This window comes from Balearica regulorum, chromosome 1 (genome assembly GCF_011004875.1).
Source record: "Balearica regulorum gibbericeps isolate bBalReg1 chromosome 1, bBalReg1.pri, whole genome shotgun sequence".
NCBI lineage: Eukaryota > Metazoa > Chordata > Aves > Gruiformes > Gruidae > Balearica > Balearica regulorum.
In genome coordinates this window covers 120,769,799-120,898,259 of record NC_046184.1, presented here as the reverse complement: position 1 = coordinate 120,898,259, position 128,461 = coordinate 120,769,799, and the positions used below count along the sequence as shown (strand labels likewise).

The 128,461-nt window shown below is 42.9% G+C and overlaps 4 protein-coding genes across 28 annotated transcripts; 2 read left to right on the top strand and 2 right to left on the bottom strand.

Annotated features, from left to right (window-relative positions):
* Nucleotides 1-13,742: 13,742 nt before the first annotated feature.
* On the bottom strand, nucleotides 13,743-63,400 carry SLC37A1 (solute carrier family 37 member 1). Of its 24 annotated transcripts, none has more exons than XR_012838512.1 (22): nucleotides 52,903-53,200; nucleotides 51,672-51,751; nucleotides 48,597-48,879; nucleotides 46,824-46,905; nucleotides 45,886-46,012; nucleotides 44,282-44,360; nucleotides 43,287-43,422; nucleotides 41,704-41,780; nucleotides 39,714-39,880; nucleotides 38,939-38,976; nucleotides 30,909-30,992; nucleotides 27,273-27,404; nucleotides 25,570-25,660; nucleotides 24,089-24,151; nucleotides 23,089-23,174; nucleotides 22,467-22,515; nucleotides 21,690-21,763; nucleotides 20,177-20,255; nucleotides 19,503-19,600; nucleotides 17,126-17,178; nucleotides 14,406-16,517; nucleotides 13,743-14,176 (listed from the first exon to the last, which is right to left on the bottom strand). XR_012838512.1 is itself a non-coding variant. In XM_075772763.1 (22 exons), the coding sequence occupies exons 4-22, from the start codon at nucleotides 48,650-48,652 to the stop codon at nucleotides 16,502-16,504; spliced, it is 1,587 nt and encodes a 528-aa protein (XP_075628878.1). In that variant the 5' UTR covers nucleotides 48,653-48,764; nucleotides 62,794-62,898; nucleotides 62,984-63,044; nucleotides 63,266-63,400; the 3' UTR covers nucleotides 13,743-16,501. The 24 variants fall into 24 exon arrangements, 20 of the variants coding, with proteins under 20 accessions (XP_075628878.1, XP_075628854.1, XP_075628862.1 ...); XR_012838513.1 differs by having other exon boundaries at nucleotides 16,348-16,517; XM_075772763.1 differs by lacking the exons at nucleotides 51,672-51,751; nucleotides 52,903-53,200 and adding exons at nucleotides 62,794-62,898; nucleotides 62,984-63,044; nucleotides 63,266-63,400 and having other exon boundaries at nucleotides 13,743-16,517; nucleotides 48,597-48,764.
* Nucleotides 63,401-63,604: 204 nt separating this feature from the next.
* On the top strand, nucleotides 63,605-82,977 carry RSPH1 (radial spoke head component 1). 2 transcript variants are annotated; one of them, XR_012838520.1, is made up of 10 exons: nucleotides 63,605-63,721; nucleotides 64,312-64,425; nucleotides 64,547-64,652; nucleotides 65,677-65,767; nucleotides 66,005-66,140; nucleotides 66,443-66,514; nucleotides 68,281-68,485; nucleotides 68,804-68,947; nucleotides 70,792-70,903; nucleotides 82,099-82,977. XR_012838520.1 is itself a non-coding variant. In XM_075772833.1 (9 exons), exons 1-9 carry the CDS (start codon nucleotides 63,671-63,673, stop codon nucleotides 70,839-70,841), a joined length of 969 nt encoding a protein of 322 aa, XP_075628948.1. In that variant the 5' UTR covers nucleotides 63,605-63,670; the 3' UTR covers nucleotides 70,842-70,977. The 2 variants fall into 2 exon arrangements, 1 of the variants encoding a protein (XP_075628948.1); XM_075772833.1 differs by lacking the exon at nucleotides 82,099-82,977 and having other exon boundaries at nucleotides 70,792-70,977.
* UBASH3A (ubiquitin associated and SH3 domain containing A) lies at nucleotides 80,837-102,909 on the bottom strand. Its single transcript, XM_075772818.1, has 14 exons — nucleotides 102,788-102,909; nucleotides 99,143-99,196; nucleotides 98,474-98,660; nucleotides 96,262-96,460; nucleotides 95,384-95,553; nucleotides 94,293-94,501; nucleotides 93,320-93,446; nucleotides 91,248-91,356; nucleotides 89,699-89,821; nucleotides 88,808-88,900; nucleotides 87,587-87,731; nucleotides 83,645-83,751; nucleotides 83,033-83,139; nucleotides 80,837-82,131 (listed from the first exon to the last, which is right to left on the bottom strand). The coding sequence occupies exons 1-14, from the start codon at nucleotides 102,898-102,900 to the stop codon at nucleotides 81,994-81,996; spliced, it is 1,881 nt and encodes a 626-aa protein (XP_075628933.1). The 5' UTR covers nucleotides 102,901-102,909; the 3' UTR covers nucleotides 80,837-81,993.
* A 2,092-nt stretch (nucleotides 102,910-105,001) lies between these two features.
* TMPRSS3 (transmembrane serine protease 3) lies at nucleotides 105,002-124,486 on the top strand. Its single transcript, XM_010310197.2, has 13 exons — nucleotides 105,002-105,019; nucleotides 106,407-106,551; nucleotides 108,518-108,628; nucleotides 109,524-109,640; nucleotides 111,472-111,595; nucleotides 112,637-112,762; nucleotides 113,497-113,540; nucleotides 114,316-114,481; nucleotides 116,050-116,219; nucleotides 117,875-117,970; nucleotides 120,029-120,171; nucleotides 121,642-121,794; nucleotides 124,469-124,486. The coding sequence occupies exons 1-13, from the start codon at nucleotides 105,002-105,004 to the stop codon at nucleotides 124,484-124,486; spliced, it is 1,431 nt and encodes a 476-aa protein (XP_010308499.1).
* The last annotated feature ends 3,975 nt before the right edge of the window (nucleotides 124,487-128,461 follow it).

Sequence of the window (128,461 nt, the reverse complement as noted above, 5' to 3'; positions counted from 1 at the left end):
TAAAAGCAGATTTACCTTTCAGAGGGCTGCGGGGCTTGAGCCTTTGGCCTGAAGATCTGGCGCTGCCCCAGCCAGATGTCACTTACCCCTGCGGCTGCTCCCAAGGAATAAAAAAGGTGCCTCTGTCTCCTGGTCCTGGCATCTGCTCCACGTACACAGTTCAGAGGCAGCTTTATTAGGGTTTCCAAGGTATAACTGCAGGATATTCAAATCCTACCCGGTTTGCACTTGGACTCGCTGCTGTGGAGGCACAAAACATGCACACATCTTCACTGTCTTTACGAGGGTCAAGATCCCCCCCTGCTGCAAACCCTGCTTAAAGGGTGAGTGAAAAGCTGTAGGGATGAAAAGGGCTGCCCAAGCCACTCCCTGTGCAGGCCTGGTGTGGGGTGGAGTGGCACCGTCCCCGTCTCCATTGGTGAGCCATCCAGGACAAGGTGGGGGCAGCACCGCAGACTGTCTCCACGGATCTGCCCGTCAGACATGTCTCGAGGCAGCAACATCCTTTTGTAATAGTGTCCCAAGACCTGTCCTTTCTCCAAAGCATCCTGTCAGTGCCAGTCACCTACTTACCGCCAAGGGATGGGGTTCCCAGGGCTCGCTTCAGCAGTCTTGAAGTTGCTGTGCTGACACGGTGGCACCCACCACAGAGCACGACCCCCAGCCTCTCTAAAACTTAGTTTTCCTGCAGCACCCAAGAAATTAAGTGTCCCTGTGAGCAGCTGCACATCCAAACTGGGGGAGCGCAGGGCAGTAATCTTCAAAGCCAGATAAGCTAAACCTTTCAGTGAACAACCTCCCATTCAGTTTTCCTCAGAGAAACGTATTTCCACATGTCATCGCTGAACCCTGTTTCCTCACTCCCTGCTGCACTTTGGCTCTCCTTGCCCTCTGTGATGGAGCAAGACCCCTCTGCACCCTGCCTGTGGTGCCTGCCCCTGCCCTGCCTGCCCCTGCCTGCCCCTGCCTGCCCCTGCCCTGCCTGCGGTGCCTGTGCCTGCCCCTGCCCTGTGCCCCCGGCGAGGCTGCGTGGGGCTGGACTGCACACCAAATAGCTCGCCCCACCTGAAGGGCAGCGAGAGGTGCCCGTGGTTGATGCCAGGGATGGAAAACTTTGGGGTTTGTGCAAAGCACAGAAAGTACCTGGGTGCCCTTGGAAGGGGCTGATTAGGGTCTACGGTCATATTTGGAAATGCCTCCTGGGCCACTGGAACTGGGAAGGTGCAGCCTGGCCTGAGAAGGTGATGGGCAGCTGGAGCATCACTCAAGCCAAGTACTTTAAGGACGGTGATATATTTTGAACAAAGTTTGCCACGAAGAAAAAGCAGAGAATAGTAATTTTTTAAAAATCAACTTTTTTCCTTACCTACTTTTTATCTAAGCCTCTCAACTGCTTCCTCTGCCCACTAATCCCTTCTCTTGCAGGTCCCCTCCTTCATCTGGAGGTCTCTTGTGTGTTTATGTCTGTCTCCACATTCCCACAGGGCCTCGTCTTACTGCTTTACCTCTCCACACCATTTCCCTCAAATGTACCAAAAATCCTGATTGCCCCTGGAGCTGGGAAGAGTTCCCCTTCGCTCCCCCACCTCCTATTCCCCTCCCTACTTCACCCAGTCTTCTCTCCCTCCTTTCACCAATGCTGGTGTTTCACTACCCTGGCTTCTAGATTTTTCTGCCCCACAAACATGTGAGTCAGGATGGAGTCTACGCAGGAATTAACTTTTCATGGTGCTTACGCTGTTAATAGCTAAACTGATGGTTAAACCAGCATAAATTCCTCCATCGCGCCTGTCATGGAGCATGGCTGACCTTTTCAGTCCAGGTCTCGCTCCTTTCCAAAAGCCTATAGAAAGCATATGGCTTGCTGTATACGGAAATTTTAGCTCACTTCCTTGCACATTTCTTTTATACATTGCCAGGTTTCCACAGGACCAGTCCTGGAAATGATCCTATTTAATGCTAATTACAGAATGACTGATTATTAATGCCAGGACCTTTATATGATGTGTCTATATGGGCCCTGAAAGCCTGCATTTGGCCCTTCACCATGCAGCAGCACAGCAGGTCCCCACCTTGTTCTTGATTCCAGCCCCATTTCTGGGTTGTTCACCCCATCCCCATCCCCAATCCACGCAGGTGCAGCCATAATCACCCGCATCCTGGTTTCCATGGCAAACCCCCAGGAATGTGGGCTGGAATGGAGCTGCGGCATCTCCTGACACGGCTGGTCCGGGGCACCAGGGTGTGGATATAGAGCCCCGTGGGATGGAGACATAGTATTACTCACTCAGGAACCAGCCTTGATCTTTAATCTAACAATGCTGGCCACCTCGGTGATAATACCGCCTTTATTCTGTTTGCAACTGTTGTTAAAATTCTGGTACCGGTAGTTCTTGCTCGTGTCTCAACACTCACATGTACCATTTACTAGGCTCAAACCTTGGGAAAGTAAAAATAGCAAACCCTGTTAACTCACAAATACTTGTCCATGTGTGCAGTACTGGCTTGGAGAAGAAGAGCAGTCTGAAGCCACAAGTGATCCTTCCACTTTATGAAAGCATGTGTCCATTACAGCATCTGGTATTTCTTGACTTTTCTCTTTTGTACTGCGGAAAAAATCCAGCAACTTTTTTAGTAATCTGTTTTCTAAAGCACTTGCAATACCTGGCAGCTCCCCAAGTTGATTTCCTGAAGGTCTCCCAGCGGTGCAAACCCATTGCCTTTCCCTGCTCCTTGCCAGGTGTGGAGGAAGCTCGGCCTCCACAAGCGTTTCTCTTCATTGCAGCGCTAACATCAGGTCCTTGACACAGGCACCACAACGCAGTGGCACGGACAACCTTATGCCCCAATTTTGCTAAGAATGCTTTGCATCAGGTCCCCAGGCAACCCCTTCTCCCTGCCAGGAGCGAGCGGGACCTCGGGCATCGCCATGCCCTGTGCCACGGTGCGGTGTGCTGCCAGCTGCCTATGGAGAGACTTGGCCTCACCCTCTTCCATTGCAGCAATCCTGCAAACGCTCTGCTTGATTTTCAGGCTCCCTCCCATCTCTGCTTTCAATTTTCCACCTCTTCCCTTCATTCCTCACTCCCCTCCCATCTCTGCAATCCAGCTATCTGTTCCTAGCCCTTCATTTAAAGTACTGACATGGAGCCAAGAGTACCTGAGTGCCTTGCAATCTTGCCCTAGACGTTGCTGTATACATTATGAAGCACGCAATACATACATATGCACGCACATGGACCCTAACTAGCTGCTAATGACACCCGCAGTCAGCGCACCGGGTCCCTGGTATAGAGCTTCTGGGAAAGCCCAGCTGTAAAAGCTGTGTTTTCATAAGGTTATGGAAGAAATTAGCAGACCCAACTGGAACTTTCAAGAGCTGATGAGAAAAAAATAAATGAAATTAACTGTGTCTGGAGTCACCCGCTAGATCATTCAGAGGGATGATAGCCAAGAAGTGGAAAAGTCAGTTCCCTCAGCTGGACAAGGCTGGCTCATGCTCTTGGCAGGAAAGCCAGAGCGGGGGCCACAGCCCATGCTCCCAAACGGGAGAGAAGCGATGTATGGCTCGACTTGCAGAAAACTGCCTGGCATTTTATGTGGTGCAGAATAGTGAAGTTACTTCAGATGCCTGTTTTGGGAGACTGCCATCTGAGCAGTCTCAGAGCTGCTCAGTGACTCACTGTAAATCAGCTATTTCCATCTTTCTGACAAGCAGACCTCAGACACCCTAAAGTCTTGGCAACCCAAAGATTAACGAAGGGTTGCTAGTGCCGGTGCCAGCCTGGCGTAACGTATTCCACACGTTCATGAGATGTGGGGCCCAGGGACGTCCGTGTGCTTTTGTGTCTGGGCCTAAAGACCTGACATGGGCAGAGCAGGAGGAGGTCATTGCTGCATCCGTGACTCATCCCTGGGTGCCTCCTCGTCTGCACGCTGACGATCGATTGCCCCCTCCTTACCGGCCACCGTCACATCAGCAGGAACGGCTGCAACATGTTTCACTACTCAGGGTTGCTTTTCAGCAAGCTGGATGCGTTGGCAAAGTTCGGACCCTGGGTAGGAGACGGTACCTCAACTGCATCACACCTGCGCCCCATAAAAATGGGAGCTAGCCCTGTGAATTCCAGGGGGGGTGAGCACAAAGAGACTTTGTACCGTTCTTTGCTGTATATAAAAAAATTAGACCTTCTATTTTAACATCATTTTAAAAATACTGATCTTCATGCATAGCTAGATATTATCTCAAATATGTAACAGTTTTCTATAATGTACATATTTTCTCATATTTGTTCTGTTTGCATAGATCATTCAGTGCTGTTCCATTAATGGACAGAAGCACATTTTCTCAATAAAAGAGATTAGAGTCTCAGCTTTTAGGATGGGAGGCCAGAACAAAGCCACAGACACTGCGTAAAAAAGGATGACAAAAGCCTCAGGTAGCACTGAAAGTGCCTGATCTGCACCACCAGAATACTGAAGGCTGCATGAAATGGGGAAAATTTTAACTATTCTTGCAGTTTCCAAAACTATGTTGAGTTGACTGATGCTTTCCCCCGGGAGCGTTACCTAGACAATCACAGAATCACTCATCTCTCTATTAGTATTATCATCATTTCTAAAAATCATAGGTCACGACCAAAGAAACTCGGAAGATTGCATGAGAAATCATTAGCGTCTGCTTTCAAATAACACAGTTGTGGCTCTTCTTTTTACTTGTCTCCTATTTTCTGAACCCGACTCTTCAGCTGGGTCACATATGTGAGCTTTCCTCTACAACCTTGAAAGCCAGAAACTTTCATTAAGGAACAAAATTGAACTGAGATTTTCATGCAATAAGATTATTCCATTTCCTGAGGACAACAGTAAACATCATAAATTAGTGGTATGGTCAGGAGAAAGGGCAGCATGGAAGTATTACAGAAAATGAAATGGAAGTAACTTATGGTGGGAAGGAGTGCCTCACAGAAAACCTGAATTTTTTTTATTCTTTTTGTAAATTTTTTTCACTACCCTTTCTCCATCCTCTAGTTGATTCTGCCCTGCACAGCCCAAGTTTTCACCATGGTGCAGGGTCTCAGCCCGTACCTCCCCTCCTGCACCTCCCTTTCTCAGAGGTGGCCCGAAGCAAACCCTGCGACCAGCAACATTGATTTTGAGACGTGAATGTGAAAGTCCAAGGTATTGCAAGTGGTAAAGAAGAAAAGCTTAAGCCAGCGCTTCCCTTCCTCGCTCCTGCACAGGGAATGACCCAGCGTCACCACGTTGAGGCTAGCTCTGCAGCACGTATTTAGCCTCCCAAATTGAGGAGAGCAGCTCAGGGACCGTCACCAGTGACAACTCTCACAGCCATGCCCGAGGGCTCCTGGCGTGACAGCGGCTGGCTTTTAGTGGGAAGCTTCTTCCAGAGGGGCTATGTTAGTGGCTGAATGCTCTCCCATCACACTCCAACACAAGCTGAGCTGAACCCACGTCTCCTTCCTAGTCTTTCATCCTCTTTTTCCTCCTTCCTTCTTTTTCCTTCTTTGAATGGATTTCTCTGGGTTCACCAGGTTTTGGTTGGGTTTTTTTTAATCCTTATCCTCCCACCTTCAGCTGCTTCCACACAACCTGGACACTGGATGTGAAGGTTTTTCCCTCCTTAGATCTCTCCCTCTGCTCAAGTGTTTGAAGAAAATGCACTGCTGGCTCTTAACCACTGTCTAAAAGTTTCCCGTAGGCAGCAAGTTTTCAGACATGAAACTGAGAAGATCAAGATCATAGAGAAATAAAGTAAACACACGGAAATAAGTAAAGGCTCAGCAGCCCTCCATTAAAAAGGGCACAACATCGTACCCAGCTCTTCTCTCCAACCCCACACCTTTTCCCTGCACTTTTACTCTTTGTTTGTTTGTTTCTCCTGCTGCTTTTCCATCATCATCTCCTCTGACCAGTGCTCTGCTCTCCACTATCTGCCCCCGTGTCTTCACCCACTGTGGCTGAAGGGGCTCCACGCTTTTCCCCCTGCCCCATTTCATCCGAGGGGTGCAGTCTGCCCGCCGTTTGCCAGCCAGCTCTCCTGCCAGCACTGCAACCAGCTCGCCGCCTTCCCTCTGCCCAAGGAACGGTGCCCACGAGCAGCAGAAAAGCCACAGAGCACAGAATCACTTACCAACAAAACCAGATTCCTGCAGAGGCGCCGAGCCCTGCTTGCCTTGGAGCGTACGAGTGCTTGACCCTTGCACTTGCTAGGGAAAAGGCCAAAGGCAACACATCACTTTTTGTTTCTCTTAATAAAATGGTGCTTTTGGTCTATTTGTCTTCTACACATCCCTCTCCCCTCCACCAACCCAATCACACCATATTCCCAGAGTGAGTGACTGAGGCTAGTTTTATTTGAAGAACTGTGGCACATACATGCCTGTGTGAGTCTTTATAAATCTTTAAGGTATGGCATGCATTATGAACATCTCCCCCCCCGAGATGCGTGGTGGCTACCATGAATTAAATATCGCTAGCATGCTGTAGCATCACATTGTAATATGCAAAACATCACCATTACTAGCTGTTTCTGCATTGCTGAATATGATTTGTAGGAATTTCCTGAGAGTCCTCTGTGAGGATAACCAAACCTCCTGACATCCCACCACTACCTGGGAGGAGCCACACACTCTTCTCATGCCTTTGGAGTCCAATTTCTCCCCAGCGCTGCTGCTCTCTGGGGGCATCTGCTACGTGTTTCTTTTGACGCGATTGCTTGAGAGCCTGCCAGCTTCAGCAACCGGCTCTGCTTCATATTCTAAAGGTGAGGAAGTTTAAGCTCAGTCGAGTCCTCCCGAGACACAAAACCCATCACTGCGGATCACTGCGTGAAAGCATCCCGCCCTCGGCATCCCGGCCCGGCCTCCGCCAGCCAGCGCGTCGCATCCCCCCAGGGAGCACTAGCTGCCGCAGACAGCCCGGGTACCCGTACGGGCAGAGCCCAGCAACGGCTGCACGCTCCAAAACGATCCAGAATTCAAGTCTGGGTGAATCAAACTGTAATTCGCAAAGTAATTGCGAAAAACAAAAAAACTTGCTTGAAAATAGACTCGTGCCACAGAATGCTCAACTAGCTGGAAAGTCACGCAGCACCCGAGTGCTTACTAGATCCAGTTTTTGGCCTAAGAAAATAAGACTAGCAAGACAGTTTATCATGGGTTTGTTTGTTGTTGTTCTCAGCAGAACCCATTTACATGGAGAATTTCAACGATGCTTGAAAAACAGAGACAGCAAAACCCATGCAGAAGGCAGTTCCTGATGTTTACAGGGATGCATAAGGTGAATGTACGGGAGCTGCTAATCATCGCCCTTGACTGCTTCTATGGGTCTGGGAAGGCTGAAAAAGCCATGTATAGGATCCAGTCTGTATTTAGGAATAACATTTCCTTTCTGATGACAAACAGAAATGACATTTAGATGTTGCTTTGACAGACACAATATTTTATTAGAGGATTTCAAGCAGGCAAATAGAGGAGCTTTGTTTTCCCTGTTACTGTATGACTTACATCACCTGTAACCTTTCTACCAAGGGGTCACATTTCAAATGACAGTGAAAATTGTTCTGAGAACTAGATGTGTTAGTTCTACTTTAGATGTTCAGGGAATGTCATCCATTCACCATTTCTAGGTGCTTTGCTGGAGAGGGACTTCCTCCTCCTCAGAAAATTATTTCCTGAAATCTGGGGTAAGTTTAGAGTCTCGTGATTTGCCTGACAGCAAAGCACACGGGAAGTTAGCCTGTGCATTTTAGGACGGATACCTGTATTAGAGTTACATTTGCTCAGGCTTTGCTGCCTGCACCCCAGATTTGTCAGTCAGCCCAGTTCTGCCATTCTGGGCTGGTGACCCCAATTTCGAGAAGTGCCGATGTAAAAACCAGAGCAAGGAAACCAGAAGGTTTCTCGCTCTTTCTCTCCGCTTCGAGCGACCGCACCGTTCTGCGAGCAGACGCACAGAGCGGCTGTGGTAGCAGATACCCCTCAGTGCCAAGCAAGCCAGGAAGCTTTCTTACTTCCGAACCCCTAACCCAGCCCAGAGGAGAGTGAAGAGCTGGCGCCGAGCTGAACACACACACGCTTCGGTGGGGCGATGGTCACCCCAGCACAGGTGACCCTGCACGTCATTTCAGCTCTTTCTTCTATTTGGGAGAGAGAATGTGCTTTTGCTATGCCCTTTCTTCCTTTCACGGAGATGGAAAGCCGCAGCCAAAGGAAAAGGGGGAGGAAGCTTTATAAAGACTTCTAACAGGGATGGCTAAATTGAATCCCATGGTTACACCTATCGGTACAACACTGAACCTGCAGATTCTGTCACAGAATGACACAACGTTCAGCTGTTTCCTACCAGATGATCAGAGTGATTCAAGAATAGACTCAGAACCGTCTGCAGCAAAATTGGATGACTCAGACTCAAATACAATACTCCATCCTCTGCAGCCGAAATAACGTCGCTGTGCTTGGCAAAAGATTCAGAAGAAAACCACTCCTTCCACAAGTTTTGTCTGTACATCACTTGGCTACAATGGGCTGCCTATACTGACTAGCCTTCGTATCACAAAAATGAGATGGTGAGGTATCCATCATTTTGTCGCTTCTCTTTTGAGCTAGACTCCCCGTACCTGTCGGGGAGTGAAATCCAGCCCTTTCAGCTTGTTCCCAATTCATGCTGAAGCTCCCGTCTGTTTTTATATATATATATATACACACACACACAAATGCATCTGTACCCGTCTTGATTTAGCATATGAACTCAGGCTGCTGCTTTGAGTTCTGACCTCAACGCTAAGAGCTGCTGCTGGTTTCTGAATAACCTAAGAAATTCAGGCCACCTGTTAAGGATTTGGGTACCAGATAAACTAGAAAAACTCCAGCACCCAAGACAGCAAGGAGTTTTTGGATTGTCCAAATGCTTGTTCCTGAGCTGCACAAGCAAAAGCAAAATCAGCTCCTAGGAGTAAAGGCTGGAAATGATTACATCTTCGCTGCAGCCTGTGAGTACCATTGCCAAAGTACTCACAGTTGGGAAAGGTTAAGTAACTTACCTCACCTCCCTCTGCCGCAGTTCATCTACCGCCTTGCCAAGGTTTTGCCTTCTGTGAATCTTTATGTGAAACAAACAAAATAATTAACTCAGCCGTCGACGGCAGGCCACAAAAAGCCAATTTTCTAACAAATAAGAAATCCGCATCCTCCAATATCGGGAGAAACCTTACAAGTTCAGGGCCAGGTTTATGCAAGAAAGTGACCTCTAGGGGTGAGGAAAAATGAGAAATACGTTTTAGTTCAAGTTTTCGTGTTGCATTTTTAAAAACACGCTATAAATGTGATTAGAGCAGGAGAATCGATTAGTATGATGGTAAATAAATGCAAATATCAGAGTAATTCAGGTTCTAAGACATTTAGTTTTGAAGCACTACCTGTAGCCCCAAGCCCAGATTCAAGAAACTATGGTAACCTGAAGATGATGGAAGAAATTCAAATTGGGCTCCACAGGGACACACAGGGACCTTGCCTGGAAAGGACATCAGAAATTTCAGCCCCCCTCAGGTTTTCCACTAGCTGCTTATCCGACCCTGTGTCCAGCTTCCCATCACATGAGCAAAAAGGAACATGCTGATGCCACAAAGTGAAACATCAACTGAACGCTACAGGATGCAAGTCCTGTAACCCATGTGTTTAACTTTTTTTTTTTTTTTACTATGGTGATGGGATAGGTTGTCTATAGTCTTTGTAACCAGGGTGATAAGATTATTAGCAATAGTAAGGTAATGGTCGAATGATTGTGTTGTTAGTACCCAGTCTTGCTGCTATGGTCCCTGTACCATGGAGCTGATAAATTGTGTAGTTGGTACATGAGCCAAGTAATATTTCATTTTCTGTCAAAATCATGTCCTTTGAGTGAACTTTGTTCATTATAATCTAATTATAATACCAAAACACACCTCCATCCTAAAAGCTACCCGCCTCCAAGGTACAACCACCCCTCACTGGGCATGCTCTCTGAATTTCTTTAAGTCTATAGCTTTAAAAACAAAATGAGAAAGTTTTACACCAATCAGAAAGAAGTAACTATGTAACTATGCGATGTAATTGTAACTATGTGTGTATCGAGAATATAAATATGTGTATGTTTGTAGGCTAGGTGGGCACATTAGGAGGAGAGATCCCCCATGCACCCAGCACTGAATAAACCAATGTTGGCTTTCTAAACTGCATTTCTGTTTGGAAAGTTTTTATTGCTGTTTGAGCAGTAACAGTCCCACGACAGCTCCCCAGGCACCTGCAGAATCACTCGGCAGCTGCAGCGCTGAGATAGGGCCAACCCTGACAGGCGTTTCTTACAAGCACAGGAACCAATTAATTCCTGGAGGGAAAAAAAAGAGAGAGGAGAAAAAAAAAAAAAAAAGAAATTACACATGTCAGCATAAAGCCCCCAAACTTCAAATGAACCCTCAGGCAATTGAAAAATCAGAAGGCTGTTCAGGCCAAAGCACCTATTTATCTTGCAGGTTAGGTACACCTAAATAACACAGGAGAAAGGCCGGAGCAGCTGACCAGCTCCACACGCAGCCAGGGCAGCCCTTGTCTCCCCTGGGGACAGGTCTCGTCTCAGGGAGGCCAAGCCCGGTGCCCACCCGAGGCGGACGGGGAGAGCAGCCCCCTCCTTCCCGCCTGCAAATGCTGCTCAGCATGCAGGACCTTCGGGCCGAGGTGGCTCTTCCCCTCCCTATTTTTTTAATCCCAACACCAGATTTCACCTCTGTCTGCAGTTGCCCAGCCAATGCGCTCTTGACATCTTTGCATTTTTACCATTACCCCATCCCACGTTCACATTTCTATGGCACTCCAATTACACCCTGTATTTTAATTATGCGTCACCACTTGATGTCCTCCTCTTTAATTTCCAAAATCAAACCACCTTTGCGTCTTTGCACTTCCTTTCTTTAGCTGTAGCCAATTTTTCATACAAAAAGACCCTTGCTCTTTTTCAGATGAAATCTGTTCCAGTTCTTGACTGCAGCCTTCTGCTAACATATGCTAACGGCTGATGGGTGCTTCCCTTTCCCTTGCCTTTTTTCCCTAGCCTTAAAACCTCACTAACATGCAGATATACCCTGGAGGGGGTGGAGAAGAAAAAAAAAAAAAAAGACAAAAAAAAAAAGACTAATTTGTATTTATTTAGACCTGGGTAGTTAGTTAACAACCACAAGCAAGGCCATTCTGTGGATGTGTGTGTATGTACATTTATCGAATGGCACAGAATACAACTATCAACTCTCAACCAGAAAGGCAGTCCCTTACCACGTGAAGTCGCAATCATTCATGAAAAGAGCGCTTAAACATCTTCCATTTCTGAATGGCTGGAAAAGCCTGGTGTGAAGACTGTAATCAACCACCAGGAAGGAAATATTTTTGCAATCCCATCTAAGTGACACACATTATGTGTTGCATCAGGTTTTAACAGCATTTCAATGTTTCTACTTACATGGCAGTAGACGTGCAGCGAGTTTAGTGTCCTCCTCTGCCTGAAAAAAACAACTGGACCAAAGGGATCACTGTGGAAATGTGGCTGAATATTTGTCAGGTGCTGTTATAAGCGAACAAGGGACAGAAACCCTACCCCCAGCATCATCAGGAGGTGAAGAAAACATCCTCTAGCTAAGTACAGCAAAGAAAGAGACTTTCAACACATTTTTGACAGCTGATCTGCTGTGGGAGAGGAGCAGGTTCCCTAAAATACGCCTAAAGAAAGTTTGGCTCTTGTATTTGTAATTTCAGAGCTGTGAAAGTTTCACTGCAGCAGAAGGATAACTGGTACACTATACCAAGAAACACAGAGGGGAAAAATAAAAATAAACCCCAAGCATCAGCTGGTGATGTTAACTAATTCTCTCCTTATTCCAAACTGGTAACTAACCAGAAGAAGGGGAAACAAGAGGAAAACCCAACACTTCATAGCAAATGAGTTTAATAAGCTCTGAGGCAGCATGACACATAACACAACATTAAGGTCACTGGACACGATGCTGAAGCGTACCAGCAGTTAAATCCTCTCCTTCCCCCTCCCCAGCTTTAAGGATGACAGTCAGATTTTTAACTCGGCATGGAGGAAAATGTAGTTCAAGGTTACCAAAGCTGCAGAGCACGCAGACACAAACCTCCCCACAGGCACGGCAGGCTGCGCGAGGAGGGCGGGAGGAAGAGTCCATACCATCGCGTGGCTCATTTAGCAGAGAGCAAAACAAAATCCAGAGAGACTTGCTGTAAATTGAAACTGATGTAGTGCAGTGATCAGAACATCGTAGCAGATGAACTCTGTGGTTGGGACAAATCATGAAATAATCTAATCTAACCTCCTATATAATATGCAGGCCATAAAATTTCATTCAGACTAGAGAACACCACTGTTACCAATTCCGGGCCTCATCATTTGATGGGATTGTAAACAATCTTCCTCAAATTAATTCCACGTGAAGAACAGTTGCCTCCAACAGCTCTAAACATCCTCTCATTTCATTTATACCATCTTACGTCTACTTAATTTTGAGCAGCACTTCTCACATAAACAACCGCATACATCAGTCACTGGAGAAACCTACCAGCAACAACCAGACTCCCAAGCGTAAACATCCTGAGGTCAGCCGGAGCCCAGGGCAGCATGACATTGGCACAAACACGTGTGGAGGACTGCCATTGCTGTTCTAAGGATATTATGCCAGAACCACATGCAATAACCTCCTGTAGTGGATGGCAAAATCCCTACTGGAATTTCCTAACTGGCAAAACATACAGTATTAGGTCTATCAGTGCATGGAGCAGGTCAGCAGTTCAACTTAGAGGCAAAAGAAGTCTCAAAGCCACCTGTGAATACACCACCACCTTCCCTGCTACCTATTCATCTTTTTCCCACCCTGTAAACCCATCCTATGCACAATGGACACAAACCTCCGCTGCAGCGTGTCCAGCAACAGCCACAGTGCTCACGATGCTACAAGTTCTCTGCTGGGGGCTCCAGCTCCCAATCTGGCAGAACAGAAACTCGGATCTGAGTCTCCCTTCTTTTATGAAATGCCCCAGCTTTTACCTAATCCTGGGAGGCACTCTGGGCACATTTTGATGAGAAATTCTGTCCAAGTCCCTCAGACTCCTTTTTCTAACCAGAAATTGCTTTCCCTTCCAAGCAGTTTTTCCCCAGCGCATCTGTCATTTGGACATTGCATTTCTGGTAGAGGCACACAAACCCCATCAAACATCAGAACAGAATCAAGACAGTAAGTGTTCAGGATGATTAGAGATAGAGAGAAAAGCTTAAGCTTTTCAATTTCAATTCCATAAAAATTGAAGGCCAAGCAAAGCAGACAACAGAAAAAGTCACCTTAAAATTATGCTGTAGGAGCTGGGTTCAGTCCCTGACTCAGGTGACTGTTGTCCTTTCCTACTAGACTGAAATAAGGAGGCAGAATGCACCCATCTGATGCAGGTGATTGGAAATACTGATGATGTACAACCCACAATTCCACAAATGAAAAAAAGAATTACATATTCAACTTGAGAAAGGCACTGTTTTCAAAATAAAAGTTCTAATTTGTTCTCCTAATGAACCATTTTCATTACCCTCACAGAAGATAGGAGCACTGTCCCAGCAGGGATGTCTATCCTTCCAAGCAATAAATGGAGCATTTCTTCACGGAGATGTAAAAGATGTAAAAGAAGTAATCAACATTTCTCATTTTAAAGAAGAATCTATTTTTATTCAACACAGGATGGTAAATGAGTAACATTCACAATAACCAGCATTAAAAAAACAACAAACAAACCCAGCAGTCATATTTAAATTTGGCTCACTACTGGTCACTCACACTTCTACATAAAAAATTTTGTCAGTCTTGCCCATTTCCAGATTAACTGATATCGACACCTGATACTAAAAAACCCACATTGTTTATTCACAACTTGAGGGACCTTTAGGGTTGTTCAGAAAGAAAAGCAAATTTTCATCTTTTTGTCCAACAAATTCGTAGCTGGAACTGAGATGCTGCACATTAGCAAGGAAGGAGACATCGGCACACTACGAGTCCTAACTCCCTCGGGTGATCGATGGAAAGAAGGACTCAGTGCGGCACCTCCAACATTGTCGTCATCCCACACCCGAGTCTCTGCAGTGCAAAACCGAGTCAAATAAATAAATAAATAGCAGCAGCAGCCGCCCCAACAAGTAAAACATGCAAAATCCAAGACAGTTAAATATCTTTACAACCTGTAACTGTTAAATACAACTGAAAGCATTTTAACTTAAGACTTCAGCCCATAAGGAACAACCTCACTAAACTCTGCTGCACTCAGATTTTTAATTGTTTCAATAAACTAGTATGCAGCTCTACATACCTTTTTGTGGGGAAGGGACTGACATCTTCGGCTAAAGAAGTCCTCCATCCCTCCCTCCCTCCTCACGCAGCCACTGAAGTTGTGCCAGTACAGCTGCTTTGGGGTTGCAATGTTATTTTCCACCCCCGGTCTGGCTAGCAGTCCCCCAGGGAGTCAGCATGACTGAGCAAGGGGCAGCGTGCCACGCCACCAGGATGGGAGTCCTTTCAAGTAACGTTGCTGCAGAATTCTGTCGCATTTAACTACAGCCTAAAGTCCAAACACAGCACAGATTTACAGGTGCACAGGTTGAGTATCCCCTCACTGGTATCAACGGGTTTACTCAAATGTGTGAGGTTAACCATTCATCCAGGTAACTGCAAGGTCAGAGCCTACATAGAGCATTCACTTGCAAGGACTTTGGTACCCTCCTTATGTCTTTGTGGGACTGAGGTCTTCCCTCTATTCAGCAAAACAGTTAAAAAGAACCCCCACGTTCTTACACTGTTCAAGTTGAGCATAAAGCATGTGCTGAATCAAACCAGTAAAATAACTGATCAAAGACTGAAGAATTACAAAACAGTCCTGGAAATTAAGTGGTGTGCCAGCACATGGAACACCACCAGCAGCCGATGAGAACATTTCTCCATGTTTTGCAGGACTATTTTAGAGAGTGCTGTTTTGTTAATCAAGTGTAAAGACTACTGCATTGTTTCACAAGACTTAGCGCATAGTTCAGAACAAGACATATGCCTAGAGCTTTAATAAATACAGCTAAGAATAATACACAGTTTAAATTATCTAGCCTTCATGATCTAAGTATAAACACCTCATACAAAAAAAATCCTTTTTACTTTGTACATCTTTTAAAAAAAATCACAGAAATATCCGCTTTGCAAAGGAGACAACTGTACAAAGAAATGATATGCTTCAAAGACATTAAACCCTCTATTTGTTGGGTAACACTAGTTACTGAAATGTTCTCTTACAGCCTACCACCTAAGTCATTCTTCTTTTCTGATACAAACATATTTTGACTCTGAATCTGAAATTCAGAACCACTCAAAATTAGCCACTTGAAAGATTTCTGGTCATTAAGACCCTGATCTGACGACTTCCATGCGCGCACACCAGTGCTGAAACCAGGGAGCACCCACCAGAGATCGTTGTGGCAGCGGGCACTAGAGCAGCTCATCTGTTCAATCCTGTAGTGCTAAAGCCCGACAGCTCGCAGTCCTCTACCCCCCCAAAGGAACAATCTCTCATTTCAACCCAGCCTAGCGGAGCAGCACAACAATTACATGACGTTTGCACAACCAGTTTATAATGCCCTGAAAATCATTAGAGCCCCCCACTGGAAATTCTGACTCAGAATCTACTTTTTGTTGCTTAGGACTCCTTTTTGCACAATCCTAATTGAGGACTAACATCCATCCAGAGAGTCTGTGAAAACTGCTAACTGTGGTACACCGCAACAGTAAATTCCATTTCAATTACCTACCAAAAGGCTGGATGTTGTCCTTGGGATTAGAAGTGGTGCTGTAGTTACAAACTAATAATATGGTGAGGTTATTATTGTCTGAGCAGCTTCAAAATACTAAGAGCAGTGCATCTTAATAACCAGCTGGTATTGTCCTCTATAAAGCGATGCCCTCGATGTGCACAAGATGACATAAGGGATACGTACTTTGCTCACTGACACTGGGACATTTTACTGCTAGACTGTCTGTTACTATTTCAACTTCCTTCTGCTCTAGCTTTGACTTGGTTTTGGAAAATACACAGTTCAGCATTTTAATTAAAAACATCCTATCAAAAGAAATAAAAAGGCACTTGGTATTTCTCTTTGGCTCAGTTGAGGCGCGCTGCTAAAACCTTCCCACAGTTCCTCTCTTCATCTGATGAACAGTTGCCATCCTGAGGTACTTATTCATGTGCAAAAATAAGAGCTTCAGGGATTTACCAGTTGCATTTCTCGCATTGCTTCCAGTAAACGTGCAAAGTTCTTCACCAAATAGATTCTCTTAAATATAGAATAACGCATTCCATGGAGTTTTTTTTTCAGGGAAGATCTCTGATCATTTATGCAGTCCTTATTCCACATCTAGTCTCTTAACTCAGTGTTCTTTAAACCTGGGAAAGAACAGCAATCAGGCAGGAAAAGTTGAGGTGTAAGGCATAACAGCCACTAACTTCAAAATGCAAGATCCATCCCTTGCTGTGCGTTTTTTTTATTCTCGGTCCATTTTACTTCTCCAAAACTACAGCCGAGGGGCCCAATTTAGATTTCGATTATGCAGCTGTAACTCCATTGATTCAGTGGAATCACACAGGGAAGACAGAGTCACCCTTTTCTTTAAGGAAATCTTCTGGAAAAAGTTACATTTGAAAATATTAAGAAATCATAGAGCAAACAATGAAGTAGCATCTTATCCCACCTGGGTGCTCTATGATGAAAAACCAGGAAGACTATGTATTTGGGAAAAAACAAACAATAACTACGAGACTGTGACAGAGAAATCTGTTTTCAGATGCTCTTCAAAATAAGATGTTCTGAATAATAATGTTCATCATTTGAAAACATCAAAATGAGATTACTCTTTTGAAGCAAAATCAGACAGAAATGGTCATACAGAAAAATTAACATGTTCAGTCTACACCAAGGTAGACTTACAGGGCAAAGGCTTAGTAATGTGTTTTTAAACTGTCATTAAAGAGTAACAGCCATGCATAACACTTACAAGGTATGATCTGCGTTACACCGAAGTTCCTTCTGAATAAGACGGAGTAAGAACTGTAAAAACAGTCACAGTATCTGTGTTAATATCTATACAGACATACAAATAAACCAAGTTTCAGGTTAAGATGCACACTGTTATTCAGAGTTCCTCATTAGAAACATTATCCTGTAATGCTCAATTCAGTAAAAAAAAAAAAAAAACAAAACAAAAAACACAACCCCCAAAAACCTCAAAATATTTGCAGATGCTCAATGTTTGGAAGAGGAGTTTCACAATGAATGGGCAAGAGGAAAATAATTTCCTTTTCAAAATCTGAGAGCAATTTCTTCATAAAAACCAGAATGGTTTTCTGAAGTTACTTTACCAGCAGATGTGTAATGAAACCAGCAGAGGGAACCCAAGACTTTGAGAAAACATGGCAGGCAGAAATTTTGGAGCATAAAAGTATTTCAGCCACTATTCGGAAAAAACAGCTGCGTGTGTGAAAAGCTTCTGAGTGAAGTCGGTCACATTCACTTGAGCGTGCAAGATCAGGACTTTCAAGAGCACTTTAAAAGGTGTACTATCTCAGTACCCAAGAAAGTGCTTTACAAATAAAATTTGGTGATTGCCACGTACATTAAAGACAGAATTGGAACTTCCAGGGTTCCTCACTGTTGCAGGTTACCTTACCCTCAGAGTCTCACTGTTACAAATGGAGGTTTCTTCGCTATTAGAAGTATTGCTGTTTTCAGAAGTTAAACCTAACATTTCAAAAGTATGCGAGTGGCCAAGTGTGACAGAACTGAATGCCATGTAAGACACTAAAGCCCCTCCAGGTATGTTCGAAGAAATAACAGTTGAACATCTATATGCTGTACTGCAAAGAACAGGAAGAGCAGAACAAGAGTTACAAACCCCAGGATTTATTACAACAGCACAGCCAACCCTCTCAAAAAGCAGAGCTTTATGGAGGCATTTTAACTGATGCTACGAAGAAATATGGGATTTTTTCCATTTGTTTTTAATAAATAACTGTAAAAGCAAAAAAAAGCAGAGCTTTAAGTCTGCTTGGGAAAACTACAACTATCTCCCAAACCTCACCCAATACTGAAAACAGCACAAATCAGGATTTATAGAGCTGCTTACTACCAGTGAGAACATACTTCAACTATTAAGCTTACTTATGTACTTAATTTTCAGAGATTTCACATCTTAAATGTGGAAAAATTTACTTTAAAATTTTGGGTTTAAGTTGAATTTAGAAAAAAAGCCTCAATCATAACCCAAAGCAAGACCTACTGCTTTTCTTGTGCCAGGAAAGGACGGTCTGACAAGACTCAGCATTAGCTCCTCTGCAGGAGCACAGAGCTCGGTGCAATCCCATGCAGGCACAGGGTTTTGCCTGAGCACAGCCAGTCCAGAGGAAGGAGTATTCCTGAGGTGTTTCAGTCACCCTGCCCTTTCATGAGCACTTCTACCCAGGACTTCCAAAGGAGAGGACAAGCAGGTGACACCTCAGGACATCTCTGAGGTAGTCACAGCAACATTCTGCTCTGCTGGAGAACAAAACCCTTACAGAAGCCTGCCATGGAAATCTGTAGCAAACGCAAAAACATAACCCACAGGGTAACCTACAGGCAGGTGCAGCAAGACTGACTTCAAAGGTACAGCAAGACTCGCCTTGCCTCATCTTGTGTCGTCTTTGGTCTTTAAAAGCAAAGCAGGGCAAGTCAGAAGTGGAGATAAGAGAAGAAAAAAAAAAAAAAATCTTTTCAGATCTTCCTGTCCATTATACAGGATCTCAAACAGGAGAAAAAAAGGAAAATGGAAGTGCTCTGTCCCGAGCCACCACATGTGTGTTGCGCTCCTTTCCCCTAAACATCTGCTCCTGGTTACTGTCAAAAGTTAGGATGTCAGTTTGGCGTCTAAGCTAGTACAGCAGTTTTAGGGCCCATCTGGAGAACGGGATGTATTAACTTTCAACAGCTTCATTATCGCTGTGATTTTGGCGATATAGCAATGTAGCAAAACATTTGTTACCGCTTCGCTAAATCGCCTTTAAAAGGAAGCAGAAGTAATTCTTCCATGAGTGGAATCTGAGGCATCTTCTAAGGTCTACAGATGAAGGTTTACTTACAATTATGCCTGCTGTGATCTGCTCAGCCAGCAATTAACAGATGTGTATTTGCTCAGGAACTGAAGTGCATCAGAACTTATCTGCACTTTTGATTAAAATTAGATGAGAATTTCCAAATGAGCAAATTTGCTCCGTAATTGAAAATTTCGTACACAATTGGAAGTTTCTTCTAAGATGGAGCATTGATATTGCAAATGGAAAATTTACACTTAGTTTAGCACAAAGGAAATACATGCTAAATAGCATTTTTAGACTTACTAGCAAGGCACATGCATCTGCCACCATGAGCATGTAAAACACGTGGTTCCAACCAGATGGGGAAATAAGACCGGCTAAGAGAGGCCCCAAAGCCGCACCTAAAATATAATATTGATACCATCAGAATGATGCAATGTAAGATTTACTATGCTGAGAGATAGTTATCCTGAATCAGAACATCAATTTCTCCACCTAGTTAACTCAGTATTAACTTATGTATTATAAGGTCCCAGAAAGCGCAAAACATTACTGGTACAGCTGCAAGCCAATGGGACAGCTAACATGGGAAGCTGGAAGACTAGAAGCTTGAGAAATGCCTGCCTTTGGCTCAACAAAATGCCCATCCAGTATTAAGGTGAATCCTACTCAATTTTCCCTTCCACATACCAGTGCGGAGGGCATGAATAAAATATCCTTGATCTCAGAAACAGTCCAATAGCATCTACTTTTGCTGTTTGTGCCCAGTATCAGTCTACCACCCTCTTCCTTCCTCCCTCCCTCCCTCCCTCAGGTGTGGGACCACGAGAGGTTTAAGGCTAAGTTTGCTCTGCTCCCCATTTCCAAAGCTGTACCAAGTCCTGGCAAAATGTGAACTGGAGAGAGCCTAGTTAATCAAAGATCCTTTGTTTTAACCTACCACCACTAAGGCAGACTACCTTACAGCTCTGGCTTACCTACAGATCCTGTTCCGTCGATGATCGCTGTCACTGTGGACAAGGCTCTTGCGTTCCCTTTCAGGCTTTTATGGGTACCCTAAAATGACAAAGACTGCTTAGACCCATCCTGAGCTGAACTCCAAAAAAGTCCTTACAGCGTCACCTAGCTCACACCCCTCCACATTAGAAGTGCCTAATCTAATGTTATTTAAACCACAGGAGTGGTTTAAATCATGTTATTTAAACCACAGGAGCCAAGAAGCTTTCTGCTCCACATTGTGGATTCGAGCAACAAGGATGGCACTTCAGCTTTCCATTATGCTGCAAGGCTATTTCCATGGCCCTCTATTCCCCTGCTAATACAGCAAAACTCTGCAGAACAAATAAAGAAAAAAAAAAAGTCACTGCCGTGACAGGAGTACTGGAGTACCAGAATTATGGATATATGCTAAAATGCTAATTCAGAGAATTCTTGAGCCAAAAGAAGCTGTTCAGTCCCAATTTCAGAAGCCAGGTCTTCAGAAGAAAACAACTGATAAAGGGAGTGACTTAGTAGAAAGACAGAAAAACCAAATAGTTCAGAGAACTGCTATGACAGATAGTCCTTTATCTCCAGTACACCAAGAAGAATCCAGTCAGGTAATCAGTGATTTACATTTGCTCATGTCAGATGTTTGACTGCTGACATTCTAGGAACTGGGTGTCAACCCTCTTCCCAAGGGCCAAGTGGGGATCTTGCAATTTCAGGCCCTACTTTGTAGGTAGCAGTACCTTCAACAAGGCTAAGGATAAAATAGGTGATACACAGTGGCCACTTTTGTCTTGGCAAGACCTCCATGCCAAGGACAGCACTCCAGAGGATGTCTGCAGATTTCTGTCCTGCTCATTTTTCCTATATTTAGGGCATTTATTGTTAGAGGAGTTTTGGCTCTTGCTTGGTGCCTCAAGGAACAAGGACCTTTGAAAGCAACCTTCCAAAGCCTTGCTAACAAAAGGTACCAGAGTCAATGTTTTCACACGGCACTTGTGACTGACTGACCTGATCCAGCTAGAAGCATTGGCAACCAGAGTAACAGCACAAGAAAGGGCAGAAGGCAGCATGGACAAAAGTAAGGGTATGTACCACGTATAGCTTTCTGCGCTGATGGGAATTAAGTCTTTGGCTCATCTCTCACACAGACACAGTCCCTCCCCTCATTTAAAGATGCAAAGTATAAAAGGAGAGAAAACACCTGTACCTTGACCTTGCACGCAACCTCCACATTCACTTTGGGCTGTCATGTACAAGATGTGGGCTGTCTTGTTAGTAGGCAAGAATAATTTAGAAGCCTCTCACAAGCACAACACTCACTCATACTGATACACGAACTCTCAAACCATCTCAATGGCAGAGTTCAGCACTGCCTATCCAGCTCCTTATCCCTTTGCTTTGGGACAATGCAGCCCCTTCACTGACGACCCTGTGGAAGTCAAAAGGCTCCCTCAGGAGGCAAAGGTGCTACACTGGAAGCAGAGGGGAAGCCAAACTCACCAAGTCGGCAGAGACAGCAGTGGTGATCAGCGCATAAGGGCCATTCACCAGGGCACCACTGATAAGCAGCATCACTGTTATAAGTTGGACAAAAATGGAAAATGTGAGTTGCCTGAAAGACTGTTAACGGGAGACATCGCAGCCTATGGTTCTCAGGTGGTTTAATCCTTCCGTGGCTCCCCTGTCCCCATTACAGAATTGGGAAAGGAGGAAAAGGAACAGGGGGAAATCTGACCGAGCTGACTCTAAGAGCAGGAGATGCTCACAGGATCCACCCATAAGCCCCTTCTCCACTTACACAGCACCAAGCACCAGAGGCCCTAAAACTCACCTACCTAAAGGCCTCGTTGAAACGCTACTTCAGCACTTGTGTTTCAACTTCTGTTTTGAGGTAACAGATAGAAAGCCACAAGTGAATTCAGTCTATATAATGAAGTGAATGCTGCTGTCAAAGTACTAAAAGTAGTCTTTAAACACCTCTGACATTTGGCACAGGGAATATAATGAAACCTGTGCTGACACAAGAAGCTCCAGAAAGAAGACTAATGATATTAACTAAATCACTGTTCTCCTGTCACCCTTTACTCATTTTCTAGCCCATTCTTCCTTACCCTGTAAAAAGCCTGCAAGACAAAGTCTAGGGAATTTGATTCCATACCTCCTCCTCTCAGGGAAAATATAAAATAAAAAGAAAAAAGAAAAAAAGAAAGAGCATCAAAGGATCATAAATGAAAAGTTCACAGAAAGCCAAGCAGAAAATAATTTAAAAATACTCACCTACAGTAGCCTCAAGGCCCATTTTACTGACTGCAGAGAACATGTACAACTGTAAAGATGAAAAAATGAACATGCTGAATATCAACATATGGACTAATCCTCGGTTCCTCATTTTCCCCATGTTAATTACAAAATATCTTAGTTGGTATTATGTGAAAGCTAGTTCTAAGTTTTACTAAACCCTTTTAGACCACAGCAGAATGATTGTTTGTTTGGAGACAGGAGGGAGGTAAGGGGTACGCTCCTATTCCCCAGTAGATCCTTTCAGAATGAAGGGCCGTGTTATGAGAAGACTCAATTTTAAACTCTCAAATTGTCAGCTACAACACAGCACAGAAATTTTAGCCTTTGAGCAGCTAAGATTCTGGCTAAGAACTGAACATCAAATTTTATAAGAGAGTGATAAACTTTCTATATAATCCTATAACAAGTAATACATTAAACTTATTTGCTTGTTTAGTAAAGGCAGCCCCAATGCCTATACTTGCTCAAAAGCTCAACTTTTCATGCTGGCTTTTAACTTGGCCTGAACTCTCTATATCCAAGTTAGAAGTCTGCAGAACTTCCCAAGGAATGCTGTCAAAGCATCAGCCACAGCTGCAAGAGAGGGGCAAACTCTTACTGTGGGTGCTGCAAGCAATAACATCATTCCACAGGTTGACGCCCTCTTCTCCAGCCTGTCTGAAATCAGGCCTGCCAAAATTCCACCTGAAAGAAGAGATAGGTGTGTGAGGAAAACACTCTGCGCATGTTTTACACAAATGACATCAGTTATACTTAATGAAACCTAACCCAGATTAATACAATAGGATACGACTTTTAATGTACAGTTATATGCAGCACCACAGAGTACGAGACTAACACTGTAATTTGCACTTAGCAACATCCTTATTAACCCAAGCGGTTTTGACTTGGAAGGTAACAGAAGCAGACAGTTGTTCTTCCTCGCTGTTTATTCCAACCAAATATCCAAGATGACAGGGGTGGGGGCAGAATAGATGGGTGGATGGGTAGGTGTGAGTGAGTGAGAGGGATAAATCAGCCAGGCATCAAAATGATGATGTTTGTTTTATTGTGAGCTATACTGTCTGCATCAGCATAAAAATTTATTTATTCAGTGGTTACCTCACAAATGACACAGGAGTCATCTTGCTCTATTACTACAGTCTCCCAATTTTATCACATACTGTTACATGAAGCATCAAGGGGAAAAAACAAAGAACAAAAAAACCCCACCTGTGGCCATTTGTCTCTGTGCCCACAAAAAATACACACCTGTTCACACTGGGATAGCTCTGTTATGTTAGAGTGACAAATGAAAGATATTTTGACAGGTGGTGTGACCAAGACTCATGGGCCAGAGCCAATGGAACTAAAAGATTCCATAATATTTGGCTCTTACAATCTGTAGTGGACAGTATCACTGGTTCTGTCAGTTGTTCAATATAAAGATATTTTGCTAGGTTTTCAACAACAAACCCAGCTCTCTCCCAGTACCTTTACTGCTACTCTTCTTCAGTGGACATAAGGCATGAGGATTAATAATATATGCAAGCTGTGCGTACCACAGCTTTTCCTGAACTGGTCTGATTAAGGACGAAAAATTAATATATAAAACTTACCAAAGATTCCACCCACGTCAAACAGTGTAGAAAGGTCCCCAGCTCTTTTTGCATCAAGATGCTCTAGTGACAGAATAAAAACATTTGTCCCATTTCCAGACTACAAAATGTAGAAATTTCAACACAGTCTTGTCATGCTAGGATAAAGGCATCTTACGGCAGGACTGTTTGTTCACAGGAATAAGCTACCATAAGCTGTCACTGTATATGACAAATAAGATTGTATCATAACTGGGTATTCAGGGGTACAGTCTTTTGAACGCAATTACACTCACAGCGGGACATTTTACTGCTTTAACTACAGATGCAGTCCAAGCAATTGAGCTGCTCATTGTTAAAGTCTGGACTAAAAGTATTCCTATTTGTGAATAGCCACAGATTCATAAACAGTTAACAAATGCTCATGAGGCTCTTTGCTCTGAAAGCATGATTAGCGTACATTTGGATCGCTTATAGAGCCTCATCCTGGAGGCTTCCATCACATGACCAGTAACAGAATCATTAAATTATGTCTGGCAACCCTGCCTGGCACTACATGCACCATGCGGTTTATGGGGACTATGAAGAGACAGCATTTTCCTTAACTCCACTGTTTGCAAATACTTACGTTTAGTCTAATGCAGTTACTGATACCCTATGGGGTCAGATTTCCAAAAGCACATCAGGAAGTTGGGCAACCCAGTCCTACGGTGTGAAGTGTGACGTTTCAAAAGGAGCTGAATTTCTAAACCGCTTTGGTATTTTTTTTAAAAAGTCTCTGAAAGAGCAGTATGTGCTAAAACAGTGGGGTCAGTGGCACTACCATAACCTCACCAATGTCTACCACAGCAGAGATGGCAGTACTGTGACCTTTCTGTTAAAAGCCCACTGCTTCCAAGGTACCTAGTCCTGCAGAAGTCCACACACAACAGCCATTAGCTATAGGATCTGCAGGTCTGTGTGTTTCCATAGGGTATTCAACCTGTCTGTCTCTGCTGGTTGTTACTGCCGCACTTGCCCAGCACAGCTTTTTTGTTAGCTAGGGGTTTAATGGTCACATCATGGCTCAGAAGACGACGAATTTCTCCGGCTAGGGAGAACTCCTTTCTCTCCACTCTACAGCACAAACCAAAAAAAGCAGTACCGAACAGATAAAGAAGCTCATTTAGATTTTTTGTATACATTTTAATAAGGCACTTCAATCGTGTTAAAACATTATTAGAAAGTAAATCTTTTAGATTGGCTTGCAAGAGCCAAAGGCACAGCACTGATGCTTGGAATTGCTGAAGATTCTTTTTCTGTTTCTTTTGAAAATGCCCTCTCACAATTCTGAATTCATAAAACTGAGAAATGTGTTAGTTGGTGACTTACAACTCTCCTGCTACTGTAGCAAAGAGAGCTTATTTCAGAAGCAGTAATGTTTATTTTCTTGTTTATTTCAAGCTCTTATTTCCAGATACTTTGTAGTGATAATTCTGTATCCCCTTTACTGTGATACTTACCTACATTTGTGATATAGAGGGGAAGCCAGAAGAGGAAAGTGTAGCTCACCAGCTTTGCAAACAGAAGACAAAGGGAGAACTCTATGACTCCCTGAAAGAATAAAGAAAATAGGATGTTAGTATCTTGATAGAGCCTGCTATTTACTTTCAAAGACCATTATGAAAATGGTTTCTAAGAAGCATTTAGGCTTTTCTTTTTCTCTCAAGAATTCCCAAGAAGCATTCATCCCCTGAGAGCACAAAGATTACAATCAGAGCAGACTGAGGTATTTTACTTACATGTTTTCTCTTCTCTTAATTTTACTGATTTGACCAAAGAGAGAACATTAAAATGAACAAAAAGGATTTTATACTCTTTGGGAGACCTGCATCATTTATTTTCCTCAAGTAAAGAGCTTCTATATAGCTTTGTAGCAGATTTGGAGTGTATTCCAGAGAAATTCATATATTTTTGTGTTCTTAAGATCTTTCCTTCAGATGGGTCTAAGATTTCTCCCTTATTGTTTAACTCTTTACAAAAAGTCAGTTAACCAGTATGACACCATATATATGGCAAGAGCACACTACAGACGGGGCATATGTCTATTTAAAAATACTAATTTGTTCCATCCTCTTTCCTGCTGGATATATGAAAAATATACTTACTGCACAGAGCTGCAACCAAACTGCCAAATTACCCTATCTTCATTCCCTTCACCATCTGATATATTTTTGTTTGAAACCGGATTTCTTAACTCCCCAGTATGGGGAGTACTGCAGTTATCAGCATGGACAAGACATACACAACTCACTCTGCTTCACGTACAGCTGTGACTCTTTCCAACAACAGGCAGGAAAAATACCAGAGATTTAGAGATTCCAGGTGACAGCAGCAGCAATTTTTCTACCTGTTACTTCCACTTTGCCACAGAAAAAACAGTTGAAACACAGGACCAGACTGGACAGGATGAGAAGATAAAGGAACACAGTGGTTTGGTGCTGGAGATTTCCTCCCCTACCTTTACACCTGGTCAAAATCAATTTGCATATCATTCAACTTGTGCAACCTACTGACACTGCTGAGGCTTTAAGCTGAGAGGACAATCAAGGATGATATTCCCTGACCTAAAGGAAACGTCTTTTCCTTTTACCAGCAGTCTGAATGTTTGGGGTGTCTGAAACTTCTCAATATAAACCATACAAGAGATTTTAAAATTAAAAAACTTTTAAAAACAATGTTGAGGAGTGTAAAAGGGAAGCCATGGAAGGAAATTCTGATGCAGAGAAGCGTTTATAGGCTCAGCCAGCTATTTCACCCTTAATACTCATGTGTCATTAACTAAGACCAGCAAACTTTTACATTATAGGCTATTCTAGTATTAGTTATAATGAAGTAAAAAAAAAAAAAAAAAACCAAACACCCAAACACAAACGCCATTTATATAGGTCCTGGCACCTAGATGCTTGTAGTTTCTAAGATGCAACCAATGAGCTTATGCTATCTGCTTACTGGGGAAGAGAGTACTCTTGTATCAATTTGTGCTACTCCTCTGAGAGGGGTACACCTTGTCTTGTGTACCCGACTCTGCGTTAGCCTACATACACCAGAGCTTGTGATGCAAAGCTAATGTCATTTACCACTCCATCTAGAACTTCATGGAAAAGGAATTCTGAGGCAAAACTTAATTCTTAGAGGAACAGGCAAGAATAGCACATATACTCACAGGTATTCGCAAGGCCCCAAGGAAGCTGATAGCTGATGTCCCGTGTCTCCCCTCCCCAGTGACCACGGTGCTGGAGTTCAGTGACACACCACAATTTTCACTCTCAATTAGCAAATGCTGCATCTCTGGATCCTGCAATTTTCCCCAGCAACACCATATAAAAACCAAAGGAACAGTGTATCAAAACACATATGAAGGAATCAAATAAGTACAAATTTTTTTTTTTATTATTTTATCTATTTTATCACAGAAAGTTACAGCTTTTAATAATCTCTTGATTTGGATATACAGAGTATATATAGAATATATACAGAATATTAAGTGAAACAAGCCTGGTTGTTTATGTCTGAGTGCACACACTCCATTACAGAATCAAGTTTCTGTTCTATTGTGGAACAATTTCAAGTTGCAAAAAACACATATTACAGTACGTTTTCATGGAACAAAACAATTTCCAGTCTTCCCTTACCCCACTACATAAATGTGGTCTAAGTAAAACTGACAATCTACTGAGTACTACAACATGTTTCTGTGTAATAGCATGTATTATCTTCCTTCCATACAAATATGAAGCCCATTTTTCAGATACTGTAACATCATCTTATTCACCAATTTAAATACAAGCCATCTTTTCAATTGAATTATGGATGCTGAGTGCTTTATGTTAAGCAATCACTTATTTTTTCACTTGTTTCATTTGAGCACTGCACTCCACAAATTATAAAAGCCTAGAGTTTACCAATATTACTTAAGCTGTGAATTCCGAGTTCTTTTCTAGAACTAGGAAGGATTTTACTCTAATACTGGCTGCTAAGAATACTTGCAGAGCAAGTTATCACTCAACAACAAGCTATTCCAGTCTAGCCATAAGGATTTCTTCTTATTTTTATCCATCCACCACACTGAAGCGAACTCTCAGAATAGAACTAGAAATTTACATCTTACAGCTATACATAGAAAAAGAAATTTCAAGTACAAATAGTCCTCAGTACTTCTTTTCCAACTCACAAAAAAGGACAGGATATAGCTATCCTCACTTTCACTTGCTCACTGAGAAGCTTGCCTAGCTGTGTACTTTTACTGGCTATGTATGTGTTCTACATACTGTCTTCTTTCTCCTAATCCTTGTGCATTTGAATAAAGCCTTAGTGAAGAATTAAGCCTCAAATATATATTTGGCTGTAGGTTAGTAAGGATAAAACAGCAGGCCATTCCATTTCCAGTACTTATTACAAAAGATGAAAACTTTCTGATTAATATTTGGTAAGGTGATGGAGGAAGAAAAAAAATATTAATTGCCAGACAAATTCAATTCTGCCATTTTACACTCAGTGATTCTAAATAAATTCTGTTTTTAAAGAATTTCATTTAGGAGAAGATGCTAGAGAACCATCTGGGCACCAGAGCCCAAACACTTCACATAATTTTAGAAGCTACCATGCAGCATCCAAAATGTTTGTACAGGATAGGATGCAGGATTTACAGGGGACCCTGCATCCTGATGAATCATTAACTAAAGCCAGGAAAAACATCTGGGGACCACTGACATGGCACTAAAAACCTATGTTGCGGCACACGAGTCACTCCATCATCATAAGTATTTATCTTCTGAACTACTGGGGCAGCTATTTTAACAGTAGCAATTCAAACCATCAGTTATTAGAACTTCAAAAAAAAAAAAAAGGGGGTGGGGAAAAGGGGAGGGAAAAGAAGGGCTTAAGCAATGAAGGTCTCCACTGGATTCAATGGAAGACACTTCTAGATAGTGTCTTAAGTCAGTTTCTCTTGCACAATTCGCACGGCAAATTTAACCAGAATTGCCTGAAATAATGCTGCTCATTTCCCAGACAGGTAGCTCTAAGCCTATGTAAGAAGAATGGGTTAAATACTGAAGTGGAAGTGACCAAAGTCCAAATAACTTATTTAGCAACTCATGCTGGAAACTTTTATTGACACTATGGGATTTTTATGCTGCATGTAGCTAAATGATAAATAAAACCAGCAGTTTGTGCTTGGCAGAGATAACGTTGTTCAGCCTTGCCAGCATGTCATAGAGTGTGATTAGGCATATGGCACACTCTTGATCTCTGGGGAAGGATTTGTTATCCCTCTATTTTGAGTAATTTTTAAGAGGCCAACCCGACATAAGCAGTAATGAACACACAGAGGTATTCAGGTCACGCAGCCAAAAACACATTCTGCTTTCAATCACTGCATATCCTGAATATTTGCTTTTTTTTTTACAGTAACTGAAGAGGTCAATGAAAAAATCAGTAAAAGTTGTCATTCCAGTGCGCTTGGAGGAGACCACCTCCTAAGTGCAAAACGTGTGGTGTTTGCACAGGCACAAAAGCTGACTGCGATAATCAGCTCAGCGTAACTGTAACACAACCACTGTAAAAAGGAAAGATGTTCGACTCCACTTTGACAGGAAGAAGATTAGCTTCGGTCACTGGCAGAAAAATCAGGGGGTCCTGACAGCATTGCCAGCAAGTGCCCTCGTGCTTTGCTGTCCACGTTGTCCCTCTGTCCTGCTCACACCACCAGTTGCAGCACCAGCCAGTGTGAGAGGGGGTACGTTTTCCTGGCCCATGTGCCGTGCAGACTCTGCACAGGCTGACAGCAGAGGTACTAGCAGAGTTACAAATCTGTCTCTACTAATTTGCTGACTGTACGGCAGCTCTGGCTTCGTGACTTGTCTAAAGACACCTGCTGATGTCCTTATATCTTCTCCCCTTATCTTCCAGCTGGTCATGAAATAACATTGCCAAAGAGTTACTGAGCTGGAGACTGTTTTTGGGCAGCTCAATATGAGTGTGAATAAACTCAGTACAGAGAGGGTTTAAGATGGAAGTGATCAAAATTATGAGTAAAGTGTTTCCTTAGCAAAAATTTCAAACCCTTTTAATCAACACTGATTATTATACCCTGTGAATGCTGATTATTATTTTATGGGCAAAGGATGAAAAGAACAGGAAGTTTCTATTTTCATGTAAAAGTCTGAAAGAAGTTTAAAAAAAAAAAAGTTACTCTCTCAGGATATGATGTGCCAAGACTACTGAATACAAAGTTTCACATGGAACTTTTCAGTTAATGTCCATCACAAGATAAAATGTCTTTTTGCCCCCAAGCGGGCAAATCCAGAATTCAGTTTCTAGTAAGAATTACCAGCACTTACGGTTACAAGTTTTAAGCAAGGTTTGTGTGAATAATTGCTCATATTTAGAACTCTCCATCAACATGTATAATCTTTTAAGTACATACATCTATTACATTAAAAAAGGAGAGAACTGAGACTGCAAGGACAGGACAAACATGATACAAGTAGTTAAAAGATTTCAAATGGTCTATCTTTAAAATACTTTGCAGTGCCTTACTTTTGCTGGAATTGTATGAAGATCACAAGATACGACCAAGTGAGTAAGCATGCTATTTTATTCATCTCAGTTTGCAGTATTTATGTTAGATAATGCTTAGTTCCCTTGTCCGAAGTTACATTTGTGTATGAAGATGGAAGTAGATTTCAGCATCATAAAAGGAAGAGCAATCTTTATCAATAGTAAATCTACTGTAAATATTCCATGTGAGCTTTAGGAAATCTTCTCTATTATTTTATGACAATATGTTATATTTTACCTGAGGTTTGCTGGTTTCCTTAGTATTTAAGGTTGGTGTCTGGACTCTGAATCGAGAGGCACCATTCAGGAAGGTTTTAGAACTCTGGAAAAAAAAAAAAACAAAACAACAAAAACCCCCCTTATACTTCTGTTCCTTGTTTTTTTAAAAGGATTACATTAATGCTAATAATTTCTCTGCAACAAAAGTCTTTGTGCATTGTAACATAATCACAACCCCAAATGGAACATCTTTAATTTAATGACTGTGGTTTTTTTGGTTTTTGACATTCTTATGCAGACCTATGGCAATGTACATTAGATGCAATCACAAATTTATTTGCAGGCTAACCATACTGTTTTTATACAGAACCAGCATACTGAATTCAGAGCACAGTCATGCCATCCTTGGCATCTTTAGCTGCTTTTCTCTCTACTGAATTTTCACTCACATTGCAAACTGTGGTGGGTTGACCCTGGCTGAGGGCCAGGTGCCCACCAGAGCCGCTCTATCACTCCCCTCTTTCATTAGACAGGGGAGAAAAGGTACAATGAAAAAAAAAAAACTTACGGGTCGAGATAAGGACAGGGAGAGATCATTCTCTAATTATCATCATGAGCAAAACAGACCAAACTTAGAGAGGGAATTCATCTTATTTATTACTAAGCAAAACAGAGTAGAGGAATGAGAAATAAAACCAAATCTTAAAAACACCTCCCCCCACCCCTCCCATCTTCCCGGGCTCAACTTCACTCCCGGCTTCAACCTCCGCCCCCCCCAGCGGCACAGGGGGACGGGGAGTGGGGGTTACGGTCAGTTCATCATGCGGTGTTTCTGCCGCTTCATCTTCCTCAGGGGGAGGACTCCTCTTATCATTCCCCTGCTCCAGCATGGAGTCCCTCTCACGGGAGACAGTCCTTCACGGCCTTCTCCAACGTGAGTCTCCTCCACGGGGTGCAGACCTTCAGGAGCAAACTGCTCCAGCGTGGGTCCCCCACGGGGTCACAAGTCCTGTCAGCAAACCTGCTCTGGCGTGGGCTCCTCTCTCCACGGCTCCACAGGTCCTGCCAGGAACTTGCTCCAGCGCGGGCTTCCCACGGGGTCACAGCCTCCTTCAGGTGTCTCCACCTGCTCCGGCGTGGGGTCCTCCACGGGCTGCAGGTGGAATCTCTACACCCCCTCATCCTCCCTCCATGGGCTGCAGGGGAACAGCCTGCTTCACCATGGTCTTCACCACGGGCTGCAGGGGGATCTTGCTCCGGCGCCTGGAGCACCTCCTCCCCCTCCTTCTTCACTGACCTTGGTGTCTGCAGATGTTCTTACATCTTCTCACTCCTCTCTCTGGCTGCAAAAGCTCCCTCTAACTGTTTTTGTCTTTCTTAAATATGTTATCACAGAGGCGCTGATTGGCTTGGCCTTGGCCAGCGGCGGGTCCGTCTTGGAGCCGGCTGGCATTGGCTCTGTCAGACACAGGGGAAGCTTCTAGCAGCTTCTCACAGAAGCCACCCCTGTAGCCCCCCCCGCTACCAAAACCTTGCCACGCAAAACCAACACATTCCACCCCTCGCCTCTGTGAATCACATATTTAAGAATTACCATTAAAATATACATTCAACACAAAACTTCACAAACACTAATCACATCAACAAAGGAAAAGAAAAAAGAATTCCACACACCAACATCAAAACAACACTATCACAACACCAAACAGGAGTGGACAATCTACACACAAAATCTACCTCTAATCCCTTCACCACTGTATCACTCTCAAGTTACGTTCAGTCAATGTTTTGCCCGTTACCTCTTCCCATTACTATCCTTATCTCGATTTTCTCGTGCCCCACGTTGGGCGCCAAAAAAGACTGTGGTGGGTTGACCCTGGCTGAGGGCCAGGTGCCCACCAGAGCCGCTCTATCACTCCCCTCTTTCATTAGACAGGGGAGAAAAGGTACAATGAAAAAAAAAAAACTTACGGGTCGAGATAAGGACAGGGAGAGATCATTCTCTAATTATCATCATGAGCAAAACAGACCAAACTTAGAGAGGGAATTCATCTTATTTATTACTAAGCAAAACAGAGTAGAGGAATGAGAAATAAAACCAAATCTTAAAAACACCTCCCCCCACCCCTCCCATCTTCCCGGGCTCAACTTCACTCCCGGCTTCAACCTCCGCCCCCCCCAGCGGCACAGGGGGACGGGGAGTGGGGGTTACGGTCAGTTCATCATGCGGTGTTTCTGCCGCTTCATCTTCCTCAGGGGGAGGACTCCTCTTATCATTCCCCTGCTCCAGCATGGAGTCCCTCTCACGGGAGACAGTCCTTCACGGCCTTCTCCAACGTGAGTCTCCTCCACGGGGTGCAGACCTTCAGGAGCAAACTGCTCCAGCGTGGGTCCCCCACGGGGTCACAAGTCCTGTCAGCAAACCTGCTCTGGCGTGGGCTCCTCTCTCCACGGCTCCACAGGTCCTGCCAGGAACTTGCTCCAGCGCGGGCTTCCCACGGGGTCACAGCCTCCTTCAGGTGTCTCCACCTGCTCCGGCGTGGGGTCCTCCACGGGCTGCAGGTGGAATCTCTACACCCCCTCATCCTCCCTCCATGGGCTGCAGGGGAACAGCCTGCTTCACCATGGTCTTCACCACGGGCTGCAGGGGGATCTTGCTCCGGCGCCTGGAGCACCTCCTCCCCCTCCTTCTTCACTGACCTTGGTGTCTGCAGATGTTCTTACATCTTCTCACTCCTCTCTCTGGCTGCAAAAGCTCCCTCTAACTGTTTTTGTCTTTCTTAAATATGTTATCACAGAGGCGCTGATTGGCTTGGCCTTGGCCAGCGGCGGGTCCGTCTTGGAGCCGGCTGGCATTGGCTCTGTCAGACACAGGGGAAGCTTCTAGCAGCTTCTCACAGAAGCCACCCCTGTAGCCCCCCCCGCTACCAAAACCTTGCCACGCAAAACCAACACACAAACTTAGTTTTTTCTCATAGGCAGATGATCCTAGTAGCAACTACAAAAGTTCATTTGTTTCAGGAAAACCTTAATTCTTCACTTCCCTATCCCTTTTGGATAAAAGTTTATCCATTTATCTTATGCTCACTGTATTCTTCTAACCCAGATATTGGCCGTGCTCTTGTGGGCAGGAGGGTTAACGAAGAGCCTGAGCACCTCTAGCACGCTCAATACAGAAATGGAGGCAACAAGCTATCTTTTAGGCCCCAGATAGACCTGTTTTTTATACTCACTTGTTAACAAATGCATTAGTGTACCAGTTGACATCAAAATTGTGTTCATTGGAAAACCATTCTGAGATCCTTGGTCTAAAAAGATTTACCAGGGACATTAAAGTTTGTCCGCCGAATTAAACATACAGCTTCAAAGTAGGTTTACAGTCAGGTTGGGACAACCTACTGCTAACACCACAGGAGGCACTGTGCATTCCTCTGGGATAAGAAGTTTGTTTAAGTGTCTAATCACACTCTGGATACCACATTAAAAAAAACCAAACCAAACCAAAAGCACCCCAAACAAAACCCTCCAAACCCACCACCACAAACCAAAGAAAAAGAATGCCCATCCTCACTGAACATTTTAATTCAAAATGAATCACCAGGTAATTCTTCCTTAACAAAAATACAAGGATATGTATTGCAGTATTCTTTAGACAAAATGCCACTCATCAACCAAATCCTTCTAAGGCGGCAAAAAACTTTAGGATAAAATAAATTATTTCTGCTCTTCAATGCAGAGCTGAGGTGCATTCCCCAATATAAACAAACAGAACTCAAACCCCCAGGGTCTGATAAAACAGATTTTTATCTTACAGAAAATTAGGCTCTTTTCAAAAAAGTAATTTACAATAATCTGTGGGGAAGAATATCCATTATTCAGAGACAAGTCATCTACATCTTTGCTCAGCAGAGGAAAAAAAAAAGAAAGATTCTTTCATTTGACTGTCAAAAATAAGATTTACTTTGGTAAGAAGGAAACGTCTGGGGAAAAGGACTAGACAGAGGCTGCACATTTAATACTTGAACTTTTTTCTCCTTTTCAGAAGATAAAAATTGCAGCCTGGTATCTTTTAAATGCACAAGCACTTTGCCACAGGAGTTCAAGTTTCCTGAAAATGCAAAGTCAGGTTAAAGGAAGCTCCTAGAACATAAAGACAGGTCTGTATGAACATGCTACAACTAACATGTTTACTTATGGGGGGGGGGGAAGGTACAGGGAGAAAAGATGAGAAGCAATAAAACAGTTCTAAATCATCACATTTCACAAATGCTGTTAAATCTACTCTTTAACTTTCACTGTGAAAGTGCACCAATGCTTAATAAAGCACACTGACTCCTCACTTGCATTTGTCATAGGTATAGCCTTTTGGAAAGCCATAGATTAAGCCTCCAACGCTAGCATTTAAAAGCACTTTATTGTACTGAAATATTTGCTTTGAAACAAATTTCAGATTCATAAGTCAGAGCCAAGGTGAATACAAGTAAATGAAGCACAGCCCAAGAAATCGGTGAATAAAGAGTAAGGACTGCGCACTCAAGGCTCTGTGCCTGGGTCTCCGTCTGTGCTTCTGGACAACTCAATGAAATCAGATTACTCACCACTACAAACTCTGTAGAAATACTGGGCTCACGATCATGCTGCAAATAAACAGTAGACCAAATTCATCCAAGATAGTGATATAACATAGAGATGAATCTGATCTATAAATCTTAATATAAACCTACCCCAAGTCCTTCCCTCGTGTTGAGCATTTATTTTAGTTGTGCTTAAATTTAACCAGCCTCATTCTTCCACAATGAGGTTCAGCTTTTGGCACCAGCTGGTTAGGCACAGGCAGCTCTGCTAAGATATCTGTCCAAAGTGACCTACTACAGCCTTATGAGCAAAGAAAGTGCATATGTTTCTTTAACATCTTAGAAAAAAACATTTCTGAGTACGTGCAAAAGCACACAGGTTGTTCAGGCTGTCACTAAAACGACTGAGCAAAAAAAGGACAACTAGGATTTTATGCCTGCCAGCAAGTTCTAGTCCTTGTACAACACAGCTGACACTTTTTGTTCCCAGTAATAACAGTCTATTTCACTACATGAACCTTCCTTCAATTAGCAATCAGTTTTCTTTACACTCATTGTCATTACCACATCTGCATTTGTAAAGATCTTACTGAACTTCTGTTCTTACCTTATTAATTTCCTTAACTTCTAAAACCACCCTCCACACAGTGAACAGAAGCTGTGAGCCCTGTTCACTAAGGATTTGGAATCCATTGTACTTTGCAGACCACACAGGTCTGAAGAGAGGTATTTCAGCAATTCGAATGGCGTACAGCTTCCCAAGCCAATGGCGAATCTTAATTTGACAAGGGTCCAAGGCAGGTGGGGAAGCACTTTTATAAACCTCCTACAAGATCTGCAGATGTGAATATATAGAATAGGGAAGGAAGAAATGATGCTTTTTACTCTGGAGAGCAAGGTTTCCAGGGAAACAGAAGGTCAAATGCATCCCTATACAATGAGACTGTGCCTGGACCAGTGATCTTGCTGGTGCCCTAGAGAAGATTAGGTCAAATGCTGACCCTTTTCTGAGACTGGGGGAAGGGGTGCTAAATGGAAGGGGGGGAAAAAAGCTCCTAAAATACTAAATTTTTGTTAAAAATATCACGACAAGTAGACATTGAATGTCAAATTTGTCCATACCAGCTCCTTGAGACATATAAGCAACACACTGCGCAGAACTCTTTAGTTATGCTTTCCAGTGTAAGTGTATTTGAAACAAATAACTTTTTCTTTTATAAAGCTTAACAGCAAATTACGTAAACATTATGCTCTTGGTATTATAAACTGAAATGTTCATGGGAGCATTTCTGAACTATATAAAAGGTAAGGGAAAAAAATGCCTCCTGTTAGGAGTCTCTAAGAGTCACTTAAAATATTCTCATACTTGACAGAAGTTACTTTTAAGAAATGAAAGAGAATGAAATGAAAAATACAGAGCACACTGTGAGCGTGCTGTATCTCACAGTAACAAACTAAGAATAGGAGTTCCACAGCCCAGCAAAAGTATTCAGAAGCTTTATCAGGAGCACTTTATATGAGGAGAAAAACCCCATTAACTGGTAAAGAGGAGATAACAGACCAGAAAAGTTGCCTTCAGTTACTATTCAAGAAGAGGAGAGCATTTAAAATGTAAAAAGCTATCTAGAGCAATCATCCCTGTACAATCTACCTGTGAGATGTGCAACTGAAAGGTACAGTTCACATATACCTGCATGTGCAGCCAATCTCCACATATAATTCCCTAGCAGTGGAAAACATACGTGGGATTCCCTTGGGATCTTCCCTCCAACACCTTCCCCAACAGCCCTGAAGTACCCTCACATCTGGGAAACCTTAGGACCTTCTCTGCCAATCTCCCCCTACTATTCTTCCAAAGAACTAGCTGAAAACGTGGCAGACCTGACTGCCCACGAGCCCCTGGGAGCCAAAGGAGAAAAACCGAGAGCAGCGTGTTGCTCCAGGCTCTTTGTTAGAGACAAATGCGTATCAGAATCTTACAGAACGTGAAATGGAGATGAACCTGCAAGCACACTCCTAAATGAAACTGGGCTACAAATGACATTCTGTTACAAGAAGTTAGAGACAGACAGTCGGTCTTCCAAATGCTCTCTCTTTTGTTCTCCTTCCTTGTTTGTTATTTTTCTCTCATTCTGTTTGGATGCCTCCCTCCTCTTGGGTCAGAACTACACAAGGCAAGAAAGGAATCACCTCCTCACCTAGTAACTAAAGCTTTTTAAGGCACACCTTTTCACCACTGACATGGCTTTCTACACTACTTGATTTTGAGTACATAAAATGTCTTATGAACTTTTGTTTCAAAAGCATTGGGCAAACACCTTGGTACCAGAGCTTAACCGCTTCCAACCTATTTTTAAAATAGTGTTTGAACAACCTTATACTAATAGTTAAAGAGAAAGCTTTCATTTTAGAAACAAGAGTTATAATGGCACCAGGAATACACGCAACGTTCAGCAACCCAAAGAAAGCTTAGATGTTTGCACACACACATTCAATCCTACTTCAACAATGCCTTAAGCATTCAGTTGCTGATGCTGGATTTTCAAACTCTTATGTCAAGAGAGTCGGATTTTCCCTTGTGATCCAGGCAGTATGCATTCCACAGTTCATGTGATAGCATACTTACAGCTCAGTGAGGTTCACTACCTTACCAAAATTTAAGCCCTTGAACTATAAGCTCTCATACAACAGCAAGATCCACCGCCTTGATACCAGTAAAGCATGTGATCAATGTATTCTAAAAGCTCACTATTAAAAAAAAAAAAAAAAATCATCTCTGTATGAACAGTACCTCCATCCTTGAGGATTTCAAAATTTGACAGGCAAGCCCTAAGCAATTTGATCCTATGTCAAATTTAGACCTATTACAAGCAGAGGGTAGGACCATACAACGTCCAGAGGTCCTCCCACTTCCAACCTAAATTATTCTGTGATGCCACAAAACCTAAAGCATTGATTTGTCATGTGACCCAATGGTTCACTGACACTACGTCAGCAAAAGGGCTGTCTGCTCTTTACTGTCTGCAATGCCTAATACAGGGTTCTCAAACAGTGAGACACTTCCCTGGATATGGTTGGCAGCTATCTCATTATGCCATACCTATGCAACGAAGGCAAGAGCAGGAGACAGGTCAAAATGCTCTGAAGATGGCCAGGAAGATGGGAGGAAAGCAAGAGAACTCAAAAAAAAGATGAACAGTTTTTACTTGGTTTACTCTAGTATGGGAACTATTCCAAAACTTTTGTTAAAACAAACTCATTCACGTGTTGATTCACATTGATTTGATAGGAAGTAAGCTACTGGTTTACCAGTGAAGCACAGAAGACCAATCATTTCCTCAAGTATAGGTTCAGTTATAACAGCCTGGCACAAAAGGGCCATGTAGATTATCTGATTTCCAGAACTATCATAATAACTATGTGTATTAGGAGGCAAAAAAACCAACAAACCAAAATAGAAAAAGCATTCACTTACACTGGATGGTGTGCAGGAGCAACTTATATCTTTAGGATCTGAAATACAATACCATGCATAGTTAATAGTGAAAAAAAGCATAATGAATATCTCTTAAAACACTTTCTGGTAGTGTAATTTACCGACAATAAACCAACAGTACAGATAACACAGAAGTAGTCCTCATAGAAATGTGTTAAGTGTAGCTTTGGGGAAAAAGAAAAGGGTGCTGCATGGTACCCTTCCCATCCTATAACCACATTATGTGCTATTTTGGCTCATTACAGCATTCTAGTTATATCTGCAGTACTTTTTACTTCCTGAGATAGGACAGTTACAGTAAAATAAGCATTCATAATACCTCTGAGTCTACGTAGGGATAAGATGGGGCATTCCTTTTTAATTTCTAATTTACAGTGACAAAACTTGCTCTATCAGCTGACTTCTGTATTTCATAACACAGAATATGGATGGCATGGGTTGAACAGTAGCACAAAATAGACATTGCAGCCAGGTGGGACGTTCTGCTAAGATACACTTGAACAATTTATGATGACAGGGAACTAATGACAGGGCAGTGGACTAAATCCTGAAGTGTTACTGGTATGCCAGAGTCTGACCATACAAACTCTTTAGACGTACACAGGTACTTTTCCATCTAGTGTTCTATGAAGAAGTTCTTTAAGTATTGGCATAGCTTGAGAAATATATTTTGCACTGAGTCATTTAGCTTAAACAGCTGGTGTTCTTCACTCATAATGAGCCCTCCATGGTTCTACCCCATCAAAGCACTTACGTTCAATTAGAAACAGGAAACAAACAATCCCCATCACAGCAATGATAACACCAGGCATCACGAAGGAGAGACCCCAGCATGTAGACACCCAATAAGCAGCAATTAAGGATCCCAAGATATTTCCCACTGAAGTGTGTGAATTCCAGATTCCCATGATCAAACCTCTCCTGCATTTAAAAAAAAAAAACAACCCCAAACATTTCTTATTATTCCAACAATAAGCATTACTATCTTGAGAAAAGTGTATCAAAAATAACTGTTCATCTGCAATGTCAGTGAAATATCTGCAATCTTATTGTTCTTTAACCAACCACCTCTTTATGCTACAGTCTTTCATCTGGCAATTTCAAGGCATCTATATATTAATAGTAGTGTAATAATAGAAGTGTTCTAAATACTTTTCTGTGCAGGACAGAACTCATCCTGCATTTAATGGTATTTAAAGGCACCACTACAGCTTGCATATTTCTGGATAGAGTTTCTTTGATTAAAAAAAGTATGCAGATGTTGCATAGCATATGCATGCTAATTCTGATGCTTCTGGGAATGAAAGTCCTCCTGCAGCCACATAGCACCAATAATCTAATGCTTTCTAGACTTACCATGCAGAAGAAAACAATCTGTACAGGATAGGTAGAGCAAATTCAGTATTTTCTGATCACATTCTGGACTTGCTAGGCACTAGCAGAAGATAACACCTGTGCAGGCCTGGCTAACAGATATATCAAACCGCTGTCCGCCTGGAAATCCCAGATTAGACCTGCTGTAGAATAGCTCCAGCTGAACTAATGTAAACCACAAAATTCCTACCAAAGTCATGACAGTTAACAGGTTTTCTTTTCCTCGTAAATCATGGGAAAACTGCCTTGGCCTCAGCAGGAGGTTACCTGGAGCAACCTAATTTGAACTGAACGAAATCTTCCTCTGGCTGAAGACAAGATCTAAGGGGTCTGCTCATGTTTCACAGAATTTGTAACAAAATGAAAACAAGAACCAGATCACTGACATTCAAACCAGTCCACTATGCAGTCTCCTAAAAGTAAAGGCTGTTCCTTTTGCACATGCAAAATCTGAATAAACATATTTGTTTTGCACACACTCACCAATTTTGTTCAGTATTGCATGATGGTTATCATTCTCTGCATTTTGTAACATTCACCAAAAAGGCTGCAGGGACTATGGAAAACTAGTTTGAGCCTACATCTTCTTAACTATCCCATGATTTTATACAGAAAGCATATACTTAATTTTTGTATGCCCTTCTCTTGAACCAATTGACAATAATGTTCATGCAATGGTATGCATCTATAATGGATGGCACTAGAGTAGCATTACTATATGCTACATGCATCAATCGTTATCAGAGCCAATGGATTTAGCGTGCAGCTCTTCCAAAATTTATGGAAAACTCCTGTATGATGTGACAAAAACATTATAAGTGATCTCTATGTAGGATTATTAAAAAAAAAGGATTTAAAGAAAGTGACAAAAAGAAAGGTTAAATCAGTTGCCATCTGTATTTTTTTTTTTAAATTAAATTTTCAAGTTTCTGTAAGTGTGTTAGAAATAAAAGACATTAGACAAAAAGATGCTATTAGAGTTACACCTTGACAACTGCTTTGAAACACAAATGAAAACATGGGAAATTCCACATTATAATAACATAACAATAGCCTTTATTAAAAGTGGTTTTAGACTGTTAATATTTGTAAGAATTATTCTTAATTCAATTCTGAAATATTTAATCTGAAAAATTAAACATCTGACTAAAGAGCTACCACAGAACACTGTTTTGACACGAGACAGAATATTTCAAACCAATATATAAACTAATCAGTTTAACAAAGAAAACTCCTCTCAAGGATCTACCTAACTAGGTAGTTTCATCCCCCAAAACCACTGAAGCAAAAAACATTTAAATTGACTATAATATTACAGCGTAGAACATGTTAATTTGTACTTCCAAAACTCTGGATTACGTGTTGTTTACCTTCCTTTTCCAAACCAGTTGCCAATACATGTAACGACACTCGGCCAGCCAGTAGTTTGCACCAACCCATTAGCTATCTGAAAGTATATAAAAATAATAATAAACAAACATACCCTATAATAAGTCAGGGTCCTACACAATTCCTGCTGAGTTCTGCATTAGGAAAAGGAACCCTACACAAATGCTTTGAATTTAGAAATTTAGTACGGGGGTTTGAAAGCATTCTTTTCCAAGAATAAACAAGTTACAATGTTTTGCAGAGGTTCTTCCCTCTACCTACATCTCTCCAATTATTTTATGGTTTAAACCACACAAAAAAACCTGTAATTCAATCACATGCTTACCAAAAATCACATTGCACTGAACCAAACAGAAAAACCAATTCCCCACACTCAAACAGCAATGTAATACTTATCTCAATTTGAACATATGGCAAAGCATGTTTGCAATCAAATAAAGCGGGGAAAAAAGAAAACTTTAGGGGAGACTGGATAACTTTGGACATTAACTTTAAAGGGCTTAACAGACACCTGTAAATAAACTGAGAGGAGAAACTTAACTATATTCAGGCTGAAGTAAGAACTGTTTCAGCCTCCATATCACACAGATCCTAACCCCAACTCATCTCAACTTCTAAAAAGCTCCCCATCCAAAATTGCACATTAACACAAAGATCACAATACAATAATTCACATGTACAAGCAGCATTTGAACATGCAATGAAACAACCTCACTCAACCCAACAAAACCCAATCAGGCTGGCGGTGCGAGACCACCCTTGGCATCACAGGATTCACTGGCCACATCACGCAGCGCGGCAGTGTCAGAGATAGTTGGCTTAACCCTAAAGGAGCCAGCGGTGACACGGGTAAACAGATGACTCGGTGACATGGTTACAAAAGCTTGCAGTACCCACGTTAGTATTGCTGCGTGCCATGTTGCACAGTGCCATGCAAACGTGCCAGCGGTGAAAGTGCTACTGCAGTAACACAGAGCAAGCAGCAGCAGCACAGGGTGAGACCTGTCCAAAGTGACTCGGAAGCGGTAACCACGTCCTGGTCCTGACCTGAATCCCATTTTAGGTCATTGGTAAATATTCTTGTGATGCCTGATTAGATCTACAAGCGCTCAGAAAAATCCCGTACAATGAATCTCATTACAGAAGCTGCCTGTTCCCACCCACACCAACGTGGGAGACTGTTCATCACTAGCAGTATAAATGTAATTTTCCTGCATAGAAAGCCAGGATGCGTCACTCAGGTCTTGGCAGACTGACAAAGTAAATACATTTGTTTTAAAACTCACCCGCATTTAAGCTTGCAAAGATTTGATCGCTGATTTGACACAGACTGAAACACTTTAATTTGTTTTCAAAGATTTCTTCCACTAAAAAAACCATCTTTCAAAAATAAAACCTAGGGCTATCCACTCTATCATTTCTGCCTGTCATCAACAACAATGTATGCCAGCATTTACATCCTCCCATCCAACCATTAATCACTGTTTGCAACCGAAAAAAAAACCCAGTACAACACTAAACAGCACTATGGAAACTCAGAGTTTCTAAATAACATTGTGCCTACCTGGGCCATTATGTAAAACCACAGATTATGTATATTATAGAAATAACCAAATCCAAACATTGCAGTGAAGAGTCCACTAGCAAGCATCCCAACTGTCAGATAGTACCGGATAGGTAGCCGTTCTCCTATTATTCCACTTGGAACGTGAAAGGAAATAAAAAGAAAGACAAGAATTAAAAATGACATCTACCCCAAGCCTTCACAAATAAAGAATATTTGGTGTTCTTTAATTCTGGTTGAGGAGAAACTTCACTGGTAACTGCTGTTTTCCTTCACAGCACCAAATGAGCATTTTTTTAGCACTTGACAGAAAACAAACAGCAAACATTTCATGTTCACTAACTGCCAAATACTGGCATCTGCACAACCATCTTTCAGGGAGATAATCACCTGGAGCACACTGGAAGTCATTTACTTACATTTTCCAAATGACCCATAAAGTGGGACATGTCTCCAGCCATTTACAGTGAGACTTGTCTCCCTTGCTAATGATTCTAGTTACCAAGGTTCTGGTTTTCATCAATAAAAAGAAGCATCTCCAAACAGCAGCTAATACTACACATTTTAAGATGTGTAGTATTTAAGATGTGTTCGGTAGTATTTTTTAGGAGATGTCTGCTTCTGTCCTTTGATTATAGAGAAAGCCAGGACAACCAGTTTAGTCTACACGTATAAGTTGGAGACTGATAAAGTTTGAGGATGTATTCCGGCATATATTCCTCCATATTCCATATGAAGGAAGGACAGGCTAGATTGCAAGTTGGAAAGCATCTGTACGAGGCAGTCAGGATGGGTGCAGGTAAGAAGCCTTCTATATACCAACAGGTATGATACCATTGAGGACTCAGGATGATGTGGGTTTTTTCCTCAGCAACCAAATTCTCACTCTTTTCACCAGAAACTTTACAGTAGGACAGGACAGTATCTCAGAAGTAATACAACCTCATAAATTAACAGTAAGTGATAAAGCAGGTTTCCAAGAGAGCGAGGTTTACCTTAAATACATTCCAATTGCATATGCACACAGAAACGAGTAATCCAGTGCTCCCAGTAGCTGTTTGTAGTTGTTCTTATCTAAGAATAGTTTTCAAAACAAATTATCAGTTTAAATGTGCTAAAATGGCTAAAAAAAAATAATCCATCATCATATAGACTTTTAAGGAACCAGCTTTATTTTTTTTTTTAAAAAAAATGGTTAAAGCCTTTTGCATTTCATTTTCCAACTACTCATAAGGAATAGAGATAGAAGTCTTGTTTAAAAAAACCCAGGGTTCCGCTCTGTACAGCCAATGACCCTAATCACAACTAAATGGGACTTACAGGCAGGATGGAGGGAGCAGGAGGGACTCCACCCAGATAGAAACACCAAGTCTGTCTCAAGAGACCTCAGCTCATACCAAGAAAGAGAATTTGTGTATTTGCAAGGAGCCGCAATTGATTTTGAGAATAAAGTCACAGTTACTAAAGCATTCCTTCTTTCAGCGTTAATAGCAGTTTGCCAGCTACGGTGCCTGAAAAACAGAGCTGAAAGAACAAGTCTAGAGCACCATCCCAAAAGTGTAACTTTGCAATAACCTCTGCGTTCATAGAAAAAGGAGGACACTGGAGCTCAAAAATCTCCGTTAAGAAATCTAACTAGTGTTTTAGACAAGGAAACGCAGCCTCCCCTTGGTCCAGGGACAAGAAACAGCAACAAAGCTTAACTGCATTCCAATACATTTAAAAACCTGTGGGACTAAATAATTTCAGTAGATTGATTACTGTGCAGCAGGGAGTTAATACACAGAATTTTGTCCACAGAAAATCCAGAGCTCAGATCTTTAATTATCTTTGAACAATGTAGGACTTTTTTTTTAATTGCTAATTAAATAAAAGTTAGAATGGGATGGCTAGATAGACTGGACTGGCACATGGACAGAATATTCTATGTCACTGATGTTCTTGGTAGTGATAAAAGTGTCAAGGAATGATTCAAAAATCTTTATTAAATTCAAATACAATTAAATTTGAATTTAAATAGAAAAAATATTTGCCTACTTACAATTAAGTGAAGGGCCAGGTTCCTAAGCTATTCAGTAAGTAGTCAATGCTATTCTGCAATAATGTCCCATTTTTCTCCATTAAAATGGGGAGAAAAATATTCTTTCTAGCAGATAAGGACTCTGAAAAGTTCCAATTTAGATAAACACCAAGTAATTTTATTTAAATGATTGCTGGACCTTGAATAAAAAAAGCATAAAATGATAATGATTTATTTTATTCTTTACCCTTTTTTTCCTTAATAGACATTCTAAAGACAAATCCCATTTTCTAACTGCAAATTGATCTACAGAACCATCTCACAGCTGTAACAGGTAAAATAATGTCAGTTATTTAAGTGACTTTAAGTAGGACAGACATCATAAGGTAAGTCACAACTTAACTTTCCTTGGAAAAAATCAGTGAAAACATGGAAAACAAAACACTCCTCCCATCTCCTGAATCCCTTCACACATGATGAAGAAATAGCAAGAGGCAAGTAATCTGGTTAGGAATATCAGCTCATTATTATGAAAGGAAAAAAAAAAAAAAAAACCAACAAAAAAACCCGAACCCTTACCAAAAGGCTCCCAGCCACACTGAGATACATTAGATGGGTTTTTGACAGGCTGAATCTGGGCAGCATATTCTTTGTTGGAGTTGAGTTCAACTTCATGTGAAGCAGCGCAATGCTTATGCAGCTCTCCCTGACACAGAAAGGAAATTTAAAAATGGAAAATTCAATTGTGACTGTTAATCCTCATACAGCAACAACTGCAGCAATTCTAGCTCTCTATGAACCTGCGTCAAACCCACTGAAATCAGTAGAATTGTTAGCTATTATTAATTGCTTGGTATTCTACTGGGTGAAGCCAGCATTACATGAAAGAGTAATTCCGTTGTTAGAAACAACATGCTATAGTGAACTGATGTTTCTGATACTGCAGAATTTCAAAATTCTTCACTAACATCAAGCTACTTCGCCCAGTTTATCAGTTATACACAATGCAGCTCTGGGGGATTTGGTTTGTGCTTGGCAAGTTATACAGGCCAAAGATTAAACTAACAAACCTAGAATTGGATAATATTTTGCCACCAGCTTCACTAGCAACAGAGTCCCCAGTGTACAGACAACTATGACACTCAACAGTACTTGAAACACTCTTGTACACATCAGTAGAATTTTATCACATTTGACTCATCAGTTAAGAGCATATGAATGCAAAAAACCTGTAAACTCTTAAAATACCTATAATTAGATTAATTCAGATTAATTAAGCGTAGGCAGAGCAGTTAAGACCAAAGATTAGATGTATATGCAATATTCTAGGTGTGGTCTCACTAAAATTTATCACGTAAATGTCGCTGCGTACTAGCTTTATCAGTTTTTCATCTTTTAAACCATTCCAAGTTAAAGTTTAACACTGCCTTTTACAAAAGGAAATACTGAAAAAGATGGCTACTTCCGTGTTTGACAGGAGTAGAAGGATGTTTAAACAAGGACGCAACCTTGCTTACCTTAACTATACTAATAGGTTTCCTTGATAAATGGAAGCTGGCGTACAATAAGAAAGTGAGAGAGAAAATGAAGGCTCTATACCTACAATATAAAAAAAATAAAAAGTATTTGGAAATTATTTTATTCAAATTTTACTTTAAAAAAATTACATTAAAAATTACATAAAAACATTACACAAGTCATTGGCAATCTTGGAATACTGGAAGACAACTTTTTTCATGTTCTCTAACAGCCTGAAGAGCCACCATAGCAGTTATGCTGCTTTACGACACCTGCTCTCATCTGGCTTTGGAAAGGAGCTATGTAGTACTCGGGTACGGGCAGGACAACACAGCAGTGCTCTGGAGTCCACAGAGCTGATCTGCCTTGTTTAAAACCTTCCTTTGGGGGCTATTAAAAGGCAGTTTAACATTAAACGTGCTGATAATCAAATTTCACGTTTCACTGTCTCATCAGGTTTTCTGCTATGACCAAGACATAAATGATGGCTCAGTGAACTGTTTGGCTACTGTGGGTCATTATTTCTTTCTCTCCTTACTGCTTTTAGGATTTTGCTTTACTTTTGCCTTTCTCTGTAACAACAGAAATCAGCCATTTCTAGAGATGGACGAGGGGACTGACCCTGACTGTGGGTACTGTCAGCTGGAGCACATGAATGTAAATAACCAGCTTTGGGATTGGGAAGGAATTTTCCCTTGCACCTCACTGGCATCCTTGGGTCCTTCTCTGCAGTTCATCTAAATTAAAAAGGCATCTTAAACTCCCTCTCACTACTTACAGCACGCTTGTTTAAGAAGGAGAGCATTTTGTGGATTGGTGCTTTTAACAGTACACAGAGATCAGAGTGTATCTACTGGCTCCTTCTAGCCTTGATCTTAAAATTAACATCTGTAAATAAAGGTACATATTATATCTAATATCACACAGCCTACTATGGTCCCTAATTTTTAATTAACCTTTTTCAATCATTTTCTGCCTTATAAAGGGTCTTGGTTTATAGTTCTGGCATATTCACAAAGACATTAAAAAAAAAAAAAAAAAAGAAAAAAAAAGACTGAGTTATCCCACGAGTTGAGTTATTCACCCCCGTAACTGAAAACATCCTCACAAGTGATGCTGCTCTACTAGAGAAAGCATGTGATAAAATTACTCAAATGGGAAGTCCTTGGTCTTTCATTTGTTATTTTTTTGTTATTCATACACAATTGACTCAGTATTCTATCTCAAAAAGCACAAGAACTGATGCCATCCAACTTCCAGGATTAGTTTTCCTAAAGCAAAGAGTTTTTCATTTTGTTTTGAGGTTTTTTTGTTGATTTATTTTTTGCTTGGTTGTTTTAATATTACAGTAGCAAGAATTAAAACTGTAATTCTACAAGTCTATACTACACATCGAGTTACGGGGGAGAAAATACACTTCTGGTTAAGAGAAAGCTAAGCTTGAGCACCCCTCCCACCCAAGAGTTTGAAAACAAAAGTCCAAAATTTATCCCTTCAAATACACACCTTGCAAAGAAAAGGACAAAAGGCTTTATTCTCTAGCACACTTGACTAGTAAGGGTCTGTCTGGGTTCCCCCAAAGTATCTCACTTTTTAAATGTCAGTAATATTTAAGTGTCAGCAATATTTATTTGTTATACAACTGACTATATTTTCTTGCTGTATTTTAAGCAATGAAAAAGCAAAAATAGAGCAAAGCAACAGTATCATCTTCCCCAGATACAAACTCACATTGTCCAAAACAAAGATCACCACCATACTTCGAGACTTACCACTGATCTCGTGAAAATGAAGTGATGAAGTGAATCCCAGGAGGAAGCCGAGCCATCTACTCTACAGCTGGTATTAAATTTTAGGCGATGCAATTATGTACTTGTGATGACGTTAGCTGTTCTTCAGAATGCTTAACAAAGGTCCTCCCAAAGCCATGCAATGGTAAGCTGTTAACAAACGTGGAAGATATGCTGCTGAGTTGATCTCCCTGTAGGTTTTTTTTTTTTATACCTTCAGTCACGACGTGGCAAATTCTTCACTCTGCCTTTGCTAATTGCTGATCTTCAAATAAGAGAAGCTGGCAAGTAAATATTCTTATTGAGTTACTGTAATATTTTCTAATCATAATGTTTAAATCAGCAATTATTGATTTCAGAGACAAGTAATTACCATAACTAACCTTCTAGACATCAAAAACTTAATGGAGAACTTTAAGCTGATATAAATCACAGCCTTTTCTGAATTTTATCATGTATAATCTATTTTGAGAAGTCAGCATAGCATAAAGCAGTGGGGACACAAGGGAAAGATGCAGTTAGAACACGATCCAAAGCCATCTGACATCAAAACACTCTGCTTTTGTCCCAGAAAGACTAGAAATAGGTAACACCCCACCTTACAAAGGTCTACTTTAACACGTCAGAAACATTACTGAGGTTGAAATTTGTTCAAAAACGACTGTAGCATTTTCAGCCCAGAACAGAGACTCCTCCAGCTTGAGAGTGGGTGCTGCTGAACAATGCTGCCAGCAAAACTTGACCAGCACTCCCTCTTTCAGACTGATTTCCCTGTCCCAGTATCAGTGCTGCACAAAGCATCGCATCATCAGAAAACTTGGAAAAGGTTAAAAAAAAGAAAAAAAGTATTTTCACCACTTGAGCTCCCAACACCAGCTCACCCAGCACAAGGGAGAAGGCAGACTTACGTGCGTACATGACATGCAGGGAAGAGTGAGACTGTGGCAGCATTAATTCAGTTTGGTTTAAAATCTTGTAGAGTTCCTCCTGTTTGTTCAAATTTGGGCCGAAGCCCCTCAACAGAAAAAGATGCACAGCACCCTTTATTACAGGTACTGCAACAGGAACTAGCTGCACTGTTATTTCGCGGCAAGTCTGAGCCAGCTGTTGAGTAACATGACAAAAGGCACTGTAGGCAAAAGGTGTGACCGCAACTCATGCGTGCAAGCCAAGCCTCCCTGTGTGCTAACAGCAGAGCCACCCCAGCAGGATGCCAAATAACACACCAGGGTCTGCAACAAAACTTCTACCCTCCCGGCAGCCCAGTCAGCGGGGTTAACACCAGCACCAGCTGCTGCCGCGCTCCTGACGGGAAGCTGGTAGGATACAGGACTAGCTCTCCTGGTAAACGATGGGATGCGTGCTAAAGCAAAATCTCCTTTGAAGAAAACACACCTGCCAAGACCAAGGTTTTGTTCTTTGCCTGGAATTTTAGAGGCTGCCACAGGGCAGGCAAAGGTGTGAGCCTCTCTCATCTTTATTGCCCCATTTTACTACACAAATCAAAACTACTCCTCCTCAGCCAGTTGCATGACAACACCAAAGAGTACCTGCTGTGTCAAAGGTGGCAACTTGCGAGCTTCACTATCCACATAGGCTTTTTCCCCAGGAAAGGAGAAAAACTACCACCTCTTCACCTAACAGAGTATCTCAACAAAAGATTAAGGGTCAGCTCCTTTATGCTTACACATTTTTGTCACACCTTTACTTTTTCCAGTGTCCTGGTTCAGCTTGACACCTCCCTCCCCTAAAAGTGAATTGACTTGCTAATCTCGTTTGACATGTTCCACCTCCTTCCCATACAGTGATGGTTCAGGTGGCTAATACATCAGAAAGCCTGCCCTGAAAAACAACTGATCCAATAGAGAATATTAACTCACTCTGTGGCCACAAAACCGCTGTGTAGGATGAATCCAAAGCAGCAGGAGCATAAAGGCAGAGGCTACAGGTGGGACTACCCCTTACAGCCTCGGCTGGCTAGTTAAGTCAGCTGAACTCCAATTTCAAACTAACAACTGCTTGTCAGTAATTTTTTGTTTGGTTGAAAAGAGCTGTGGATAGCTGCAGCAGCAGAAGAAAGGTAAGAAGAAGAAGAAGAAGAAGAGGTGGGCAGTAGGAGTGAATTTTTCTTCCAGTAGTAACAGATCTATTTCAGGGTGATCTCAAACCCTATTTCCCCTCTCTCACAGTTACAGCAAACACCGAAACTATTATTTAACTGACCACACTAAGTAAGGTGACAGAAATACCTACTGGGAAAAAACAGAGGCCAGCAAAGAACAAAAATCTGAGGTGATAAACATCTTTAAACAGTTCCCTTAAAATATAATGGAACAAGGCAATTCTCATCATAGAAAAGTAATTGTTTAACAGGTTACTATTGAACGGCTTTAGTGTAAACAGAAAAAGACTTCACACATCTTACAAAAGGTTTCAACACTAAGCGTCACACAAGGCTGCACATCTGTGCAGCAGGTGCACAGATCATACTCACGCCACCTCCTAACAGTGTATCCCTGCCATAAATCGAGTCACAAGGCCCTAGCAAAGACGACTGGAGTATCAGCGGCATTTAGAGAACTGCACCCTAACTCTATTTGACAGGGGCTGATTTCATTTTATTTACTGCAGGCAGAGACATCTAAGTTCTCATTTACTTGTCAACAACTGATCTCTGTCCCCATATATCCCTAAGTTCCTCTGACACTCACGTGCTTTTAATAAACAAACACAACTTCCTCCACAAAAGCAAAGAAACTTCTGGCAATAAAACTTGTGTTAACAGGTTATAAAGATCACATCCTGCTGTAGATTAAACCAGATTTTAAAATGAAGCTATTCTTCAGACTACAAACACATAACTGGTAGTTTACCAATACATCTTTTACATTTCCATTTTACTAATGAAGCCCAAGGACAAACTCCAATTCAATCACTCAAACCGATTTTACGTTCTTTCATTTTCAGCAACTATTTTACCTGACAGTCAAAACAAATACTTTCACTTCCTCCTCGTTGTACCTACCACAAGGTATAAAGCAATATTCTGGTACTTACTCTGAATCCATATTTACCTTCCAAACTTTGTACTGGTTCTTCAGGCTTCTTGCTGCATTGGCTGAAACATAGCTCCCTCCCTGTTTCGGGAAAACACAGTCACTCTCGACTGGCCTTTATCACCGCAAACACTGCAAACCTTGGCTCAGCTGTGCTGCAGCCCCTGCCTGGCCCCGGCCCCTCACGCACAGTTCCCCCCGGAGGGCAGACATTAATTCTGTGCATGCAGAGACAACGGGTAACTCAAGTCCTCGTCAGGGCATCCTTAAGGGCTCAAAAAACCTTTAGACACATACAGATCAAATGCAAATTGTGCTTAATACCCAGCAGCTCTGCACCTGAGCCATGAACTGCCAAATCCATCAGCTTTGAACCTTAAATGGCCTCAGTCCTTCTGTTTAATACAGAAAGCAGAAAACACTTAATCCCAGCGTAACAACAGGGGACAAGTGAATCCACCCCGGGACCCCGCGCTACCACCTGCGCCCCGCCAGGGACTCCCGCAACACCAGAGGATCCAGCGGAAGCCAGGGCAGCCGTCCAGCCTCCCTAAAAGTCGAGCCAGGCCGAGGACAGCACACTCTCACCCCGCGGGGCCAGGCCAGGAGGAAGGCAACAAGCACATGCCTGCCCCTTGGGCGGGCCTTCCCCAGCGGTACGAGGTGCTGTGGCCTCCGGGAGCCCCCACTCGTACCCCACGGGGACGTTTCACGGCAGGTCAATACCCACCGAGGGCTGGTCTCTGCCTCAGGGTTACAGCCGCCTGGCGGGATCCTGCCTCCAGCCGCGCACCCTCAGGACTACAAGCGTACGGCTAGTCCCTCCGCTACCAACGAAACCTAAGGGTGCCCCCAAAACAATCATCCCCGAGTCCGGGGCCTGACCCCGCCGGCTGGGGCGGAGGAGGAAGGTCTCACAGCAAGCCCAGCCTCGAAGACATAAAATGAGGAAAGCAAGACAAAAGGGGAAGGAAAGAAAATGGGGAGCCGGGGGCGGTGGTGGCCGGGGAGGTGAGCGCCTGAGCCCCGGCAGCACTGCAGCCGCCTTCCCAACGCCTCCAGCAGAGAGCCGGCGCCGCCGCGCCCGGGATATCCCCCGCTCGATCGCCACCCCCGAGCAGTCCCGCAGGGGAAGGGGCCGCCGCACACGCGGAAAGCGGCGGCGACGCCCCCGCTCCGCCCCCGCCGCGGGAACGGCAGGTGCACGGCCACCCCCCACCCGCCGAACCTACCCGCTGTCGCTGCTGTCGCCCTCCCGCCGCCGGTAGCTTCCTGCTTCCTGCCTGGCCTGCGCCGAGCCGAGCGGAGTTGAGCGGCCGGGCGCGGCTGCGGATCGCCGCCCGGCCGCGGGAGCTGGCGGCGGGACCGGTCTGCCCGGGCCCCTCCCCACTGCGCCGTGGAGGAGGAGGAGGAGGAGGGCGCCCTGCGGCGGCGGGGCGGGCTGTGCCACGGCGGCCGGTAAGAATCGCGCCGTGGGCTAGTCTGTGCCAGCAGCGCGACCCGCGGAGGCTCCGGGCCGCCTCTGTAGCGGCCGGCGAAGCCTGCGAGAGGAACCGCTGCCCCCGGCCCGGCCTCCGCGGCTCCCCGGCCCTCGCCGCCGCGGGGCTGAGGGGGCGGCGGCGGCTCCTCGGCGGGGCACCACCCCCAGCCCGCCGGAGAGAGAAAAGCCGCTCATTGAGCCGGTGCCGCCGCCGTCCCCGCCGACCCACCTGTCACCCCGGCTGCCTCTCCCGCTTCAGAGTGGCGGCCCAGAGACGGCCCGACGCGATCTCCGGGGAGGCAGGCAGCCGGCCCCGGCCCGGGTGGGGGTGCGGTGGTGCTTCACCGCAGCGCTGTCGGCTGCTCGTCTGAAATACGCGATGGTATTCCTGGTGCCAAACTGCAAATGTTAAGAAATCGCGCACTATCATCTGAAAACTGACAGAGAAATTCGGTGCTGCTTCTTTAATAAATATTTATTTGCCTTCTGGTTTCCTGATCCTGCAGTGCTTTTTCATTTTCAGCAACCATATATATTTCAACGCTTAGTTATTTATATAAATGTGTACTTCCAGCTGCAGGTATATTTCTTTATCATGACTGCCTCACCTGTGTGGATAACCTTACGCTGTTTATTTCATCCAAAACTGAATAGCTGTTAACATTTACCTTGTGCAGGTTTTAATTTATAACTGTTTGCCCCTTGTAGAGCAATCGCCTGCCTGGCACAAGCAACCCACTTAAGGCACTCACTAAAATGTTGTTCTGTTTTGTCTCTGCCCTGTCGTCTTGCGCTGCCTGTGCCGCTAATACCAATAAAAGAAACTCTTTGACTCCCAGTGTGGTATTACTTAGGCCTCACATTTCAAACACTTAGACGCGGTGCTTGGCTCTGCTCCATGATCCTGGTGGCATCTTCCCTTTGGTTCCACCCAGTCAATAAACAAGCCCTTAAAATAACCAGGGACCCGGAGCCGCACCCAGACCAGTGCAAGGCAGATGGGTGTTCCACAACCTGCTGCTGTTACGCTTGTCACCGGCAGATGTTGACTCCCACTCAGGCTCACATCCTTCTAGCTGAGATTTGTAAGTAGTGAATCAGAGGTTAAAAAAAAAAAAAGTCTTCAGCTCCTCAAATGTTACAGAGTTTCTACTTAAAAAGCTAATGCACTGCGCTTGATTAGCATCAGTCTTATCTTCTAAGGAGGCGATTTTGGTTCACAGATAAAAGCAAAAGCTGCTACTCAGCATCAAAAGGTCTCGCATTAGTAGAGCTTTTACAGAACCATCACGCAGTGTAAGACAATCCACGATTTCATCCAGTGTCTGGGGAGAGGACACTGCGTAGTTGCTTTTTGACAGTGCAGTCCCATGCCCCTTGTGAATCTGAAAGAAAAATCATTTCCCCAAACCCTCACCAGCTCAGCTGAAGTGGCTGATGCCCTGGGCAGCAGGACTAAGTTTAGCCAACTCTTAACACTTGGGAGGTAGAGCGTAAACAGGCATGTCCAGAGCTGCTTTAGCTATCCACATTTGCTGTCCACCGCATAATGGGGCATGAACCGGACAAGGAAATACTTCAAGCCTCTTTATTCTTCTGAGCAGGCGCATCATGGCAATGCCATTGTCTTACGGAGAGGGCATTTGTTCTCTGGGCTGGCAAAGCACACGCTAACAGCAGATATAGATGGGGTAGTTACAGCCAGAGCAGAGCATCTATGTTTGTTGATGTTTGTTCATTTCTGTTGTAATAACCACTTAGCAGAGACAAAAACTAGATGGGGAGTGCTTTTCTAGGAAAAGAGATTTGCATGAATCATGTCGCTGCACTTTTGCACCAGCACGGGAAGGCACTCAGGCACCATCTACTCTGACTGGCACAGGCACATAGAAAAATGAAGCTTTGTCTCTTTACAGCAGAAAAGGTCAGACCCATCACAAGGCATTTGTCTGTATACATGATTAGCCATCCCAAATTATCACTACTATCACCATCATGCAGGATCCTCATTTTTTTTTTATTTTGGCTTGATCCTTTTTAATTTCCTTAAATAATTTAACCTTTCTTATCTTTCTCTCTTCAGTTACAAGCAACTTGCAAAAAGCATGAGCCCAACAGCCACAAAAACCTATATTTTTCCTATTTAAAGCAGAAACTATCTCCCATTAAAATAAAGGTCCCTCCATATTCCATTCCTCTAACATCACTGAAACCTCCTGGCTGCCACACTTGGCACATCTGCTCTCTGCTGTGCCAGTGCTGGTCACCACCAGCTACAGTTGCCAGAAGCCATCAAATAAGTAAGAAAAGGAGCAGCATGAGCTTGTGCTGCTGGTTGCACAACAGCCTGCTGGGGTGCAGTATCACAGGAGGGCCAGAGGTCCGTCAGAGAGAAAAGGAGGTCTACAGCCAGGAGTAAATGGTTGAAAAACAGAACACCAAACCCCATTATTTAAAATAACATATGTAATCTAGAGCCTCACAGAGAACAACAGAGAGGATGTTTTGCCACTTCCTTTCTAGAAGGAAATACAAATGAAGGATACGGTCCACTAAATGGTTTTATTGGGTAGCAAGCATGGCAGCAGCTTGGCTTTCTAAGCCTCCGGCAATGTTCATGCTAGAGGAAATAGAAAAGGGCGTGTTCTTGTCTGCAAAACCAAACAGAAATAAAGATGTATGAGTTGACATGCTTACGTATGCTTCTGCTGGCACTTCTCTCAGAGAAGATAATCTAATTTCCTGGTTGACAGTTAAATTTTACTTCCACTGAACAAGAGTGGTGCTCTTAACTCCTCAAGTCCTGACTTAAAACACTCTTAAGTCAGCGGATGTCAGCATAGTCTTTCCTTTGCTGAATAGGTGATATGGGCTGAACAGAGGTCTGAATGCAGACTGTTGCATCCTTTAGCTGATTAATGCATTTATTTTCTTTCCAGTAAATTGCACAAGCTTATTTTATGATTCATAATTGCACAGATGGAAAAGTCTAATCTGTTTAGCCACTGAGTGATCTCTTTGTCTTAGGGGATCAGAAAAGTTTATAACTTCTTTACATAATAATGGGTTGTTAAATAGTATTTTCCTATATAAAATTTGATATTTACTTAGACGTTACTCCACACAAGTAGCAGGATTCTCAGGACTGATATAATCACAGCTTTTAGTTGCCTTTATTAGTTTTACATGCTTTGTTTTCCCAACAGAGCAGCTGGGATATTATATAAGCAATTCACATCAACACTGGGTGCAATCCAAATATAATCTGCCATCGAGCTTTGGCAGACAAAAAAAAATATATCCAAAAGAGCGAAAAAAAGTAAGGGGCTTTGTGTGAAGGAAGTGCCTGTATGGCTGGGAGTAGACAGGTACACCCTGCTGCGGCCATAGTCAGACCGGGCTGGAGGTAAGCCAGCTGTAGCCTGGAAGCAGTCTGGCTCAGTAAGCACACTACGTCCTGCCTGTTGATGAGAAATTTTAGCACCGGCACAGCGCCACACTAATATGATTACATAGTTTCCAGACTGGTACTTTCATCGCATCTAGCTTGCCAGAAAGCTAGTGAGCATCACCAGTTGGTGGCTTTAGGAAAAGAGACCAGTGGACAAGACCACTGTGCCCGCACAGCCTTTTCCCCAGCCAGAGCAGGATGGTACCTGAGTACTACAGGATACTTATGAAGAAAAAAACCTATAGCAAGTAGAACACTGGGGGGGGGGGGTGGCGGGGGTGAGCAGTAAAACTGCCTCCAGGTCTCCGACATAGACATAGATATTGCTATAACTGCAGGAAACACTTAGGAATAATAGCATTTATTTGAACCCTATGAGTTGCCTATCAGTCTCCTGTTGCATTCAGAAAAATGACATCAGTGGTGCTGACAGTATGCTCGCTACTCTGACTCATCCCAGGGGTGGTGACTGGGACTGTTAAATCACCTCGTGCCATCTAAAGAAAGATCTGTAAAAAAAGGCGGTTATAGCAGCAGTGGTGTCTGTTGGGTAGGATCTACTGGAGGGAGTCCTGGGCAGAGCACATGACCTGTTGCCGCAGGGCCCAGCAGCCCCCGCAGCTAGGATGGGGGTTCCCTGGTTAGAGACCCAGATCAGCTCCTGTACCTTCAGCCACTTGCTCTCAGAAAAGTGAAGAAGAATGTACTGAGAACACAGATTTTTAAAAAAAAAACCAAACCAAACACAACCAAGCTGTATTATTATAAATGGCATCTGTAAAACAATATATAGACCATCTTTCATTACAAAAGAAGAACAACTATTTTGAGGAACTTATCTTGAAGAATTTAATGGGAAATGGGAGAGTTTCTCTTGTTACTTTGCCCTTATTTCTACTCTTAAATTGCCTTGAGAGCTGAGCTGAAGTGCAAGAAGAGGCTACAGAAACAATTGCTGAGGAGTAAATAGATTGAAATAGGCTGGTAGACTACTGATAGATTTCATTTCTCCATGCTTGCAAACTTGATCACTGGAAGGTAGTTATATGACAAGGGAGGAATGAGGCATATTTTACTAGAAATCAACTACCAGAACAGTTACAAATACCATGGTAAAAAAGAAAGCAGACCAGAACAGAGTGCTTACACTAAAGCAATTGCCTTGCAAGTCATGTATCAGAAGATGAAGTACGAAGGTATTCAAACTGACAGGAATGAGGAGGCAGCAAATTAGTCCCATCTACCTCAATCGGTTCATTCTTCTCCACTGAATTCATTCTGAGTTACCAGGTTAGGACTTCAGATGGTATGGACAAAAGGATTTGGCTCCTTTAGCTTTATGTCATTACAAGCTGTGCCTAAATAAAGCAGCTTAGGTTTGGGGTTTTGTTTCTACTTCCAGAGAGAAGTAGAGAAAAATGTAATATTAAGACTGCTTTATCCACATACTAACCATAAGATACTTTTTTATCTCATGAATGCCAACTGCTTTCTTGGTAGCAGTAGTAACACTGACTGTCATAAAAGTCTTGAGAAAAGACATGACTAACAATTTCCTAAATGGAATAGAAGTGATCCGTATATGTCCCTATTGCACTTTAGTGGAAAAGGAGACCCCTTATGTGAAAGAAAAACTTGACAATTTTCCCATATGTCTGAAGAATGGAATGTACTCTGGACTTCAAAATGAACAGTAAGGCCAGATAAATGGAAGGCAGGGTATAAATACAGCAGAATGCTTTCCCGTGGATAATTTGCAGGAGGGAATGGAAAGGTAATATTTAGCCAAGATGCAAAAAAGTATTACCAGTATTTCAAGAATGGCCTTCATATGAACTTTTCTTCCCTAATCATCCCGCCTTCAGGATATCCCAATGTTAATTGTACTTGGAAGAGGCACTTGTAAACTGAGTGGCTAGAAAGGTCATTTACTTGTTTTTCTGGCTTGGTTATGAGGACAAAAAGAGGTTATCTTTACTTGGCATACAAACATACTAAGCAGCTTTCATTTTGCCTGTAAAGGGCTTAAAAAGAGCCATGCAGAGAGAAGTTCCTATTTTGCAAAGCATTTTGACATTTCAGAATCTGGCTTCTTTCTGAATTGGAGGGAAAAAACCTAATATATGGAAGTTAGTGACAGTAAATTCCACTTTTCCCACTGTTTGCTCCCATAATCTAAGAAAGTATTTTGAATTCTTTAAGTGTGTATGGTAGTATATATTGCAGAATAATAAAAAGACCTGAAATGTATACGCTCAAACAAGAAACTCCTCTTTAGATATTATTTTAATTCCCTAATCCCACAGTTTTCCTCCAAAAGGTTGATGAAATCAACCTGGTTTATATTTAAATTTCAGGAGGAAGAGAGCTGATTTCATTAAGTTTTTCCTGACAACTCCAGTTTACACTTTGCTAGGATCTGATACTGACCATGCAGTACCCTAGGCTGTGGTTTTAGCTTTTATAAGGACAAAGTTGTAAATTGTTATATTCTAAGAGATAACAAAATATTTCCCTACAGATTTCTGTTCTTTAAGTTCCTTTCAAAAGCTATAAGCTTGCCCAGGTCTGCCCTACCAAAAGCAATAAATGGTCATTTGCATCTCTAATTTAGCCCAGAGCAAAATTCAAACTGACTTGGCCCAAGAACTGGCCCTCATGAAGTAACCAGCTCTGTCAGTAATGACTGACCAGTATGCGAAGTAAGGAAACCAACCTGTGAATCAGGCAAATGACCTCCACTCTCCCTATTAATTTTGATGGCAGAATTTGAAAAGGAGGCTCCCTAGGGCCATATCACTGCCAGGGTAGAGAAAAGCTGGTTCACAGAGGCATTGTCCCTGGGAGAAGAATGCGTGGCAGGACAGAGCTCCTAGAGGGCAGGAATGCCAAAATGCACCTAATGTGAATTAAGAAGCGTGCCACCTTTACCACATCAGAGGTAATGTGTGCACCCTGCTGTATTTTTAGCACCCTTTTGAAGGGAGACACTGATTGCAATGTAGAGGTGAACAAGCGGTACTGCTGTTTCTAACATTCATTGTGCAATGTGTTTTCAGAGCTTGGTCAGTGCTGGAAGGAGCCCCCGAGGCCCAACCTGGCACAGCAGCATTTTCCCTGCAAAAACTCTGCACTGCCAAAAGTCTCCCCACTCCTAACACAGGGTAAAGTCCAATGAGAGCCAGGAGCATATCAAGCTCTAAAAGTGCCTTTTGGCCATTCCTCCCTACAGAGGAGCTCTCTGGCTAAATTTAAAGTGAGGACCTACAAATCTGGAGGTGCCTTACGGGGTCCTGTGCCTGGCAGCCTTTTGCTTTTTGTGTCACTGTCTTTCCTGGTTTGTAAGCACCTCCGGCAGCAACGGCGGGAGCTGTTGCTCTGGAGCTCTTTGTCCCTATGGGGCTTCTACTCAAACTGCAAACCAGGAGGTTCTCCAGGGCAGCTCACAGCTATGGCAGCTTCTGCCCTCTCCTGCCAGGGTGACTGGCAGTCGGTGCCAGCAGCTGCCAGCTGAGCCAGCAGTAAGAACAGAGCAGATAATCAGCACATCCACTAACTCTCTCAAGCTGTTTGCCAAATGAAATTTATGTACAAGATCAGCAGGACCTTAAGAATATTTATGGTATTATGTTGGTCTTTTCACAGAAAAAGAACAAGAGAGTAAGGATGATAGCAGCCCTTGTTTCAACAGTAAAATACTTAAAGCTTTAACTTTAATCTGACATTGAAACACCCAAATGCAGCTGGAAGACCAGAAACTACAAAATACATCCTCCTTGCCATTAATTCTATGCATCCATATGAGATAGTTTCTTGATATAGAAAACTTTAAATGCTGCCTCTCTCATTTAGGTCAAACTATGTGATCCCAACATACAGACATTTGTGCTATCTGCCATTTCTAGGTTCAGAGCAGTTTAAATTTTATAAAGAAATAGTTTGTGGCTGTTTCCCAAGAAAAGTGAACTGTTTCTCCTTCAGACCCTTTCCTCCTTCAGGACTCTGAGAAATACATTGACCAGGAGGAGTAAGTGATCATTAAGGGCATTGTATCTGATGGCTTGTCACTGCGTCCTGTCTGTGTCACAGCTGTCCCCTGGGCTACGTCAACTTTGAAGCCAAAAAACATACCCGGTTATTTTTGTCATTGAGTTTAACAGGGAGCACCTCTGTAGACATCCTGAACACATTTTCCCTTACAACTCTGAGCAGCAGTGTCTGTTTAGAGTTAGTCTGCCATTCACAGACTAAGTAACCAGTTTTATAATTAGAGACATTACTGTATTGTAGATAAAAGAATTTAGCCATCCTTAGGTGAAAGAAGAAACTGAGGTATCATCAAGAGTGAGAAAGGAGGAAGTGAGCAGACTGTGTTTCAGATAACATGTACTCATATCCAGTTCTGCAAGAGGTAAGCAATCGGAGCAGTAGTTTGCATACTCTGTGGTTACTTATTAACAGCAGAGCCATTATGCAAATTAGGCTTCCCTAGTCAAATGCTGGAGATGTGCAGGAAAGAGAAATAACCAATTTTGAGTTAATAAATGTATAGCTTCTTAAAGCTCTGCCAGCTAATAAAATTTAGTTTCAGTGCTTTTAAATGTTTCAAACAGAAAGCACTCTCAAATTAGTAACTGCGTGTTAGCTCAGAAGCCCAAACACTTCCTATGAGCTAGGAACATGATGGTATTTAGCAATAGTTCTCTTTCATTTTCATCTTTGCATGAAAAACAGAAAGACACATATACAACATAAGTGACACATCTTAATAAATAAATACTATTTATTTATTTATTATATACACACTGGCTATTTAGATTCCTGCCTATAAAACCTCAGAAAGTTATCTGAATATATGGTGTATCTTTGTATAGAGATGACCCTGTTTTTCTTCTGGTTTGTGCGGTGAAGCTTTGACCTAGGGTGACCTAAGGTAACCTCCACCACGTTTTCCAACCACTTGCCACTCCTTTTGCTGCCTACCTCAGAGGCATCACCTCCTCTGCCCAGTGCTTAGTTAGCTGACTGCTCTTCACCACGCGTATCCTCGCATGGCTCCTCTTATGAAACCTCAGCCATTAAATTGCTGTGCGAAGTGACAGTGAGGTGGTTCGTCTGAGTCCTGTATCACTGGCTGGCCCCAAGTTCTGCCGAGCTCCTGCAAGCACTGTGAAGCTGCTGCTTTGCAGAAGAGTCAAGTACCACTTGCATTCTGCAAGACAAGCTGTCCTCAACATCTGCAGGAGGTGGGCATGAGCCGTAATGCTGTCACCATCGACTCCCTTAGCCAAGGTGGGTTTTTAGGGCATTTTCCTCTGCAAGGAATAACAAAGCACTACCTTGCATTGAGGCCAATAAGATCTTTTTAAAGAGTGACTGGTTTTGAATACTGCAGCTCATATATGAAACATAAAAAAAATACTACATAGAATACAAAGCAGGTCTTTTCCATTTGGGGTATTAATAATGATTAATATGGACTGAGGGTGGCTGTGATGTACTATCCTCTCTCCTGTTCCTTGTGAGCTACTCCCTTCCTCTCTTCTTGGCCTTTGGAGAAAGGAGAGCCCTCCTCTTACCTCCCTGCATTGATTTAGCTGTAATCATATTAGTACAGGAGGCTCTTGACTGGCTGAGGTGACTAAACTTGTCATCAGTTAGGTAGAACACTGCTGAGGCTGACTGAGTAGAAGAGTTTGCAGAAAAGTCAGAATATGGAGAATCTCCTATATATTAAGATCATTAAGAATTACCATTACTGAAAGGAGAGGAAAAACAAAATAGTGGAAGTAAAAGTAGTTGTCTGTGTGAAAGCAGAAGATGCTTAAGTCATGTAAAAACCTGACTGACTCATCGTTCTGCTCTCTCATTAGTAACTCTTAGAACTGCACAGCGCCCCTGTTACCACAGCAGTTAGTGCAATTGCGAAAAAATAACGGGAGAGAGAACTTGCACTCCCTTGATTCATTTGTGCAGAAACACAGGATTTTCCACGCCAGATCACACAGTTGTTTGATGACTTCCAGTGCCTAAGCTCCAGCAGCGATCAGTGACAGAACATTTCCCCCCGCTCTGTCCTGACCCCTGAATTACCCATATGGACCATTCTGCATAGAAAAGGGAGGAATCTCTTCAGAGCACCCCGAAACGCAGAGCCTAATCACTAACAGCACGACAGTGCCCCAAGCATACCAGTTACAGCCCAAGCACGTTTCTGCAACACCTCTTGAGTACACGTGGGTCCTCTGCCTCCAGCTGTGCCATCGGACACGCACCATCAAGCCAGCTGTGGAAATCCTGTGGGACTTCAGAAACTGGAGGTGAAAGCCATTCCTTCTGGCTCCAGTTTAAAGGAGGGTGCTGAATCTCCAGTGGGACTCACCAGGCTGTGCAGGTGGAACTCGTCTGGTCTGTTGAGCAGGTGAAAGAGACTCATCATAAGGCTGAAACCGTAAGTTATAAACAAAAAGATCAGATCCATGGACTGGAATTTCTGAACATTATTAAACCTGACAGGAAAAAAAAAAATCTAGATGCAGGAACGGTTTTAAAAGCGAATATGTTGTTTACAGGCCAAATCAGCCAAACTACTGGGAGCTCTCAGAAGACTGAGGGGGTCTGAGGTCACATCTTAAATGTCACCAGCCTGCTTCACGACACTAACCGTACAGGTCGGGAAAAGCTAAGCGCAAGAAGCAGAAGGGAGATCAGCGCCAGGGAACGGCCGGCGTCCCACGCCCCCGAGCGTTTATTAACACGACAGTCCTTTGCCGGTTGCCGCACCCCTCCCAGGACTTCCGCGCCGACAGCCAGCAGGCAGCCCGAGAGGCCCCCAGGGCGGGCGGGGCACTCCGCTTTCGGAAACAGCGCAGCTACCGCCGCTTCTCCTCAGCGGCGAGACGGGAGGGCGGGACGGTGAGGGGCGGGGCCGGCCGTTGCTCTCAGCACCCGGGACAGCAGCGCGAGCCCCAGCGCGCCCCGCCGGGCGTTGCTGTGGCCGCAACGGCGGCGGCGCGCCCCGCCCTCCCTCGCGCGCCTTGGTTGCCACGGTGACAGGGACGCCGCGGCCATGTCGGACCTGGGCTCGGAGGACGCTGAGGAGATCGAGGCCGATTTAGGGGTCCGCTGGGGCGGCCGGGGTGCCGCTGGCGGCTCAGCAGCACGGGCGGAGGCGGCCCTTTGCCGTCTCCCGGCCCCTACTGCCGAGAGAGGCCCATCCCCGCTGGGAGCATCCGCCTCCGAGGGCGCTGGGGAGGAGCGGGGCGGGAAGCGGCTCACGGCCGCGGGCGCCTCGGGCATAGGGTGGGGGAGCGCCAGTGGGGAAGGGAAGAGTGAGCGTTACCGCTCACGGGGGCTTAGGTACTGTATGCCGGCCGTGCTGAGCCTGGGAGAGCTGCCGAGGCGCTTCGTCGGTGGGCACAGGAGTTTCAAAAGTACCATTCCGGTTGAGACCTGCCTAACTTTCTCCACTGGATGAAAAGAAGTCATCCATACTTCCCAGTAGTGTGTCGGGAAGGAAGGAAAGCCTCTGGGTGCCAGGATCTGACGAAAGTGCGTAAGCAGTACATCTGTTGGCCAGGTGCTCCTGCAGTCTCTGATTCAAGCCAAATTGGAGCAGCTTTGAGCAAACATCTGTTTTCCTCTGCCTAAAGAGGTTAGATTCAGTCAGGTCTAGCCCTCTTAAACAATTTATTTTTCACATTTGATCAGGAGTACGATGGTGAACGCAATTCAGAAGGTGAGCGACATGGACGTGGAAAAGCACGTCTACCCAATGGTGATACATACGATGGAGAATATGAACACGGTTTCAGAAGTGGATGGGTAAGACAGTGACGGAAGACAGCAGTCGTGCTTATATTTCAGCAATTCTCTTAGTTTGGGCACTATATTGAACCCAGAGTGAGAACTGACAAGTATTTTATCTATACCAAATATGTTTCAGGGGACCTACAGATTTAGAAGTGGTGCTTACTACACTGGAGAATATCTTCAAAACAAAAAGCATGGCCAGGGTACTTTTTTTTATCCAGATGGATCACAATATGAAGGTAAAACACTGAACACCGTTGAAAGGATTTCTGTAACTGAAAGGACACATTCCCCCCTCAGCCCCAACCCCCCGAATGCAAGGAGGTAGTGTATTGGAGAATGTATTATTTTAAGAAGATAAATTTGCTATGAAATGTTTTTCTTTTATTTCTTTTTTACTACAAGCTCTGAGAAGTGTGGGGTTTATTTATGGGGATTTATGTACATTATCATGAGCAGTGTGGTATTTAGTAGCAGTTTATTCTTGACATGCCCTCCTTTCAAGTGGTGTGTTCCAAGTCCTGAGAAATATTAACTATCTTTTACAAATCAGTGCAATCTTGGTAGAAGAGAGTATAGTTACTTATTTCTAAATGATGATTAGAACCACAGATGTGTCCCATATAAAGTATTTTAGGACTTTATTAGGACTTTATTATTATATAGTCCTAAAGTTTTTTAGGACTTTTTTAGGACCTTAAAAAATAGTCTACTGATTAGAGCACTTATTCAGGAACTGGGATGCCTCTGTGATTTTTTTTTTTTTTTTTAATATTTCTTTTAAATTTGAATAGAAGAGTAATTAAAACATACAATCTAACATCCTTTTGAGTATGTATGTCCTTTGACTGACAGGACAATTTTAGCAAATGAGTCAATCTAAAGAAGTCCCTCTTTTTATTTGAGTGTAAATATCATATTATCTAATGGAACTGTAATACATTAGCAAATTTAAAGATAGGAGCAGGATGTTACATGGCTTCTTGTGTTCATAGTGCTAATAGAGAATGATAATGGAAACAGACTGTGATGGACAAAATGAAAGGGAGGTCAGGCAGCTGCATAAATGTGTGTGGAGAGGGTCAGACAGAAGAAAGAAGAGCAAGGACTTAGAGTAAGGAAAGGTGTAAGGAATCACAATGGTGTCATGGCTTTCTTTTCCTTCTCTAACAATTCATGTATGATAACTTCACAAACTGACCACTATAGCACACAATGAAATAAACCACGTCTCACTCTGTTTTTATCTTATTTTCTTTAAAGGTGACTGGGTGAATGACCAGAGACATGGCTATGGAGAGTATACATATGCAAATGGAGACATCTATACTGGAGAATGGTTTAACCACAACAGGTTTGTTTCATTCTTACAGTGATGTTTCAAGTCACCCAATGGCATTAAAATGCAAGGGTTCTTTTCAAAGCATGGCTGGCTGCAGCAAATCAAGTGCTATAGAATGACCTTGGCAATTTAGTCCGACTTGAGCCATTTCAGCTACTTAAATAATACAGTTTTAATACCTTAAATATAACAACATCATAAATTCTTCATATTCATTAATATAAAGCAAAGTTATAATTTTCTCCTTAGGCATGGGCAAGGTACATATGTCTATAAAGACACGGGATCTAAGTATGTTGGTGGTTGGGTAAATGGAAACCAGGAAGGAGAAGCTGAAGTTATCCACCTAAACCACAGATTTAAGGGCAAGTTTTTGAACGGAAATGTAAGTGTGCTGGAAAACTATTCATCTGAACAGTTAGCATGGGATTGCCTTAATATGATCTGTTTCCACTTAAAATAAGAAGCTAGGCTCCTGATCTTTTTTAGTTTTTCTTGTACCACAAGTATAACATCAGAAACGGAATTAATCTGTAGGACAGAATGCGAAGTTTCTCTGCAACTTTGCTTTCAAACTATATTGTTGTAGACTTTTGTATGAATTTTGTAGTAAAGTATATTTTACATTTATATACTTAGAATGTATTAACTTTATAGTTCTGCTGACTTTTTTTTATCTTTGTGCAGCCTGTAGGTCGTGGCAAATATGTTTTTGATATTGGATGTGAACAACATGGTGAATACATACTATCAGAGCAGGTAAAGGAAATGGTGCAAATTATACTGAATATCAGAGAATTCAGTAAATCAAATCTATTGTTGAGTAATCTATAAAATGGCGTATAGACACTGATGTTAAAGTAGATCTAACCAGTCAAAAATGGATAGAAACTCATGCATTCTTAAGAACTAAATGAGGTTTCATTTTGCTTTTTTCTTTACCTTCTCTACCATGTAAGCTTTGTCAAGTACAAGGTGTGATTTTCACACTATTTGCAGACAGGAGTTCTTTCTACTTAAAGTTTAGAAGAATCAGGACCTTACCAAAACAGTTGAATTTCAAACCACAGAAGAATGTTGATGTGTTTGTCTGTACATTTAGCCTGTATTCTACTTTGTTCTGAACACCAGAAACCAAAAATATTTCTTCTTATATTTCTGAATTGCTTGATGCTATGCATACTAATGGTAATTTACAGCAGATTCGCATTTTGGAAATATGTCCTATTGTTGTCCTGGTCCTATTAGAACCTTAATATCCACAGGTCCTAATAGTTGTAGGGAGCAGCTGGGATCAGGGCCTGTTTTTCCTTGTCCTTCATGCATAAATGTTTTGAAACACTTCTGATTAATATGGTGCAAAATAGCTATAGAAATAAGAAATATATCTTAATATTACTGTTTTGACTTCAAGAAAGTATGCCACATTTTAGCTTAGAGTCTGCTACCTCACATTAGTTCCCATTACATACTCTTTGAAAATTCTCCAGTGCAGTAATTGTTTCTTAAGACAAGGACAAAATAGTAATAATAAAATAATGCTCTCATTAGTGATAGAAATTTGCAAAACATGGAGACTGTTTTGGGTTTTTTTTTTTACTAAAAGCAAGAAATCCTCAAATTAAGTATCAGATTCATATGAGTATCCAAAGTGGTGTGTATCTAGTATCCTCAGTTCAGTTGGGAATTGTTGGATGTGCTGATTTTGGAATATTAGGCCATCGATATGGGAGTTTAAACATGAATTTAAGAACTCAAGGTTAAGCACTCAGCTTCTGAAAACGATTACTCTCAGGAACAATAATTTCTTCTCATGTGAATTCTGTAGTGACTGTGTAAAAGAAGAGACAGTGCTGTCACTAAAGTAAGATTAAGTTTTGCCTTTTTGCTTTAGTTGAAGTAAATGCAGAACAAGGCCATTTAATAATAAAAAAAAGGAATTAGCTTGCAATGCAGTTAATGATTCCATTACTAAGATTCCTTCATACTTGGATAAAATAAAGCATGATTTTTTTACATTTAAAAAATTATCTTCAAATTTCAAAAACATAACCTTTTTGCAGTACCTTTCTGCTTCCTAGATCCATTCCAAAGTCTCCCCTAAGCAAAGAATGAGGCAGAAAGAGCTGTTTTACCACTCTCATAGACAGTGTAGCATCTACCAGACCGAGCATCAGGTCTTACTTGCTGCTGTTACACTATAGAGAGGCACAGAAGAGGAGACATAGTTGATGGGCCCCTTACAGCCATTCTGTTTAAGGGAGAGACAAAATTATACCTCAAAGAAAGCAAGCTGGCAAGCCTTGGTCATTAGTAATAGTCAATTGACTTCATCAAGGTTCAAACTGGAGTTGTCTTCCAAGATTCGTGGCTGTTGAAGTTCCTCCACCTGTAAATACCTTAAAAGGCCATGTCATTGCCATTTTGACCCCAGATAAAGAGGTTTTAGTACATAAAACCATCATCTTAGTTACTCCCTTAATACCTGTAAGATGAGATGCTGGATTTCATAAGCTGTCTTCTAGGATAAAGGAGAAGAAGAGGAGGAACCCTCATTACTTGTTGCACCAAAATGGAAAGCATCGGAAATTACCAAATTAACACTCTGGACTCCTCATGGGGAAAACCTACCTTCTCCCAGAGAAGCATCCCTAGTGACAGCAGCAGAAGCAGTGGAAGAAAGAGCAGCGGCAGGAATAACTGAAGAGGAGAAAATACCATCAATTGCAGGTTTGTTATGCTGGACAGCTCGCAACTCCATGCTTTGACTATCCCCTGAAACCGTGTTTTTCAGGTTTAATATCAAGTGGTGTGAGAGGTTTTTTGGTTTTGTCGTTTGGGGTTTTTTTCCTTATAATTTACCACATATTGAATGCTAGGAGCTTCCAAGTCTGTTCATAAACTGCGCCATCTATATATGTCTGTTTTATCTCACATAGCATAATGAGCTATAACTGTCTGGGGAAGCGGGTGAATCACTGAAAACAATAGCTGAGTGCAAATTTGTAAAATAAATTTTCTTCGGTATTTCTAATTTCCATATTTCAGTCCCTGATGAATCTGCTGAGGGTAGGGATGATGAGCCTTCTCTTCATGAAGCATCCAGTGAAGTTTTTAGCACAGAAAGGGATGCAGGAGAGAAAGACGAGAGAAGCAGAGAGGAAGAAGAAAACAAAGATCAGGAGGATCAAGGTGAGGAATGGGGCATGCATGCTCATTCTTCCGTTAGCAATCAGGGTTTGAAATTATGTATGTCAATCAGCTGAAGTCATGCTACTACTGAGAGATCCATTACCAAGCTGAAAAGAGCATGGGAATCTCTACCTTTCATAAGGGGGGCAGTCTTCTGTAGATGTAAACTGGTTTTGAGTAGTCAAGTTCATATACTGTAACAGTACAAATTAGAAGTGACACTTCTGTGCAGCATCATCTATGCATGCACAGTTGACAGCACTTGTAGAGCTGAGTTTGTAAGTGATTGCATTTGCAAACTTCTTTTTTGTACAAAAATGCGAGAGAAGATTTCAGATTTGGGGAAATTCAGGGGGTTTTGAGCACTCCGCTTTTCTTTCATGAATGGGACTGTGTATTCTTATTCTCTCCACTGAAGTTAAAAAGCAGGCAAGAGAAATCTGAAAAAAAAATATTTAGGTATTGTTATGCATTATGGTTTGAACAGTCTCTGGTTGATTTGTTTCTCCTACAAACTAAAGAGATTTGGAATTCAGATGCTCAGGTTTTCTTCCAGGCAGTTCAGAAGCCTATTTTAAATACAAAATTACTAAGAAGCAACTGAAGGATGCGTCTATTTTACTCATATTTAGCCTACGGGCCTCCACCCAATTGTGTTGTTTGTATTTGTTTAGCGTTAACATTTACGAGCTTACATATCTGATGTATGAAAACATAAGATAAATTTATCCATTTATAATCAGTCCATTTTGCAATAAATCAAAGCAAAGCACTATCCATAGGCAAAAGAATATTCAGAGAGACTATTAAACCACTTGAAAATGCCTGGAGATATACACTAAACATTTAGGTCAGCTCTTGGAATTCTTGTAGTGTATTTCCTCTCATTTGTTACCCATCACCTCTGAAGGTGCTCTACTGCTTCAGGGCAGACTAGCCAGCGAGCTGATCTGGTGTGTAGGACTGACATCTTACAGGATCTCTGGGCTTGGATCAGATCCAGCAGAAATCTCAGCAGGTTTCCTGCATAGCTCTACTTTGGATTTGGCAAAAGTTCGTTGAGCCTGGTTTGTCTCAAAGTCTCTTGGACTCAAATAACCATTTTGACTGAACTTGATTCTAATAAATTTTCTGGCCTACCACGATGAAGCAGTTCTGGTATCCCCATTGGGTCTTTTTTGTTTGGTTTGGTTTGGTTTTTTAAAGAACAAATGGAACCAGGTATCTGTTGGAGACAGCATAGATGCAGATACCGATGCATGAAAATGTAGGAATGTGATAGATGTTATTAAAGTTCCTTCCAGCTCTTTATTTCTAGAATCAAAGAGTTGGATGATTTTATACATTTTTCAGCATAGGTCTACATCCATAATTAATTAGACAGCATATTGTTCCCCTTGTCTTTATGTTTAGCAAGATTAAGTTACAGCAAGAGGAAATGATTTGAAGAAAATACGCATACTGTGAAAAGCAGATGTAACAAAATCTGTCTCCTTGCAGCCTTGCAAACTGTGGCCCATTACCATCATTTTTTTCCACACAGGAATTCCATCCTTCTTGTTCCATGTTTCTTATGATATCGTCTAAATAGGAGACTTTCTTTGGTTATTCCAGAGTTACATATGGGCTGGCTGACAGTCAATATGTGTGTACCGAGTCTATCTGGCAGCTGACAAACAATGTATAACAGTTAAATTCAAGTATTGGCAGTGAAAGGCAGTGAGGAAGGAGGACTGAGGTAGACAGCATAGTCCTAGAATTATGTTTTAGGTTCCTAAGATTACTTTCCAGTATTTTTATAATAAAATGCATCTCTATGTCCTGTCTTTTCTTCACCTCCACAGGAACTGCTAGTTTAGAGGATAAGGAGGATGAATCAAAAGACGCAGAGTAATGGGATACAACTAAAGACAAAGAGCCAAAAAAAGGAAATTTCAGAGTAAATCATTTATTACGGTAAACCCACAATATTTTCATTCATAAAAGGCTGAGTTAAGATACTTTGAATAAACATTTCTGTCACTGTTGTGTCTGGAATATAGATCTCTAGAACTTTTATGATCTCAGAGTGTGCAATCTCACAAGAACTTTATTTACTCCATGTAACAGGTAGTCAGTTGTTGAATTCAGTACAGGATTATTCCGGTTTCCTGAGGCTGTGTCCTCACAAGTTTGTAGAACCAAACTCAATCTTGTCCCACTACTGATAGTTCTTCTCTTCCTTGAACCCTGCCTCGGGGCACAGAGACTTGGGGGTCTTGCTTGTGAAGACAAAGGCAGCATTGAGCTTCTCAGCTCTATCTGTATCCCCTGTCACTAGACCACCAGTTACAGGCCTACATTTTCCTTATTTATTTTTTTATTGTTTGCGTAGAAGCTCTTCTTGTTGCCAGTTTGAACTCAAACTGAAATTTGCTTTCGTAACACACCGGTGCAGTGTTTTTAAATTCTTCCTTTGTAATCTGTTTTTGCTTCTACTTTCTATATACTACTACTTTTTTCTCTCTCTGTGTGTGTGTGTGTGTGTGTGTGTGTGTATGTGTGTTGCAGCTCAGACCCAAGTTTCTTGTTTAGCATGTAGCCTTCCTTAAGCTGTTTAAAGGAGACTGTCAAGTCATCAGGGTGAGGAAGTGGATCTGCAACAAATTCCAAACGCTATGCCCCACTTAATACCCTCACTGATCCACAAGCTCTCAACCAGCATGTTGTCCATAGCATAGAAGAGCTCCATGCATTCAAGCTGCCTCTTCATATAGAGGAAAACTGTCCTCATTTTCCCTTTCTGTCTTTACTAACGAGCCCTTCATGCATTGGAGAGCTCCAGTTGTGTGAGCTGTCTCACCATGTTTCAGTTTTTCCAAGGATGTCACAGTTCTGCATCCGGACATGGAACAGTTCCTAGTTCCTCCTTTTTGTTTCCCAGGCTGGATCCATTTGTGTACGTATACTTAAGGTAGGCTTCCTTTTGACTTGTTTTATCTTTCCCAAGGGATGTCTTGCTCCCATCACCCTGCCCATTTACCTACCACCCCTGAACTCCATTCCTTAGTGTAAGCAGTGATCACCATCCTGCAACGTATCAAGTTGAAGTCTCTCCTCACCAGATTTTCAGACCTGTTGGCAAAGATACTCTTACCCTACTTTGTTAGATCTCCTTGTTTCACAGTGATGAAAGCCAAAGCACTACCTATGGCAACAGCCATGTGACCAGTTGTTACCTCTCAGGATAGTGTCCTTTCCTACCTGACCTCTTCCCATGGAGGGTCAAGGGGACATCCTATGGGTTTCCATGTGCTCTGCCACCCAGAATCCTGCAGTTACTCTTGTTTTACTCCAGGTGTCCCTCAGCAGTATCACTGATGGTCACACTGATGAGAAATGAGGGGTAACAGTCAGGGAACCAGGTAAGCCTTGGCCATCTCTTTACAACACTCAGTATCTGGGTATCTACCAAAGAGCAAACCTCCCATGACAGCATGGCTGGTCAGCAGACAGGTTCCTTTGTTCCCTACAGAAGGGGATCTCCAACTGCTACCACTTACTGGAGGTGCTCAAGCTGGGCACAGCTGGCTCCGAAGCTTTCCTCAGCAGCATCTGTTCCCCTCCCATGGCTATTAGTGCTTGATACCAACTCTCTGCATTCAGGTCTGAGCAGGGAAGAGGAACATTTCTCCTGCTGCCAGAAGTCATGAACGTCAGCAACATCCCTCAGGGGACTCCCCATCCAGCGCTTTATCCAGCACAGCCCCCAGACATCCCTCCACCTCAGGCTCAGACCCTCACCTCTGTGGAGACCTTGCTGATATCTCATTACCCTTCTTAATAGTGAACAGTCTTGCATACCTCCTTCTGCAAGTCCTTGGACACATAGCACCTGGACCACTACACACCTCCCACAGGGGAGGAACCCATCACCCACAGCCCCATGAGAGACTCAGTCACAACACCCCCCTGTCTACACTGTCGCCACTGACGTGCCAAGGGTACTTTCTTCACTGGTGCTGGACATCAGGCCCAGTAGCTTATCAGCATTGGTGTTGCATCATCCCACACTGTTTGGAGGAGAGTCTCTGCCCTTTCCCAGCACCCACACAAATTACCCAAAGCTCTGCTTGCTGAATTCCCATTTCCCGGCTGAATAATCATCCTTACACAGCAGATAAAAACCAGTCTAGCACCCCCAAATCAGCAGTCAGTTAACTACTGAACATGCAGCTCTTTTTAAATCAAGAACCTGCCAATCAGGGAGCAGCCAGCAGGATATAGCAGCTGCAGAAACCACCTAGAAGCAACCAGAGTCAAATGACATTATATAAATAGTAAGTTAAAAGTACAGAGCAAGGCAGAGCTGCACAAAGTATTGTACAAGTGCTAAATGCCACGGGCAAATCTTTTCTCCTCTTCTGCAGGTGAATAAAGCCACTCTCAAACATTTTTTTCCTGATAATATGTAAGCAATACTTTAATTATTAACATATGTATCCATCTGACTTTAATTGACTCTCTTGTACTCTGGGAATATTGGTATGAATGTTCATGGGCCTGGAGCCTGAGGCAGAGAGTTGCCAGCCAGTAGCAGTTTGCTTTTGAAGTAAAATAAGTAGTTTTGGTCCAGTTGGGCTAAGAGATGTTGTACTGATATTGCTGAAACAGAACCTGCATTTTCTTATTCTTCACCTCAGAACAGGAAATCTATACTAAAATTTTAGTTTAGGGGAAAGAGGGAAAACATTTTAGCAAGTTCATTTTCTCTACAACTCACAATTTCAGCAAAGATATGTCCAGAAGTTTGAAAGTTAGTGATAAAAATGGATTAACAGAAAGTAGAGATAAGGAAACGAGTCATATGAAATAAATAGAGTTTATGACTTCTTCCTTGCAATTTTTCTCCTATCAGAAATGTCATAGTCAGAAAATTGCCATGCAATCTTTCCCCTCCTATCTTACATGTCATTGCGTTTGCAATTTCTTGTCACACTGATGTGACTTCCCTGAGCATTTTTAGTGGTGGCTATCTTTTCCTCTTTTTGTTTTCTTTGGCAAGGAAAAGTGCTGCATTTCCATTACTACTGTAGCTAGATCAAAGCAAACTTGGCTTGCTAGTGTTGATTTTTGTGTCTTTTTATAAAAAACTAAAACCCTTTAGTTTACTTGGTAGTTTTAATATATGCTACTGTAAATTTGAGAAATATCCGTACAACGTATTTCCCAACTCACTTCCATTTTAAGGTAATCTTCAGGTCAAGCTGAGTTCATTCTTTGATAATTTATATTACCTTTTCCCTTGCAGCACTGCACAGTTTATTAGTACATGAGTGACCTCCAGTGGTATACCTGCCAAAAAAAAAAAAAAAAAAAAAGCATCCTGTCTAGAATACAATCAAGGAAAACTAAGAACATCTGGAAGTCTCCAAAGTTTTACAAAGTGCTCCCAAGAAGATGGCTTGCTTCTTTTGGAGACCACCAGTGTTTTTGTTGGAGGAAACTTTTTATTTCACTGTATTTTTCAGATACCTTAAGGATAATTTGGAAACTAGTTAATAGTAGTTCCTTCATTCCCATCTTGGAGACAGAGGAACCCCTGCCAAAACTTGTTGCATTAAGGTGTGCTAAGCCTCTCTTATCTTTCTGCCTCTTAACTTTTCAGTGATGAAGAAAGACCATTTTAGATAGTACTAGAGGAGTAATTTTTCAGACCTCTTCCTAAATAGAGTAAAAAAAAAGATGTCCTGAATGAAAGGATATCATGTTGAACCTAAAGTTTTGAAGATTTCCCTCCAGATTTTCCTCCTTCGATTATCACTCTGGTGTCCAAATCACTTACTCCAAAGGTTGTGAAGTATTCTTTAAAAGTATTAGACCATTTAACCCTATGCATCTAATATTGGTTTGGGTGCTCAGCTTTTTGCCTTTAAACCATAGAATCATTGAATCATAGAACTGTAGAATGGTTTGGGTTGGAAGGGACCTTTAAAGATCATCTAGTTCAACCTGCCTGCCATGAACAGGGACATATTTCACTAGATCAGGTTGCTCAAAGACCTGTCCAACCTGACCTTGGTATATCAATGACTTGTAAGACATTATGAGTTTGAGGTTAAGAGTCAGTAATTTTCTCCCACATATAAAGCTGTGTATGAAAAAAAATAGTGCTGAGAGTATTTATGCTCCACATGTCTTAGAAAAACATCAGGAAACCCTATTGTAAGTGACTTGTAGAGCTACTTCTTCCCCAGAGGTGGGACTTTTTCCACTGTTGACATTGCAGCTAAATGAGGTGCTTGGGGTTCTCAAGTTCTTCTCACACCAAGAAAGTCTTGGAGTGCACCTATTTCTACCTGAAAATGCAAATCTTTTAAACCCCTTCAGAGAGAGGTCCGTTTTACATTCACAGATGATAAGGGAACAAAGACCTGTTTGAGCTGTTGCATAAAGCAGGCTTTCCCCTCTTTCATCCACTTTGTGCTAAGGAAATGTAAGTCATTTTCCAGAGCACTACAATCTATGGGTGCAATAGAAGAAAAACTATGAAGAAAATTAACTCCATCCCAGACAAAACCAGGGCAGTATCCCAAAGGTGACATCCCTTGAAAGGGTCTTTGGTAACCTGCCTTGTTCAGCCTGTAGGCCCAGCAAAGACGTTACCTGTAATCTGCTTCTCTAAGTGGCATAAGAAGACATGACTAGACTCTGTAAAGGTACACAGTGCTCACACCCTGTGCTAACTCTTACAGTCACCCAGCAGAATGCAGTGCTTTACAGGCTCAGCATCCCAAAGTTGTAGCCACATTGGCACAATGCTGCGCCTCAGCTAATAGACACCGTTAGGAATTAAGGTAAGAAACATCAGCATTACTCTGTGCTGAGAGCATCTCTCCAGGTGTGGCATGGACACAAAAGTCTCTGCACGAAGTGCTGCTGAGCCATGTAGGCAAGTGAAGCAAGAAACTACAGCACAGGTGCAGGTGTCTGTGCATTTCAGCCCTGCAAGAGAGCACAGAGGACCGCAGAGCTTGTTTTAGCAAGTTTTATTGTGTATATAAAGTGGGAAACAAAGCCATAAGAGAGATTGACATGTGCATTCCTTATTCTTCTGCCTGAAATACACAGCTTGGCTCCATTCCTGAAGGCGAGCAATTGTTTGTGATTCATTTGCCAACCCACACAGTCACAGAGGTTTTCACTGGCAGAGGTCTCTCCATAAATGACTCTTTAGAATTTTTTTAAATAGCATAGTTATGCCTATGTGCTGGCGTAGTTTCTGAACCACCCACAGGTGCAGTCATGTACCAGATGATTTCAAAGTGAACACCATAACATGTAGTAAATTAACAACTTCCTGACACAAGTTCTGTGGGACCACGAAACTCCATTCTTAAATAAATCTGGCTTGCTATTTCTTTTGTAAGGACTGATGCTTGGGCAAGATTCTTTTGAATAACTCGGTACTAGATAATAGGTTATATTGCGCATAGGGATTTTCCATTCTGTGAATTATTTATTCAACACGAGAAATCTGGCAGAACACCTGGGAAATGGTACCTTAGTATCAGACAAATTTAGGGAAAACTGAGCTTTAAAAGACAGAAATAAGGTCATTGTATTTAAAATGTGTTCTGTCAAAATTGGATTAATGGATTTTCATAAACAGATTTGCAACAGAAATTCCTGCTGTGAATTAGAAACCATGCATGTATTAGTAGCATCTCTCTCTATTTGCTCCCCACCCACTGCCTCCAGCAGTATCTGAACACCAAAATGCTACAGATTGAGGCTCTGGTTTTCAAAACACTTAATTACACAAATAGTTCCATTAAGGAGGCGCTTTCAGGTGAGTCAGGTTAAATGCTTTTAAAAATATGGTTTGTTTTTATTCTTTGCATCTGTAGAGGTAGGAGATGCTGCCTCCTGGGTATCCTCCCTGAGAACCCAAGGAAGCTCAAGGAGATCCCATTTGGAGGGTTTTTGCACAGTTTTTCTCTAAGTTTTCCTTCTAACTAGGTGTTAGAATCAAGAGCCCCAAAGAGCTCTCCAGAACTTTCGTGATCTCCACAAAAAACTGGACTGTAAAATTCAATGATTCACTAACTCCTTCCTGTTCCCCACAGTATAATCCTTCATTTGTTCAAAGCTTTCATGCTGTTCTCAAGTTCAAAAACTCATGAACATTTTAATTTTTAATCACCCATTAAAGAAAGCACTGAAAGATCAAGACCAGACCCATACATTCTTCTGAACTCGCAATAAACAGCTGCATACAGTTTTTAAAAAAAAAATTCCTTGTGTTTTGGAGCATTTCAATAACAAATTCTCAGGAGACAGTAAAAAATCTACAGAACTGCTTTACACCCTGCCTGATGATTTAAAATTGTGCAAAGTGAATAGAAATAACTACTGTTCTGAGACAGCAGAATGCATATTTGCCTTGCACTAGTATCAATGCTGGCACAGGGAAAAAGTTTTGGAAAAATCAGGAACAAAACATTCATAGCATTTTTTTATCTTGCTTTTCAGAAGAACCAGACTCAAGTGTCTTTCCAAGCAATTCTGCCTAAAAGTAGTCCCAAACATTATCATAAATGTCTATATTACTATCCTTTCAAAGTGTATGGAAGGAACATTCTTGTTTGAAAAAATGCTGCTCCTCCTCCTCATCCCTCAATCACACCAGACCTTACTTAGTCATGTAAATCTGAGGTTGAGTTTTCCCACAAGGTGTCACCATAGATTAACTTTACTGTAGGTCTTTATCAAAAGAATGTATATTTTCAGTTTTTAAGATATAAACAAAATATTCAGATTCTCTAGGTAGCACTAAAAGCATCTGTTAAAGTACATAACTTTGTAATGAAATAAATCCAATTAAAGAAAATTGCAATGGAGTAAAGAAACATCCATTTTTTGAAGTTGCATTAAAAAATCAAGAAACTACTAAAGAATTTCCTATTTCTTTTACTTACTACAAAAACAACTTCGAAGCTTTCAAGATAATTTTCTTCATTTCACTTGTGTTCAACAATTAGTTTCATATTATGGACACACCGCTTTAGGAATTCTCTCTCCTAAGCAACTAGATTTTACAACTATGAACCCTTGTACCTTAAAGATATAATTTCAGCTCTGATCCTAAAAAGTGTTCTTTAGAGGTGAACCTGTGCTCACATGGGGTCTCAGGAAAGCCAAAAGCAGGGTCCTTGCAAATAGAAGAGCTTGTTCTTGCCCTGTCGTTGAGACTGAGATACATTTTCAACGTCTTGCTATTTCTGCTGCCTGTTCTTTCTGTTCAATTGATTTGGATGGTAGAAATAGAGAAGTCTTTATAAGTTAAAAATAGTATTTTGCTACTTGTCCCCACCTGCTTACCACTGCAGTGTCTGGATTAGAAGCCATCGCAAGAGAAATATTTAAGTCCCCAATCCCTCTTTCCCACATGCTCTGGAGCTTAATTCGTTGTATTCATTGAAATAAAATTAACTGGAATGTGTCTGTATTGAAAAAACAACAGCACAGCATGATTTTGGTTCAAGTGTCTTAGCAATCTGCCTGTTAAGTATATTTAGTTTCTGAACAGTGTTGTTCATGCTCTGTGGTCATTTGATTAGATGCCAAGATTGGGTGAACCAGTTGAATCCTTCCCCATGCCCCCACCTGTAAGAAAGGTCCTACCAGAGAGAGAGGCAGTTCCCCCAGCCCTGTCCTTCTTCCCTCTCGACACTCGCCTCTAGGGCTGCCTGCACACACTCATTTTGGGTAGGAACTTGATGGATAATAATGGGATTAGAGTGCTGTAAACTGGCTTTCAGTAACATTATTTCTGCAGACCAAAAGGAGTGAAAAGCAAAGAGAAGTATTAGTTGCTATGTTGTGCAGAGTGGCAGTAGCGTAGGAAAGCTGTTCAAAGAGAGGAGAGGATGCTGTTCTTATGGGTTACTTTTCACAATAGACCCACCCTGACAATACTTCCAATGACATTGGGTGGAGTGATAGATGTCATTTGGTATTTTATTTTGGTGTTTTAAAAGAATACCCAGATTCTTAACCCAAACTGGTATTTGCAGCACAATCTAGGATTAATGGATGAAACCATTATGGAAAAAACCCCAACCTACATTATTTCTAAAAAGATAGAGGAAAGTTTCTTATGAAAGCACTTGAAATTTTATGTCACTAATTCTTTAAAAATGACCAGTCTTTTAAGTGGTTTTGAAGACTCCTGTTCCTGAAGGAAGTTTCCTTTCTCTCTTTGTTGTCAGTTAGAGCCAGCTCCATACCCTGCAGGCAGGTGTGTAGTAGCACAGGTCTCACCTGCCTCTCCTTATCTGCCTCTGGCTCCATCCCCAGGCAGGCGGTGTGGCATCATGTCCCAGTCTCATGAGGTGTCATTTGAGCAGCAGGCATTTTCACTTCCTGTGTGAACCCGGAGCACCGCTGTTGCTCTCACCCCTCCTTATCCTCATCTGGGCTTTTGTTTCGCTCCAGCCAGCCTCTGTGCCTGGACCACTGAGATCAAGGCCTCTCCTTATGCAATATGGTTGCATAGACATGTGCCCCACTGGAGATGAAAGGCACTCCCCAAGACTTGCCTGCATTTCTTCTCATGTAGAGAGGAAGGATCAGTCCCAAGGCTGGAACAACTCAAAAGGCTGAAACCTGGGGCCCAGACTGCAAAAGCTGTCTCAAAAGGCAGCTTTTCCGAGATGAGGGACAACGGTAGCATGGACCATAACAAGTACAGCCGCTAACATGTTAAAACAGAGCCTGGTCCCTATCCAGAGACTGTATCCCTAGCGAAAGCTTGACCCAGAAACACACACGAACTCACAACCCTGGTACTGCATACCCCCAAGCCCTGGTCAGAGCTGGGATCATCTCTCACATGGGGGTTTCAGTCTGGGGCAACAGCTTCTCATATGACACCTGTCCTATGGCTTGAAATCGCTTGATGAAATCAGAGCAAATCACACCAAAAGCAACAGCTTTCATAGAGAGGAATGCCTCACGGGAGCACTGTGAGGTGGGAGCTGACTCCTCTGCGGGCACTGAGCTTGAACCTCCTGGAAGCAACCAGAGATGTGCCATGCCCAGGGGGGCCAGGTCCTTGCCCCATGCCACCCCCATTGCCCCGCTGTCCCCATTTCCCCCTCCCTTCCCACTTGGACAGGTTCTTTGGTGAGGACACAGGGCTCCCAATGGAACTGCTTTTCACCAACAGAGGGTCGGGCTTGCCCCCACGGCCAGGGCTGAGCCAGCCTAAGGGAGCAGGTGGTGTGGTGGGAGACCATTGCTGGTTGCTGTTATCATGGCTGAGCGCAAGACAGAGATGTTCTTCTCTCCCTCATCGCTTTGCTCTCCTCCTGTGTGCTAATTTTCCTGCACAGCCTTTCCTCAGCCAGACCTCTGACTCACAGCCCTCCCTGAAGACCACAGAGGAGCCTTGCCACTGCCTTCAGGGCTCTGCAAAGTCATCCCTCACCACATCTGCCCCTCGGAGTGGACAGCAAGCTTGAGACAGGGCAAGATGTGGAGAAGTAACCAGGCCATGGTCTTCTCAGAACTGCAATGGCATCCTGCTCCCCCAGAGCAAGAAGAGGCTGTGATGGCACTTGGGTTTTTTACCTTTTTCCAGGGCTGCACCTGTAGCCACCCATCTCATGCACTTGAGCTGCAACCAGCAATGCAGTCCTATTGCCCTGCCTTGCATCGCTTGCTAGCTAAATTGCTCCTGTCTCGGCCCTGGGACATTTGATTTTCACTTTAGAATTACAGCGCTGTTGAAAAAGCAAGAGCTTAAGTAACTTCACCAGAGCTGGAAAGTCAAAATGAATAATTTCAGGTGCAAGACCAAGATATTAAATCTCCACACCCACAGATAACGGTGCTTGTCAGACACCTCTCAGCCCCAAAGCCTGAATGCTGAATGGGCTCTACTGCATGCTCTGATGGTTAACAGCATGCATGCAGAGATATGTCAAGAAGGAGCAGGGAGATGAAGAGTGAAAATGAACTCATTTTTCATCATGCAAAGAGAGAAAGAGAAACTTCCATTTTTTCCTTCCATTGAAAGAAACACTTCTGCTTTCCCAGAGGTAGTTATCTGAGAGGATAACTAGGAAGGAAAATTAGAAAGGAAAACAGACTGTGGAAAGGCATGTTCCTGTTTGTGCATAAAATGTTAGGGCTACATTCCCTTAATTAAACAAATCACCAAGAGAAGAGCTACCGAGACCTTTTGGGTGACCTATCCAGTAGGTGTGTCACCATTTATACAATTTGGCACAGAACAGCACAAAGAAAAGCTGTTGTCCTTTGAGTGCCATCTCAGGAAATGTTCAGCAGTTAGAGTTGCTCACGTCACGGTTTTGTCGCCAGTACAACAACACAGTGTGTCTTTCTTGTCCCAGCAACAATAAAGCAATCAGTTCAGTTTTCTTCAAAAAGGAATCATTTAGTCCCTTTTGCAATGTGAATCACTTGGGAATTGCTGAATGGGGAGCTGTTGTGATGGAAAATGGACCCCTTTTGTAGAAGAGGTAAATAAATAGTCAGTGTGGTATATTTGCTCTCGCAGAACTGATGGAGTGAACAGGAAACCAGTGGCTTTAGGTAGAGCTGGTCTCCTCTTCAGGTAGGAGATGACTTTTTTTCAGTCCCAGTTTCTCTGCTTGTCTGAAAATATCCAAGTACATGAAAAAAAGCAATTCTTACTGGAAAATGTATTGTCTACTTTAGTGCCTTTAGCAGTGGAATTTATAATCAGGTAGTTCCATATCTATTAAACATTGGTACTCTCAGAAAAGGTTAAAAAGTACTTTCTTCACCACCGGAAGAGTTATTTCTCACTTGCGTACCAGTTTTTAGGCTCCTTCTTCTCAGCCACTGAAAGGAAAAATTCAGGCACCAATCTCGGAAGTGTTTTTCTGTGCTTTGACAACTCAGGGAGGGTATTTCCCAGCCTCTGTAAGTCTTCTGGATGAATCACTGGAATGTGCTGAACCATGACCTGTCTTTGGCTCATTTTTGACAACTGCAAAGGCAGAGCCGGCCTTCTAATCTTCCACGATACCATTTCTCCAGTTAAAAGCTGCATTTGCTCCATGAGTTAATGTCTTCACTGGTGGGTTGACCATCTGCCATTTGTTATTCTCTTTCAGCTCTTCACAGAAACACATACCCAGAGAAGGGATCTAGGAAAGAAGTTACCAGCAGAGTTACTAGCAGGGTCATTGCTTTGACATGAAAGAGGGAGCTTTGCTACAGAAGAGGGAAGACCCAGAGACTGTTCTGGGAGGAGAGACGAGGACATTTTGCCACTTCTGAAATGAACTAAAAACAAACTGGAGGCCTGTGGGGTAAAAACTGAACTTGTTTCATCACCCCAATTCATACTTGGATTTGATGATCGAAATATATTCACTCCTTCTTATGCATCAACAGTGGTAGTAAAAATATGTCTGAAGACTGAATTCTCTGGTTGGTCATACCAAGGCAGATGGTAAGGAAAACTCGGGTGAATAATTCTGGCATTGGTGGTAATACAAAAACAAAAAAAAAGCCTTGGCGACCAAGTCTGAAGCACAGGCCCTGCTTGTGAAGCTGGCAAGAAAACCCTTCTCCAATTCATTCTATAACTGAGCACCGAAGTTGTGAACTTACAGTGACTCGAAAAACACACAGCTTCTTAAAGAGTGACTCTCTGAATGTAGCTGCAGGTTACACTGACAACACCATGGGGAGGAGACGGAAGGCTCCTAGTGCTGTCTCTAAAGGAAGGAGGCTAGCTCCAGATGGAGAGGTTTTCAAATGTGCCTCTTGTCTGCAGGTGTTACGTTCACTTTTCCAGGGGAGTTAGATGAAAATCTTCTCCAAAGATTTAGCTGCTAGTCACATACCGTTCACCAGGAGAAACTCCTTCTCTTGGCCTCCAGTGCTCTGCTAAAACTGCATGGGATTCCCTTTGTGATGAGAAAGCTGATGTCATTGGTATTGGCATGCAGTTACACGCATGTCTCATTGTGTAAGCAGGCACCTTATTGAAACTATAATAAACCAAAAAGAAAGCTTCGGGCTGAAAAAATATCTTCTTACCTTTCGTACCACCTGGGCAAAGTCGCTGCTGTCTCTGGCAGGGAGCCCTATCAGAGGTCGGGTGAAAGATGCCAAGGAAGAGCCATGGCCCACAATGAGGATGACACCTGATACACCAGAAAAAGCAAAGAAAAGTAGTGAGGGAGCTGCAGCACTGTCAGGTTCCCTATCAGCAGATGGGTATTAGGCTTTATTGGGCCCGTTCATCTTTGCAGACCACTTTGATAATGTGGCAGGGTGTATTGTGCTGGTCAGAAAAAGTCTGGTGTGTTGTAGGCATGCCAGCTAGTTAGAGAAGGCATTTGCTAGGAAAAGAGAAAAAAAGGCTTTCCAGAAAATTATATCATGCTGAGCTACATCCCGGTGTAGAAAGACAAGCAAAGAGTCTCTTGCAATTTAGCACTCTACTGTCTTCTGTTTAATTTTGCTTCTTCATTTCTATCCCATAAATTGTATGTATTTTAATTTAGTGTAGCCCAGGGCAAGGACTAAGAGTCTACCTTAAGCTCTGTGCGATACCAACAACTCATGTTAAATGTGTTTCTGTTGGTGAATCTCTGCCAGTTCCTGTTACTGAAAGTGACAGAATATACAAAGATCTGAAACCTTTACCTTTGCTGGGGCAGGCAGTGATGATCTGTTTTATAACCACAGAGCTTCTGCTTACATATTCTTCATAACTTTCCGATGGCACCAGAGAAGAGAGTGGGAAGTTACCCCTGACAATAAAATCACAAATATATGTTAATCTAGATGAATACTGGGACACTGTAAGCACTACTGAATGACTAGACCAGAAAAAAGGAACTTGGTTAAAAAGATAAAAGTTTACCTACTGATTTGGCTGACATACTGCTACCTCAGCTTGCATGGAGCATCAGCTTCCCCCACAGTAATTTCCATTACATCTTATGGCTAAATCTCATAGCTCATAAAGCACTAGATGCAGGGAAAACCATGCTTTAATAAAAATTGTAGTTTACAGTGGAGATTATTTAAAGTAGAATTCATGCCTAAGTAAAGCTTAAGCTTTGAGCAATTCTGTTGCAAGGACCACTGCCTGGCTATGGACTGCAAACTTGCAGAGCTGCGCAGCTCTAGCAATCATGACCGAGTTCAAACCAAGGCGAGACACTGATGATGTGAATGCTTTCAAGATTTGGCTGCTCAGTGTTAGTCTCCTTGATAAACAAAGCAAATCAAAATCAACAACAAATGAGGCATATCTGCATTAGCTGGACAAATGGATAGTAAAGACTTTTACTCCTAGAGTAAAAAAGAAAGTGTTTCCAGGGACATTAGTCACAATGCACCACTCCTAAGTATCTCAGCACTTCTACTGAGACCAGGCATTCTTCTTTCTTTTATATACCCAGGCTCTTCAGGCACTGAATAAATATTTTCCCCCAAAAGTAAGATCCAGACCTTCAAACTGCTGCGAATCAGGGCAGCCCCACAGGACCAGTAGGGCTTGGGTTGATGGACACCATGGACCCTGCACAGATTTGTCCCAAGGTTCAGCAGCAGCATGCAGGACACCAGCTCTGTCCAGCCCCGCAGGACGGCTGCGTGCTGCCTCAGCCCGGCGGCAGCGGGTAAGAGCCTGCAGGGCCCTGATGTGTGGTGGTCAACGGTGCCAAGGATAGGTGACTGCGAACACCAAATTCCCGATGATGGGAGGCCCTGGCAGCCTTCCCAGAGCTGCAGGACAGGCAAAATAGGCAGCAGGACCACAGTCGTTTGCTGCCTCTCAACAGGCTCCTATCTTTGACATCTACCCACTTAGCTGATGCTTGAATAAAGGCTTCTTAGCAACAGAATAAAACCTTCCCAAACTCACTTTCTATTTTTCATGTCATCATCTTACTTTCTCTTCTCTGGGAATGGGAAGTGTTCACTGCTACAGGTGGCAAATAGTTAGCCGTGTGTTGTGATACAATACAGGGTGTTCAGTTTTTTCTACGAACAACTGCCCACCTCGCCCTGATTTGTTTGTCTCCTTATTCAGTGAACAGGCAGAAGTGAGATTAGATTAATATATTGTGGTAGGGTTTGGTATCACAGTGTACTTTCACAGGTGAGTCCTTGGTACATTATGTCAGCACATACAGCAGAAGTAGAAAATAGATGGTAAAATCGTGTGAAAGGGTCATGCTGGATTGTTAATCATAGCTAATATTAATCCTGGCTAGGTCGAACAAGTCTAGATTGGGGTTCTCAAAACTAGTCTGCCTTTTGACAGAGCTTCAAATTTTTTTTTAATGTGCTGTCCTGTTGGCACCCCAGTCCCTTCAGTATTAACCCTGTTATCAACCAGCCACCCTGCAGCAGAACTGAGCATCCCCAGCACTGGCCCAGGTGCTTTCCAGGCTAAATTACAACAGGAGCGCTCAGCCCAGGCTAAGGTCTTGGTGGGAATGGTGTCTCCAGCTGTGAGTGCTACAGGACAGGTCAGATGAGGACCAACAAGCAAAAATCCAGCAAGGAGCAATGAAGAGTGGTCCAGAAAGCACAGCCTACGAGGGAGGATGGGAAGAGTTCAGCTCAGAGGAAAGGCTGAAGAAGGATGTGATAACAATCTGCAAAAGGCTGTTGTGAAGAGCAAAGGAAGGATCTGTCCTCCATGCAAAGGATGAAGAGGAAAGACATGAGCAGCTTACACTGTGACTGGCAGTCTTTAACAGAAGGAATGGCAGAATTTATCCTGTGTTGGGACAGGGAGTGCCTACCAACCCTCTGCTTCTGTGAGAGCGTGAGAGGAGAGAGAGGCAGAGTTAATCTCACCCAACCTCAGCTGCCTACAGCTCAAGTGTCTGGCTAGGTCAATGGAGACAAGTTAGCCCCTTCAGAGGGCAATTCATGCTATCTTATGTGTCTGACACAGGCTAAGATGGAAAATCACTGACTTGGGAGTCCCCTTGTTTCTGCCAACAAGAAGGCTGCTAGCTAACCATCGCAGCCTAGGTACCCAGCTCTTAGATGTCTGCAAATGGGTGCAGTGAGCCTCAAGGTGATTTCATCTCAGCACACAATGCATGGGCAGTAAATGTTTCAGCACCACTCACATTGCCTCTTAGTGGCACTGGAAACAGGAGAATTTGGGTCAGGTCCACTGCTGACAGGAGAACAATCAGGGACTTAACCTAGTTGTCATATGCAGTGGGTGAATGTGGTAAAACCAGCCTGTGGGACCTGAGGATTTTGAACCCCGCATGTGAGGGGAAGAAACTGTCATCATATGTGCAAGTTTATAGCTCATCCACCCTATTTTTGCCTGGAGTGACCTGTGAGGTATCTGTAGTTAACATTGCTTCAGAGCTTCCCCTCTGAACTTCACTCTGCTCTGTCTTTGTGCACTTTCATTTGAGGCAAGTGATTTTGTATGGAAAAAACTAGCAAAAACAGTCTGTTGGTGGTAAAACACACCAGAAAGCACTATGATCCAAGAAAATGGATCCAAGAAAATGAAGGATTTTATTCCTTCGTGCAATTTCAAATGAAGACACTTGCTTGGCTGTAATAAACGCATTAAGACATGAGAAGTTTCCTTTCCCCCTTTCTTGTATATGTGGGAAACCCCAAAGACGCTTTTATTAGCTGAGTAATTTCCTGGATCTGGCTGTGCACTGCCAACACAGAGCAGCCTGGTTTGTGAGCAAGATGAGGAGCTAGATTGAATTGGAGGCTTATCATTTCCTGCCCTGCTGTGGTTTGCAAGCACTCAGAAAAGGCATCACCACCACCCCACCGCCAAGTTGTGAGGGCCCCAAAAAGTCCTTGCTGAGCACAGTATTAATCTCTGAGCAACTCAAAACAACCCTCCTCCCCAACCGAATTTGGCACAAACATCAATTATAGTGAAACGCTTTTATCCTGCCTGCCCCCAAAACCAGAAGGAGACCTGGCTCGTGTCAGGCTCACCGCTCTGTCCCCAGACCCTGTGTGGCTCTGCCCTGGGGTACATGGGGGTGGCCCCTCGCTTTCCCTTCCTCTTGCAGCTGTTGCTCCAGTGACGCAAACCAGGGGTGTTACAGGTGTGGAGCTGTGCCCCCTGCCACCTCCCAGCCTGTCCTCACCCTCTGCCTCCTGCTGCTGCCCTCCAGACCCTCAGCAAAGGGCTTACTAACCTTTTCTAAAGCCACATTTCTTTGTCGCCAAAACTCCTGGTACCTGATGCCAATGCCTGTAATACAGCTATGCTTGTGCATGACAAACCATGGGCCTGAGCCAGCAGGTGTGAAGGTGACACCAAAGCAGGGCTGGTCCCATACACAAGTGTAAGATGTTTGTGCGTGTGCAGGTGCACCCATGTGCTACGTACGCTCACATTCACATGTGTGTGTCTGTGTCAGAGCAGCAAACAAAGTTGACTCTTGTCACAAGACAGCTGACAGCATATCTTATTTTGGGAACAGATCATGCAGGATTGAATTTGACGAGAATCATCCAGTTTTTGCAATGTTCATAATGGTTTATGACATATAAAAAGATAAGGAAATACCTTGGGGCGGGGCGGGGGGGGAAGACTTTAACAGCTAGATATGGAGCAATTACCTGTAACTTGTGTCTATTTTGTAAGAGGCCTCTGCCAGTTCTGTCACGGTCATGAAGTTAGGAATTGCTCTGCTTGCTTCCCACTTGGTCCATTCAAACAGTCCTGGTTCCACCCTGATTTTGACTTTTTGGTCTAATTTAAGCCCTGCAAGAACAGGAAATATTTAAGAAGAGAAAGGTACTGTTACAGAACTGTTACATTTGGGCTATAGATTCTGCCTTGTTTGCTGTAATACTTTCATTAATGAACATGAATTACTTATTGTCAAATAAAAGAGGATCATGTTGATTAAATGAAGCCACCGTTTTGTCTGACTAATGTTAAGGCACTACAAATTATTACATTATCATCATCATCATCATCATTATTATTATTTCTGGAACTCTCTTGTAATCATCTGCAAGGTACAGAAGAGAATAGAAGAAAAGACCTCAGTAATGTTGCACTCTGAATGAACTTTAGGCAGGAAATTTTTTACCATTTTTATATAGCATTTTGCTCAGTGGTCCTCAGTGGGGCAATAAATTGTCCTACAATGTTAGAAAGGGAATTCTCTTGTCAAAAGGCACATTATTTTGTTGTCTTTTCTCAGAGAGGTCACTGAGTGGCACAAGTTCCCAGAAGAAATGCACTCCTGTCATAATTCTGATGTAAACGTGGTAATGAACTGTGAACCTCTGACAGCACTGTTGGAGGGGACAGGAGAGGAAAAAAAAAGAGAGAGGGAGGGGAAGAAAGAGAAGGGACGAGATTCTGCAATACAAAGGAATTAAAATAGTTTGGCTTGCAAAGGCAAATGCTTTCAGGAAAAGCTGTCTTCCCTGATTCACGTACGTATCCTTCAGAGCACTAGAAACATTTGCATTTTGGCACAGAATATTTTCCAGAAGAGGTGGCAGTGGTGATTTGATGATTAGCTACTAATGTTGAATTCAACCTGATGTGAAATGCCTCTGTTTCATATCACATTAGATTCCATTTTAACTAGCGAGGACTAGAGTTAATGGGATCATACTCTGCACGGAGTACACATGGCAGCAGGTTTATTACTGCCTGTATTAGCAGCTAGACAAAACCACCTCGTCTTCCCTGCTTAAATAAACAACAATATAACCACAAAGTCATACATCATCTTAATTGCTCATCTCAGAGACTTCATAGAAGTTTAATGAAGACATTTTCACTGTGGCAAAAGCACCTGGCCAGTTTTGCTGCCTTACCCTGCAGTATGTGTTGAGCTGTCTGTACGCAGCGGAGTGCGGGTGATGAGTACACGTAGCTGACTGTCACGTCCTGGTCCAGCAGAGCTTCCCCTGGACGGGAACAGCAAAGCGAGTTGCTCTTTCACAAATCATGACAGATGAGAAACTACCACAAAATACTTTCTGCAAAAAAACAGCTCAGAGCTTTTCAATTTCATTGACATGGGATATGTTGATAGTCCCTTTCTATTAATTTTTTCACACTATTGGCTGACTGAGATCACTAAAAAGCTCATTCTGGTTGCAACAGCAAATTTAAAATGGGTGTTGGAAAGATAATTACAGAAGGTTCACCCAAAATCTGCAAACAGCAGTTAGATATTTGGCTGTCTCCACGTATCTGACTCATTGGAGATAAGCATTCGCCCCAGACTTGCACTGTCACAATCAGGCCCGCTTGCTCAGGGGCAGATACAGCTTCATCTGGTGAGAGAACTGAGTCAGGCTCACCCACGCCACCCAGCCGTCAGGTGCCTGTGATGAGCGGACGGCACTCTGCTGACCGTGACGCTGCTCCCTCTGGCCAGCCCCTTCGCTCCCCACTGCTCGTGCAGTGACAACTGCGTAAGTCCCTTGCAGATATGCAGCAGGGCACAGGTAGCGTGGCAGCTTCTCTCTTTTAACTTTCTTTGCCCGGAACTGGCAGAACAGGTCTCCAAGATGAGCAACCAGTACCCATCTCTATTTTACTGTTTAACAAGATCTTGCAGCGGTTGCCCATAGAGAAGTGTTACCAGAATGAGTGCTGCTAGCAAGTTTTTCTACTACAAAGCCACTATGAGCTTTTGCAGATGAGGAAAGGCTGCTTCCCAAAGCCTCACGTTTGCAGTAGGATATTATCCAGCTTACCTATAAGCCTCGACTGGAAAATACCACAGCAAGATAAAGGAGGATCATACTCAAAATGCTTCATGCTGTCTTTCCGCTTCGGCAGGGTGGAAGGGAAGTTCAGATCAGCTCTGTAGTATTTTCCTGAAAAAAGATGGGACATTTTGCCGCGGTACGAGGGAGGCAGCAGCTAACACACAGCTGCGTGTTGCTATAATGGCTTTGTTTCTCCTGAATGGTTGGACAGCCGGTTCTGAAAACTCAGCTCAGTGACATCTCGACCAGCAAATGAAACAGGTCAGGGCCCGTTCTCTGGCTGCAAGGGCAAGTGAAGAAACAGGGTGTCTGCCCAAAGAGCTAGTCTCTCTTCCCTCCACCCCAAACACCCATGCTGTCTGTCCTCTGGGGTCCCACCCTGGTCTGTGCTCTCCCCAAATCTTGCCTGGAAACTCTTGGAGTGAGGGGGAGCTGCCATCAGCCGAAACCACGCCAGTGAGGCAGCTAAGATCTAAGCGATTTGGGGGATCATGGGGCTCTTCTTGAACTCAGATGCCTCCGGGATTATTTCTAATCTAGTAGTCAGACTACATCTGACTACTACAGATGTAGTCAGTGTCTCACTGGTGAAAAAAAACCCGGTGACTACTATTACCTTAAAGAGATCATGTTTTAAGGTCACAACACTGGCTTGGGAAATCACCTGTCCTAACAAAATAGCACCTCTTTTGCAAGCTCTGAAGGAGCAAATAGGGGGAAGGAGATAGAGGACAGGAAATTGTGAGAATTTGGCTTTACGGGGCTCAAATGAAACAAAAATTCACTCCATATCGATATTCTTTTACCATGGCCAAAATGACGAGAAACATTTCCACTGAAGAAAAATGAAACCAATGAATTGATTATGCAGCCAGAAGGTACCACCCTCATTATCTAGTGTGAATTTCGCACACTTAATATAGGAGCTCTCCAGCATAACAAAGGAGACTTACACCATAAAGCTCCCTCTTCTGAACTCCCACCTTCTTGTTCCCCTCCTTCCTCCTGATGTATAGTGCCCGGTCAGTTTTCTTCACCTCAAAAGATACTTTTTTTGAGAGAGAGGGCCAAGAAATTCAGCTTTTAATTTAGGTCAGTGCTGACATGTCATTTCCACCATGGTTTGCTCTTCCTCTTCTTCCCCAAGTTTGACTAGTGACATACTGTGACTCTGACCAACAGACCGTGACTCTGACTCAAGCATGGAAAGATGGAGGGGTCTGACAACCACCACCTTGTATAACAAGCAGTAGAGATCTTGTGTTTTGTACGTCTGTCAGTGAGACACGCATGTCAGTATCATAAGAGTTTTGCTTGTTCTGCAGAGTTTATCCATCATAAACATGAAGGACTTTAGGACATTATGAAATACTGCTTACGTGCAGGTCAAAGCAGTGCTGTACCTGGCTTGCAATGTTACTCTTTTGTGTCAGTGTTTACATTTACACATAGCAAACTGAATCTCTTGTACCTGTTACGGGGGTTAATTGGTTTTGGTTCTGATTTGCTAAGACCCTTCCAATATCTTACTCACCATCTGCAGTCAAGCACTGTTGAAGCCAAGATTTGCCAAAGACTTGATCAACTCTTTCCCCGTGGCGCATCACCAGCACGGCTCTTCGCAAGGTGGCATACTGAGGCAGCTGCGTAAAAAAAAAGGTTTTTCATGACAATATTATATATAACCTGCATGAATAGTCTGGATCCCTGAATGCTGCCTGATGGAAGAAGGAACAGCAGACCTGTCCTGGGAAGTTTATAACAAGCACAGAGCGGGAGAGAAAGGAGCAGCTATAAAAGATGTTTGTCTTTAGGACAATAGTAAGCCTGACCGGCTCTCCACTGATGGCAAATGAAAGAGATCCTTGACCTTCATGGGCTACAGCTTAGGTTTTAACTCTCTGTTTACACTACTGAAAGGTAGTGCTGATAACAGATCTTTTAATTGCAGTGTGGGAAGGAATTATAATTTTCATATATATCATATGATTGGTATAAACAAAAGAGGGAAACTAGCTAAGATTTAAACAGTAATGCTCTTTTCTACACCAGGACTAACACCAAGCTCATCCTTCTTTTCCTAATGAAAACACAACTTTTTCACTTTTCATAACTGTGTGGCCAAGTCAACAGTGAACACAGATCTCCTCTGAGGCCACTTTTTTACTTAGTCTGCACGTAATTACAAATAAGTTCTAAGTTGTTTGAGGTTAGTATACAATGCATGTTAAATACAGATGAGAAGATAATGATGAACAGGTCAAAGGCTTTAAAACTTTTTCAGCAGTAACCTACAGCAGCGTTACTGCTGCAGCACTGAGATTAGTGATCTGTATCTTCAGCAGCAGAGAAGGGAATTCTTAAGAAGTGGTGTGAGATTTATATTCATGTATTCTGCTAAACACTATTGCATTTCTGCCATGAAACACAAATCAACCACCTCAAGATTGGAGTTTAAAGTTTTGTGGTCTTGCTCTTCTGCTTAGGAGGAACCCAGAGGCTGGGGAAACTCCTAGACTGGAGACATGCACATCTGCAATACATGTTCCTCAGGCCAAGTGGTGGCTCTGCCCCAGATTTGACTTAGATAACAGAGACCAAGAGCAATCACGAGCTGGTGGAAGGCCTTGTGACTCGTGCAAAAGTTTCTGTCTTACAGTCGTATGCATAGTGCCCTGGGAGGCTCCAGGATGGAAGTTCCCTCAAGGTGCCCTCAAGTTTCTCTGGTGTTAACAGAAATGAACCTGGGGTTATCCCCTAGCACAGCGAGAAGAGAGGCCGTGGGGCCAGCAAGCCCAAAGGGGTTTCTGCAGCATGTCAGTGTGCTGGAAAGGACTGTCTTGGCATCCCTGACAGAGTCAATAAAGCAGTGCAGGAGCAAATGTGCTATAGGTAAAAAAATAGAGTCCTTAATTTGTTTTGCTCTTCCTACCAGAAGACCAGTGGAAAACCTGGTAAATATTGATACTTGTTCATTTTGAAACTGGAACAAAAATGTAATGCCATCAGTACTGCCAACCTTTCCAGCTAGCTGTTCCCTTCCTGCAGTTCTATGCTGTTACTTTCATTAGCTATATATCTAAACATACAAAAGAAGATGAAACATTTAAATGTGTTAAGGTCTGAAACCATATAAACCACCAAGGTGATATCCATAGAATCTGGACATAAAAGTAACAATGAACAGTGAGCGTAATTCTGCTCTAGTTACTCTGCTAAGAACCCATATAAAAGGGAAAGTTGTGCCTGCTTCTCACTTATCAGACTTGTCGCCACCTCTGCACAGCTTGCCCAGTAAAGCTGTGCACAGAGAAACCCGCTCAGAGAACTCATATGTTGTGCTATTATGACAGGAATGAAAGGAGTTTTATGAAAGAAGGCAAGACTATCATATCATATATGTTACAAAGTATTTATAAGATATTATACCATACAGTATGAGCATATGAGTGTGTGTGTGTATATATATATGTTCATTATAATATAAAATGAAAATGTGAGGGAGAAAAAGGAAGATATTATTAAATTTACTAAATGCTTTTAATTAATAGAATATCTGCACAAGCACAGGGCAAAGATAAAAACTGGGGAAAAAAAACCAATTACCTGACGAGAAAGTACATTGGTTACATTCCTTGACATACTAGGATTATGGACTTCTCCATTCAGCTTTTCATGAAGTTCATTTTCAGTTTGGGTGAAGGATCTCGAAGCTGTTACAAAAGTATATTCTCTGCAGAAAAAGCAGAAGCAACACAGACACACACACACACATATGGGCGCACATGCAAATAGAAGGGATTTTTAAGTCATGATTTTGTCTACAGACACGTGTAAGTCAGGATTCATGTTCCATTCAATATGTTTTGCACACTTGCAATCCACTTCATCACTTTGTTCTTGATTTAGAATCTGCCCTGTAAAAATGAGGCTAAAGTAATATGAACTGATGGCATATATTGGGTGCAACCCTGCTGAAGTGCGATCTTCTAACAGGAAATACTACCTGGTTGCCTCCTCTCTGTCTCTGAGGACGCAGCAAGAAGTGCACCTACACCTCCCTGCTTAGAAAAATCAGCTCTAATCTACAAGTAGCACCAGCCACGCTGTCAGCTGCAAAGTGCAGGAAACCAGACAGATGCCTGCTGATACAGGGTGGGCTCAAGGTGGTGGAGTAACCTTTGCGTGGTTTCATTTCAAGTTAACTTTGTAAGCTCTTGAAATGAGAAAAAAAGAAGAAAGAAGAAAGCAGTGAGCCAGGCTGAAGGCTCAGCCTGCCTGGCAGAATGTGGTCTTTTAAAATTCATTAGGATGTTCAGGTTGTTCAAGAGCAAGCAGGGGTCATCCCTTGAGGAGATGAACTAATGAACTCTGGGTGTCTGTGCCTATGTGTCCTATGTCTTTTCTTCCAGAAGTCTCAGTATCCCACCCAGACCCCCAGGACGCCCCTCCTCTCTGCCCACGCCGCCTCCAGCTCCCACCTGGCAGCACACAGCTCATGACGAGGAGGAACGCTGCCACTGTTTCCCAGCAGAAAAAGTGGCTGACATCAAGAAACACCAATGAAACCCCAACTTACCTGTGCTTAACCCACGTGTCTGACTCATTGGCCCTCTCAGTGTAGTTTTCGGGAAGAAAACCCCTGCAGCCAGTCCGATGTGAGGTCCCAATCACCCAGCCTTCGCTCACATCAGACTGCTGCGTCGGGTCAACGTAGACAAAGTCGCCGATGTTGATCATGAGTTCGTCGATGTTCTGGGGCTTGTACTGGAAGAGGGCCCTCAGCGTCTGGGGGAAACACGCAGCGGGGTCAGGCTGCTGCCCGGAGCTTGCTGCTGCACGTGCCACAGCGGTTCGGGGGATGCTTGCTCGACTCTCTACTGGGCACAGTGACCAGCACTATTTTCCACTTTGCAATGTGCTCTGCTTCAGCAGAGAAAAAGGAAGACAATACCACATTTGCAGTATGTGTAGCATTTGGTTTTCATAAAAATATTTTTTTCCAGTAACCAGTACAGACTTATTTGAAAGCAGACATAGCAAAAGTGTTATCAGTGATTTTTGTGATTACTTGCAGATCTCCTGAGTGTGACCAAAATCCAATACGAGACTTGTGACAAAGCGATATACTGATCTGACTAAAAAACGTTGATCATTCCATAAATTAAATTTGGAAATGAGAATTGGAAAAATGTCAACTGGTTTTAACTAGGAGTCTGTTAAGTAGCAAATCATCAGTGTGAACTGTGCCCTGCTCGCTGATATTTAATCCATGCAGTTTTCATCATGGCTGGAACAATCAAGAAAACTAATTTGGCTGAATGGAATTTTACCACAAAGCTGTGATCTGACAAATCCTAGCAAATGTTCAAAGGTCATCATTTCCTGCCTCTCTTTTTTTCTCATGTCATGGTAAGATTAGTTTTTTCTCCTGGAATTTGGAATTCAACCTTGCTGACATGCATGTCAAGCGGGCTGCCATAAAGGTATCTTCTACTGATTTGTGAGGACAGTTTTTCAACCCAAAGAGGTACTTGAAACAACTGTGCTTTTTGAAACACTGTACCGTGCATGCACTGATTTTCTTAATGAAAAAAAAAAAAGGCAAGATGACTGTAGCAAAGAGTCTGACCATAGGCTCAGGAAATTAAACAAATCTGATGACAGTACCTGGTAATGCACAAAACGCATGTCCCGTGAGTAGAGAGCAGCCACCCACTGGCAGGTCTCCCCTGGGTTAATGCATTTGGCCAATTGTTCCAAAGTCTTTTGATGGTGAGGATAAAACTTGTGAGCCAAGGTAAGGTGGAGCTGCTTTAGGCAGGGCTTCACATGGCAATCTAGGAACAGAACAATCACGTCACAACACAGAAATGAAGGTCATTTAAAGCTCTTGTTTTGTCCTACATGCTTTGCATGATACAGGAAATATCATAGTAATTAGTAGTAGAGTGGATCATAGTTTTGCTGAATAACTGTTTTTACAGAATGTCATGGTTTTACTCATGCCAAAATAATTCACAAGTCTGGACTGGATTTGCTCCCTGGCTTCAGCTGGGAGAAAAAAAATGAACAGGGTTTAAAATCCTCTCCCAGTCTGAGATGTATTGAACTCATTTCTCCCAAATGAAGCTATTCTGGGCCTGCCTCCCTTCAGTCTCCATTGGTGATGCAGTTTCCCTTGGATGTCACTGGAGTGGGGATTAGGACCTATTTCTCAGGGATGCAGTCGGGCCATCAGGCTGGGCCACAGCACCATGGGGATGGAGGTCTGGGGACAGGGATGATTATATCCCTGCCCATCTTGGATATCCCAATTGATGGCCCGTCAAGTTACACAGCTAACCATTTCAGCTTCTAGACAAAAGCACTGTGTCTTCAAAGTCTAAAATATGCTCCCCTAACAATGTTATTTTCAAATCTGTAGGAGGAAAGAGTGTTTGCTGAACATCAGCTAAGCTTGCCCGGAAAGACAGGAGATGCTTTCAGTACCATGCCTAAGCATTTGTGCTACGACCCACCCATTTTCCCTCTAATGTTGGTCCTACCTGCCAGGGCTGAGGCCTCTGATGAGAATGCCAGAGCAAACTCTTTGAGGATATTTGCATGGCTGTCGCCAATGAAGAAGCCAAGGTAACTGGTGGATGAATGTAGTGATAGAGAAATGAATGGCGGAAAGGACTGTGAAAAGCTGTCACCGACTCGCTTTAAGGTGTCATACAGTAACTCCACTTTCTGGTCTTCACACTGAAAGAAAACAGAGGAGGAGCATGCTTTACCCACCAGCTCAATAGTCACTACCATAGCCTGTGTCATACAGTAATATAACAAAACAGTGTGGGCATTGCACTTCCTGAGAAAGACAACACCTACGAACTTGTCTGAAATTCCTGGTATTAAAATCAGTACTATTGGGCAGTTTGATCAGCACCGTATCCTGGTGCTATAATAGGAGATGGAGCCTTCTACCAGGAGGTGTACCTAGTCTGGGTAGGAAAGAGCCAAAAGATTTTGCTGTCTGACAGATGTGCAGTAACCTGTCTGAAATAAGGCAGGAATTTCCTTCTTCAATTCTAGGTAAGAATTCTAGCAAAATTTGTGAGGCATCTTTGTCACTATGATCCTTCATGCTTTAACCACAGCAAATGAAAGGATGGTACAGAGCCATGTTTCCACAAAAGGTGGCAATTAAGCAATTTATGCAGTGAAGAGACAAAGATGAAATTTGTGCCATCCGTCCAAAGACAGAAACGTTGCATTGCTGGGCTGTGGTGGGGAGAGGGGCAGGTGGGATCCTGGACCAGGGCCGGCACTGTGCAGCAGGCTTCTCTGGGGCTGACAAGCGTGGGATCTGCAAAAGATGTGGGGAGTGAGGAAACAGCAGAGGGTTGGGTCAGGAGCAGGAGGTGGGAGCCAGGTCAGTGAGTCTCGCTTTCTGCCTGTGAAGCGCCCAGGTCAGCTCTTGCTGACAGCTGAGGAGCAGAGAACAGCACCGAGGGGTGCAGTTATCCCTAGAAATATGCTACCTGAAATGGGGCTGAGGTGAGTGAGGCGAGGGTTGCTATTCAGTCATCTATTCCAGGGACAGACCTTTAAACTTGACACCTTTCAACAGTATGGCATTCATTATTAATTGATGGGTTTTGTTCTGTATAATTGTGATTAATGGCCACAGGGTACCCTGCTATTCAATATTTTGCAACAAAATACTCTTATTTTCATCATCTATACTTAGTGCCACGGTTTAGCATGAAAGTATGATTGATTAACATAATAATTTTGTCCAACTGCTCTAGCTCATGTCTGTTTCAACACATCTCAGCTGCAGCTGATGTTCATCTGCCGCACCATCAACATGCAAAAACTGTATACCAGTTGGCTCCAGAGTTTTTCCAGACCTTTGCTGGTCTTTGCTGATACTGGCACATTCACCCATGCGGGAGAAGCAGCTCTGCTGGGAAGTTCTCTAGAGGGTTACCCACCGTTCAGAAGGCCAGCTAGAAGGACAGTAGCATCTCCAGAAACAGATAACAGCCCACCAGGAGCTCAGCTCAGGAGCCTAACTTCCATGTTAAATTATTGACAAAGTCACTCAATTGCACTGCCAGGCCCCAGTCCAGCTCCCCTTGCTCCTTCCATCCCACTGCATTCTGCTTCTCTTTTTCATAACATCCAGGCTTCAATAGAAAGGATAAAGACTGGGACATGCCACCATAGCAATGACTTCTGGCCGGGGCTCTCTGGGGGGGGGGACAGGTGTTTCCCTGAGATTCCAATAGGCATAATAGCAAAATTGTCTACATCCTTTGATAATGCTGTCACTGCTGCACAGCTGCCCTGGGCAGGAAGGTTTAACATCCTAGACTGATGCAGCGATGGTCACGGTTTCTCTAGCCTGCCGATAGCTGTGTGTGGGGAGCAGTGCTTCCTGCTGGCAGGTCCATGTGCAGCCTGGACTGCACAGGGTTGCTCTAGATGGATGCTAGACACGTGTCACTCGATTGCCCTGAAGCATCCCACTGATCCCAGCATCTGATTTTTAGATATGCCAAGACCTAAGGTGGGTAGCTAAAGCAAGTGGTGGGAAGAAAGCCCCTGGTGCCTATGCAGGGGCTGAACACTCAAATATTAAGCAAACATGCTGGGACTTAGGTCATGTTAGTTTGATCACCGAGGATAAGTTCTGGTGTAAGACAACTTCAGGTGGCCCACTGTCACCAGGAGTTGATATCTGACCCTTCCAAGTCTTTTGTGCCTTACTGTGAAGAAGTCGCAGAGAGTGATGTGTGGAAAAATCTCGTGGGCTCTGTTTTTCCCGCACTGGCGCTTGCTCTCCTTCCAAAACTCTTGCAAGTGGTTGTGCAAACGGCCGGTGGGACACAAGTAAAGAGCATACTCCTGAGGGATTGGGTCATCCAAAGAGGGATCATTGCAGTGGGAGTGCAACCTGAAATCAAGAGCATATCGCAGCGAGTAAGTGTGTGCACCACTTTTGTTTCCTGTGGTTGAAGGCATCCATAGTAGAGACCAGAAAAAGGAAATACAAGGTTGTTATTTTCTTACGAATTTTGTCTCTGAAATACTAACTAATGGGTTTTTCTTCTGCTTATTTTTTGTGTACTTTACATTTTAATGTAAATAACTGACATCACTGCAGTAAAAGCAGCTGCTTCTGCCCAAGACTGCCCTTTCCTCCTCAGCTTTTTTGATTTACCCTAGACCTTCTGCAAATAACCTCACTTCCCAGAATAAGAACAAATACGATTATTTCTTTCGCTGCATGAACTAAAATGAAACAAAACAAAACCCTCAGATGAAGGATGTTTTATGACAGCTAGCATCAAATTCAGTGACAGAATCAGCACATGAACAAAGGGTTTTTAGGCAGGTTTAATGCAAAAGTACTCCTTAGAAATCACAAGTACTCACCATTTTGCAGCGTCTTCTATTGTCTTTTGTCCAGTAGCAGCCAAGGCTTTTTGCCTAGAAAAAAACCAAAATGGATTCATCAGAATAATAGAAAGAAAACTCCTAGAAAGTAAAGAATGAACATGCTGTGGTGGTCACCAAGTCTGTTTTCCAGACAGGACCTTTAACAACTAGGTTATTCCTGGCAAATATTAATGTTCTTAAAGCCCTCCAGATAGCTTTTTTCCACTGCAAGTCTTTAATTCCTTGAAGATTGGTAACTGTCCTCCCCACTGGATGTTCTACTTTGTGTTGTGGAGGTGTTTCCTTAGCAGCCCTACTGAATATATGGATTTTCTTAGGGTTAGGTAAACCATCCTTCCACATATTGTAAGAGCAGGGTTTGCTGGGTTCATAGGATAATCTGGTTCAATATGCCAGGCCCAAACCCATACATATGACCAGAGCAAAACATACTTATATTGGTGTTTGAAAATCTGGATTGAGGATCTCCAATAGGCCAGCAGAGAGCCAGATCTGAGCTACCACTTCAGTCCAATATGAGGGGCAATATCTCACATTTCTCTCTGTTAATTCAACTGTCATTATCTGGGATCAGATTTAATTAAATTTCCTTTTCTCACTAGAGCTTTCAAAATGCCAACTATGTGCTTCACATGAATGAGTCTTTGTGACTAAATGCTAGGTGATGGGTGAAGGATTCCAGTGTTTAAGTAGCACCTGCACCCATGAACACCATTTCCAGCCCTGTAACCCACCTACAAACTTCTCAGAAAAGACATAAAGGGGAGGTAGAGACAGTGGACATGGAGGAAAACCTGCTATATTACTTGGCATCTGGTCATTTTTCCTTCTCTCTTGAGGTCATCCGTTCTGGCGGATCATTCATGGTCATCATTCATTTAGTCTCCTCACATTTTTATCCTCCATCCATCCCTGTAACACCTGAGCGTGCACCAGCAGTGCAATGAGTCGATTAAGCAGCAGGACTCAGGCTTGTCCTGGCTGCTTCCTCTTAGCCTCCTGTCTTCTCTCTAGTGCAAAAACTACACATGGGCTTGCTAAAAACATTGAAATGTACTTATGTGTATCTGCAGCCATGCCTGGTTCTTCAGTGGGGTCTCCATGTGAATGAGGGCTAATGTGAGTCTTTCCACTCAAGCTTTGCCTTCTACCTTTCTTCTCCGTAAAGTAAATCAACTACCATGGCCAAATCAAGGCAAAACCATGAGCTAGCTGGTCTAAAACTTGTCTGTGCCCTCTGTGACTGAATACTCCTACACATTTTCTTCCTGCCCCTCTGCTGGCTCCTGCTTCTCTGTCACATCAAACAGGAACAACCTGTGTTTTCGTCGTTCTCCCCATGCAGCCCTTCCTGCCATGTCCTGTTGAAATGTCAGTGCTCAGCCAATGATGCCAGACTTTATCAATCACTTGTTACACCTCAAAGCGAGTGTTTTATTGCTTCATGCCCTGCTGCTCCTCCCACTTGGAGAAAAGCTCTGCAAACAGCCCTGAAGCCAAACAGAGCTTGACTTCAGCTTTTCTTTACCATAAGGCCTGTGCAATCATAAATGTAGGAAGACAAGTGAGACCTGAGACCATGGACTGTCATGCTGCTCAGTACTATCTCCTTGCTCTTTTGTGCTCCTCCCTGTGCCTGTTCCCACCTTTTGTCTCATCCTAGACGTTGGCTGCGGGATGCTTTCCAGCAGGGTTTGTAGAGCCCTTAGCGTCAGGAGAGCATTAAGCTGTGACTAGACATGCTATGCTTCCAAGACGAGCAGCAAAGATTGAAATATAATACATAGAAAAAATTCTGTATATACCAAATTCTCTGAGATAGAGAGTAGGAATAAACCATTGAAAATCTGTATTAAAAATAGTGTATTTACAGTAAGAATAAACTGGCTTTTCCCTAAAGCAGAAAAATGCTGATACAGTTCAGTTCTAAGAACCGGGAGAGACCCATTTTGTTGATCTGATGCTAGGCTTGATCCTTACGTATTTGGTTTTTATTCTTTGGGGAAATGTTGCTTTGGCATGGTGGTTCTACATTATGAAAGATTTTGTAATATTTCCACCCAGCCTTGTTTTTCTCAGGCCAGGATATCTCAAAAAACCCCAACTTTTCAGTACTTTCATTTACGGTTCAATCCAGGAAATACGGAGACAGCTAAAAGGTTTTATAATTATTATTATATATAATTATATATATAATATATATATTATATATAATATAATATTATTATATAATATAATATAATATATAATTATATATTATATTATATTATATTATAATATTATATTAATATATAATATTATATATTATATATTATTATAATTATAATTATTTTTTTTAATGTCCTAAAGTCAATATAACCAAATAAATTAAAAAATAAAGTGCTTTTGGACATCTTGTCATTTTATGTCGATTTGCATTGTGCTTCTGCCACTGCTTCTTGATTTTGACCGGGGAAGCACAAAGCCATCTCAGTAACAGCAGAAAGTGTTTCGAAGGGGATTTGAAGAACATCACATATAAGATAAAAAATTCAAAAACTAGCCATTACTTTGGGGTGACCAAACTTATAGTATTGCTAGAGAAATGATGAGCCAGGTTTTCAGCTGCACAGCTAAAATTCCGCTGTGCATAACTGGAAACAAGGGACCCACAGTTTCCTTGTAAGCTGTGCCCATCGTGTCTGAAGTTGCTCCACTGAACAGAGGTGTTGCTAGAAAAGCAACACAGCACTCACATATGGAGCCTTTTTCAATTTAATTTTCTATGAAGAGTCAAAATGGAGAGATATTGCTCTTCTTTTAAAGATATTTTTATGAGGGATTCTTTGACATTTAATAAAAAGATCTGTTTTTTGAACAGTTAGAACCGAGGTGTCGATACTTGCCCTTCAGAAGTTTGAAAATACTCCCCAAAACTTCTCTGTCCAAGCAGAGCAATGTTTGGGGAGGAATGACCATGACGTTTCTTTTTTATTAACTTGGTTGGAAATGCTGCCACTAGTTAATCTTTCATCCACTGAGGTTGCCAAGAATACTGTCTGATTCTTCACTATTACATTTTACACGTAGGATATGATTTTGGAACAAGATCCTGATTCAAGACAGGAAGAAAAAGCAACAGACTTATGTGGCATCTTGTTAAGGAAAGCTTACTCTTTTAAAACTGTTTCCAGTGACAAAAACTTGCAAGAGATCTTTGCCAGGCCTGAATAAAACTTTGGATAGAAGTTACATCCACATTTAACTCCTTTATAATAACGGTGTTAAGTAGAAAAAAGGAAAAAGGTTATGTCCCAAGAGAAAACTATGGACATCAGCTTCTTAACTCATGAAGCCTCTCAACCTGAAGATGTTGAATGGCATGTGTCTTCAGATACACACAGTATTTATAAAAATGGACACAGAGCAGCTTGTTTTTGCAGCAATATGAGCAATACACACTGCTCTACAAGAAATTCAAAGCAAGACAGGTCTGATCCTAGTATAGGGACATCACCCCCAGGAAGCAGCACGCTCTCTTGATGAAAAAGGCAAGCTGCCTGCTTTCAAGATCTTTTGAGAAATACCTCTTATACCTTAAATACCTCTTACTGTGCAAAGGCAGCCAAACACATTACTCACGCGATATGAGCCGGGAATCCTTTGGCGAGGAGAGACTCGAGGAGTGCAGAGGTGCTTTTGCTCTTGTGCTTGTTGGACACCTTTGCGTACAGCTGTGTCTCAGCCACCGCCATCTCCTCCGCTCGTGCCCTGACTGTGCACTGAGTGCTGACAGAAATTGGGAGGTGGGAGGAGGGTGAGAGGGAGGGAGGGAGGAAGAAAATGAGAGACAGAAAGAGGCAGCTAAAATAAAAAAACCCAACCCTCAAACCTCTTGTGATCTTTTCTGACAAAAGCTGACATCCTGTTTTCGTAACATCTGCATCTCTGAATATTTGGTTTAGGGTGGCTAAAAAAGCAAAAGCTATCTGCAGGCTTTTCCCATCCGCCCCAGCAGAACAAGACTAGTAGTCCATAGGTAAACACCACAATCAGGGTGGACCTACTGAAGGGTCTAAGACGAAGTCTCTTTAGCCCTTTATTTTAAATTGTCTTCTAAAAGCCAAGAAATCCATCTGAGCTGCTACTGCAGCATGGGTGAGGTGAGTGGAAATGTCCTTCAGCATGTAAGAAGTTAGTCTGTAGGCTGAATTCTTTCCTTTTTGGGCTCAATATTCATGTCCTACAGTCCCTATCGTACATGGCTCCCGCTTTGGTCTTCTCAGCCAAAGGCGATGAACCAGCCAACACTGCAAGGTCAAACCCAATGTCCCATCTAGACATTGTACCCTGAGGATGGGCTTGGAGCAGCTCAGTGTGGCAGCAGGGAGGAGCCTGTCCTTCCTAGTGGTGCCAGTGCCACCACGGGAGCCTTTACAAAGCTGTACTGGCTGTTCCCCAGGGTTTCCAGCATGGCCAGAGCAGCTGAAATGGTTGGAGACAGCTTTCCCTGGCCTGGGCTCTCCTCATTGAAGGTAACATTGCTCCCTGGGGTGGAACAGGATGTGTCACTCCATTGACTGAAAGGGTCACCTGAGCCACTGGTGTCTTGAAATGAGCCCTCATTTTCTCCCCTTTGGCTGAAGTTCCCTTTAGGGCACCTTGCCAGTTTGGGCTGCTTCTCCAACCGTTTGTTTCTGAAGCCCAGTGGGGAAAGCATGAGAGTACTGTGAGAAACTCAAGCAGTGCAGCTTTCTTTATACATCCTTGTCTGTGTGCTTTTTTTTTTTTTTTTCCTATGTCCCCCTGTGTTTCCCATTTCCAGGGAAGGCTGCTGAAAGAGTGGCATAAGAGATGATGAATAAGTCTTGATGTCATGGCCTAGATGTGAACAGTTAATAGGATCATGATGTGGCATCCTCTCCTTTAGAAGTGCCATTTTCCATTGTGCACGGAAAGGGACTGAACATCTTCCCTCATCACATGTTCCAGGGACATGGATTTTGTCATGGAAACCCTTCATTTCTTCCCTGGCCTCTCAGGAGCCTTGTTTCACTTACACTGCCATGATGTTCTGCTTCATCTCTCCTCCTCCTTCTTCACCCCATGCTCCCCTCTGTCATCTATCTCTCTTCTTAGTAAAAAACCCCAAACCAAATTATTACTACTTTTGAGCACTTTCTGAAGCTGAGCATACATTTTCATTTTCTATATCCCAGAGTACAAATGAGTTGATACTTCAGAAACAGGAGATACTGCTTGCAATGTACTTCGAAAATATTGTGCAATATTTAATTATAAAAGTTACCCCTAACTAAAGCATGGTTGTTTTGGTTTTTGTTTTTTTAAAAAAACTTCCTTAATTGTGCTCTTTGCTGCAAGCACACAGCAAAGGCTAAACCAAGTGAAGAAAGAGCAAGGTGAGCCTATGAGCGCACCTGGGGTTTCTGCCTTCTGCCACCCACAGCTACCGGCAGACTCCTCTTCTCAGCTGCACGAGTTTTGATAAAAGATGAGCAAGCGCCAGCCTGTGCAGTTTGTGGTGCTACTTTGCTGAGGGGTTACAGAAAGGTTTGCAAATACTACAATATTACCTGACGCTCTTAGGCTAATTAAAAAGCGTGCTGAATTTATATCTTCCCCTTTCCATAGCCACGCCATCCAGGGCTACCCGATACCCCTCACCAGGTTGAATTACACAGGCTGCTGCCATAATGCCGTATGCAACAGATGACTGAACGGGCAGCCGCGGGCAGCTCAGTGAAAACCTTTCCAGAGCAGACTGGCTTAGCAACCTCAGAATTTCCTTTTGCTTTCTTTTGATAATGAAGAAAGAAAACAGTTTTGCTTTTAACTATGACTTCTCAGGAAGAGGTGAGTGAAGCTTTGGGAGCATGTGATATCCTCTAAATAAACGACACATCAGTGTTTAGTTTTCGTGTAGTATACTTCACAGTGCTGGTTTGTTTCCTGACGGACAACTTACGCACCAGTTAGAAGGCACTTTTTTTTAATATTTAAAAATCATGCACAGCAAGCTGTCCTTTTCTCTGCCTTAAAACTAGCAGATTTTATGTAAAACTTAATATATGTCCATTGAAATGTACATGAAATTTTATCAAATGAAAGAGTAGAAATGTCATTGCAGTTGTTTGCTAAAAGGTGAAAAGATATTCCAGGTGACTTAAAGATATAATGTCACAGACAAAACACGTAGTCTTTGCCTAAAATGTGTCATTGTAAGCATTTTCTAGGACTGACTCTGCAAACATGCTGCTTTTACAGCTTACCAGCTCCACTGTCTTTAACAAACATGGACATACTTCACACCACCATGAGTTCAAAAATCTGATTCCTTTTGCTAGTGACAGTGTGCAGAACCGGAGTCAGAAATTAGCATTTCAGATCTATTTACCCTGAATTCTTGTGTAGCCCGCTTAATTTGTTTTTCACTGTGTAGAAAATGATCAAAGGTTTTCTGGAGTAAAATTCAATGGGCCCCTGCATGAGGATCCTGCCAGGTGCTGTGCAGGTGTTATACACTTTTTAGTCTTTCTCTTGTTTCCTATTGCAATTAACGAGCAGGGGATGGATTCACACCCCCAGTGTGAGTTATTAACAGTAGCTATGGTGCTTAGACAAATTTGAACAAAAATTAACTTAAGTAGTTTGCTGGTAAAATAATTATAAGAGCTTCTCTCATGAACATTAAGTACATAACTTACTGTACTGTGTCCAGCTCTGGAGTCCTCAGCACAGGAAAGACATGGAGCTGTTGGAGCAAGTCCAGAGGAGGGCCACAAAAATGGTCAGAAGGTTGGAGAAGAGAAGGCTCTGGGGAGACCTTATAGCAGCCTTCCAGTACCTGAAGGGGCATACAGGAAAGCTGGAGAGGGACTCTATCAGGGAGTGTGGTGATAGGACAAGGGGTAATGGCCTTAAGCTGAAGGAGGGTCGATTTAGACTAGATATAAGGAAGATTTTTTTTGCAATGAGGGTGGTGAGGCACTGGAACAGGTTGCCCAGAGAGATGGCAGATGCCCCATCCCTGGAAACATTCAAGGTCAGGTTGGATGGGGGTTTGAGCAACCTGATCTAGTTGAAGATGTCCCTGCCCATGACAGGGGCGTTGGACTAGATGACCTCTAAAGGTCCCTTCCAACCCAAACCATTCTATGATAACATTTTACAAGGTGATTATCTTCTTTTTTTTCTTTCTCCCCCCCCCCCCCGCCCTTTTCTTTTTCTCCTACTGAGTCAGGTACAAGAGACAAATCCCACTACTGGAAGTCTTGAAATCATCTCCATTACAGAAGATGAACCACCAGTACCAGAAATTCAATTTTCCTTCAAAAGATTTTTCTTCATACCACAAGCAAAAGTGGACCCCAGTGCAGATGGATCTGGTAGGGATACTGCACAGCTTTTTGACCTTTGTAATCTAAATGGGTAATGTAAGTCTTTAGCCTTGCAAAACTATGCTTGCCCACTCAGTCAGAGAAAGCACTCACTTAGAGGAAGAAGAAACACAACCTCACTCCCCCAGCCATGAGGTTTGCTAGCATATTAACAGGTGATGACATCTTGTGTCGGCTTGCATATGCAAGCCTTTTTCACAGCCAGATTATTCACACGTTTCAAACACAGAGCAAATATTTGTCCACGCTTTTCAGACACATTTTTGAATGGCTTATTTGAAATTTTACCAGCCTGGAAATTGGTCTATTAAAAAACTGAATATACAATACAGCAGCCTTGGAGGAATAGCATGCGTGTTTGCTACTTCCCATAGGTTTCATGGCAAAAACAACCATTAACTTCAACAGAGGCAGGCTGAGCATCAAGGATGAAAATAGTGCCATTTAATTTTCTAGTCCATTAGCTACTATAGCTGTCTAAGATTCTTGGCATACCAGACGCCAACTCCACTGCCAAAACCAGTTACTCAGCTGCTGCTGAGAGAGTCTGTATAGGCTGGAATTTACTTCTGAGTCTATCAGTGCTGAGAGACGCTCCTCATTGACTGATTTTAAGTGTCTGCAAAACTCAAATTCAAAGCTTGAAGAATGAGGGGGTGAAGACCTGCATGAATTAAAATTGAAGACAAGGTTCTGCCAGTTCCTGTGTGTACCCACGACCAAGCTGTGTATGCTATTTTCCCATAGTTTGCCCTTTGTATATCAGAACACATCTGAAACAAGTGAACCGTTCATTATTCCGACAGTGGAATCTGTTGTTGTCTTCCAGATTGACAAGACCACTAAGTTGAGGTCAGCTATGGAGGTAGCTGGTGAGCTGGTCTAGTCCAGCTCATGAAATGTATTCATCAGTTACTACTGATGTATGTTTTACCTTTAGATTAATCTTTTTTCCTTGAAAACTCAAAACTCAGCCTTGAGCCGTTGCTCAGTTCTCTTTGTGTCTTTAAAGCAAAACTTTGAACAGATCACCTTTCCCACATTTTTCAAGACTAGTTTGGGGATCTTTTTTTTTTTTTTTTTTTGCAAATTTAACTTTCTATTATTTTCAGTTAACCCTGCTTCCAAGTCCAAAAAGACCATTGACTTTCCTCCTTCTTGTCTTGAACACCTATTTACTGTCTTTTTCCAATATCCCTGCTCTTGTTCGAATCTTTAGGCTCTTGTTGCTTGTTTCCTTGCCTCTGTTACCCCAGCTTTAGAGGAATGCATCATGCATGGGATTTAGCTCCCCAGTGCATGAAGCGGAACTATGTGACCTCCAGCCTTGTCCCAGGATTTCCATTGTCCCAGACAGTGCTCAGAACATTGTCCCACTGGGGCTACAGCTGGAGGGAGCGCTGGGACCATGGGCTTGGTAGCGGCAAGAGTCAGGAGGCATCACAGATGGGAATGGTCATAAGGAGACTCAAACTAGTTCGTTCTTTGCTACTTCCACTGAAAGAATTCATTAGTCCACTTGAGAGTATACCTGTACGCTGCACACAGGTTTGATTACACAAACAAAACAGGTCCGAATTTCATTTTTATTCTGGGACTCACATTTTCAGAAGAGGTGCTCATATACTTCTAAAGCTTGCAGTGTGATCTAGCCCACAAAAATAAAAATTTAGAGCTCATATTCTTGATTGCCAGGTGCTCTGTAAGGGCACAATTGACACTCCTCATGAGGCAAATGCTGAAGGGGTGTCTGAGAGTACCAGCAAGCCCCAAAGCACCCAGAGCCTTCTCAGCCCCTGAGCCAGGGGATCCAAACCCCTCCGGGTCAGGTCAGCTCATGAAGTGTATGCAGGGGTTACTACTGCCATCTAGTTTGATGTTAGATAAATCTTTTTCATTGCAAAATCAAACTGGTTTAACTTCACAGAAGCCGTTCTCTCTGTTTGGTTTTTAGGAGATATTGAACCACCTTCAATGTGCCATGCTCTTCTCTCCCTAAAATACTTTCCATATATCTGTGGTTTATTCCTTGCAGTAATCCTAGCAGTTGCCATTGGCCTGGGTGGTGAGTACAATTAGTTATTCATTAAGTTCTCGCTTAACCATTCAAATGCTTAATTTTTCATGAGCCTTTTACTTAGAATGGAATTAAACTGCTACTGCAGCTTGTTTGCTGAAGTAAAAAATCTTGTTGATGTGATAGCTTTAAATTTTATTTACATGTAGGGATAAAATAGATCTGGCACTCATGAGAGGATTGGTGTAATATTTAAAACACTGGGGAACCTGCAGCTCCAGGAAGCCTTTCTTTAGTAAAACTTCACAGATTCCTCTCAGGTGGTGACCTAAGAGTTTAGAAACTGGGGGAGGCTTCAGGTAGCACACACCATTTTTTTGTCCTATTATTCATTTCTCTAAGTTTGTTTTCAAAGAATTAAAGAACTTTCCCCTAACACAAATAAATGCTACAAAGGAAAAGAAAACACTGAATGAGCTTAGTTGCAATTGGGAAGCATGACCTGCCCAGGTCTAGGTGCCTAATATGTTGATGCTAGAGCAGTGCCTTCACACCTGCAACAGGGATAAGCTTGCAAGAGTCTGGGGCATCCCCTCAGGAAGGGAGTGCACTGGCTGTATTTTGCAAGGGTGTCCTTGCTTTGCTGCTGAGGTGCTGAGGGACCAGGCAGAAACTTGTCCTGGAGTGAAACATAAACTGGATAGAGGGAGCTGGGAACAAGTCAGCACAGACAGCAAGGCTGACTCATTCTACAAGTCATTACTAATGGATGAGTTTAGCAGCACCATGTAGCAACGTCCAGGTTGTATTTCAAAAGTTCCTAGAGTACGGGAGTTGTCTTTTCCTTAGCAAGACAGAAATCTGGTCAGATAAGGGAAGTCAGAAGCGTTATATTAATATCCAAATGTGTTTTAATCACCCTGTTTTCTTTCATTCTTGTTAGTCCAATACAACTGCATTGGGAAGTTTCGCTGCCGATCATCCTTTAAGTGCATCCAGAAATCAGCCAGGTGCAATGGTGTCTTCAACTGTAAAGAAGGGGAGGATGAATACGGATGTGGTAATTTAAATTTGATTATAAATCCCTCCTCTCTCCTCCTGTAGCATCTGGCACGTTATCAAGAAATGCATGTTGTAAAGAGTTTGGGTGAGATAAGAAGGATAGAGACTGATGGATTACCTAAATCACCACATCAGAGGAACAATCTCTCTGAGGTATTGATTTACAGTTTATGAGAAATCAAACTGCTCTTAGGATAAATGTGTTGATTGCTGAATATTGCCACTGCCATATCCGGCATGTTTCTCCATTAGAAGTCCAGATGCTTTTTGACTGCTAGCACTTCCTCTGCCCCCGAGGTATGCATTATGGTGTGTATATACAGCACACTCTGTATTCACTGGCATACAGTTGCACTGTGTTGGTTTTGAAGATTGCAGAAGCCCGTTATTATCTTAAGGGATGTGGGAACGGGAGAGATCAGCACTGCCTTTTGTGCATTAAGTACTGTGGAGTTTGCTGCTTCATCTGTGAAATGTATGCCCCCCATGTCTGAGCTTCTCTCTGTAATGGTTTTGGGCATCACAGGGCCATTTTAAATAGTCCTTCCCTGTCCTGTGCTATGGAAGATGACTGTAGTGTTTGCAGCCACTGGAGGGAAAGGACTTTAACATTAGTAAAGAGAATAACTGTTTTCTAGAGCAGTGCACTTGTAATTCTGACTCCTGTAGCTATAGGTAAGGAGGCAGCACAGCTTTACATCTGTGCAATACGAGGAATGGCAAGAACCATGAGGTTTTGGCCCCAGCTAACCCTGCACAGTGCTTTCAACCTTGAGTGTGTTTTCCCCAGGGAGGCTTCAGGCCTCTGTGGAGCCTCCGGGCAATAAATCTGCTTTTCTTGTTCGCCTTTGCAATGCCATAACAGTGGCCCATGGGGCGCCTGCGGGAAACCCCTGTCCTGCAGCGACCATGAGTGTGGGCCTCTCTTCTCCCTGAGAAGTCCATGTAGACATGCCCTTTCCCAGGCCCAGGTGCCTCCTGCTCATCCGGGGCTCTGCACCCCGGCAGCAGCTGTGGTGCGGGGTGCAGGGGTGAAGAGGACATGGCGACATGCAGGACGAAGGGACCTTGGGTGATGGTTCTATACCTGGGCTTCCTGCAGTATTTCCCTGTCGGTCTCTTGGCTGGAGGCAGCACGGCTTGCAGCAGTGCTAGCTCCATGGGGCTGGGCTGGCATGAAGAGCCATCCGCCCATGGGGAAGGGCTGTGCTGAGCAGATCCAGGCTGGCACAGGGAGGCAGCCCTCGGGAGCCAAGCTCCCAACCTGCGCATCTCTCCTCTCCCCAGCCTTTACATGCTTGTCAGCCCAGACACGCCAGCCCCATTTCAGCAGAGGGAAGTAGGTGGGAAACTCAGTGGAAGCCCAGGGGTGGCTGGGTGCATCCACCTCTCTGACTGTGCTCTGCAGTGCAGGAGGTGCCAACCATGATAAGATCTCTTATCTTGATGGTAGGTTTCCTCAGTGCCAAGCATCTGCAGCTCTAACTCACTGCAATCAACAAGACTTGCTCAGACTCAGTGGAGGGCAAAGCAGCCTTCTCCATCTGTATTAGAGCTAGAATCCCCTATCCATTCCCATGAGCACAGACTTTTTTCTCCCGGCTGTTCTAGCTCAGCGTACCTTGGTTCCCTTCCTTAATGGGGGTAGGGAGGGGAAGCACAGAAAAATTCTGTCAAAGGATTCAAGTGATGAAAAAGACAAGTAGTAAAAACTCGATGAGCGAAGAAATGTGGATGCCGCAGTGGTGCATTGACACTGTTGTGTACCTGTTGTGTACCTGGTGGTTGCTCTTCACAACTCACTCGGGTTTTTCTCCTGAATCTCAAAGTCAGATTGAGTGGCAAGAAAGCAGTACTGCAAGTGTTCACTTCTGGATCCTGGCGAACGGTCTGCTCTGACGACTGGAAAGCAGAGTATGGAAATACTACCTGCAGGCACCTGGGTTTCTCAAGGTATGAACACAAAATGGAAGAAACTTTATTTGGTATTTTGAACAAACTCTGAGGTTATCAATCTTTATAATGAAACCTTGTATTAGTCTGTGCTTTAAAAGAAAAAAGGACTTAACAATCCACCTTTGTGAATGACATGGTTGAGGAGATTTGGGATGATGTGGGAAATAGTCCTGAATACTTATGCACTGCAAATACTGTTTATTACTGCTATAAATCCTGGATGATGGCTAAATACAATAGTTTGGTTAAATCTTCCCTATGCGGTACAGGTGCCTCAATCCTACTTGTCTCTCTAGTAGCTTACAGCACGAAAAACCATATGAGCATTTTCCATTTCTTTTACTTCCTTGGTAGGAAAATTGTATATACAATTCATGTCATGACATCTGTTAGGAATTAAGGTCCACCTCACAATTAGGGAAGAACCTGGTGAGGTGATTCTTGCTGGATTGATCCCATTCCTGAAAAAGCACCTGTTTCTTACACAAGCTTTCACACAATTGAGAAAGAGTTTGAAGTTGTGACTTGCAATGATGCTTTGTTATTTCTTACAATGGCGCCATTCTCATTTCTGCACATTATAGTTACCAGCATAAAGCATCTTTGAATAAATTTTTGTTGCCTTTAGGATAAAATACATCTCAATTGTTCAACAAAAAAAGACAAGAAAAATTACAAATTATTTAACCTCCCTGCTGCAAAACATAACTCTGGAAAAAGGAGACAATGAGCTTGTTAGTGCTTCAGGAAATGTGCCAACCAGTTATGATAAGAACTTTATTGCAATATTAGAATTAGAATTTACTTTCTCTGCCAGTTAAATGCCTCTCAGCTGGTGTGACTTCCACACATGATTATGGCAAAAACACATGCATGTTTTAAGAACTGTTTCTTGGGGAGGATAGGATTGTTTTATCAAGTGTCAAAATCCGATTATTGTGGTTGCTACACTGTGTTTTCATTAGCAGAACTGCTGAATTATTTAAACAGATTACTGAAATGCTGTCTGAGGAAGCTGTGCTTATGGTTTATTTGCAGTTACGTGAGTTCAGGTTACCTGCCCGTGGCTGCAGTTGAAAAACAGTTTCAAAGACATTTTGTATCCCTCAGCCACTGGTTATCCGCTGATCAAGCGACATCCCTGCACAATGCAACAAACCTCAGGTATGCCTCAGCTTCTTCATCCTGACAGAAAGAGAGCCATCAATAGAAGAAGAATTACTAATAGTTCAAGATTGTTGCCTATTTTCTCAGGCACGTAGTACTTCATAAGTGGTTAGTGTTGTTATGCATCATAGACCAAGTTTCAGTAGCAGTCTTGCTAGAATATGAATTAAGAGCCTTATCCAAGGCCCATTAAAATCCACAAAGGCTTTAAAACGAGCTGTTTGAAAAACCCATTTGTCCCATGATCCCTTTTTTGCAAATGGATAGACACCAGGCACTTATCTTTTTCCACTGTGAAGCAGTTTGTTTCGATTTACAGATCCCTAGATATTTCCCAGTGGGCTTATGAACCCTTTATTGTCCATTTCTTCCTCCTGACAACTGCTTGGCTTTTTTTAGTTACCTTTCACTGAGAAGCAAGCTATGGATCCAAGGAGACTACAGATCATAAGTTGAAAATTGGTGATGAGCCACTCCTCGTGGAAGAGTGAACCACTCTTCAGCAGGGCAGCATATGGTCTGCAGGCTCCCGATGGTGTCTAAGCTCCTAATTTAAGTATTTCAGCTAAGTGCCCTAAGTAGATTGGATGAGTACATGACTTTGTACCTCTTTCAATATATGAATTGTTTGTATTTATGTGCATGTAGCTGTACAGGAAGATGACACAATATTGAAAAAAATGCCAGTATTTGTGAATTGGAACTAATACTGCACTGTCTTTTCATCTTAGAGAGGAATGCACTTCTGGAAATGTGATCATCTTAAAATGTTTGGGTAAGAATCAGGAAAAGTGAATATAAAACCAGAAACTATCCTTCATCCACTGCAAGAGTTAGGAGAATTTGTGTACTTGGGGCATACTATACCATCAGTTTATCATACCAAATTATATATCACAGAAAAATTATATTTCTTATATAAAATTTAAAAGAATTTCAGAAAGTGAGAATAGGCTGGAAGGGCAGATTGGGAGCATTAGGCAGCAGGACCATTTTAGTGAGAATCACAGTAGGAAGTAGACATTTAAGGATTGTGAGTTGAGTCCATGGACTGATACTGTAATCCCAACTCTTTGCCATCTTGGTGGGGAAAGGGAAATTCTGTCTTAACATTTCAACTTTCACCCCACATCTTTCCATGTCAGCTAGTTTTCAGATTGGGATATGAAAAGTCAAAAAAAACAGCAGCAAAATAATCACCAGGGGAGAGGAGATGCTTCAACCTGCCTATGTGGGCCCCTGGGACCCTGTGCATTTAAGGAGGGCAGAACAGTGGGGTTTACAGCTCAGCTGAGCACTACGTCTGCAGAGGAGAAGATGTGAGCCCCACAACCCACATACCATCTGCCAGGCACAATGCTGCAGGCATGGGAGGGAGGAGGAGAAACCTCTGGGAGCAGCCACAGCGAGATGTGAGCCATGGGGATGGGGACGATCATGCTGCAGAGACCTCCCAGCCTCAGCAAGGCTGGGAATAGAGGGGCTGAATGAAGGTGTCCAAAACCATGCCTGTATTTCCTCCATGGACCATAACCTTTGCTTTCTGGCAGCGTGCGGGACACGGGCCAGCTATGGGCCACGGATTGTGGGGGGCAACGTGTCCTCCCCCCAGCAGTGGCCCTGGCAGGTCAGCCTGCAGTTCCATGGGCATCACCTCTGCGGAGGATCCGTCATCACCCCGCGCTGGATCATCACGGCCGCCCACTGTGTCTATGAGTAAGTCCCTAAATCGCCTTGTTCAGGGTGTCCCACTAACCCTGCTTGCAGTGGGTCTGTGTGTGCGTCCACTGCAGAGGAGGGCTAATGCACCGTGCTTTTTCTTAAACTGCGGGAGAGATTAGGTTACACTTATTTTATGGGCTTTCTCCCATTAAACATTTAAACTGTCTCTCTCTCCTTGCATGAGTGCAAGTCTTCACTGAAAAAAGTCCCCCCGAGAAGTGGTCCACATCAGGGACCCCAATTTTCAGATATTCTGGGCACTCCCAGATTCCTGGGAAATCAGCTTAAAACAACATTTAAGTGCTAGATTTTAGGTATCCTGATCTGCAATTTCTGTACATTGCATATGAACTAACAGCTCAGGAGGAATTTGTACTTGGCTGCTCTGGTACTCTGGAGCTCCAAAATAAATTACATGATCCTTTTCAAGTTGACAGGATCAATCAGTGGCAGTTAGTGAGTTGTTCTGTGCTTAGTGCCCTTTACCACATAGGTACTGCTCCTTTTTATGCTGTTCGAAGTAGTGTTTGAGTTGTAAATAGATGCTAAATAGTTATTTAGACGACTCTTCTTTGTGTGATTATAAACATAGCCCTCTCTCTTATTTATAATGAGTTGTCTGGTTTTGCAGTCTCGTTTCTTGCTAATAGTGCAAGAGAACTCTTCTCACTCTTACAAACTCCAGGCGACTTTCACCAAAGGCATTTAAACAAATAAAATGGGATTGTCTGGCCACTTTTAGGCACCCACAACAGGGATGCCTGCTTCTGAGCAAGTCCTGTAGGATGCTTTTATATCCAGTAGAGAGAAGAGATGGGACAGACAAATCCCACTCATAGATCCTATTTAGAGCCCTGTGTTGCCATAAAAATAATTACTTAGGAATTAAGCATTTTAGGACTTTTGTCCTTAGCTCTGTCGTCCCCCAGAACCCAGTTGGTTGTGGTGTGTTCAAAGGCTGACGGGGGTGGGAGCTGGCAGCACAACCCACATCCCTGGAGCCTTTTCCCAGCACTGCTGCTAGCCCGCTGCTAGCCCTCTGCTAGCCCAGTGGGGTGAAGCCAAGAGAAGAGCAGCTGCTCGTGTGCTGGAAGCTGAAAGATGTGGCTGCTCATGAACTGGGGGCAGAAACACCTTCCAGAAGGAAAGCCTCTCCCTTGGAAACATATATACATACATACATATGTACGTACGTACGTACTTGCCACAAGTGCCGCTGAGCGAGCCGGATGGCTGAGCGCAGGTGTGCCAGGCAGCAGCATCGACGGCTGTGAGGTCACATAGGACAGACAGGTAGGTCAATGCAAAACTCCCATATATTTGTAGAAAGCTGCACAGATAATATACCAGTGACCCAATGTGTTGCTAAGATTAGTCACACTTTCTATATTATTTTAAATTAGATGCAAAACATAGCCAATATTAATATATAGGTGAGCAAATAGAGCAGACTGTAGCTATTTGCCTGTAGAGTTTTATGTGGTTTGTAAGCTCAGCAGAAAATCAGAAAACCTGAGGGTTTTCTTGAAGGTTTTTCACTCTCTCCTATCTCTTTGTTTCAGCCTGTACTTGCCGAGCTCATGGAGTGTGCAGGTTGGTTTTGTGACTCAGCAAGACACCCAAGTTCACCCATATTCAGTGGAAAAAATTATATACCATCGAAATTACAAACCAAAGACAATGGGAAATGATATAGCACTGATGAAACTGGCAGCACCGCTTGCTCTCAATGGTAATTCTTTCTGTTAGCTTCCACTTGACTTTCTCACCTTTCTAGCTAAAAGTGAGAAGGGTCTTTCCTAGTACAGACAGGGAAATTCCTGTTGGCGCCCTATGCCTGACCCAGGACAGTCGAGTGGATCCCCACCGCCTCTGAAAGCAATGAGACATGTGCAGTGTAGACATAGCCAGCCTGCTGCTGCGATGGCAACGCAGCTATCCCTGTTCGCACTAAACCGGCAGAAACCCCTCGGCCTCTGTATCAGGAACTCCTCTGTACTCGATATCCAGGCACAGAGAGCAATGACATGGTCACAGGCCTCTGCAAAATGTTGCCAGTCCATTCTGGTATTGGCTTACTGAAGGCATTTAATAACAGGCAAACATTAACTTTATTCTTTATAAATATTTTTCCTATCTAAAATAAATGCCCCACCTCGTTTTACTCGGAGGTCACAGAGATTTTTATTGTGTCCTTTCTGTGAGTACAGGGAGATCCAGCAGTGTCCAAAGCTGAAAATCAAGCTTAAATTTCAAAGAGAAGAAAAGGCAGTTCAAATATAATGATGCTTTTAAATCAAAACTACTTTCATTTTCTCAGCAGGATGCTACCTACAGCTGACACAGTTAGTGAATTGAAATAATGTATAATAATATTGTATGAATCTAAATAATCACCTAACAATACCTCCTAATCACTCTGAGCTCTCTGCAAAGGGGAGCCTGGCTCTTTCTGACACATCTAGATTGTCAGTTTCTAAATCAATTCTCTCGAAAAATTTTGAACTTCCACTTTGAATGAAAATTAAGTTTGATTTTTTTCTGTTTAAAATCTCAGCTAATGCTGTTTTCTTTTGCTTGGGAATAAGTTTGGGAGGCTGTCAAGAACAGTAACGGCTCCACACCTGAGCTATGTACATGCTATGCCCCTGGGGCTGGGGGCAGCCCAGGGGGACTTGTACTCTCCATGCTGGGGGTTTGGTGCTTCGAGCTGGGATCGTTGCACTGTGGAGAACTGAACAACTAGGAAATGCTCAGTATCACATCGTATCTTCCCTCCCTTTGCTCATTGCCAGCTTATCTTGACGTGTCCCAGTTTGTCCCCACAAGCATCAAACATCATGTTGCATGGCATTCAGTGCCCCAGAGCAGAGAGGTCCTGAAACTCTATGAGCCGATGGGTAAGAAGCAAAGAGGACCCCAGACATCTTGTTGCCCTTTCAGAAGAGCGTGGAGATGTGCACGCACGGCTCTTTGCACGTGCTGCTGCACAAAACCTGTGAGGAGGTGCCACGCAGTCGTGCCGTGGTTAGCCAAGGCCATTTCTCTGCCCAAGCAACGTGCCGTGGGGTCTCTGATCTGACCGTCAGCTGCGTACACAGTGCATTTCTTGTTTGCTCATTCTTCAGTTGATTGACCTGCCAACACCTCCTTCTGTTTCTTCATACTTGAAACTAATTAGGCCTGATGTAGGTATTGTTTCGAAACTATGGTATTGGCCATAAGAAAAAAGACCTGCAGAACTGACAGGCTATTGATGTGGGGAGTGGGTGGTGGTCATAACAAGTTCACTGCAAGCCAAATCCTCAAAGTTTTACTGAGGCATACAGATTTTTGCTAAATTTTAAAAGCAATTCTCAATTCTCTCTCTCTCTTTTTCTTTAATAGGTCACATAGAGCCAATTTGTCTGCCTAATTTTGGTGAACAGTTCCCAGAAGGGAAAATGTGTTGGGTATCAGGATGGGGAGCAACTGTGGAAGGAGGTATTTTAAATGGTTTGCTGTTGATTACACTACATGAAAACATCTTACATACAGTAAATACAGGAGTTGGTTGGAGCATTGTTCAACTTTTATATCTATATCTATATCTATATATATATCTAGGGGGGAAAAGAAGACATATTCCTAAATTTTTTGCTCATCCTGAACTGCAAAAGTGCTGTACAAACCCTATCACAAGGAATAGATGACTACATTCTGTGAAAATGTTGAAAATTACAGGTAGACAGCAACACTGTCCATAAGGTTGTACTCAGCCTCAGTCAAGCAGGCTGTGTCCTTTATAACTTCAGGCATAGAAAGCACAGCATGAATGCAAGAATCAACCATCCATTTTTTTCAGAGAAAGCATGTATGCATTTTCAGGCAGGTTGGATGATGTAGAAATTGGATCTGTGAATAATGTCACAAAACAAAAAAGGGATTTTTTTTTTTTTTTTTTTACCATGGCTCACAGGTCATGTTAAATCAATACCATATACTGAATCACTTCCATGTGAAAATTCTCAGGTCATTGTTTTTTATCATTATCCATTTGTTTCATTTAACGTGTTGTTCCCATTGTTCAGAGAACAAGAACAGTATGTTACCTGACTAACAGATAATAGCAAAAGATGGGAAAAAATCAAAGCAAGGTTTACCACATAAAAAGTCACTATAAGTTGGCATTAAACAGTGTGCAAATACTCCGATTTATAGAAATGATTCATTCAGGCTCTGAATATCTTTATCAATGATATGGATGAGGGGATCAAGTACCCTCAGTAAATTTGCAGACATCACCAAGTTGGGTAGGACTGTCTATCTGCTCAAAGGTAGGAGGGCTCTACAGAGGGATCTGGACAGACTGGATCAATGGGCCAAGGCCAGCTGTATGAGGTTCAAGAAGGCCAAGTGCCGGGTCCTGCACTTGGGTCACAACAACCCCATGCATCGCTACAGGCTTGGGGAAGAGTGGCTGGAAAGATGCCTGGCAGAGAAGGACCTGGGGGTGCTGGTTGACAGCCGTCTGAGTATGAGCTGACAATGTGCGCAGGTGGCCAAGAAGGCCAACAGCATCCTGGCTTGTATCAGAAACAGTGTGGCCAGCAGGACTAGGGAAGTAATCATCCCCCTGTACTCGGCACTGGTGAGGCCGCACCTCGAGTCCTGTGTTCAGTTTTGGGCCCCTTAGTACAAGAAAGACATTGAGCTGCTGGAGCGTGTCCAGAGAAGACCAATGAAGCTGGTGAAGGGTCTAGAGCACAAGTCTTATGAGGAGCGTCTGAGGGAACTGGGGGTGTTTAGCACCTGGAGAAAAGGAGGCTGAGGGGAGACCTCATTGCTCTCTACAACTACCTGAAGGGAGGTTGTAGCCAGGTGGGTGTTGGTCTCTTCTCCCAAGTAACAAGCGATAGGACACGATGGAATGGCCTCAAGTTGCCCCAGGGGAGGTTTAGATCGGATATTAGGAAAAAAATCTTCACCAAAGGGTTGTCAATCATTGGAACAGGCTGCCCAGGGAAGTGGTTGAGTCATGATCCCTGGAGGTATTTAAAACACACGTGGATGTGGTGCTTATGGACATGGTTTAGTGGTGGACTTGACAGTGCTAGGTTAACAGTTGGACTTGATGATCTTAAAGGTCTTTTCCAACCAAAATGATTCCATGATTCTATGAATAGAAGAAGTATTTATAAAATAAATCAAGTGTTTGAAGGGATAAATTCGAAACAAATTTTGGCACTAGTATTGAAAACAGTGTCCAGCTAGCTTTTAAGCTTATGACTGTCATTGGTTGTTTAGTTTGAAGTAGAAACATATAAGGTACAGCTTTATATTATATGCTGTGATAATCCACAGCTCTATAGAGTCACTAGTTACTGGATTCTGTAAATGATGAGACTCCTGGTTGACTTACTAGTACGTTCTCATTTTAACGGTATTTCTTTCACTCTATCTTGCCAATTCTTCATATGCTAAAACATTTTCTGCTAATAACTAGAGATTAATTTCAAGGATAGAGAGGTTTTTTCTTTTTTGTGTGTGTTTTTTTAACAGGTGATACATCTGAAACCATGAATTACGCAGGTGTTCCTTTGATTTCTAATGCAATTTGCAATCACAGGGATGTCTACGGTGGGATCATAACTCCTTCAATGCTTTGTGCTGGTTTCCTAAAGGGAGGGGTAGACACCTGCCAGGTATGGAAGTTTCCAAACTGCAGCTGTGCTCATTAACAGCAGCAATGGAAAAACATGAGTGATAAGTTATCAGAAGGCACTCCCAGGCTTTTCTTGGACAAACATTTGGTTTTGTGCCATTTACTGTGTTTACCATGAATATCGACCACTCACTGTGCACACATTCATATGCTACAATTCCCTTCTTATATTTCTTCTGTGGACCATATCTGCTACTGCTGAAGCCAAATTTACTTAAGAGATTTTTTAATTTCTTCCATGCGCTACGGCATGGTGCCTTTCTTTGCCCTGGCTGTGGCCTCTACACTGCACTGCACTGTGAGCAGCTCCAGAGACCTGCAAGGTGTAGAAACTCCATGGTGAAAAGCAGTCAAAGCATATATCAAGAAGAGAAGTAGAAGCATGTGATTTTGGAAAAAGCAGAGTGAGGCAGGGAGAAGGAAGAAAGGGAGAGGTGTTTGAGTAACTCAGAGTATTAGTAATGACTCTGGGGAAGATGGGTTTATAGCAGTGATGGATCAGAGGATCCTTCACATCACAGGGTGGTGACGACTCAGAATCATTGTCAGAGTCATGCCACTGCCCACCTCGTGCCAAGTTTCATCCACACACACACTAATGTGGACTCACCTAGCTAGTCATGGATGAAGAGCAAGGGCTGGGGAGGAACTTCATGTTTCTAGAGTTGCTCAGTCCCAATGACATCTGGGACAAGACAAGGCAAAGGCATTAGCTGCATAGATCTTCACTGAAGCACCTGCTTGCACCACCCTCCCCAGCAAGGTACCCGGTACCAGCACATCACTGTGTCTGGCATATGGCTCCAACCGACAAAATGAGCCCTGCTCACTAAAGGGAGAGGCTCATTCCAAATTTCATTTTTTTCTGTTGTTGTGCTGGCTTTGATGTTCACAGGGCAGGAAACTGCCCCAGCAAAATAAATTGAGAGTTTTCAGTACTTAGATGTGAGTCCATCGAGTTGAATCTGCTTAGCAAAGTCTCTTGGAAGCCAGAAAAGCAGTGTGCCAGACTGCAGGCAGGAGCAGGCAGGGAAGGAGGTGGAATACAAGCTTGCTGTTGCAATCCTGGTCTCAGCTCAGCTCAATAGCTAGGAGCTTTTTGAGAGAAGCAGCTGTGAGAGACCAAGACCATGGCATGGAGACTGCAGATTAGTGATGTCCTGCCTGCAGGACAGGCACGCTCCCCAGCACCTAAATGTTGTTTAACAGCAAGCTTCAGTGTAGCTTCTGTTGTATAGTACTGCTAACTGGAGAAAGACAAATATGATCTAATGCACATCGCTAAGAGGTCTCCAACTTCTGCTGTAGCATATGCTTTTCCTAGGACCCAGAACAGAGCAGAAACAGGAGACACTGAATTACTGGACTATGCCTCTCCCCCTGCCCCCCAATTATGAGTTCCTCTCCTTTTCTGGGGCACTGATGTTTGTTTTAATCTTTTGTCCTCCAGGGAGATAGTGGGGGCCCTTTAGCATGCGAAGATATGAGTGTCTGGAAGTTGGTGGGGACTACCAGCTTTGGCGTGGGCTGTGCAGAAAAGAACAAGCCGGGCGTCTACAGCCGAACCACCTCCTTCCTGGACTGGATACACGAACAGATGGAGGTCTGGTTTTGCCCTGTCTGTCCGTCTCTGGTTGTCTGTGCCACGCAAGGTTTAGCACATATTTGTCGCAGCTGAGTTGTGTCATACAGAGATGTGTGACCCGAGGGTGCATTTGGGGATCGGGGCAGGTCCATGTGCAGAGCGGACAGGGCAGAGTGCGGGGGTCTTAGAGAGATGCAGGGAGCACCAGGGCAGGCGACCTACTCTATGGAGACCTGGTCCTCTGCTGTCAGCATCCCTCCAGCACTGGCAGAGAGTTGCTGGGTTCAGTCAGCTGAGCAGGGACAGTTGTTGTGCCTCAGGTGGACTCCCAGGCAGGGATCTGATGCCTAAGCAGAGGCATCTATAGCCATTTTAGAGACCCCAGGCTCTCCTGCCTGGCTCATGGGTGTCTCTGCAGAAGGGCAAGGATCTGCAGCTAGCCCTGGACTGTATCCACCATCCCCACAGGGATGTCTCAGATGCCCTGCAACAGCTCAGGCAGATACGATAGAGGATCTACGGGAGATCCGAGGCCTTCGGGACCAGCTGCTGGAGGTCAGGCAAAGTGCACTAAGACACCTCAAGTGGCACTAGATAGTGCATGTGCGGGGCAAGTAAACCATCCTCCACTGCCTTGGTAGGAGCCTAGACACATAGCTCACAAGTAGACAGGCTCTTAATTGTAATTTTCTTAGCTTCATGACAAAGCCACCATAAGCACCAAAGTGTACATCCCATCCTGCTCTAGCCTAGTCCTCACAGACAGTGGTGACAGTGCTGCTATTCCAGTACCCAGTTTGCTGGAATGAATGAATGAATGAATGAACAAATGAATGACCGAATAGCAATGATGCTATTCCAGCACCAGCAATACGGCCGTGAGCCATGACAGCTGTCTGTGCCACTGTGATGGCATGTGGTGAAAACACTCCTGCCCCAGTCTCATTTGTGAAATATGTGAGACTTCCTCCTCAAACCGAAGTGCCAATATCAGGCTTTCACACACAAGGAAACGACCGAAGTAAGGTTATGTGTGCCTTTTAAGTTCAACCTCCCACCTGTATATTTTATGACACACACTGTTTTCACAACCTATCTTACACATGAAGATTTATGCTATCACATGCTTATCTGTCACTCAACAAAGCTAAAGAAGACAGGATAGCATTTCTAAATCTTTAAGACCTCTAATATTAATTTTTTTTCTTCACCCCAAAATATATACATCATTGTGATTTGTTTGCAGGCACAGAAGCCCAGACATTTCACATGAAGAGTTCGTATCCAATGAAAGCACAGATTTCCATTATAAGGAAGTGATCGATGCAAAAAAGTACAGCTTAATCTTTATTTAGCTAAATGCTAACATGTTATAATTTTTCACAGGGACATTCTTCAGATGTAAACATTAATTCATTCATTTACCCTCTTATAAAGGATTTTCAACTGCAATATAGAAACATGGACACTGTTTAATGGACTCTGAAACAAACCAAAATAAAGTAGAACTAGCATGCCTTTGAAAAAGGGACCAAGGAAATGGCTTGCACCTGAACAATTCTGTATTGTGGCATAATGCTCCTGATCTGCTCTTACCTGCTATTGCGCACTGTGGACTGGATTCATGTGGTCTCTCCAGAAGCTTCTGTGCTTTGTTCAAACAAAATTCACTCTTGTAGTTAAAGGTTTAGCAAAGGAATTAGGAAAGAGATCCATTTTGATCTGAGAGATGCAAAATTGCAAGATAAGGAGTTTGTCCATCAGCATGCCCTTAAAAGTTTTCCTTCCAGAAATTAGCTTTATAACAGCTCACCTGTCAGAGCCAATCATCTAATGCAAGGTATAATCAAAGAGGAGGCATCTGTGTTTTCTGATCTTCCATTTCCAGTTTTGAAACCTGAGTAAAGCACTTCTGTCTCTCAGATTTTCAGGAGGATACAAATATTTTGCTAAAGATTCTCTTCCTATGAGAGCAAAGAGAAGTTTTTTGTTGCTTTCCTTGAGTGGTGAAAATTAGTCATTTAGCAAGATGTTTCTCCAACATTGTGAACAGAATTTGTGCTGCCTCCATTTTGAACAGCTCTCCCACTAGGGAGGAAGCAAAAAGTTTATAGCACTAAGGGGAGTACCAGTACCTACATACATTACTGTCTGAGAAATATTATGCTTCAACTATTAGATCTGAATAGACATGAAAGGTTCCCACCCCAGTAAAAATGAAAAAAAAAAAAAGAAAAAAAAAAAGAAAAAGAAACCAGCAATGGAACAACTAAGAGGAAACAAAATAAACCCTTTCAAAGCCTACTTAGCTCCCTGTATGCATGTGTCCCATGCGTGCAGTATCTACCAGCATTAATAATATATTCCTCCACCCCTCAGCCATATTTATTTATGAGCCTTATGTTCCTGTCTCAGCTCATGCGAGGCTGAGAACTAGTGAACTAAAGCAGTGAGAGAAGCTGATGGCATTTGCTCAGGTTCACAGTGCACGCAATGGGAATTGGATTGCACTGCTTTTGCTGAGGTGGTGTGTTTTTCTGAAGAACTTCAGGTGGCAGAACTGGCTCCAGCAGCCCCGTGGTTCCTTTGGTGACCCTAGTACAGTGGGGAAAAAAAAAGTAATTCCCTTTCAGAGTTCAATAGGCGGCAACATGAGCGTTTGGATAAATGCATAACTAGTTTTGCTTTCCAGAGAGAACTGCAGACCTAAGGGAGAGCGGCGGTGCACTGGACTTCTGAAAACCCACATCACACTCCAGCTCCACAGAAGGACCCACCACACTCTTCTGGACACCTGCTCTGAGCTTTGTACCTTCACGGACTACTTTTTACCATTTCTTTTTGGTACTGATAACTTAATGAAAACTGTTGAGCATTCAGCCTCTTTAGGATGGAAGAGGCAGTTGGAGGCTGGATGATGGGCATGCGTATTTGCCGTCAGCTACAAATTTCACATGTAGAAAAAGTGCTAAGAGTGATAACCTAGGATGCTATCACAATAAAGTTTTGCAGGCATCATGAGTAAAAGACTAGAGCAACTTCAGATCAAGTTCCTAGCTATTATTTTAGTACTCACCTTCCAAGAACCATACTACAAAAAGACTTTTTTCCTGGAAGTATTCATACGTGAGATCCATGCTCTGTTGCACAGGCAGCAGCAGCTTTCTTTGAAGCCATAAAGCAAGCAGGAAGCAAGCAGCTGGCAATTTTGGCAAGCATTGGCAAGTATGTTCAACTCTTGTCAGAAAAAAATCTCTAGATTCAAATCTTTTATCATGTGATTGAGAACAAGTTCCTAAAAATTGAATTCTTAGGTGTTTTCTTGTGGTAAATAGCTCTGAAATGCACAACACATAGGCTGTAACTTTACTGAAAAATCCTGAGATTACTGAACAGTCTTAAAGGGAAGAGGAGCTTCTTTACTGCCTTTCAATAGGCTGTAGAGCCAAAACCATTGGTCTATCTATGATGTACCATACAGCGCAATAGCCATTGAATACTCCCAAGCTCACATCATGTAGTACAGGCACTCGTGCTCAGTCGCTATCTCTGTTTTCCTTCCCTTTCTCTGCAGACAGGACAACATAGATCCCGCACTCTTTGCACCTGTCAGTGAATCAGTGTTGCGGATGATTTGATGCCAGCCAGGCAAGGGACAAAATATCTGAAGTGTTGCTGTGGTTTCCTGCTTTACAAGCCATTTTAATATAACAGCCTTGTGTTATTAGGTTGGAAAATGCCTGACCGTTTTGCACTTGCCCTTCCTAAAAACCCTGGGATGAAAGTTGTCAATTTTAGTCTTGATTGCTAGGGACTAGGTAGGCTGAATAATGGATAATATTGTTAGGGCTTTTCAATACCAGCCAAAATTGATCTTATCATCTAATCAAGTGCTGCTGATCTGCTGGATATGTGGTTTTGGATGCAGTCTGTGTGCTTCTAAATCAGGATCTGCATCACCGCTGTCATCCACTACTGCTGCAAGAAAGCACTGGTGGAACTGGAACTGCATTCTCACTGCAACAGGTCACGTGAAAATTGAGAGAGAACAGCAAACCCGCATGAACTGTCAACCTCCACGTTGTCCTGTAGACACAAACTTTGGTCTCAGAGGACACTGCACCAATACCTTTCACCCTGGCTAAAGAAACTGCAGTGCAATGGAAGCAGCACTTCAGAAATGGCATGTTGCTTAAAAGAAGAGGGGAACTTTATTGCAAAACTGACACAAAAGCTGGAATGAAATGGGAAATTTCAACTTGACAGAACCGTGACAGAATTAATACAAAGTATGTTGAACCTTTGTGTAACTACAATGTTTGCAGAAGATTTTTTAATGCTGACTGTTTGTTATCATAACATTTTCACAGCCCCAACATGGCTTGTCTTTTGGTATGATCAGCATTCTGGTAATGAGGGGACTAGTCTCTGAGCTTACAGAGTTGTTACTTCATATTTCTGAAAACACTGCTGAAAATTCCTTTTAAATTCCTTCTATTTCCATAAAAAGGCTGTATGATAAATATCCATTGCGGTCTGCCTTTATATTAAAGAGAAATCCTGTGTAAAATGTAGAAAACTAGTGAAGTCTTCCAAGCAAGAAGCCACATTGACCCCCAGGTCAATGACAGTCACTTATGGATAGACGTAGCCCACGCTCACAGAGCTGCAAATCTTTCTTCTGATTTCTGTTATGCCCCTTGCTGTGGTGTCTCAGGTATAGGCAGAACACAAAAGAGTCACTCTGTAAAGCTGGATTTTCCTCCCCCAACTTAGGCCATTAACATGCATGCAAGAGGTTTAAAAATAAATATAATCACAATATTAGCATATTTATTTGTGCTAATTCAGGTGAAGATACATGGGGTTTTAGCACATTTGCTCTGGGAAGGGTTTTGTACAAAGATAAGCATTGCATTTTATTCAAAGAGAGGTAGGACCGATGAGCTGGTGTCTACTGGTAGTCAGTATTACAGCTGGAATGAACAGATAGACTGTAAAGTGATTTTTCAAAGAGGTTATATGACAGGTTACGAAATATTTCCTTTTCCTTGGATTTTCTTCTCTCTTTTCAATGAAAATAATTAGCTCTACTGCACGTGCATGTACAGAGGCTTGCCAAACGAGGTGGGGCTGAAGGCAGCTCTATTTTAACTAATACTGATTAGGAGTTTCATGGTAAACATCTTGGAAGTGTTTAAGATCTTTATACTAGAGCAGTGTATATATGCTACGTTATTAAAGAAGCTGTTGAAACAGTTGCTAGCTTGTGAACTCAGACCACTGGTTAAAATGGTTGCTCTAACATAGGATCATGTTACAGCCTTAGTATGCCTTAGAAATACAACCTGCTTGTATGCATAGCCTGTGTAACAAACTTGCATTAACGTGTAATAGACTCTCAGAAAATGAATCCAACATACAACTTCACAAGAAATGACCAGCATATGAAAAAAAATTCCTTTGCCATTCATCAGCTGTTCCTGTCATCATTACATTTGAGTCCAGAAACTGTGAAAAACCTAACAAGTTTGGATGAATCACATGTGACATTTATACAATATGCAGTTTTCCCAGAAAAAAAATCACACACACAAACTCTCCTTTAGCCAATATGAAATTATTTTTTTTTCCACTTGAGATGTACAAATAAAAATGCACTTTCTGTAAAGGTACAGAGATAAGCATAAAAACAAATGCCTAGTTTTGATGTGTGAGAAACCCAAAGTGTTTTCTGAGAGGTGACGTGCTTTTACCATGCTAACACATCCTGCACCAGGAATCAATCACTGCACAGAGGTGAGGATGGTGCAGAGCTCTGCTCCTAGGGGCTCTCTCACCATCAAGGTTCATATAACTCTGCAGATACAAATACAAGAACTGCACGTTACACTTAAAAAAAGAAAAAAAAGATCTGGCTCATCCAATTTTTTGAGAGTCTTCAATATCCAAACAAAGCAGGTTGAAATCTTAGATTCCAAGTGCTGCACTGTAAATCTTGCTGTTGTGGTGACAAACCTAGTCTGATCCCTGAAAGGTACATACTCTCCAGTATCTTTGCGAGTGTAGTACCATTTTAAGATGTGCAAATCAAATTTATTTTTGTCAACTAATCACCCTGTGAGAAGCAGTTACAAATTGTGGGCAGCAGGAGCTGAGACTACATAAAGCACAGTAAGAAAGGAGCTTACTTTGGCTGTTTAGGGAAGGTACAAGGAAGCGTTTCCTATCTGAACTGAAAGAGCACACTCGATCATTGCCTTTAATCTCTATTTTTATGTATTTGACATGAGCAGAGGACTCTGAGTTTGCTTTCCTGCTTTTGTCACACGTTTTCTTGCTGGTGGAGCTCCTGCTCCAGGAGAGGACAGCAGGTTGTGTTCCCAGCATCGACACTGGTTAGATGGGTAGGATTTTGAACACTTTGCTTCAAGATTTGGCAGGGGAGAGGTAAAAACACAACCTTGTGGATGGCACAAAATGGTCAGACTAATTTTTCCTAATTAGAAGAAAATCGACTCCATAACGGACTTGTTTTTCTGAAGACTGCTTTGGTAGCTGCCAGTCTGAGCAATATGAATGTAAAAACGTAACAGGCAAGAGGAAATAAAAAAATAAAAATAAAATTGCACCCCATCTCCTAATGCTGGAGTGCATTTACACAAGGTAAATGCAGGCACATGAC

What these genes read in the sequence shown, in the direction of transcription:
- SLC37A1 (XM_075772763.1), bottom strand. Translation starts at nt 48,652, where the DNA reads ATGGCTCGGCTTCCTCCTGGGATTCACTTCATCACTTCATTTTCACGA. An exon ending in GCAATTGGAATGTATTTAAG is followed by an intron (nt 43,423 to 44,281) that starts GTAAACCTCGCT and finishes TCACGTTCCAAG; the next exon opens with TGGAATAATAGGAGAACGGC. An exon ending in GCTCCTGCACACCATCCAGT is followed by an intron (nt 30,993 to 38,938) that starts GTAAGTGAATGC and finishes TTTTTTTTCCAG; the next exon opens with AGTTCTAAAACCTTCCTGAA.
- RSPH1 (XM_075772833.1), top strand. Translation starts at nt 63,671, where the DNA reads ATGTCGGACCTGGGCTCGGAGGACGCTGAGGAGATCGAGGCCGATTTA. An exon ending in GAATGGTTTAACCACAACAG is followed by an intron (nt 65,768 to 66,004) that starts GTTTGTTTCATT and finishes TTTTCTCCTTAG; the next exon opens with GCATGGGCAAGGTACATATG. An exon ending in AATACATACTATCAGAGCAG is followed by an intron (nt 66,515 to 68,280) that starts GTAAAGGAAATG and finishes GCTGTCTTCTAG; the next exon opens with GATAAAGGAGAAGAAGAGGA.
- UBASH3A (XM_075772818.1), bottom strand. Translation starts at nt 102,900, where the DNA reads ATGGCGGTGGCTGAGACACAGCTGTACGCAAAGGTGTCCAACAAGCAC. An exon ending in CTCTCTGCGACTTCTTCACA is followed by an intron (nt 96,461 to 98,473) that starts GTAAGGCACAAA and finishes GTTTTCTTTCAG; the next exon opens with TGTGAAGACCAGAAAGTGGA. An exon ending in CCAATGTACTTTCTCGTCAG is followed by an intron (nt 91,357 to 93,319) that starts GTAATTGGTTTT and finishes TTTTTTACGCAG; the next exon opens with CTGCCTCAGTATGCCACCTT.
- TMPRSS3 (XM_010310197.2), top strand. An exon ending in AGCACCGCTTGCTCTCAATG is followed by an intron (nt 116,220 to 117,874) that starts GTAATTCTTTCT and finishes TTTCTTTAATAG; the next exon opens with GTCACATAGAGCCAATTTGT. An exon ending in GAGGGGTAGACACCTGCCAG is followed by an intron (nt 120,172 to 121,641) that starts GTATGGAAGTTT and finishes TTTGTCCTCCAG; the next exon opens with GGAGATAGTGGGGGCCCTTT.